Source organism: Crinia signifera, chromosome 3 (genome assembly GCF_055691185.1).
Source record: "Crinia signifera chromosome 3, ASM5569118v1, whole genome shotgun sequence".
In the NCBI taxonomy this organism is placed as follows: Eukaryota; Metazoa; Chordata; class Amphibia; order Anura; family Myobatrachidae; genus Crinia; species Crinia signifera.
This window is the reverse complement of record NC_139219.1, coordinates 46,927,781-47,071,959: the sequence shown is the minus strand read 5'-3', so window position 1 is coordinate 47,071,959 and position 144,179 is coordinate 46,927,781. Positions and strand designations below refer to the sequence as shown.

General features: G+C 45.9%; 2 protein-coding genes across 2 annotated transcripts; both read left to right on the top strand.

Moving 5' to 3' along the window:
• Window positions 1-56,714: 56,714 nt before the first annotated feature.
• Window positions 56,715-84,172, top strand: CNRIP1 (cannabinoid receptor interacting protein 1). Its single transcript, XM_083175738.1, has 3 exons — window positions 56,715-57,183; window positions 63,626-63,770; window positions 77,218-84,172. Exons 1-3 carry the CDS (start codon window positions 57,005-57,007, stop codon window positions 77,380-77,382), a joined length of 489 nt encoding a protein of 162 aa, XP_083031864.1. The 5' UTR covers window positions 56,715-57,004; the 3' UTR covers window positions 77,383-84,172.
• Window positions 84,173-90,232: 6,060 nt separating this feature from the next.
• On the top strand, window positions 90,233-143,009 carry PLEK (pleckstrin). The gene is made up of 9 exons (XM_083175739.1): window positions 90,233-90,341; window positions 119,381-119,533; window positions 120,876-121,057; window positions 121,928-122,019; window positions 122,939-123,123; window positions 127,293-127,397; window positions 128,651-128,734; window positions 130,637-130,709; window positions 142,225-143,009. The coding sequence occupies exons 1-9, from the start codon at window positions 90,294-90,296 to the stop codon at window positions 142,362-142,364; spliced, it is 1,062 nt and encodes a 353-aa protein (XP_083031865.1). The 5' UTR covers window positions 90,233-90,293; the 3' UTR covers window positions 142,365-143,009.
• The last annotated feature ends 1,170 nt before the right edge of the window (window positions 143,010-144,179 follow it).

Sequence of the window (144,179 nt, the reverse complement as noted above, 5' to 3'; positions counted from 1 at the left end):
AGTGCCGCACCCCAAACCCCTGGTATATATATATATATATATATATATATATAGCTGATCTGTATTATATGCAGTTCCTAGATAGACAGTCAATAGGTCGATACCAAAAGGTCGACATACAATAGAGTCGATATTGTTAAATGGTTGACATGGTCAAAAAGTAGACATGAAAAAGGTTGATACAAAAAAAGGGCAACATTAGTTTAAAAAAAAAAAAAAATGGGTACTTATGTATTATCTGGGCTCCCATGTTAAATGCACCCCATTTTTTCATACCCCTACTATCCAACTACGCATGGAGTTGATTTTATATAGTGTGGCGAGCGCAGCGAGCCACCGTGCCCGAAGCGTGGCGAGCGGACGAGGTCTCATAAGAAAAACGGGAGCCCAGATAATACATAAGTACCAAAAAATGTCATTAAATTTTTTGTACTTTTTAATGTTCCCTTCCTTGTGGACTATAATTGAAAATGGAGCAAAGTGAATCAGAGTGAGGCACCAGGCCTGGTACTTGTGTATTATCACGGCGCCCCCGATTTCCATCGCAGGGCATTGTACGATGAAAAATTGCGTCGCATCGCATGCGATATGATCACATGCGATGCGACGCGATTTCACCCGATTTCAAATAGTATAGGCACCCAGATGCCTTATTACCATGTTAAAATCCCCCCCAGACCCGATTTTTAATTGTATACCCACCCTCATGGGTCATGAGTATGTGAAATGCATTGTTAACGCCACCCCACTATGAACGCCAACCCGAAGCGTGGCGAGCAGTGGCGGTACGCGTCCTCCGACCTTTTCATACCCCCACTATCCATGTCGGCGTGGAGTTGATTTTATAAAGTGTGGCGAGCGCAGCTCGCCACCGAGCCGGAAGCGTGGCGAGCGCAGCGAGCCCCGCGAGGGGACGCGTATACCTGTGAAGTAATGCGCGTCCCCTTGCGGGGCTCGCTGCGCTCGCCACACTTTATAAAATCAACTCCACGCCGACGTGGATAGTGGGGGTATGAAAAGGTCGGAGGACGCGTACCACCGCCCCTCGCGGGCTCGCTGCGCTCGCCAAGCTCCGGGTTGACGTTGACAGTGGGGGCCCTTAGCAATGTGGGGGCATTTTACATATTTATTACCCATCAGGGTGGGTATACAATTAAAAACCGGGTCTGGGGTTGCCATTTAACATGGGACTCAATGGGAAATCGCGCCGCATCGCATGCCATTGTAATGGCATGCGATGTGACCCGATTTTAAAATTGTATACTCAGCCCGGGAAAAGGCTGAAATCGGGTCCATCGCATACCTTAATTAGTGGTATACGATGTGATGTGATGCGATGGGTGCCGTGATAATACACAAGTACCCCAGGCCTCAAGCATGGCGAGGGTACGTTTACATCCCTCAGCGGTGTCACTAATGCAGGGAGGCACCGGGCTAGAGAGGCTCTCTTCTTGCTCTCCAGGAGAAGAATGGAGACACTTCAAACCACCTTGTGGGGGTGGGGATGAACTGGCTCATAATTAGGCCCTGCCCCCAACACAAGAAACACTTGCATTTCCCAAGTTCATCACAAGGCTGCAGTGCCAAACAATGCAATTTCTCATTTAGTCTTGCCCTCTTTCTGTGGCCCCAACAATTGCCGATGAATATCACACCATCCTGCTCTCCCCGCTCTGCTGCTGCGCAACACCCATCCTTCTGCCAGGTCTCTCCCCTCAGAGGCGGACACCGGACAGCGCTACACTCAGCAGCAGCACATCCTCCAGAGATCCTCCTTACTGCTGCTGCTCCATGGTGACAGTGGGGTTAGAGGAGTGTGTGCTGAGCCTGGATTATTGGAGCCAGGGCTACAACACAATATTCCTCTTCCATCCTCACTTCTGGTTGGCTATGGAAGAGGAGGGAGCGGATTCAGTTTTACTTGGATTTATTCGGTTCTTATCGACAAATTATCTAAATTTTTTATTTTTCCAATTAGCTATCGTTTTGATTTTTCCAATTGGCTGTCACATGTTTTGGATAGCCAATAAGATCCCACTTAGAGAACTGAGTAAATCCGAGTAAAACCGAACACGCTGATCTCTATTAATAACCCCAGGGATCTAAAGATATATATTAAATGCTCTGATATTATCACAATTCAAGACCTTGCCTATGAAATTCCTGTCTCCAAAGTGTTATTCATTCTTAATTACTTCACCCATAAAACTACTTGAATTGCAAGCTCTATGGACAAAGGAGTTTCTCTGGAATATAAGGGTAGAATTGTGCTAAGAACAAATTTAGTCTTTCTGACAAAAGTAAGTTCCTCAGTCCATCGTAATCATGAGATCAGACAGCCATTCTTTTTTCTAAACAGACAATTGGAAAATGGATTATAAAATGAATTGCCCTCATTATCAGAAGGAAGCTGGATACACACTAAAGGATACCTTTCCAATTTGACTGGTTGGAAGAAATATTTGGTCATTTCTGGGAGCAAATGACAATTGATCATTTGCTCCCAAATATGGTAAAACAGACAAAAATGGTCATTCAGACAAATTGGTTAAAATGTTTTGATTTATCCAATTTATGCAAATATTTTTGTCCATTTTTCAGCTTTTGGGAGCAAATGGTTGATTTTTGTTCCAACAAGCCAGATTGTAAAGATAATCTTATAGTGTGTATCCAGTTTAAGGCAGTATCAACCTCATGGGCCGAAGAAGCCTCAAGTGTCAGTAAGGACATCTATGCAGCACCAACTTGGTTATCTATACATACGTTATTGAGTTATTATGCTTTTAATATTACAGATGTTCACTTAGAAGTCCGGTTCTGCAAGGGGTACTTTAATAACAAAGCGCATTTGTACAATGAAATACTGTACCTTGAAGACGACTGGTTCTTAGCCCTCCCTGTATTCTGCTTTTGAACATCCCTGAGTTATGGCTTCCATGGAGGAACAAAAATTTAAGAAGAAAAAAATGGATTATACTCACTGATAATTCTATTTCTTCAAGATACTAAATGCTTAAAATACCTCCACTTATTTGTGTATTTTTCAAGGAACCTAGTACTGGAAGCCACTCAAAAACACAGATATAAGAGGAGGAGTTGGGCTATATACACCAAGTGGGCGGTCCCTTGGAAAAAAACTTCCTGTCTGAACTTAGATGGATGGGTCACTCACCCTGAGTAGTAATGGCTGTAAGAGAGTATCTCAAAGAAACAGAATTATCGGTGAGCGTAATTCATTATTTTATATTTCATTAGTATTGGATTAAGAAGTGTATTACGTTTCCCCCATGAGCTATATCTTGTAAATTAATTTAGTTACTTGCTGTAAAACTCATTAAAATGCATGGTCCATTGAAATAAATGAGAAAACAATGACACTAGTAAAATAACTGCTAGCAAAACAACACAATTTGCTTGATTTAGGTATAGCATTGTTCACTAGATCAAAGTGTTTGGCCAATTACGTAATTCACAATTTCATAATGGAGATTTGGTGTGATTTGAAAATGCTGAACAAAATCTAATTTTACTAGCTTACCCTCTGGCATATCAAGTAATTAACTGGCGTATATAATGTGTTAAATCAGCATTACAGGAGCATCATAAGGAGAAATGTAAACATTATTGCAATGCAAATGACAATCAAGGATATGTCAGGGTTGCCTACCCTCCCGGAATGAGATTTTTAGAGTCTCCTAAAAATCGGGTTCCCCTCCCGGCCCCCCGGAAAGGTGTGCAACCCTCCCGGATTCAGGGGTACCCCCACTGCGCCCCCAATCGCGGCATCCGCGGGTCTCAGAGGAGGAGCGGAGCGAAAATGGCACAATCACGTAATTTTAGACCTGCCCCCTCCACAGAGATCCGTGAATTAGGCTATTTTACATCATGGGGGCGGGGATTAATGACATCACGGTCAGGCCTCGCCCTCGAACGGCTGCTGAAGGTCTCCTCTCCGGGCTTCTCCCGGAGAGTAGAATATAAAAGTCGGCAACCCTGGTATATGTGCCTACAGTGGCACCCTCATCTCTTATATATTTAGCCAGATCTGTCACTCAACCCCTGTGGAGAACGTTCCTGTGTAGAACAGTTTCACTTTCATGTGTCTGACGTTCCACCCCCTTGACATAACCTCCCCCCGCCCAGCCAGGGCTACAGTACACGCCCACCATCCACCATTACTCCACAGCCACCATCCACCATTACTCCTGCACATCCCTACCCTCTGCCAGGACCCCCGCGACCCCCCTCCCGCGATTCGCGGGACCCCCCGCGCCCCCCCCGTGACCCCCCTCCCGCGATTCGCGGGACCCCCCGTGACCCCCCCTCCCGCGAATCGCGGGACCCCCGCGACCCCCCCCCTCCCGCGAATCGCGGGACCCCCGCGACCCCCCCTCCCGCGAATCGCGGGACCCCCGCGACCCCCCCTCCCGCGATTCGCGGGATCCCCGCGACCCCCCCTCCCGCGATTCGCGGGACCCCCGCGCCCCCCCTCCCGCGATTTGCGGAACCCCCGCGACCCCCCTCCCGCTATTCGCGGGACCCCCGCGACCCCCCTCCCGCGATTCGCGGGACCCCCGCGACCACCCCGGTATCCGGACTATTGTTAGACAGCACTTACATCGACAGCCATTACATCGACACCATTAGTTCGACACCTCAATAGGTCGACATGGTTTTAGGTCGACATACCATTAGGTCGACATGTCATTATGTCGACAGCTCATTAGGTCGACTGCTCATTAGGTCGACAGCTCATTAGGTCGACATGTTTTTAGGTCGACACTGCCATTAGGTCGACAGTGTCTATGTCGACAGTCAAAAGGTCGACATGGGTTTTTTCACTGTTTATTGAGCCAACATGTGCCGACAGGCGGTATTTCATGCCCTACTATCCACTAGGGCAGTGGTTCCCAACCTGGGGTACTAGTACCCCTGGGGGTACTCTGCAGACCAGTTGGGGGTACTTGAAAATAATATTGGTAATGGCGGACGATGAAAAGGTCTTTTGATGGCTGAAGAAGACCCATTGCCATGGAGACAAACCATGTTGTGTCATACGCCTGACCAGCAATCCACTGGGAGCTTCCCATGCTGCCCTCAGACATCAGCAGTCATCTGCCCAGCACTGACAAAGGTGGAGGGAGCAGCGGTATTAATCCTACCGGTGTTAGCGGGAATCCCGGAGATAATACACAACCAGTGTCTAGACACAGAAGAGCATGATTCCTTGGTGTATACAACTCCTCCGCTCCTTCTTAATATAAGGACATGCATAAGGATCCGCATACCGCTAAGTACTGTTCATATTTCAAAATGAGAGGAGGGGGGTACTTATCAATGAAAAGCTGGTACTTGTTTCCTAGCACGGCGCCTGCGATTTTGATTGTATCCATCGGGTCCCAAAAAATCGCATCGCATGCAACCAGATCGATGCGATTTTTACATCAGAACCAATGTAAAATGGTCCCTGAGACTCGATTTTACATTGGGCCCAGTGTTAAATGCCCCCCAGACCCCAATTTTCATTGTATACCCACCCTGATGGGTCAAATGCCCCCCCATTGTTAACGCCACCCCACCATGAACGCCAACCCGAAGCGTGGCGAGCGCAGCGAGCCCGTGAGGGGTGGCGGTACGCGTCCTCCGACCTTTTCATACCCCCACTATCTACGTCGGCATGGAGTTGATTTTATATAGTGTGGTGAGCGCAGCGAGCCACTAAGCCCGAAGCCTGGCGAGCCCTGCGAGGTGACACGGATTACTTCACAGGTATTATGCTCACCACGCTTCGGGCTGCGCTCGCCACACTATATAAAATCAACTCCACGCCAACGTGGATAGTGGGGGTATGAAAAGGTCGGAGGACGCGTACCGCCGCCGCTCGCCACGCTTCGGGTTGGCGTTCATCGTAGGGTGGCGTTAACAATGCATTTCACATGTAAAATACCGATAAGGGTGGGTATACAATGAAAAATCGGGTCCATTGGCCCATTTACCATTGTTCCCTATGTAAAATCACGTCTATCGCATCGGTCGCATCGCATGCCTTAACTTAAGGCATGCGATGGACGCGATTTTTTAATTGTCGGGGAAAAGGCTAAAAATAGCCCTGAAATCGCGTCGGTCGTGTTCATCGCATACCTTAAGTTAAGGTATGCGATCACCTGCGACGGGCGCCGTGCTAGGAAACAAGTACCGAAAAGCCTAATCAAGGGGTACGGGAGAGAAAAAACGTTGGGAACCACTGCACTAGGGCGTGGTGGGAGAATAAAAAAGTGTGCCGAGCGCAGCGAGGCACCGTGCCCGAAGCATAGCGAGCGGCTGCGGTACACTTCAAACTGTGTCCATGTCGACTGTGTCGACATTTCGGCCAAAAAACAGTGAGAAAACCCATGTCGACCTTTTGACTGTCGACATAGACTCTGTCGACCTAATGGCAGTGTCGACCTAATGAGCTGTCGACCTAATGAGCTGTCGACATAATGACATGTCGACCTAATGGTATGTCGACCTAAAACCATGTCGACCTATTGAGCTGTCGAACTAATGGTGTCGATGTAATGGCTGTCGATGTAAGTGCTGTCTAATATCCGTCCCAGACCCGACCACCCCCTCCCGCGATTCGCTGGACCTCCGCGACCACCCTCTCCCGCGAAACGCGGGACCCCAGCGACCCTCCCGCAAATCGCGGGACCCCAGCGACCCCTCCCTCCCGCGAGCCCCCTCCCGCGATTCGCAGGACCCCTGCATCCTCCCCTCCCGCGATTCGCCGGACCCCTGCGACCCCCCCTCCCGGCATTAAAAGGGCCCCCCGCGACCCCCCCTCCCGCGATTCACGGCACCCCCCCCCTACTGTGATTTGCGACCCCCCCTCCCGCAATTCGCGCCGCCCCCTCCCGCGATTCACGGAACCCCCCGTAGCGCCCCCCTCCCGCGATTTGCGGGCCCCCTCGGCACTTCTCGCGATTTGCGACCGCCCCCTAATTCACACATTTGGGGACCCCACCTCCCGCGATTCATGCCCCCCCTCACGCAATTCACGGCACCCCCCACACCCCCCTTCCTGTGATTCGCAACCCCCCACGACCCCCCCTCCCACGATTCACGAAACCCCCCATAGCGCCCCCCTCCCGCGATTTGCGGGCCCCCTCGGCACCTCTCGCGATTTGCGACCACCCCGTAATTCACACATTCGGGGACCCCCCCTCCCGCGATTCATGCCCCCCTCACGCAATTCACGGCACCCCCCATACCCCCCTTCCTGCGATTCGGAACCCCCCACGACCCCCCCTCCCGCGATTCATGCCCCCTCCCGCGATTCACGGACCCCCGCACCACCCCCCTGCGCCCACCCTCCCTTGATTCACGCCCCCCTCATGCAATTCACGGCAACCCCCCACACCCCCCCTCCTGCGATTCGCAGCCCCCCCACGACCCCCGCCTCCTGCGATTCATGACCCCTCCCGTGATTCACGGACCCCCGCACCACCCCCCCTTGACTCACGGCACCCCACGCGCCCCTCCCGCAATTCACGGACCTCCGCAACCCCCCCTCCCGCAATTCACTAACCCCGACAACCCCCCTCCCGCAATTTGCGGACCCCCCTTCCCACGATTCAAGCCCCCCCGCGCCCCCGCCCACGATTTGCGGACCCCCGCCCCCTCCCGCTAACCGCGGATCCCCACACACCACCCCCCCTCCCGCAATTTGCAGACCCCCCAGACCCCCTTCCGGCAATTCCACCCCCCAGCGGACCACCGCGGCCCCCGCTCCCGCATTTCACGTACCCCCGTGACAATGGGGCATCCTGTACCACCACAAGCAGGTACCGCCCCTAGGTGGGAAATCCGGCCCTGGCTGCCGCACTGCAGGTTTCCCCACTGCCCTCTGCACCAGCGCCACAACTTTTATCAATGTCTTGCCCACATACCACTTTTATACAGCCTCCTGCTCTCATGCACGCTCACTCCCTCCCAGTGGGAGGAGACGCTCACCCACTGCCGGGAGCTGCATACTGTCCCCCACCCTCCTCCAGTTCTAGGGATGCCCATTGACCATCAATGATTTTCAAATAATCGATGGTTTATGGCCGATGTTGAATACTTTTGCCATCAATGTGGGAGGACACTGCCCTGCCTCCTATTCTCCTGCCCCGTAACTTCCGCCAGTGGAGACCCGCTCACCCTGTGTTGCCCACATTCCCCTATCATGCACCCTAACTCCCATCCAGTCGGAGGAGACACTGACTCCTGTATTTCTGTGCTGCCACGCTGGACCCTCACCCACTGGCAGAAGCTGCACAGTGTCCACCACCCTCTTTAGTCCCCCGTATGCCCACACACCCCTATCACTACCCAGCTTCCTGCTCTCCTGAACCGTAACTTCCACCACTGGGTAATCTCTGACGCTGTGTTGCCCACATACCCCTATCATGCCTCATATCCCAGCCTCCTGCTCTCATGCACCCTAACTCCCACCCAGTAGGAGGAGACACTGACTCAGGGCCACCGTCCGGTACTCCTGTGCTGCCACGCTGGACCCTCACCCACTGCCAGAAGCTGCAATACAGGGCATCTTTCATACAATTCTAACCATATTTCTCACAATACAAATGTTCACAAATTAAGGGGCGTAGCCCCTTACGCCGGTGTGAAGAGCGCCCGTAGGGCGCAATGAATCACCTAGTATAGTATATTATGCAGTGGAGTCCCATTTTATCTACTTAGTGTCAGCAATCACATTATTAAATATTGTTAAATAGCAGAAAAATTATAACATTTTAGACCACTGTCGCCCAAGGCATGTTAACAGTCCACATACTGGGGGCTGCCCATACCAGAGCAAGGCTGATCAGTATGCCGAGTCCCTCCCCATGATGTGATTGCAAAATATTTGCAATCACATTGCAGAAATACGTATGCATCACATAAATGTGATGTGTTCGCATAACTATGGTAGTCCCCTTGCCTGTATAGCCGTCGCAAACCACCCCAAAAAATGGACATGACACACCTGCGTTGTCCGGACCACACCCATCCAACGCCACATCGCTGCCCACCCACCATCACTCAGACTGCGGTCCCATTTTCAGAATGCAAACGCAATGTGAGCCCTTGTGCATGCACATTGCGGAAGACGCGTATGCTTAATTGTGTGGCCCCTTTAATTAGGCCCAATGTTACCTGTGCTTAAGCATTAATCTTAAAACCTACACTGTTGATGTGCCTTGAGACCCATGTTTGGGAACCACTGGCTTATAATGTTAAAATGTTTCTGCTATGTAACAATATTTCATAATTGAATTGCTAACATTTGGTAGATAAAAGGTATGTAGTCATTTTTTTTCTACTGATTGAGAGTTGCGCGCTAAGTGCATGCAATGCCGATGTCCGCAGTTCAACGATTATTTGCTACTGCGCAAAATATACCGCTCAAGCGTCAACTGAGTGTACTTACATATGCACTTTGCGTATGCAAACGCCGGCATAAGAAATGACACAGAAAATCCATGGGTGTTGACGGCCAGTGATTGGGAGTGCTGCATGGGCGTGTGATGGGAGTGGCGTAGGCATGTCAGTGGCATGGGCTATATTCTCACACACATTGCCACTACCACAGAGACCGTGTTCAGATAGCAAAAACAGCTGCCATGGAGCTGGTGCATGTGTTCACAGTACATACAGATAATGGTAGATGCTCAATTAGTTCAGTAGCATTTCCCAGGTGCATGAGGGAGGGGTTAAATACTGGGTAAGTAAAACAAGACATTTTTTCCCTCAACACACTGAGCAATGCTAGTAACCAATCTAGAACACTACATGATAATAGAATTCAGAGATATTGGTTAAATATACCTGCGCAGGTGTATGCTATGCCCCCAAGCCGCGTCAAGGCTTCTCTGTATATTGGGGGTCCCTAGCGCTATATCTAGGTGTAGGGTGCGGCACCCCAAAAAAACATCATAAGCTGGGAAGCCCAGCGCGGCATGCCAGTGATATACTAAGTGTTAATAATTAGTGATAGGAAGCCGAAGCTATATAAAAAGAGAGAGATAAATGAATGTAATTAAAATAGGATAGAGATAGTGTTAGTGAGGGAAAAGTGTTAATGGAATGTAAGGGCATGCCGCACTAAAGCCACCCAGCCCAACCAGTCCAGGAGCACCGCACCCCACACCACCGTTACCCTAAATTGGGTCTACGATTAACCAGCAAGGAGCCACATGATAATGGCTCCTTACTTGATATATCCAAACTAAGAGCTACCTACCTTGGAGCAACCCCGGACTACTCCATGTGGCATATCAGGACCCACATCTCCTCCTAATATGGGCTCCCTTCTGCCTCTAACAACATACATACAGATAATGGTAGATGCTCAATTAGTTCAGTAGCATTTCCCAGGTGCATGAGGGAGGGGTTAAATACTGGGTAAGTAAAACAAGACATTTTTTCCCTCAACACACTGAGCAATGCTAGTAACCAATCTAGAACACTACATGATAATAGAATTCAGAGATATTGGTTACATATACCTGCGCATGTGTTCACAGTGCAAGCGATGGTGCCACCAGAAGTGTTACAGCGTGCAGAAAGGGCATCTCAGTGCCAACAATTTAAATTGGCCCTGGAAAAATGTTCAAAAATTGTCCCAATTACACACCTATATGGCCGGCCTGCCACCTTCTACCCCCGTCCCTAACACAACCAAAACCAGTCTGTCACCAGTTCTCTCCCAGCCACAGGTGGCCACATAGGCGTGCGTCGGCCCACTGGGAATCTTCCCTGTTGGTTCTATTGCCAATCTACCCCTATCTCCTACTATGAACATTTGAGGCTTGCTATGACGTCATTTAAAAATATACATTTATGTCCATATAAAAACATTTATAGAACCTGCAATCAGTGACGTCATTAACTAAGCCATGTTTGCGATGTTTTGGGTGTGTGCATGCGCATTGTCGAAAATGCACATGTGCAGGCCCTGTCTGTGAGCACCTTCTGCAAAGTTTTACTCCACCGAGGCGCTCGCAGCCTGAGTGACAGGCAGGGGGGTGTTCGCTGTGGTCAGCCCAGCATTTCATGGGCGTGCCCACAAAAACTGTGGGCCTGCCTATGGAAATGCTGGGCGGACCCCAACAAGCGTAGGCATGGCCCTGCCTTCTTGGCGTGGGCGAATGAGTGCCCGCCCCAAATTCATTGGAAAGCGTCCATCTGAAGAGTAAGTCCAGGCTTATTTTTCATAATGAACAGAGGAAAAATCATTTGTTAGTTAGTAACCATCAAATAATTTCTTTGTGAGGGCGCATGCGAGCGGATGTGTAAGTGTACACATCCGCTCACATCCTAGCGCGTTGGTTCGGGTGGTGGCTCATGTCACTGTGCAGCCACCTTCAGGGACCCTGTAATTATGGAAAATGGGACCAATATCTCTGGATTCTTTTGTCATGTCATGTTCAAGATTGGTTACTAATGCCATTCAGTGAGCTGGGGGAAATACTCAGTATTACCCCTCCCTTGCATGCACCTGAGTGGTATTACTGAACTAATTGAGCATCTACCACTATCTGTATGTATGTTGTGAGAGGCAGAGAGGAGCTTGTATTAGGAGGAGATGCAGGTCCTGATATGCCACATGGAGTAGTCCGGGGTTGCTCCAAGGTCGGTAGCTCTTAGTTCAGATATATCAAGTAAGGAGCCATTATCATGTGGCTCCTTGCTGGTTAATCGTAGACCCAATTTAGGGTAATGGATGTGTAGGGTGCGGTGCCCCTGGACTGGTTGGGCTGGGTGGCTCTAGTGCGGCATGCCCTTACATTCTATTAACACTTTTTTTTATTTTCTTCCCTAACACTAATATTTTTCTTACATTTCATTTTTTTTATTTTATCTCTCTCTCTATACATAGCTTCGGCTTCTTACCACTAATAGTTTTTTGGGGTGCCACACCCTGCACCTAGATATAGCGCTAGGGACCCCCAATATACAGAGAAGCCTTGACGCAGCTTGGGGGCATATCATACACCTGCACAGGTATATGTAACCAATATCTCTGAATTTACTAAAGCTTCTAAAATTGAAAAGTGTGAATGTTGACCATAGCAACCAATCAGATTATAGCTATCATTTCTCTATTGCATGCTAAGAAATGGTAGACAGAATCCGATTGATTGCTATGGGCAGCATCCGCAATATTCACTTTAGGAAACTTTAGGAAATGTACCCCTGAATTTGATATTTTAGTTATATGTCTATGGGAGGCACCTGGGCACTACTATATTGGGTACTTGTTTCCTAGCACGGCCACCCCGATTTGCATCGGGGTTGTCGTGTCGGAAAAATCGCGTCGATCGCATCGCATGCGATGCGACCGACGCGACCGACCCGATTTTTTAATTGAATCAAATGTGAATAGGGTCCCTGGGACCCGATTTTACATTGGATTCAATGTAAAATATGCCCTAGACCCCCAATTTTACACCCTCAACGCCACCCCACGATTGACGCAAACCCGAAGCGTGGCGAGCGCAGCGAGCCCGCGAGGGGCGGCGGTGCGCGTCCTCTGACCTTTTCATACCCCTACTATCCACGTCGGCGTGGAGTTGAGAATATAAAGTGTGGCGAGCCATCGAGCCCGAAGCGTGGCGAGCGCAGCGTATGAAAAGGTCGGAGGACGCGCACCGCCACCCCTCGCGGGCTCGCTGCGCTCGCCACGCTTCGGGTTCGCGTCAATCGTGGGGTGACGACGGGGCCATATACAATGTGAAATGGGTCATATTGGCCCATTTCACATTGTTTCCTATGTGAGATGGACTTAATCAAGTCCATCTCGTCTTGTGCCATTATAATGGCACAAGACCGACGCCATGCTCAATGGCAAAATCGCGGGCATCGCGTCGGTCGCGTCGGGGGCAATGTTAATGGCCGCGACTGACGCGATGCCCGCGATTTTGCCTTTGCCGGCAAAATGGACCTGATTTCAAAGGAAATCGGGTCCATCGCGGGCATCGTGTACCTTAACTTTAAGGTACACGATGCCCGCGATTGTGGCCGTGGTAGGAAACAAGTACCCTATATTGATATCCTAAGTCCCAGCTAGTTGGTAGGCACAAAGCCAGACTCTACCATGCTCAGTGCACTGTCAGAGAGGACAGGGCCAGCAAGAAGCCTGTACACAGGCTCTCTCCTGGATGGAGTACAGTAATGGCCCATGGAGGGCAGCTGTCTGCTTCCTGACCATGGCAGAGGCAGTCAGTTTGATTTATTATTGATGACTACTTCCTGACTAATCTTCATGTTATTAGCAGAGCTTAAAGTGGTCCTGGAGAGGTGGTAGAACTCATTTCCCCTGCCACCCCCTTCCCCAATTAAGTAGGGCCAGTGCCAGGGTTTTTGGCACCCCCTGCAAACTATAAATTTGTGTCCTACCTACCATACTTTACAAAGGGACAGTGCTCTCACAGGGAGGGGACATGGTCCGACAATAGTACACACAGTAACACAATCATATTCACATTACACCGCATGTAGTGCCCCTGATTCATATTACACCAAATATTAGTGCCCCTTTTTCTTGTAGTGACAAACCGTAGTGTCCCTTATTTACATTACATCACTCAGTAGTAATGCCCCTTATACATAATTCCCACAGTGTTAGTGCTGCTTCTAGACATAATGTCTACAGCAGTAGTACCCTTTACATAAAATGTCCACAGTAGTAGTAATGCCCCTTATACACATAATGCCCACAGAAGTAGTGTTCCTTATACACATATCTGCCTCTGTCACTTCGACAGCTCACCACCTGTATCGCTCCAGCAATTCCATCTCCTGTGTCCCTCCAGTAGCTTCCCTAATGTAGGGTACACACCAGGACGACCCGCTCACGATGCATATCGTTAGCGGGTCGTCAGTGGCTCGTCCGACCCGCTCACGGTGACGCGGGGGGGCACAACCCGCTCACGATGTGCACCGTGAGCGGGTCCAATGCGATGGCGACCCGCACCCGGCTGTATGGTCGTCATTGAGATCCTACCTGCAGCAGGTAGGATCTCAATAACGACCGACCCGCGGGACCGCGCATCGGATCGGTATCGGTCCACACCAGGACAGAAAAGGGCCCAATCAGCACACAATCTACATCCAATTGGTCGGAATTGGATCTAGATTGAGGGGATCGGGCCCTAGTCGTCCTGGTGTGTACCCAGCATGACTCTCCTTTCCCTCCAGACTCCTCCTTACCTTGTCCTCAGCACACACAGCTTGCTCCTCTTAGTGACTCTTTTTCACTTCAGTGGCGGTGGTGGTGGCATGAAATCTCATACACTGTGCCAGGAAAGGAAGCTGCTGGAACAGACTTTCTGTCAGAATTACTGTGCAGGACTGGGGTGAAGATGGAACTAGTTACTCCTACTATTACAGGTGGTGGTACACAGTTCCAACCCAGACACACACACACACACACACATTAACTCCTGGCTATTAGGAACTAATCCCACTGTGGGCTTGGCATGTTGAGTTCTCATGAACGTTTAGCCTATAAACTGTTTATTTAGTGTTTCGACTCTTGTCATATAATTGAAGCCTTTATAGTACTGCCACTATAAAAGTTTATTAATTTAACTGTAACTTTGATCTTTAGATCTTGTTGCTGATAACACCAAGGCAATAGAATTCAAGTGAAAACAGATAATCATCCGTTACATTGTCACTTGTGACCTTGGTCAATTCTCCGCCCAGTATAGTATTTTCCTGTCTTTTAAGCAAAGTTACCAAAAAGCATTATGGTGTTATGCCATTACGTTTTCATTATATAACATTACATTTTTTTGCGCTCATATGCTATTATTATTCTATAAAAAAAAAAATCCTGAATTTTTATGTTTAGGACCTTAATCATATTGAATAATATTATACAATAGTAATGCTCAAGACGAGGAGAATAACGAAGGTTTTTTTTTTAACATAAATATGACACAAAATCAATGTAGCAAAATGTGAGGTAGAAAAACATTTAAAAAATTTAGATTGAGATGTAGTATTAGGCAAATTTGCAACATGTAATTGTAGGGCGCTTATCTCTTCAAGTTGAAAGTGTACAATGAGGTATATGCAGTGGTTTTTTTAGCATGAAAGTTAGCCCCTATGCATAGCACAGGAGCGGAGTAACAGGAGCATGTGATTCAGCTGCTAGCTTCATTGGGGCAGATGTATTAAGCCTTAACAAGAGATAAATGCAAGGGTGATAAGGAGAGATAAACGTCCAGCCAATCAGCTCCTTACTGACTTTTTTTCAAACAGCCTGTAACATGGCAGTTAGCAGGTGATTGGCTGGATGTTTATCTCTCTTTATCACCCTGGCATTTATCTCTTGTTAAGGCTTAATACATCTGCCCCATTGTGTGGCTTGGACGTGGTCCTCCCCCTCATATAAACCCTAACTCCTCCTCTTTGTCTAAACCAGGTGCTGCTGCTGCTGAGTGCCCAGGTCACGTCAACTGTGACTAGGAGGAGCATGAACATGGAGTCTGGAGAGATCAAGCCTGATTGCTCTGAAACCACATGTAAGGGCACTACTGTTTGGTACAAAGGGAATAAGGTACATTACTGTTGATGACTTTGGAGTAGTCATCAGGGGGGGGAGATGCATACTCTTATCTATTGCTTACAGAAACATGGAATTAATCTACAGTTCTTGGTGAAGTCCTACATGCACTGGCACAAGTCCTACATGCACTGGCACAAGTCCTACATGCACTGGCACAAGTCCTACATGCACTGGCACAAGTCCTACATGCACTCCTTTCACGCCAAGGACCTCCCAGTGTGGACCCCCAGCTCAGTGTGGACATCCAGACTTTGGCTCTATACATTCATTGGACCTCCTCCTGCTTCAAAAAATTGGCGGACACCGCTCCCTGGACCCCTCTGGTGGCTCACTATACCAACTGGCCACCTGTGTGAGAGGACGCTGGTCCTTGTTTGCAAATGCCTTTCATTCACCTCCAGCGGCAGCCTACAGCTCCGTAAACCTAGTGAGGACTATCTTCATACGAGGAGAGGAGCCTATTACATTGTCTTCACCACGTAAGAACTGGTAAAGTGGCACAAATCCTACTGGGCCCCAACTTACACCCCCAATGTCCTGAGACGTGAAAGTTACCTTCATTCATTCCGTCCATTTTTTATTGATTGTATTTTTTCATGTGATATATACTTGTTTTTAATTGACTTTCCATATGTTCTTAAACTTCAGTAAAGTTTACTTTTTTTTCAAACACCAGTGATTTAAATTGTTTTTATATAGCGCTGCTCACATGCCTTGTGCGTGATTGGTTGCATCTTTTTCTTTGGAGGGGACTGACTATCCCCCCCCCCCCCCTTTCAGCAGCTGCTTTTACAGAAATCCAGCTCTAGCTTAAGCGCCTGATTATTCCTTGTGAATTCTTCCTGTATTTTGTTTCTGTGCAGGGTAAATACTGGCTGCATTATTTTTACACTGCAATTTAGTTTTCAGTTTCAGCACACCCCACCCAAATTTAACTCTCTCTGCACATGTTACATCTGCCCCACCTGCAGTGCACATGGTTTGACCATTTTCCGAACACATTTGTACTGCAATCAGATCTGAATAAGGCCCAGAATCCATCATGCATCCAACAGCGCAAAACAACTTTTCAGGAAAGTGCAACTGGGAAAAATGCCACAGCGGTTATCGACTGGCTATCAACTGTCAACAATTGCCATGTGATTTGGGAAAGCCAATAAGATCCTGCTTTGAAATCAGAGTAAATCAGAGTAAGTCAGAGTAAATCAGAGCCTGCACATCTCTAAGCAAAAGCCTCCTTTTCATTTGTTCACACCTTATACAGTATATATATATATATATATATATATATATATATATATATATATTGTTTTCAAAATAAAACAATTGAAAAATAAATTTAGGAGTGACACGGCATCCATTCCATTATAAATGCAGCAGTGTATCATAGAATCTCCCAGCGGAGGTCCTCTTTATCTGCAGAAGCACAACAGTCAACTCAGTGCTAGTCTTAAGCTGGGTACACACTCGAAAATATTTTGAACCATTTGGCTCCCAAAAAATTGTGTTGCCCTCCCGCCCAAATACTCCTTGCGTCCTGCCCCCTTCATGCTAAATCTCGTCAAGGTGGCAACTCCCCCACTTTACAGTAACAGAAATCTAAGCATTGTAGAGTGGGGTCATGGTCGCAATGATGCAATCGAGCCCCCACACTGCACACCGCATAGGATGCCGCGTCCACCTCCTGCGCTGACCTGGCTGCTTTCTCCTGGAGGGGGCAGCTAGCCGAGCATGTTAGTAAGTTTGCTGTAAATTTTATAATGGGATAATTACAGTATCATTGGTGCCACAGATATCACCAGGTGCTATTTTCCCATAGACCCACCCAGGCACAGGAGAGAGAATACACCACTGTTAAATGAAACCCAAAATACAGTTACTGCTAGCTGTCAGTTTTAGATTCGCACATATACAGCTGTTTCCCAGTATTCAAAATGAAATAATGGCAAAGACAGAATCTCCTCATGCCCAGATCACGGTAATTCGGTGATATGAAACAAATGGGTTCCAGGAGGCTCTGTGCACATTGTAAATTACACGAGAGATGAATCTGCTGATAGAACAGTCACTGAAACTTTCCCTCCACACTGCCAGAAATTTCCCATAGTCCTCGCTTGTGTGTCATAGGCAGCTACTCACATAACAACCTACAAACTATAAAATAAAATGTGATGATAATCCTTCGCAAGCTATTAGATAAAACAGATGACAGATGCGTGTTTAAGCTGCGATGTGATTAATATTAGATATACCCATTGCTACTTTATTTACAGGACCTGTGATTGCTTGTTACAAGTTTACAATGAAATATACACTGATTATTGAACATCAGATATGGTGATTAATGCACTGCTAGCTTAGTGTGTTTGTTATAAATCTTCCCTGGCAAATAACCAGGTTATGTCTTTCCTCAAGGACGAGCGGGCTGGTTCAAGCAACAGGCTACGATTTTGGCTCTGAGAACACACAGCTGCACAGTAAGTGCCATAGTAAGTGATAGATGGATCCGAATCTGCTGGGTATATTTTTTATTTCTGAAGGTGTTTACATTGAGGGCCAAACACGTACACGTGAGTCCCGCGCTCCCCCTCTACCCAACATAACACTTTACTCTAGCTATTACTGCCAAGCATCTGACTCACTGTTTCCCTTGGATCCCTTATCAAAACTACAAACAGTTCCAAGAGCAGCAAGCAGCAGTACTTATAGGAGGTGATAGGCATTTGTAACAGTATTTATTGGGAAATGGATGGCATTTTGTATTCTTAAAGTGGACCTGTCATCAGGATGTCATACGTGTTGTGTCAACTGTAAAATAACTTGTAAAAACAACAAGCCTTTATTATTAGGCCAACACAGCCGTTGCAGTAAAGCAAGAAAACGACAGACTGCGCGCAGTGGCATAACTAAATACATGTGGGCCCCATAGCAAAAGTTTGAAAGGGCCCCTATTTCTCACCTAATGCTGAAAAATATATACAGCACATGTAACTTTGACAGGCAAAGTGGGCCCCTCTCAGCTCTGGGCCCCATAGCAGCTGCACCCACTGCACCAATGGTAGTTACGCCCTTGACTGCGCGACTCAGTGCACTACAGAGCCACAGGTAGGGTTGTGTAGGTATGGCCATCGACCAACGATGATTAGAAATCATTGATGGTTTATGGCCAATGTCGAATAGTTTTGACATCTATGGGGGAGAACCAGATGGTTTCCCACCATCGATGTCAGGCTTAACTGAATAGTTTAGTTTTTATTTTTTCATTAAGGGGCCGGGACACGGAGCTTAGCTCCGCCCCCCAACACCCGCAAAGCCCCGCCCCATATTTTGACTGGCCCACAGGCCAATCTTTCAAAGCAAATGGATGACCATCGATATGTAAAAACATCGATGGTCATCCAATGCATAGTGGACAGAGCCACACGAGGGGGGAGAGGGGGGGGGGGGCAAATTACCCAAACCCGGCATCCTGGAAGGGCCCAAGTCTACTGCTGCCCCCTCTCTTACCTGGTGTTCATAATACTATCCAGACTACCGACATGAGACCGGGGCAAGAATCCCAGCATCGCTGAGGTTAGTTAGTGTGCAGCTGCAAGGGATTGGATGTGTGGCTGCAGAAAGTACAAGTGTCTCAATGAGTAGGATGTGTAACTGGAATGCAACAGGTTATGGGTGCAAATGTGTGTGTATTATGTGCCTGATGCAGACCTGAACGTTCCGTAACTTTGCAAATGAGACAGGCTGGAGCTGACGTCACACACCCTTCCTTAAAATGCATGCCTGCATTTTAAGCAACACACTCTGATATTGTCCAGTTACCACCCTCAAATGCCCACTTCCTGTAAGTCAAATTGCAAGGGGATTGGCGATATACGATCCTGCATTGCAGCCGGTGTGCATGGGGGAGTAAGGGGGGTGTAGCACTAGACCACGCCCCCTCCACCAGATGCCACATGCATCCCTCTAGTGACTCTGATCCCCTTTCAGACTTGCCAGGGCAGGCCCCAATTCAGCCAAGTCTAAAGTTGGAAGGCAAGTGTGGTGTAACGTGTATATTGGACTCTGCTGTGTGGTATAATTTGGATTACATACTATCCCTTATAACCTGGAATCTCATGGATTGCACTGGTTCTGATTAGAACTAGCTGAAATGTACCCTTGAAATGAGTCAGCCACAGAACTTGTATAATTCGTTAGTTTAAAGGGCGAGTATGGTAAGCCTACATATATGTATAATATGACTGACCCTACTGTGCAGGGTAATCAGAATTGGTGCTATTCAGTGGACACACCTTCCCCAAGGTGCCACACCCCTATATTTTTGGCACTTTACCTATTTTGAATAAGGGGGAGGGGGCATCAGTTCTTGTTCTAGCACAGTGCACCAAAATGTCTAGTTACAGCTCTGAAATTCAACACAACATGATCTCAGCAAGCTCCACAATACCTGACAGTAGAAGTACATTTGCTGGTGGTGACTCTGTACCCTAAAGAGATCCAGTAACTGGAGAGACTGAATCTGATTCATTTTTTTTGTAGTCCGAATCAAAATCAAATGTTCCCAACCCAGTGACAAAGCATTATTTATGGTGCTGAAAAAGCTGCACATGAGTGTCTGTCACTCTCTGACGGTAATGGTATGCTGTACCTAAAGCTGTTCATGCAAGGAGAGATTCTACTGATCAGAATTATGGGGGGGGGGGGGGTTCACGGGACTTCGGAATCCCAAGACAATGGCAGCGGCGCTATGAAAATCACTGGAAAAATGGCCACTTTTCAGAGATCTGCAAATCAGCATAAGAGTGTGAGCCCTCTAGTGCTCAGACTATCTCGATGTGAGGATGCTGGCAGAGAGAAGAGGGCATGGATGGAGGAGGCTGCACACAGGATTCCTCCTTTCTTAAAACGCCCCTAACTAGGTGGGACTGACAGTGGCACCAAAATACTAGTTCCTGCCCAGTGGCACGAGCTGGGTGCTACACTGTAACATTATGTACCGCACCTGACTCCTGTCACTGTATAGGAGCCTACACTGCAACCATGGCACTTACGGGTGGTAGCCTGCATCACCCGTACCCCCATGAAGCCACGTCCATCATACAAGTTCACTGGGTGTCATCAGGGTGGTTGATGCCCCTGCTTAGTGATTGTAGAGAGGGATTTTTCCAATATTGGGTATTGATCTTTTAGTAGCTATAAATAATACATTAATACATAATGTGCTTTGTTTCAGAATATCTATATGATAGACTTGAATCAGGATGATTGGCAGGGAGGGTTTTATTGTGTAATCTCTAACTTTAGAGGTTAATCTAAACACCTCATGCCATAATTGTTGGACTCGTTGACAAGACCACAAAATATGAAATGTACCCCCTTGGGCTGTACACTTCCTCATTTACAATTTGGTTTGCGATGGCCACATCTTATGGAGTTTTATTGGAGCAAGGTACAATCTGCGGAGTACTTTACATTGTAATTCAGTGTCATTACATCATTTTAGGGGGTATTCAATGTTGATTCTGACAGTCGGAACGTTTCCGACAGATTGTCGAATCACACCACTGCACAATAGTGTAAGTTATTTACATTACAGCACAAATTAGTGTCCGTTATTCACATTACACTACACAGTAGTACCATTTATACATGTTATGCCACACAGTAGAGCCCATTATACACATTACACCAAAGTAAAGCATCATCAGTCCTCTTTTTCATCTTCATTCCTCCTTATCATTATCATTCCTTCTCCTCCTTTATCATCATCATTCATCTTCCTCCTATTCATCATCATTTTTCCTCCTCATCATTATCATCATTTCTCATCCTTATCATTCCATCTTCTCCTCATCATCATTATTCCTCCTCTTCCCCCATTAACTTGCTTGTCCGAACAGTTGGCTTCATGAGAATTATCACACGCTTCCTTTTGAATTTGTTTGCTAGTGAATACATTTATTTGGACAAACAAGAAGCCTGTGCATCCAATCTCATGTCCTCTGCTGCCGGCATCCTCTGCATACCTAATCTCATCTACTACAATTTTTAAACTCACGTTGTTCATTCCCCATAAGGTGCCAAGGGTTTTCTGTACAAGAAGACTGCAGTGTTTGATGGCCACACTGTTAATTCCCTCTTTGACTTCTATTACACTATAAGCCCTATGGATTGGCTCTATTCCATTTACTCTGACATACTTTGGCTATACAGTATGCTCACATTGTAACAAAATGGGCAATTTATCCCTTTCATCACCCCCAATGATCACACTTTAGCACAGGGACACACTGCCAGTAGCAAAAACTAACCTAGGAGCTTTTGTGCTAACAGAAGTAACTTATCAGTCCAGAACAGCGGAGGAGGGAGGAGAGGGGGCCGCCGACCTCTCTCCTCCTCCACTCCTGGAGTTTGCGCTCCACTGGAGCCGCCCTCCCTACACCCTTGTTCACATGCATTGCTACATTTCCTGGGATAGATGAGGATATGGAAAATATGGACACCCAAAGGTCGACTAGGTCAACATTGACAAAAGGTTGATATGCACATGTAAAAGGTCGACATGTGCAAAGGTCACCATGAGGTTTTTCATTACATTTTTTTGGGACGCGGAGAGCAAAGTGAGCCGTGCAAGAGTAAGCGCTACACTAATTGACGTTCCATGTTGACAGATGTCGACATTGTCACAAAAACATGTGAAAGCTCCTGTTGACGGTTTCATGAACTTTTACTAGTGTCGGCATTTTGTGCATGTCAACCTACTGCATGTAGACCTTTTGTCAATGTTGACCTTTTGGTGTTGACCTACTGACTATCGACCTAGACCAATGTCGACCTTTCAATCCACGCTCACGGAAAATGAGCCATAAGTACAGCATAGTGGTCTCTCCGCCTCGCAAGAGAACACCCAGCTAAGGGCTGAAGAGTGTGGAACAGAAGCTACGGCTACGGCATAGATGCTAACAATGGAAAGGATTGTATATAATTCCTCTGTTGCTTGTCCTCACTTGTCTCCCTGAGGAGCGACAGGTATAGCTGAACTGGGATTTTGTTTAGGTTCATTGGAGAAGGAATGCGGAATTCCAAAACACTCCAGTGTAAAAGCCATCTATTGCTAAGCTAGAATTAATATATTTAAAAAAAATTAAAAAATCCACAAATCACTGGGGGTCCAATTTTAAAGCCTGGCCAAATCAAGGGCATGGCCAAACCCTGCTACCTCCCAAAATAATATACATATACGAATTCGCAGCCCCAGTGATTATCGTATGCGCATTGGCCCTTATTCTGGTTGACTCACAAGACTGCAAATTCCGCAGCCTTGTGAGTCGCCCAGATGGCGCCCGCATGGCCACCGCCCAACCCCCTCCCTCCCGCGATTCCCCACACGGCTGCTAATGGATGATTTGCATCATCATCCATTTGCAGCCTTGGGTGCGGGGAGGGGGAGGGGGGGGGGGGAAGAAATCATTCACCATTATATGATTTCTCCAGTGCACACAGATCTGAGACACCTCTGTGGTGTCACAGATCTACGAGCACACTGTGCGGGAATCGGGTGGGTATCTGACATCGCCCCCTCACACCCCCCCCCGCCTGGACTTCTGTGTGCAAGCTCTGTGGCTGTGTGCATACAGTGGCTGCACATGCCCATAAATAACTATGCGCATACACAGTCGCCAAAAATCGGTCCCGATTCAATCAGAATCACCCCATGGTAGAAAGTATGCATGTGCAAGCCGTCCTTGCAAACACAGCTAGTGATGCAAGTTGACAGGTGCCGGGCATTTAGGGGTGTAATGCGGCAGAAAGTTTGGAGTAAAAGAAGGATATGGGTAAAGGTTCAAGTGAGATCCATTGTGATAGTATGGTTTTTTTCAGTAGCTGCCAGCCATGGAACAGAAAGCCTATCCACTGCAACAGAAGATAATGCCGATCAAAACCGAATAGATATAGGCAGAAAGATGAACATAGCTAGCAGCAGGAGAAGCACAAACACAACTTTAAGAGCTATGTGTGCAAATGCTAGGAGCTTAGGAAATAAAATCCCAGAACTAATTGCAATAATGACAAGGGATGAACTGGATATTGTGGCTATTACAGAGACATGGTGCAATGAAAATCATGACTGGGACATAGCTATACCAGGATATACTTTATTTAGGAAGGACAGAATGGGAAAAATTGGAGGAGGGGTTGCAATATATGTGAAAAAATATATAAAGACTACCTTAATACAAAGTATTGAAGAAAAAACGGAGGCCCTTTGGGTGACCATAGAAACAGGGGAGAAGGCGATTCTTCGTATAGGGGTGATCTACAGACCTCCAGGTCAGGAAGAGGAACTAGACAAGAGCCTATTGCAGGACATCAATAAAATGGCATTAAAAGGAGAGGTGATAATCATGGGAGACTTTAATCTACCTGATGTAAACTGGGAGCTGCCTGTTGCAAGTTCCACCAGAAGTAGGGACATGCTGAATTCCTTGCAAGGAGCATCCCTCCAGCAATTGGTGAGGGAGCCCACTCGTAAGGACGCAATATTAGACTTAATACTTACAAATGGTGACAGAATATCTGACATAAATGTGGGTGAAAATCTGGGATCCAGTGACCATCAAGCAGTATGGTTCAAAATAAAGACAGAGACTGACTCATCGCACACAAAAACAAAGGTGTTAGATTTTAGGAAGGCTGATTTTGTAGAGATGGGAAACTCTGTAAGGGATTCTTTGGCAGAGTGGAAGAACGTGGAAGGAGTGCAGGATAAGTGGGAAAAATTAAAAAGTGCAATTCTAAAAGCAACAGAACTTTGTGTTAAAAGAGTTAGGAAAAACACAAGAAAAAGAAAGCCATTGTGGTTTGCAAAAGAAGTAGCAAGTATTGTGAAAGCAAAAAAGTTGGCCTTTAAGAAATTTAAGCAGACGCAGAAGAATGAGGACAAAGAGGTGTATCTTGTTAGACAGAAGGAGGCTAAGAAGGTAATCAGATGTGCAAAAGCACAGGCTGAAGAGAAAATGGCCCAGTCAGTGGGTAAAGGGGGGAAAACTTTTTTTAGGTATATAAGTTAAAGGAGAAAAACAAAAAGTGGAATAATTAGACTGAAGACAGAGAGTGGAAGTTTTCTTGAGGGGGACAATGTAATAGCAGATAATATTAATAATTATTTCTGCTCAGTATTCACTGCTGAAAGAGAGGGGAAGGGGCCACAGTTAAGTTGCAAGTATAGTCAGAAAACTGAGGGAGAGACAAGTACATTTACAGAGGAGAAAGTCCTCACAGAACTCTCAAAACTGAAAGTGGATAAATCAATGGGGCCAGATGGGATACATCCAAGGATACTAAAAGAGCTTAAAGGGGAGCTGGTAAAACCAATAACAGAATTATTCAACCAGTCACTAGCTACTGGAGTAATCCCAGAGGACTGGAAAACAGCGAATGTAGTCCCACTGCACAAAAGTGGAAGCAAGGAAGAGGTAAGCAACTATCGACCAGTGAGCCTTACATCAGTAGTAGGGAAATTGATGGAAACACTCTTAAAACAAAGAGTTGTAGAATATCTCAAAACCAGCAATTTACAGGATCCAAAACAGCATGGGTTTACTGGGGGAAGATCATGTCAAACAAATCTTATTGACTTTTTTGACTGGGTGACTAAAGTAATAGATCAAGGTGGGGCTGTAGATGTAGCTTATCTAGACTTTAGTAAAGCTTTTGACACTGTCCCACATCGCAGACTGTTAAATAAACTTGAAAGCTTGGGATTGGATTCTAAGATAGTTGAATGGATAAGAGCGTGGTTGCAGGACAGAAAACAGAGAGTTGTAGTAAATGGAGTACAGTCAAAGGAGGGAAAGGTTACAAGTGGAGTACCCCAGGGATCTGTACTTGGACCGGTGCTTTTTAATATCTTTATTGGTGATATTGCTAATGGAATTGAGGGTAAAATGTGCCTTTTTGCAGATGACACAAAGGTATGCAACAGGGTAGACACACCAGGAGGGGTAAAACAAATGATTGAGGATCTAGGCAGATTAGAGAAATGGTCAAGAGAATGGCAACTACAGTTTAATGCCAAAAAATGCAAAATCATGCACTTGGGTCTCAGAAATCCAAAGACTCAATATAGTATAAATGGCACTATAATGGAAACTACTGAGGAAGAGAGGGATCTAGGTGTCACCATTTCAGGGGACTTAAAAGCAGGTAGGCAATGTAACAAAGCAATGAAGAAGGCAAGTCAGATGCTTGGTTGCATAGGGAGAGGTATCAGCAGTAGAAAGAAAGAAGTAATAATGCCACTGTATAGGTCATTGGTACGACCTCTCCTAGAGTATTGTGTTCAGTTCTGGAGGCCATATCTCCAGAAGGATATAAATACATTAGAGACTGTACAAAGAAGAGCAACTAAAATGGTGCATGGCCTACATCACAAAACGTACCAGGAAAGACTAAAAGATCTTAATATGTATACTTTAGAGCAGAGAAGGGAAAGGGGGGACATGATAGAAACTTTCAAATATATCAAGGGCTTTAACAAGGTACAGGTGGGAGACATTCTTCACAGGAAGAGGAGCAACAGAACACGAGGACATGCACTGAAACTAGAGGGAGGAAGATTCAGGGGAAATGCGAGGAAGAATTTTTTCACAGAAAGAGTAGTAGATAAGTGGAATAGCCTCCCAACAGAGGTGGTAGACGCAAATACAGTAGTACAATTTAAACATGCTTGGGATAAGCATATTGATATCCTTACAAAAAAATAAGGATCAAATATGGTTTGAGGTAACATGTTTAAAAAAAGGGGCAGACTAGATGGGCCAAGTGGTTCTTATCTGCCGTCAAATTCTATGTTTCTATGTTTCTATGTTTCATCAATAGTATACAATTACCTCTAGACAATGTGCTTATGGTCCCAAGGGGGTATATACCCCAAATAGTTCAAGATTCGTTATTCCTAAATTGCAGCTTTAAAGTGTTAAGCTATGTACACATATGCCCTTATTCAGATCTGATCGCAGTACACATTTGTTCTCAAAATGGTCAAAACCATGTGCACTGCAGGTGGGGCAGATGTAGCATGTGCAGAGAGAGTTACATTTTTAAAAACCAGACACTTTATCACTTCACCAAGCTTAATAAATCTACTCCAAAGTGTTAAATCCACACAAAAAAATCAAGATTCTTACAGAATCACAATGAATAAAAGGCACTTTTGTAGTTTCACGGCGCCAGCAGTCCCCTTCGCTCGCCCAGGCTGCGGGCTCGGTGGCTCGCTACGCTCGCCACGCTATTTAAAATCAACTCCATGCCAACATGGATAGTGGAGGTATGAACTATCCATGTTGGCATGGAGTTAAGTTACTTTATTTAACATAGTTTGTGGCGAGCGTAGAACCCGGAAGTGGCGCCGTGAAACTACACAAGTACCGAATAAAATTCCATTAAACACGTATATATTGGGCAGCACCAGGGTAAACTTTCTACTTTAAGATATCTATATCAAATATAAGTGGGAACCATGATACACAATTATCCCTAACGACAGTTGCCTACATTACAGTCTACATGCAGGGAGCAGCGCAGGTTTGTCCGCATTCCCCAGTTCATTTTGAATGTAATAGCTGTGGCTAAATTTCATACACTAAACTTTAACTTTATTCCTACCTGTGTTAGAAGGAAATACCTAATATTTACTGAAACTATTTAATGATGGGTTTGGTATATCATATATATACATTCATCATGTCAGTATTCACTAACTTGACATAAGAATGTGGACATACAGTAGTCATTACATCAACATTGAATTTTGGTATTGATTGAATTTACACCTGCCCCAGGCATTGGGCATACGGTCATATTGTCGACAGCACTTAGGTCGACAGTCATTAGGTCGACACCGTTGGGTCGAAAGGTGGGAAGGTCGACGGGGTTCTAGGTCGACATGGGTGAAGGTCTACAGGTGTCTAGGTCGACATGAGACAAGTTCGACATGGGTTTAGGTCGACATATGCGTCAGGTCGACATGAGTTAGGTCGACAGGTCGTCGGTTGTTTTTTGAGCCAACATGTGCCGTCAGGTGGTATTTCATGCCCTACCATCCACTAGGGCGTGGTGTGAGAATAAAATAGTGTGCTTAAGCGAGGGGCTGCGGTTGACTTCCAACTGTATCCATGTCGACTGTGTTGACATTCGGGTAAAAAAACTGTGAAAAAAACCCATGTCGACCTAACGCATATGTCGACCTAAACCAAAGTCGACCTTGTCCCATGTCTACCAAGACACCTGTCGACCTTCACCCATGTCAACCTAGAACCCTGTCGACCTTCCCACCTGTTGACCCAACTGTGTCGACCTAATGACTGTCGACCTAACCATGGTCGATAGAACGATCTACACCCCAGGCATTGTTACCGGTCCTTTAATATGTTTCATTTAATTTTTTTTGCGCCTTTCATTCACTGTATATTTCTTACTTCTTGATTTCAAAAGAAAAAAAATGTAATATGATAGTTGAAAGTGTGCCCCAAACAGAGAGTGTTACTCAGACCTGATCACTGGGCTACTAATTTGCAGATCAGTTAATCGCAGCCAAGCCACAGTGAATTCCGGCCATGTGCAAGCATGCAAAAAGCTTGGGAAATATCACAGCTCTGTGATTATCTGCAAATCCATTCACAACCGTTCACCATCAGATGATTTTTTTCCACTATGTGCAGTGTATGTGTAGACCAGGACCTACTCGGCCAGTGCAATAGAAACAGGCTGATCGGGGCCGGAGATGATGTCACAGACCCTCCCTGAACACAACTGGGCACACCTGCATTTTCCATGACACTCCCATTAATCGGCCAGGTGACACCTACAAATGACGGCTTCCTGTCAATCAGTTTGTATAAGGCCAACAATTAAAAAAGACGCTGGATTTTATTACAGGTTGGCCTCCCATATGCACGCTACCTTCCTTATGCATGCGCTGACAACCGATAATTGCTCGGCCTGCGCATTTGCAGTCGTGCAATCAAGTCTGAGGGAGGAAAAGAAAGTTGGGTTGAGGAAATAGCGAAACTAGCATTGTAGGGGAGGGAAAGAAAGGAGGGTTGAGGAAATAGCGAAACTAGCATTGTAGGGGAGGGAAAGAACGTAGGGTTGAGGAAATAGCGAAACTAGCGTTGTAGGGGAGGGAAAGAAAGGAGGGTTGAGGAAATAGCGAAACTAGCGTTGTAGGGAAGGGAAAGAACGTAGGGTTGAGGAAATAGCGAAACTAGCATTGTAGGGGAGGGAAAGAACGTAGGGTTGAGGAATAGCGAAAGTAGCATTGTAGGGGAGGGAAAGAAAGTAGGTTTGAGGAAATAGCGATATGGAAGGGGGAAAAGAGGGTTCTGGTATAGCGGATCAAAGCTGTCTCGATCAACCATGTTATGGTCGCCCACCTTTAGTCGATCAACCATGTTAGGGTCGCCCACCCTTAGTCGGACCCGTCTAGTTAGACGCCTAGAGATAGTGGACCGAGTCTGGATTGACAGCAGACACCAGTGTTAGAGAGGTGGGAGCGTGGTCGATAGTCACATAGTCGACATGAGTCGGCGACTTTGCCGGGAGTCAAGTATAGTGGAATTTTCGCAAGAGGCTGGTAGTTCTTGCGAGATTCCTCTTAATCAACAGCAGCCGGAGACTGTCAGTCCTATTCAGCGGCAGTCGCCGGAGCGTGAGACGGCTGCAGAAGGACAATTGGTAAGAGAAATTTTTAAATATGGCCCCCGAATGATTTTTTTCCCCATACAAACGGCCCTTGGCACAAAAAAGGTTCCCCACCCCTGGATTAGATCGACAGTAATGGCATCTAACTTCCATTACTGTCGATCTAGGCGTCTAACTAGATGGGTTCAACTAAGCATGGTCGGCCATAACATGGACAATCTCGACATCGTAGATCTGTCGACTGGATGTAGAACAAAGAGGTAGGAAGAAGAAGAGATGTGAAGGAGGGAGTGAAGTTTGGGAAGGGGTAGGAGTGGGATGGGAAATAGATGAGTTGAGTTGCAGGAGGTAGAGAATGATGGTAGGGGGCATACAGAGTTGAGAAGAGAGAAATGGCAGGGGATGAAAGAGATGGGTAATAGGAGTGAAGAGCGAGGTGGGAAGGGAGAGTTATGAAGAGATGAGAAGAGGGAGATATAGGAGGGAGATGAGAAAGAAGAGCAGCACACAGCAGCTAGCGACCTGGCAAAGACACGTCCATAATACTACATAATATAATACTACATAATATAAACAGGTTGAGCAGGGTTACGGGCAATCAGCCAAGAGATAAGCTTTCCATAAGCTGCCCTCTCATTAGACACTTTAGAGAAATTCCTAACCTCCCTACACATGTCTGTAAGTGTAAGTAATGGTGTTAAGACTTATATATACACTGTATGTACATTGTAATGGGCCATACACAAAGGGCGATTAAAGCCCCATTGCTAAGCACTCTGACACGCTCCGTGTGTATGGCCCCCGGGGACGGTGATGCGTTGTCATCGCCTGACTAGATTTATACAATGCATTATAAATCTAGTCATCGCCCTTGTTCTCTCACCAGAGGACACTGGCTGTGACAGATCGCTCAGCACACATCGCTGGTGCATGGCTGTGTGCTGAGAAACCTATGCTGAGCGATCTTTGCTTAAGTTATTCGCTGATCATGGAGGCACAGTCACCCCTGGTGTACTTGGCTTGTACTTGGCATAACAGTACGTTCTATTTAATGAGAACCCTCTTTTATTAAACAACTACTACCCCATTCACAAATGTATATTGGCTTGAAGTAAAAGAAGTTTGGCAGAAATTAGATTATACGTAAAATCAGGGCCGGCTCTACCACTAGGCAGCTTTAGGCATCTGCCTAGGGCGCCGGGATCTGGGGGGCGCCACCAAGTCTACAAATCAAAAAATCAAGGATGTCTATGAGGATCCTTGTAGTATTTAATGCAGGCGGCGGCTGTGGAACTTCTAAGACCTCACCTCTATACTTTCCCTTGAGTCATACTTCCTACATGAACTGTACTCTGTTGTGGGTGCAGAGGACCTCCAGGAAAAGCAGGGGACTTGGCCACCTTCCCAGGAGGGGGGGGGGGGGGGGGGAGTAGGTTGAAGTTTTGCCTAGGGTGCTGAGAAGCCTTGCACCGGCCCTGCGTAAAACGCGATTAACAAGCAGTGATAGGCCACTGACTTGTACACACCACACTTCCATGGGCCTGAGGCTGATTTGGGGAATGCATGATTTTGCACTGTGCATGTTCTAGAACCAGGCATATAACAAACAGTATACTAGGGATGTATCTCAGGGTCATCTCCCTTGTGACTGAAGAAGCTTAACTGGGATTTTCTTGTAAGCAATTGTGTGAGATATCATTTGCTCCAAGTATAGCTGGTGAAAGTGTTGATGATGATGATAACGTATCACGCCAAGCATAAAGGCAAATATACTCATTTATTTCTGTGAACATAATGCGAGAGCAACTACAGAAAACTTGTGTTTAACTTTGCATCAAGCCCTTTAAGTCTTATTGATGGCACAGACAATTTCAAAATGGTTGCTCAATACCTAGCAAACATGGGCAACAAGTGCGTGAGTATAAGAGAATAAAATCCGTGCAGTTTGGGGTGCATTGGTGGACTCTAACTAGGAGTGATATTTGTAATTGCTCAGTAGTATATTTAGCAGATGTTTAAAATTTAGCAAAATGTAAATTTGCATTTACATTTAAATAATAGTCAGTATTCCTCAAACTTCTGCATACCTCCCAACTTTAGCTCCGTGCTAGCAGGGACAGTTGCGCGTGCCCTCCTATAAATTGCGTCACTCACACTAGGCCACGTCCCCTGTTTTGACGATGTTGGGGCATGGCCGGAGGCTTTGTGAGCTGCTGGCCTCGCATGCGCACAGCGGCTATTCACCGGGTGACAGGGGGGAAGACCAACAGCGGGAATGTCCCCCAAAAATGGGATGGTTCCGCGGAAAATGGAAAAAGTTGGGAGGTATGCTTCTGTACAGCACACATTCCACGTTGGTTGAAAGTTTGCAACAGATTATATTTGTATTTTTATCACTTTGTACTGTACTTTTCTGGTTTTACCATTAAGACCTATTGTAGATGCATTGTATGTACAGTATAACGTATAATGTTTAGGATTTCACAGGATGAGGTAATGACACACATGACAGAGTTGAAAATTGATGGGTATCTCACTGTCTTCCTTATTTAGCATCCTAAATGGGTTGTTAATAAATATAATGACTTTCTATTCCCTAGCAATATTCCATCCACTTTATAGTATGTTAGAGAGTGCACATCATCATCCTTTGGATGGAACATTGCTCTTTATCATACAAATCACCTGGGTTTATTGTATTTTTCTTATTGTTGTTTTTTATTGCAGAGACAAGCTGCTACTGGTTAGCTGTGTAATGGGAGCACCTCATAACCAATTAGATGAATGGGTTCAGTATGATTTACCAACAGTCACTTGGCCGACACTGTTATACTGGCAGGATGTTAACACCGAGGATAAATATCCCAACAGGTACATAATACAGACAGTCGAAGTGCCGACACGCAGTATACCGACATGATCATAATGCTGAATATGCCAAAATGATGATATACTGATTATGTCAACATGTACACTGTAATAGTCTACTGCGTCCGTTCGCCATGCTTCAGACACGGTGTCTCGCTGCACTCGGCACACTATTGTATTCTCCTTCTGCGCCCATGGTTGGTAAAGTATGAACAAGTCAGTTTTTGTAAAAAATCTGTTTGGTATTATTTGTGTCATTATTTTTGCTGTCGTCATTGTGGTTGCGTCGGTGTTCTATACCTGTCGGTATTTTGACCTTTGGAATTTGGTTGTGCGGATTCTGTTAATCTGTATTTTTTCAGTAGGTAGGTTGACTACATACTGGATGAAGACAGTGCCACAAGACGTGTGTATTGTACACAGAGCCCAGCTCAGGGTCAGAATAATTATGCTTTTATGTTCATTTTCGATGCCAGTCTTTGCCATAGTTGACGGGTTGGTGCAGGGACGGATTGGCATCGATATCAGGGCCGGGAACCATCTTGAAGCAGCCGGGGGGGGGGGAGGGTTGCGCACGTGCCACTTCCCAGGGGGCAAGGCTGGGGGATGTGCCTCTGCCCAGGGGTGGGGGGCGGGGGCTGTGTGATGCGCTACTGCAGGGGGGGCTGGTGGATGCGCTGCTGCCCAGGGGGGGGGGGGGTGTTACTGACCTGCCTTCAGGTTCTTCAGGTTCCACGCTGCAGTCCGCTCGCGGGTGACGTCACCCGCCAGGGACCCGCGGCTGCAGCCTGGAGCCTGCATAGAAGGGCAGAATAGGCCTAAACAAATATGGCCGCGGCCGCCGACACCAGCACCGGCACTGATAGCACCGGGCGGCCCTGGTAGTATGGTTGGCAGCCCAGCCAGGTGGAAATCTGGACCAGCCCACCAGGAAATGGCCCGGTTTCCCGGCGGGCCAATCCGCCCCTGGGTAGGTGTGAGCATAGCTGAACAAACACAAGTGGTTTCTGGGGCAGAAGCTGGATTGCAGGAAAGTCACTTCTGCCAGCAGCTTTATGTGAGAGGTCATTTTACATTTGGTATCCAGAAATGATAGATTGACTCTAGGTCGACAGTCATAAGATCGACCACTATTGGTCAACAGTCAAAAGATTGTAAGCTTGCGAGCAGGGCCCTCCTACCTCCATGTCGGTTTGTATCTACCCAGTTTGTTTAATCACTGTTGTTTCCAATTGTAAAGCGCAACGGAATATGCTGAGCTATATAAGAAACTGTAAATAAATAAACAAATGATATATTGACTCTAGGTCGACAGTCATAAGGCCGACCACTATTGGTCAACACTCAAAAGGTCAACAGGGTCAAAAGGTCGACAGTCACAAGGCAGACAGGGTCCAAAGGTCGAAAATTAAAAGACTGACAGGGTCAAAAGGTCGGCAGGGTCAAAAGGTCAACATGAGAATGGTCGATATGTAAATGTCGACACATTTTTTTAATACAGCAAGTAGTGTATGCTCCTATGGTAGACGGCGCCGTGACGAAAAACAGAGGAATGCAGAAGTGCAAGGATCGCACTTCTGCAAAAGATGATCAGAGCATAGAGTCAGGGAAACAACAGAAAGGGCGGTATTCAATGTGAATACCGGCGACGTGCAGCGAATCCTGTTTAGGATTCGCTGCACATTCGCCACTGGTCGCCGCGTTCCGGAGCCTCACCGGCTCCGGTATTCAACGAGTCAGGGGCTCGCTGCCCCTGACCGGCGAATATGAGCTCCTGCGGCGAACGCCGCAGGAAGCCTGAGGACGGTGGCAGGCAGGGAGATGGAAGTCTCCCTGCCTGCCCCAGAACGTATGTGGGGGGTGAGGTGGGCTCCCCGGGAGCCAAGCAGCACAGGCTGCCCCCGGGGGTGCCAGCAGGGGACCGGGTATAATCACTACACCCGATTATGAATATGTAATGATCGGGTGAAGTGAATATATGAATATTTAATGAGCGGCTCGGCTCCGGCCCCCTGCTGGCTGGTCTGTGTAAAAAAAAAATATATATATTTTTTTTAAAATTAAATATATATTCATGTGCTTACAGCACATGAATAAAAATAGCATGCCCCTACTCAGAATAAAATTCCAGATTTTTTGACACCAATTGTAAAAAACAAAACACTTTATTTTAAAAGTTCACCTTCCACTTAACCATAAAAAGATAGCGATTGCTACTCGGTGAATCATGGCGAAAAAAACCTTGAAATGTATTCGCCATCTGGTCATTGAATAGGGTGATTCACCGTTTTAGTCAGAAATTCGCCTTACAGCACAAAATCGCCATAAAAACCTGGCGAATCAGCCTCATTGAATACCGCCCAAAGTCTTTTTTTGCGGTGCACAATGAGAGAGGAAAAAATATAAAATATAGCTTTTATTAATTATGACTTAAAATTGTTGCAAAAATACAAAACCAAACATACAACATAAATTGACAAAGGACTTTTAAAAAGGAAATGGCTTTCCTCACGTAGCGGGGGTAAGGACTAGGTTTTTATTGGGTACTTTTTTCCTAGCACGGCGCCCACGATATTAAGTTGTATGGCATCGCATGCGGGCATATGGCATGCGATGCGATTTTAAATTGTATAAGCCCCTATACGATTTTTAATTGTATAAGCACCCTAATGGGTGCTTACAATGTTAAATGCACCCCCACGTCACCCCCACTATCAACGCCAACCCGAGCGAGCCCGCGAGGGATAGTGGGGGTATGAAATTAGTGGGGGTATGAAAAGGTCGGAGGACGCGTACCACGCCCCTCGCGGGCTCACTGCGCTCGCCACGCTTCGGGTTGGTATTGATAGTATGGGTAGCGTGGGGGTGCTTTTAACAATTATTTATCTTATAGGGGGCACATTTAACATTTAAAACACCCATTAGGAATTAGGAATTTTAAATCGTATACCATTGTATATGCCATACAATGGCATACAATGCGATGGTATACAATTTAAAATTGTATAACATCGGCAGCCATTGCGTAACATCGCATCGCATACCATCGTATGCCTTATGGTATGCGATGCGAAGGGTGCCGTGCTAGGAAACAAGTACCTTTTATTGTAATCAGGGATCTCTAAGATTGGGCGGTGTGTACCCAATCATAATATGTTCATTGGAGTGTCCAAATTGTGTGGTGTGTACCAGATCACAATATATTTAATGGAGTATCCAATCAGTACTAGGCAATGTACATCAGTAATGGGAAACCATGTCCCTAATTTTTACCACATCACCTAAGTAGAGATATGTCAGGAAGGGACTAGGGGGGTTATTCTAGTTCACTCTTTCTGACAAATTCCTTCTTAGATGGACAAAACCATGTGCACTGCAGGTGGGGCAGATGTTACTTGTGCAGAGAGTTGGATTTGGGTGGGGTTTTACTTCAAAGTGAGATCTATATTGCGGTGTAAAAATAAAGCAGCCAGTATTTACCCTCCTGCACTAGAGATGGGCATGGGCGGTCCGCGAATGAAGCGGATCTTTTGGACGGATCCCATGAAAGAGTGAGTGAGCCACCGATCCCAAAAAGGTGAACTGTCGTTCTTTTACTTTCACTTTTGTTTTTCATTACAATGCATTTGTCTGAGCTCAGCACTGCCACCTGTGGCAGCTGAGATGTACTAACTCTGGAGACTGAGTTACAGTGCTGCAACTGCAAGTGAAAGAAAGAATAACAAGGCTGCTGCTGCTAGGGATGGCCATCGGTGCAGACACCATCGATGGTTGTCATCTATGGCGATTCTGCACCCAGCCATCGATCAGTGTTTTACTCGACCTATATACAATGTCATTTTTAATACTGATAAAGAGGTAATTCAACCATACCAAGTTAATCTCCAGTGCGATCCATCATTCTCTTGTTTCTAATGATTAGGGCATACCCGATACACACAACGGATGCGTTAAAGATGGAGGAACTCAGCGGTAAGCCTTAGTGCATCCCGTCCATTGTATGTGCCACTGTGCAGTGAAGAAAGTGATGTCATTCTGTTGTTCATTAAATCGTTTAGTGTGCAGCGGCGGGGCAAATGGAATTTCTTAATTTTGTGTATGCACTCAAAGAGCGGCTCCTACCTCAGCACAGGAGATGGGCTGCCACTGGCCACAACACCCCCCCCCCCCCCTCCACTGCTGATGCTGCTGGTCCCCAACGCCTGCGCATGTGCAGACCCCAGATTCTATGGGCTGCAGCCATAGCAGTCCATAGAGGATTCCCGGAGGGGCCGAACACCTCCAAATGGGATTGCCTTGCGTGATTGGCAGGTCAGACTTCCAATAGGAAGTCACTGCTAGTCACAGTGAAGTCAGTGCAGTCTCACAGACTACATCTGGCTTCACCTATTCAGGGCACTGTGTCAGATTTTACCTTTGGGAGCTGCAGTTCTGCAGCCCATAGGTGAAAACCACCACTGGTTATGTCCTTGATTTGTATATAGTCATTTTAGGACATTGCTGACAGTGGACAGACACAGCCACGGTCCCAGTCATCATCTCCTTAATATAATGTATATTCAGTAGGCAGCTTTTTCAGGTATCTTGATTTTGCTGCTACCGTGCTAGATTTCCAGGCTAGAAAGCTACTAGTGTACCACGGTGTGTTGATTCATCTATGGTTGACCCAGGGCAAACCTACCTATGCAGATGCACTGTGACATCAGTGCATAAAAGTCATATAACTCTTTTAAAATACCCCTAGAATTATATTACAAACATTATAATCAAATACTAGCTAATTTTTATGGTCTGAATATTAGCGCCACCTGCTGATAAATTGTATTATTCCAACCATTACATGGAAGATATAAATATGTCTATGCTATTTATGCATACTTTGATTGTCTCCTCTCTGGGAGAAGCCCAGAGGGGAGACTCCCTGCAGTTTTTATAGGGGCGGGCTTGCCATCATTAAGACCCATCTCCAATTAAGCCCCACCCATCTTGGTAAATGCTGCTATTCACAGCTCTTCAGGGAGGGTGTGGTACTAAATGATGCGATTTGCATTATTTTAGCCCCGCTTCCTCATTGAAGAGCCGTGCACACTGGTATTTGACCAGCAGAGGGAGGCGGTCCGCAACCCACAAGCTCTGCCACTGCATGGATGGATAGAGAGCAAGTCTAATTTACTCTGTAGTCACCCCAAACTAAATAATGGTTTTTCTTTTCTATTTATGGCCGATATTCATTTACCAGTGAAAAATCATCGGGTATATTTTCCCAATGTTTCGCCGTTGTTTCTTTTGTTCGGGCTATCCAATTTGGACGGCCAAAATTTTTTTATAATTTTTACCCGAATCCACTAGGTTTCTGTAAAACCTGTGTGTTTTTGGAGATTAGTCTGAATTAAGGTATTGGGTACTTGTTTCCTAGCACGGCCACAATCTTATGGATCGTGTACCTTTAAGTTAAGGTACACGATCCATACGATGGACCCGATTTCCTTTGAAATCAGGTCCATTTTGCCGGCTAGGAGACAATATCGGGGGCATCGCGTTGGTCGGGACCATTAACATTGGTCCCGACGCGACCGACGCGATGCCCCCGATATTTCCATAGGCTTCAATGTTAAAAAATATTTTAACATTGAAATCTTGTCGGGAAAGGTAAAATATCGGGGGCATCGCGTCGGTCGGGACCATTAACATAGGTCCCGACGCGATGCCCCCGATTTTTCCATAGGCTTCAATGTTAAAAGATTTTTTAACATTGAAATCGTGAAAAAATGTGAAAAATGTGAAATGGGCCAATATGACCCATTTCACATTATAGATGTCCCCGTCGTCACCCCACGATAGACGCCAACCCGAAGCGTGGCGAGCGCAGCGAGCCCGCGAGGGGCGGCGGTGCGCGTCCTCCGACCTTTTCATTCCCCTACTATCCACGTCGGCGTGGAGTTGAGAATAAAATAGTGTGGCGAGCCACCGAGCCCGAAGCGTGGCGAGCGGACGCGTATAACTTCACAGGTATACGCGTCCGCTCGCCACGCTTCGGGCTCGGTGGCTCGCTGCGCTCGCCACACTATTCTATTCTCAACTCCACGCCGACGTGGATAGTAGGGGAATGAAAAGGTCGGAGGACGCGCACCGCCGCCCCTCACGGGCTCGCTGCGCTCGCCACGCTTCGGGATGGCGTCTATCGTGGGGTGGGGTGTACGCCGTGAAATTTAGGGGGGTTGGGAATATTTTACATTGAATCCAATGTAAAATCGGGTCCCAGGGACCCGATTTACATTTCATTCAATAAAAAAATCGGGTCGAAAATCGGTCGGTCGCGTCGATCGCATCGCATGCGACCAAATCGCATGCGACCAAATCGCATGCGATGCGATCGACCCGATTTTTCCGACACGACCACCCCGATGTAAATCGGGGTGGCCGTGCTAGGAAACAAGTACCAGGTATTGTAACCATAGCACACATGGGGTATGCTCTGCAAGAAAAAAATAGACTGTGCCGACAGCACACTAAGGTGCATACACACTGTGCAATTTTGGCTATGGCTGATTTTGACTATGGACAATTTCTCATGAACTCCCCGGATGCCAGAACCACTGACAGTGGCGTAATTTGGGCTCCGCAGCCCCGGCGGTGGCGGGGGGGAGCAGGCACCTCCGGGGCGCAGGTTTTGTGTTCTAATGTTGCCCAAGAGCAGTGTGCAAGCCGCCCGAAATGTCCGGCGGGGGGGGGGGGGGGGCGTAAAAAAAGTAGTTACGCCTCTGGTTTTCACCTTTTTTTGGGGGGAGCCGACATGTGCTGACAGGCGGTATTTCATGCCAGACCATCCACTAGGGTGTGGTGGGACAATAAAATAGCTTACCGAGCACAGCGAGGCACCTTGATCGAAGCATGTTTAAGTGTTCATGTCAACTGTGTCGACATTTGGGACAAAAAAGTGAAAATCCCCATGTCAACCTAATGCATGTGTCCCTAATGACCCTGTCGACCTAGCTTATGTCGACCTTCAGTCATATTGACCTTTTGTGCATGTCGACCTAGTGGTGTCGACCTAGTTGCTGTATGTCCAGTGATCCATACCCCTTCTAAAAGCCGATAGGTATGATTAATGGACTATTACATTTATGCTACAATAGGAATTTGGAGGGAATTGAAGCCCCTTTACAACAGGCTGCAAGCGTTAATTTTTTCATAAAAATATGAACAAATTCCCAATGCTTCTATTTGCTAGATACACACACATACAGTATAGGCTGTATATATTGTTAATGCCAATAACAAAAGTATTTCTGTTTTGTATACATATATAGCATTAATACTGGGTGAAACCATGTGTGGGCATATTTATTTTCTACTTAGAGACTGTATCTATTCTACACATTATAATCCTGCTTAATAATATTGGTATGTTTTGGTATATCATCTAAGAGTATTTGCTACACATTGGCAGCAGTGATGTGTTTTACAATGAGTACAAATAACCTTCAAAGCTTCCCTATAATAAATAATGAGCCTATATCATAAGCCATGAAAGTTCAAAACCTGTATAGTAATAATTGAATAGAAAACATCCCACAATGGCTCACACAGGCTTTATTTGGCAGTTAGTGCCAGAAGGTGCAATAGAAAGAAGATAGTGGAGCGCCCCTCAAGCCGGTCACATTTGCCAGAAGGTGCTAGCGGAGAGGTCACTGAACTGTGCTTTGCTAACGTTCCCCTGGTACGGTGGGTGACATTTCCTCTGGCACGGTGGGTGACATTTAATCTGGCAGTGCAGAACATCTATAAGTTGCATATAACTGCAGTCACGAGCTGGACTGTATATAATATATATATATAAAATACCACATGAAAATCATGTTTTTGTCCCTCTGTACCTTTCTCTGTAGGAGCCCTGACATGCTCAGCGCTACCTGTGATTAAAAACCCTCCCATGATAAGGCTGCTGCTGCTGTCCTCAATGGGCCTGAGAAGCATATGATGAGCTCCACCAAGCAGAGCTCAGCACAAGCCTCTCAGCCTCTGACCTCTTGCGCAAAATCTCATGGGACTTAAGACTTTGGAGGGGCGGTTGGGCTGCTACCTGATTGTTGGGCTCCGAACACTTGCAGCCCAGCGAGCGGGTCTGAATTGGGCCCATAGCACATACTTTACTTTAATAGTGAACCTGAACAATTTTAGCTGAATTCTATAGTGGGCAATCACTGAGCTATACACGGTACTTGTTTCCTAGAACGGCCACAACGATGTTGATTGGGTCGGTCGCATCGCATCGATCACATCGCATGCGACCAAATCGCATGCGATGCGACCGATGCGATGGTCCCGATTTTTACATTGATTGAAATGTGAATAGGGTCCCTGGGACCCTATTTTACATTGGATTCAATGTAAAAGTCTCCCCAGACCCCAATTTTAACCCCCTCAACGGCACCTCACGATTGACGTCAACCCGAAGCGTGGTGAGCGTAGCGAGCCTGCGAGGGGCGGCGGTACGCGTCCTCCGACCTTTTGATACCCCTGCTATCCCCGTCGGTGTGGAGTTGAGAATATAAAGTGTGGCGAGCGCAGCGAGCCACCGAGCCCGAAGCGTGGCGAGCGGACGCGTATAACTTCACAGGTATACGCGTCCCCTGGCCGTTGATGGTGGCCGTTCTAGGAAACAAGTACCCTATACACTACTATAGTTTCTACTGCCACCTTCTGTCTGTCTTAATTACTGCACATGTCAATATCTACTGTATACAGCTACTGATAGGTCTTTTTCATAACTTATACTGCCACCTACTGGTCATATGAACTATTGTAGCTGTTTGAACTATTTCCTTGGGTAATTGTCAACCTTCCTACAGTACTTATTCTGCAGTCATCACCACTATAGCAACTGGCTGATATCATGTGAGCATAGTTCCTGGCCCAGGGTGAAAGAAGTTATCACTATGTGTCCGTAATGAAGCTTGCACATCTATTTCATCCTTTCTCCCCATACATTCCAAATGTATCCAGCTCACTTTCCAACCATGCTCTCTATACCAGTTTTGCAATATCTGGCAAAACCAACCAGACAACACAGCCTGATATTTTCCCAGAAATCAGTTTTGGCTTTTCAGACCAATCTCACTCCTCCAGTCAGAACTTATCAGCTGAAATAAAGAGTGACCCTAGAGGCCCCCATACACTAGTCCGATTTGGGCTGATTTAACCCAATTCCGATGTATCGCATGCGATCCTGCTGCCTGGGAAGGTCCTGGGTGGCTCAAGGTGGGTCAGATGGCCATAGAGTGCTGCCACTTTTCAACAATACCTTTGTTGTCAATGCGTTCAACCTTGAGATCACAGCTCTTGGAGCACAGGCCAGCAGAAAAACCAACATAACCCATTATTTCCATGAACAAAAATGTTCCTCTTTGGCACTGCGATTGTGGAGAGGGTGTGGCTGCAGCTTGGTTCTTGGAGCTTGCACCCGGTTCATCTCCTTCTGGTGTTCACAGGCAACGGCAGCAGGGAGTAAGGCAGAGGAGTCTTCCACAGGCACCGTGTAGCATATAGTAGCGCGATTGGTACGAAATCCTGGCGGTCGGAATCCCGGCGGTCAAAATCCCGACGCCAGAATCCCGACAAGGATCGCGCCCCCTTGCGGGCTCACCACACTAATTTATTCTCCTTCTATGGGTCCCGGTGTCGGGATTTTGACCGCCGGGATTCTGACCGCCGGGATTCTAACTGCATCCCATAGTAGCGGCATCATTCATCCACATGAACCACGTGACAGGGGTTGCTGGGGGTTTACCCTGCCCAGCTTTATTGTTTATGTTTGTGGGGCTAGTTGTGTGGTGGCAGGCAGTGCGGCTGGCATGTAAATAATATTTAGGGATAGCTGACCCGTTGTGTGCCCCTATGAATCTTGTGGGCCCTTCCTTACCTTAGAGCCCGGGAGGGGAGTACCCTGTTGCTGGGCCTGCACATAAGTCACTTAATTGATACATTTTTTAAAAAAGATGCTATGGCTTTTTCAAACTCCACAGCAGAATTGCCATTTATTACATTTCCCCTAATTGGTGGGATGCTTTAAAATGCAGCCAAACCTCTGAAAATGCCATTTGTAATTGCAAGTAAAATATGATGCTTGATGCATCCGCCCATTGCGTTTAAATCAAAGGACTTGAAGCTTGCCGCATTTTAAAGCTTGCTGCATCCCACTCAAAGTAACAGTTTGCCTAAGTATACTCTAAAATGTTAAATAGATAGCACAGGAGTCAGTACAGAATTCAAACCTTTTCTGTCACTGTGTATATTTTAGTGTAGCTTTTTTGTTCCCAAAAAGGCACAAAAGCCACAAATTGGAGGCACAGCAAGCAACCTGTCCAGTAACCGTGTGCTGCTTTGGTAGGTGAACAACTGTTTCCATGGCAACCTTGCTTCATACATAGACACTGCTTTTGTCATTCGAGCAATTTACTGTATAGGCAAAAGTGTATCTTCAGCTTGATTTCCCATTGCGCACAGGTGACATTTCACATTTTGGGGGAGATGCAGCATTAAGCAAAAACCATCCAAACCCCTGAAAATTGCCGTGTTCTTCATATCCGCCAAGCTTGGAACGCATTAGATCCTGGGATTTGAATGCGGTGGACAAGGCCATCGTCAGTTGGGTGTTGCTCTATGAAAGCCTGTGGGATCCTATTGTGCCTTTCTGTTTTGAGGGATCCAACCAAATCCCTACTAGCACCACCAGCAGCATTTGACACATACAGAGATAAGAGTCCCAGAATCGGACACACAGGGAAAATCATTCACCATCGGGACTCACTCAGCGCTGCGTGGCCATGGGGAGAAGGAGGCCAGTGGTGATGTCAGCGGCGTACCCTCCTGACAGCCGGGGAACATCCAAAAATGCAGTCGGCATGCCCCCAAATGCCCACAGGGTGTCACTCACCCTGTGATAAGCGAGTGAAGGCCTTCGCTCGCTGCCTTTGGGCAAACAGCTCACACATGCGCACAGCGTGCACGGTCATTCAATAACCACTCAGGCAGGCATGTGGGTCTGAATTGGCCCCTAAATGTTGCCTAGTAACCAGCACACAATTATTTAGTGTGACAAGGATCTTAACCCCTTCCTGACACAGCCAGTTTTTGCCTTCCTGACAGAGCCCTTTTTTTCAAATCTGACATGTATCACTTAAGTGGGGATAACTTTTTTTGCTTTTACTTATCCCAGTGATTTTGAGATTGTTTTCTCGTGACACATTGTACTTCAAATTAGTGGTAAATTTGGGTCGATACAGTCTGTGTTTTTTTGTGAAAAATACCAAAATGTCGTAAAAAAATGGAAAATTTAGCAATTTGCAAAATGTTAAATTTTCTGCTTGTGAGACAAATAATCATACCACTTAAAATAGTTAATAACTAACATAGACCATATGTCTACTTTATGTTTCCATCATTATTTCAACTTCCTTTTAATTTTTTTGGACACTAGGAGGCTTACAATATGAATAGCAAATTCTCAAATTTTCAAGAAAATTTCAAACACTGATTTTTTTAGGGACCAGTTCAGTTCTGATGTGACTTTGAGGGACTTGTATGTGAGACACCCCCATAAATGATGCCATTTCAAAAACTGCACCCCTCACAGTATTCAAAACAGCATTTTGGAAGTTTGTTAACCCTTTAGGTGTTTCACAGGAATTAAAACAAAGTGTAGGTGAAATTTCAAAATTTCATTTTTTTTGCAGATTTGCAATTTTAATACATTTTTCTAAGGAACAGAGTAGATTTTACTAGAGAAATGTGACTAAAAATTGATTCCCCCAATTCTTTTGTTTTCATAAATATCCTATATGTGGCCCTAGTGTGCACGTTGACCAAACCACAGGCTTCATAATAGAAGGAGCACCTACTTGATTTTGGAGCCTCCTTTTTATGAGATTATTTTTTAGGCACCATGTAGGTTTCTAGGCACCATAAGATGCTAAAATTTAGGAACCCCCCCACAAGTGACCCCATTTTGCAAACTACACCCCTCAGGGAATTCATCTAGGGGTATAGTGTACATTTCAAACCCCCAGGGGTTTCACCAATTGTGGTACAACTGGGCAGTGAAAATGAAAAATTAAATTTTTTACACAAAAATGTAGTTCTGGCTCAAAATTTTTCATTTTCACAAGGAATGAAGGAGACAAAGCACCCCAAAATCTGTGCCCCAATTTCTCCCGAGTACGGCAATGCCTCACATGTGACCAAAAAATACCATTTGGGTGCATGGCAGGACTCAGAAGGGAAGGAGTGATTTTTGGATTTTGCAGCTCAGATTCTGGTGGAATGTTGGTGGGTGCTATGTCGCATTAGCAAGACCCCCCAAGAACCAATACAGTGGAAACCCCCCCCCCCCACAAGTGACCCCATTTTGCAAACTACACCCCTCAGGGAATTCATCTAGGGGTATGGTGTACATTTTAAACCCCCAGGGGTTTCACCAATTTTGATACAACTGGGCAGTGAAAATGAAAAATTACATTTTTTTACACAAAAATGCAGTTCTGGCTCAAAATTTTTCATTTTCAGAAGGTATGAAGGAGAAAAAGCACCCCAAAATCTGTGCCCCAATTTCTCCCGAGTACGGCAATGCCTCACATGTGACCAAAAAATACCATTTGGGTGCATGGCAGGACTCAGAAGGGAAGGAGTGATTTTTGGATTTTGCAGCTCAGATTCTGGTGGAATGTTTGTGGGTGCTATGTCGCATTACCAAGACCCCCCAAGCACCAATACAGTGGAACCCCCCCACAAGTGACCCCATTTTGCAAACTACACCCCTCAGGGAATTCATCTAGGGGTATAGTGTACATTTCAAACCCCCAGGGGTTTCACCAATTTTGATACAACTGGGCTGTGCAAATGAAAAATTAAATTTTTTACACAAAAATGCAGTTCTGGCTCAAAATTTTTCATTTTCACAAGGAATGAAGGAGACAAAGCACCCTAAAATCTGTGCCCCAATTTCTCCCGAGTACGGCAATGCCTCACATGTGACCAAAAAATACCATTTGGGTGCATGGCAGGACTCAGAAGGGAAGGAGTGATTTTTGGATTTTGCAGCACAGATTCTGGTGGAATGTTGGTGGGTGCTATGTCGCATTAGCAAGACCCCCAAAGCACCAATACAGTGGAAGCCCCCCCACAAGTGACCCCATTTTGCAAACTACACCCCTCAGGGAATTCATCTAGGGGTATAGTGTACATTTCAAACCCCCAGGGGTTTCACCAATTTTGATACAACTGGGCAGTGAAAATGAAAAATTACATTTTTTTACACAAAAATGCAGTTCTGGCTCAAAATTTTTCATTTTCAGAAGGTATGAAGGAGAAAAAACACCCCAAAATCTGTGCCCCAATTTCTCCCGAGTACGGCAATGCCTCACATGTGACCAAAAAATACCATTTGGGTGCATGGCAGGACTCAGAAGGGAAGGAGTGATTTTTGGATTTTGCAGCTCAGATTCTGGTGGAATGTTGGTGGGTGCTATGTCGCATTAGCAAGACCCCCCAAGCACCAATACAGTGGAACCCCCCCACAAGTGACCCCATTTTGCAAACTACACCCCTCAGGGAATTCATCTAGGGGTATAGTGTACATTTCAAACCCCCAGGGGTTTCACCAATTTTGATACAACTGGGCTGTGCAAATGAAAAATTACATTTTTTACACAAAAATGCAGTTCTGGCTCAAAATTTTTCATTTTCACAAGGAATGAAGGAGACAAAGCACCCCAAAATCTGTGCCCCAATTTCTCCCGAGTACGGCAATGCCTCACATGTGACCAAAAAATACCATTTGGGTGCATGGCAGGACTCAGAAGGGAAGGAGTGATTTTTGGATTTTGCAGCACAGATTCTGGTGGAATGTTGGTGGGTGCTATGTCGCATTAGCAAGACCCCCAAAGCACCAATACAGTGGAAGCCCCCCACAAGTGACCCCATTTTGCAAACTACACCCCTCAGGGAATTCATCTAGGGGTATAGTGTACATTTCAAACCCCCAGGGGTTTCACCAATTTTGATACAACTGGGCAGTGAAAATGAAAAATTACATTTTTTTACACAAAAATGCACTTCTGGCTCAAAATTTTTCATTTTCAGAAGGTATGAAGGAGAAAAAACACCCTAAAATCTGTGCCCCAATTTCTCCCGAGTACGGCAATGCCTCACAGGTGACCAAAAAATACCATTTGGGTGCATGGCAGGACTCAGAAGGGAAGGAGTGATTTATGGATTTTGCAGCTCAGATTCTGGTGGAATGTTGGTGGGTGCTATGTCGCATTAGCAAGACCCCCCAAGCACCAATACAGTGGAACCCCCCCACAAGTGACCCCATTTTGCAAACTACACCCCTCAGGGAATTCATCTAGGGGTATAGTGTACATTTCAAACCCCCAGGGGTTTCACCAATTTTGATACAACTGGGCTGTGCAAATGAAAAATTACATTTTTTACACAAAAATGCAGTTCTGGCTCAAAATTTTTCATTTTCACAAGGAATGAAGGAGACAAAGCACCCCAAAATCTGTGCCCCAATTTCTCCCGAGTACGGCAATGCCTCACATGTGACCAAAAAATACCATTTGGGTGCATGGCAGGACTCAGAAGGGAAGGAGTGATTTTTGGATTTTGCAGCACAGATTCTGGTGGAATGTTGGTGGGTGCTATGTCGCATTAGCAAGACCCCCAAAGCACCAATACAGTGGAAGCCCCCCACAAGTGACCCCATTTTGCAAACTACACCCCTCAGGGAATTCATCTAGGGGTATAGTGTACATTTCAAACCCCCAGGGGTTTCACCAATTTTGATACAACTGGGCAGTGAAAATGAAAAATTACATTTTTTTACACAAAAATGCAGTTCTGGCTCAAAATTTTTCATTTTCAGAAGGTATGAAGGAGAAAAAGCACTGCAAAATCTGTGCCCCAATTTCTCCCGAGTACGGCAATGCCTCATGTGTGACCAAAAAGTGGCAGGACTCAGAAGGGAAGGAGTGATATTTGGATTTTGCAGCACAGATTCTGGTGGAATGTTGGTGGGTGCTATGTCGCATTAGCAAGACCCCCAAAGCACCAATACAGTGGAACCCCCCCACAAGTGACCCCATTTTGCAAACTACACCCCTCAGGGAATTCATCTAGGGGTATAGTGTACATTTCAAACCCCCAGGGGTTTCACCAATTTTGATACAACTGGGCAGTGAAAATGAAAAATTACATTTTTTTACACAAAAATGCAGTTCTGGCTCAAAATTTTTCATTTTCAGAAGGTATGAAGGAGAAAAAGCACCCCAAAATCTGTGCCCCAATTTCTCCCGAGTACGGCAATGCCTCATGTGTGACCAAAAAGTGGCAGGACTCAGAAGGGAAGGAGTGATATTTGGATTTTGCAGCACAGATTCTGGTGGAATGTTGGTGGGTGCTATGTCGCATTAGCAAGACCCCCAAAGCACCAATACAGTGGAACCCCCCCACAAGTGACCCCATTTTGCAAACTACACCCCTCAGGGAATTCATCTAGGGGTATAGTGTACATTTCAAACCCCCAGGGGTTTCACCAATTTTGATACAACTGGGCAGTGAAAATGAAAAATTACATTTTTTTACACAAAATGCAGTTCTGGCTCAAAATTTTTCATTTTCAGAAGGTATGAAGGAGAAAAAGCACCCCAAAATCTGTGCCCCAATTTCTCCCGAGTATGGCAATGCCTCATATGTGACCAAAAAATACCAGTTGGGTGCATGGCAGGACTCAGAAGGGAAGGAGTGATTTTTGGATTTTGCAGCTCAGATTCTGGTGGAATGAATGGTGGGTGCTATGTGGCATTAGCAAGACCCCCGAAGCACGGTGAAATGATGAACCTAATAATCCATAGATGTGTGGTATATTTTAAAACACTCCTTTATACATAGGCCGGGTTTGTCGGGGCAAGTTTCACAGTGGAAAATAGTTTCCTTTCTTATTCCCTTTTTATAGCAAACTTTGCACCTTTTTTGTGTCCTGCCCTTTCTTGCAGTGGAGGGGATTTCGTTAGGAAAATGCTGCCCTGGTACAATACGGGGGCCAGTACTAGAAGTACTGGGGCCCTCTGCCTGCTGGTTCCCAAATATTAGGCCCTTTATGACTTCCTCTTGAAAGTGCATAAATGTCCCCCTCTGGCTGGTAGAACGGAATAGCACGTAAGCGTTATACAGTGCCATCTGGATGATATACACGGCCAGCTTCTTGTACCAGATTTTTGTTTTCCGCAGGGCACTGTACGGCTTCAGTACCTGATCTGAAAGATCCACTCCGCCCATGTACCTATTGTAATCTAGGATACAATTAGGTTTTGAGGTGTGGGTACTGGTACCTCGTACAGGGATGGAGGTGGTACTGTCTCCATGAATTGTTGTCAGTATAAGGACATCCCTCTTGTCCTTATATTTGACCAACAACATATTTTTGGTGCATATTCCCCTGCTTTCACCCCTTCTCATTACTTGGGCAATGTGCGTTTTTGGGAGGCCTCTTTGGTTCTTACGCACAGTACCGCAAGCTGCTGTACCTCTTGAACCAAGGGCCTTAAACAGGGGGATGCTAGTGTAAAAGTTATCCACATAGAGGTGATAACCTTTATCCAGGAAGGGGTGCACTAAATCCCAGACAATTTTTCCACTAACACCTACGAGGGAGGGGGGGCATTCTGGCGGTTCAATTCTTGAATCCTTCCCTTCATATACCCTAAACCTGTGGGTGTACCCTGAGGTGCTTTCACACAGCTTATACATTTTTATGCCATACCTTGCCCTCTTATTGGGAAGGTACTGGCGGAATTTAACCCTTCCTTTAAAATGTATAAGGGACTCGTCAATACAAATACATTTTTCAGGGATGTACATCTCTGCAAATTTGGCACTGAAATGATCAATGACCGGCCTGACTTTGAATAGCCGGTCAAAGGTGGGATCATCTCTGGGTGGGCACAGTGTATTATCGGTGTAATGTAAAAATTTAAGGATTATCTCAAAACGAGTCCGAGTCATGGCCATACGGTAAAATGGGGTGCTGTACAGAACATCTGTACTCCAATATTGCCTAATTTCTGGCTTTTTTACTATGCCCATATGTAACACCAGACCCCAAAACGTCATCATCTCTACTGCATCTACAGGGGTCCACCTAGCAAATGATGACGTGGGGTTTTGAGCAATAAACTGCTGGGCATATAAATTACTTTGGTCCACCATTAAATTTATAAAATCATCAGAGAAAAATAATTTGAAAAAGTCAATTTCTCTGAGACCTGCTGAATCAAATTGGATTCCTGGGATGGCCAAAAACTCAGGAACCTGGGGCTCAAAATTGTCTGGTGGTGGGGTCCATACGGGATCAATCATTTGGGGGGGGGTCTCAGCTGCTCTACGGGGGCGTCTTTGAGGGGGTCCCTCATCAGCAGAGGAGGAAGAGGAGCTTAAGGCGAATCCTTCAAATTCCCCGCTTGCATCACTGGCTGTGTCAGAGTCAGAGTCAGAGGCAAGCATGGCATATGCCTCCTCCGCTGAATACATTCTTCTGGATGACTGGGATGACATTTGGGATGACATTTGGGATGACATTTGGGATGCCATTTTTATTTTTGTGTTTCTGTAAGTGTAATGTTTCAACACGTGTATAGTGTAGGGGGGGTACAAACTTTATTTCAACACGGGGGGTATGTAGTGTGTAGTGTGTATGTAGTGCAGAAAAAAAAAATACTTTATACAGGAATTTGATCCCAATAAAAAAAAAAAAAATTGAAGGGGTTAAAAAAAAAGGTCCTGCGCCAAAAATTGAGCACAGATGTTGGTCAGTAACGTCCGTCACTGAACAGCGCTCAAAGGCAACAGGACACCCACAAAAACAACGTGGGTGTAAAAACAAAAAAAAAACAATTTAAAAAAAACTGCAGAAAAAAATGATATCAACCTGTGCCAAAAATGCTGTTCAGTGATTGTACGTCACTGATCAGCGGCCACAGGACACCCACAAAAGCAACGTGGGTGTAAAAACAATTTAAAAAAAATTTCCACAGCACTCTCCAAAAAAAAAAACAATTTAAAAAAACTGCAGAAAAAAAAATGATATCAACCCTGTGCCAAAAATGCTGTTCAGTGATTGTACGTCACTGATCAGCGCTCAGCGGCCACAGGACACCCACACAAGCAACGTGGGTGTAAAAACAAAACCCCACTGCACTCTCCAAAAAAAAAAAAAACTGCAGATCAGTGATGCAGTGATGCACCACTGATTAGCAGTGAGGGGCAGCAGACACACAACCTGACAGGGTATATATATAAAAAAAAAACCCTGGACCCCCAAAAAGTTGCTGATTAATTAATTAAAACTGACCAGCACAAAAGGGGGGGCAGCAGGGGGGGCAGCAGTCAGTTGCACACGCAGCACAACCTTTGGTGCAACTGACAGGTATATATATATAAAAAAAAAAAACCCTGGACCCCCAAAAAGTTGCTGATCACCTCAGATATAGTGATCAGCACAAAAGGGGGTGCAGCAGACACAAAATATAGCACTCTCTATCACTCTCTATCACTCTCTATCACTCTCTGTCACTATCTGTCCCTATCTCTCACGATCTGTGACTCTATGACACTGCTGCAGCAGCACACACAGAAGTCACAAGATCCAGGAAGTATCCAGCTGCTGGCAGCACGCTACCAGCGGTGATCAGCGGTGATCAGGTAAGTTTCAGGCAAGGATCAGGTATGTATCACGACAGATTGGCACGGTGACCGCTCTGCACGCAATTCCAGACCGGAATGGCGTCTGCAGTGCAGTCACCGTTAGTTTAAATCACGCGCCTTGGCTGTGATTGGTCCGTGGGTCCCACGGACCAATCACAGCCTTGGGGGCAGGTGGGGTGAGGTGTCGTCGTCACCGATGACCCCCTCATGCCCCCTGACGCCCGGCGGTGATTGACACCTGTGTTACCGAGCGTCTGATTCGCCGGTAACACAGGAAAACGCTGTGAATGGCTGTTCACACTGAACAGCCAATCACAGCGATCGCCGACGGGGGGGCGGCATCGCAGCCCCCCTGGGCATGCAGGGACATGTCTGCTGTCAGGGACAGCAGACATCGTCCCTCTGTCCCCGCGTCTATAGACGCGGGGACAGTTTAAAGTCATGACGTATATATACGTCAAATGTCGGGAAGGGGTTAAACAAGGGGATTGCAGGTTACAGCATAGCAGGTTACATTCATATGCAGTCGGTATTACAGGCAGTAGCATACAGGCACTCTCAGCATAGCAGTCTCTTGAAAGGTTCCAATGGTCCCTACCATAAAACACTCTGCCACTTGGGTAGCTTTTCCACCATCAAGTGCAAGGTGACTCTGCCCTGGAAACCCTTATATCAGGAAATCCCAGGTGCTGCTGATTACACACCTGGGATTCTGCTACTGCTACCAAAAACTGGTCTGTATCCTCCACCTTACTTTCATTTGGGAAGCTGCTGCCACAAGAGTTAATAACCACTAAGACAAATAGTCTATGGGCAGTATTCAATGATAAATTACGTGATGTGCAGCGAATCCTGTTTAGGATTCGCTGCACATTGGCAGGGTTCCGGAGGGCTGGAACATTCGCTGCCAGCCCTTCCTTTCAACGCTGCAGGGGTTCGCTGCCCATGACGGCGAATTTTAACCCCTGCGGCAAACGCCGCAGGGAGCCGGGGGACGGCGGCAGGCGGGGAGATGGAAGCCTCCCTGCCTAGCCCAGAATGTATGGGGGAGAAGGAGGGCTCCTGGGGACACAGGCAGCAGAAGCTCCCCCCCGGAGATCTGGCAGGGGACACGGGTAGGGAGCCGCTCTGAGCGGGAGCAATGTGAAGTGAATATAGGAATATGTAATGAGCGGCTCCCAGCCCCCTGCTTGCGAATGTGTGAAAAAAATAAATAAACATATAATATATATTCATGTGCTTCAAGCACATGAATAAAAATATCATGCCCCTTCACAAAAAAGAAATTCTGATTTTTTTACACCAAAAAAAAAAAAAAAAAACCTTTATTTTAAAAGATCACTTTCCAGATCACCTTTAAAAGATGTCAAATGCAAAACGGTGAATCATGGCGAAAATCATGCTGAAAGCAGTTCTCCATCCTAGCATTGAATACACTCTTGACGAATCCCAGTGAAAACCCCATTGAAATACACCAGCGAATTGCAGCGAGCATGAAACGGAGAACTGGCCGGCATTCACTGTTCGCTTTCGGCGAACAGTGAACATTGAATAGGGTGAATCAGATTTTCAGTGAAAAAGATTCACCGCAGGGAGTGAAAACAGCCCGATTCGCCAGAAAAAAAAACAGTGAATCCAGAGCACTGAATACTGCCTATTGTCTTCATCACAAACGTGTATCAGTAAGAAACGGGAAATCAGTCCAAACAGTCTGAAGCGCTTTTCCTTCTTCCTGCTGCTGCTAAACCTCCAATAGAAAATTCAGTCTTGTAGTATTTTCAATAACAACGTGAAAACATATACAGAGGTTGACTGCAGCGCTGGAAATTATGTTTGAAATTATGTGGGATTTATCAGGAAACTTCCTATGTGTTCCAAACAGAAGAACTTATAACATCAAAAAGAGTCCAGAAAACTTCTCTTTAAAAATAATCACAGTCTTTTTATTTCCACATACAAACTAAAAACGGGGATAAAAAATTAAAAATTGTCAAAAAATGGCATCAAACGGCAAATGTTCCTCATTAAAGAAATGTAAAAGTCAGATAGCTCACCACCGGACCTCTTGGGGACATTTTTTAACCTTTTTTCCACAGATGTTATGGTCTCCTTTTGGCAGGGCCACTGCCGCTCCTACACAGGTGTTCCACTTTTGGAGGCCCCAATGCCACTGCAGCTTTTCCTCAGGTTCTCCCTGTGTATCTGGACCAGGGTTGCCTACCCTCCCGGAATGTCCGGGAGGGTCCCGGAAATCGGGTCCCCCTCCCGCCCCCCCCCCGGAAAGGACGACAACCCTCCCGCATTGTCCTGCATCTCCAGCGGAGGGGGGGGGGGCGTGGGGGGTTCCGTCGCTTAAACCCCGCTCCCGCAGTGCAATGCATAAAATACAGGCATTGCATGGCGGGGGGCGTGGCTAAAGTTACGCGATCGCTTTAGCCATGCCCCTAAACTGCTCATCCCATGTGTGGCCCCGCCCCTTTCCCCCGGCTTTGGCTCCACCCCCCCTGCCATACTGAGCTGGCTGCTCTCTCCCGGAGAGAGCAGCCAGAAAGTCGGCAACCATGATCTGGACCTTTGTGAAATATGAATTGCAAGCTGGTCAAAGGAGGGAAAGGTTACAAGTGGAGTACCCCAGGGATCTGTACTTGGACCGGTGCTTTTTAATATCTTTATTGGTGATATTGCAAATGGAATTGAGGGTAAAATGTGCCTTTTTGCAGATGACACAAAGGTATGCAACAGGGTAGACACACCAGGAGGGGTAAAACAAATGATTGAGGATCTAGGCAGATTAGAGAACTGGTCAAGAGAATGGCAACTACAGTTTAATATCAAAAAATGCAAAATCATGCACTTGGGTCTCAGAAATCCAAAGACTAACATTTATACAGTATAAATGGCACTATAATGGAAACTACTGAGGAAGAGAGGGATCTAGGTGTCACTATTTCAGGGGACTTAAAAGCAGGTAGGCAATGTAACAAAGCAATGAAGAAGGCAAATCAGATGCTTGGTTGCATAGGGAGAGGTATCAGCAGTAGAAAGAAAGAAGTAATAATGCCACTGTATAGGTCATTGGTACGACCTCACCTAGAGTATTGTGTTCAGTTCTGGAGGCCATATCTCCAGAAGGATATAAATACATTAGAGACTGTACAAAGAAAAGCAACTAAAATCATACCTCCTGCGGCCGAAAAGGGGCGGGGCGTATGCAAATGAGGGCGCGGCTTATGCTAATTAGCCGCGACCTCATTTTCATACGAGAATAGACGCTGTGCGCATGCGCACAGCGTCTATTCTACTAGATTGGGGGGTCTCCCAACTGCCACCCCCCGCAGCGGGACAATGCCTGCCGCGGGTGGGACGTCGGGACAGGACCCGAAAATCGGGACTGTCCCGACGGAATCGTGACAGTTGGGAGGTATGCTAAAATGGTGCATGGCCTACATCACAAAACGTACCAGGAAAGACTAAAAGATCTTAATACAGGTCGAGTATCCCGTATCCGAATATCCGTTATCCGAATTATTCCGAAATACGGACATTCCAGAAACTCACTGGGGACATTTGTAACAGCATCACTGGGGACATGATATGTAACTGGCACTATATATGTGCAAGACAATGATTGCTTGGCATTCAAATTCAGTGCTGAGATAGTACACACATTTTGTTTCACGTTTTGAAACCTTGTTTTTTGAACAATTAAAATATATTTGTGTGTATTTTATGTGGTAATAAAATATATTTGTGTGTATATTATGTGTTTATACAGCATAAATGCAAGATACTTCAAAATACATCATTGAAATATTAAAATATTCCGAAATACGGAATAATCCGTTATCCAAAATTCTCCTGGTCCCGAGCATTTTGGATAAGGGATACTCAACCTGTATGTATACTTTAGAGCAGAGAAGGGAAAGGGGGGACATGATAGAAACTTTCAAATATATCAAGGGTTTTAACAAGGTACAGGTGGGAGACATTCTTCACATGAAGAGGAGCAACAGAACACGAGGACATGCACTGAAACTAGAGGGAGGAAGATTCAGGGGAAATGTGAGGAAGAATTACTTCACAGAAAGAGTAGTAGATAAGTGGAATAGCCTCCCAACAGAGGTGGTAGACGCAAATATAGTAGTACAATTTAAACATGCTTGGGATAAGCATATTGATATCCTTACATAAAAATAAGGATCAAATATGGTTTGAGGTAACATGTTTAAAAAAAGGGGCAGACTAGATGGGCCAAGTGGTTCTTATCTGCCGTCAAATTCTATGTTTCTATGTTTCTATACAGTTTCTGATGGTATTAGCCCGTAATGCCCTCCCTCACAACACTACCTGCGCTCGCAGTCCGGCGGGGTTCATGGCTGATATGATGGAAAAAGAGCCATGCAGTTTAACAAACCTCCAGGTCTGGCTATAGATCTTATAAGCCAAATGCTGATAATGATGCTATACCACACTACTCAGCTCCGGCACTGTCCCCTTGTGTCTGGTGAGTTCTCCTTAGGAGCGACGGACTCCAGCTGCTCAGAATATATAGGTGTATGGAAAGAAAATAAAAATGTATAAATAAAGAGAAACACTTGTTTTATATACATATGTGAAGGGGTCCAAAGGATGTTATTTAAAATCATACCCAACTCACAGTATAGTGGGTAAGAATATACTCATATAGGTATCTTTTATCTTTCCAATCCTGTATGGTCACCACGATGTATATATATTTGGATTAGAAGAAAATGCTTACCGCACACACTCAGAGGCAAGACGTAGTGAAGCCTATGGGCTTCTATCGCCGCCCGCCATCCGCGCGACCCCCCGTCCCGTCCTCCATCGATCTCCTCCTCCCCCAGCAGGTGTCACAGCCAGGAGGACATCCGGCTGCAGGGGGGAGGAGGAGACGCAGGGGGACACTGACAGCCGCCGGGATGTGACAGAGACCCCCGCACACTACATTACAGGTATCGCGGGGTCTCCGTCACCGCAACCCCATGCTAGCCGCATATGTTAGTACATAAGCGGTAGCATCGTGGCGGCTGGCAGGCGAAGGGCGGCGATGTATATTAATACATCCTGCCCTGAGTGTAATAATCTCCCGTGCAGTTTGCGGCCAGTAATGACAAGTGGGAGGGGGTCCCCCTGTCTAAAGTGCCCCAGGCCCACCTGAAGGCTTAATCCGGCCCTGCCCCCGACACTTCAAGCTCCGGAATGCAGAGTTTGTTGCCTGGTCCGGCATTCGGGGTCCGATTTTTACCCATACCTAGGGCTTAAAGTGGTCATGCAGAGGTGGGGGAACTAATTTCTCTATATCACCTAATTACACCCCCTCCTCTCCCCCAATTAGGCAGAGACAGGGCCAGTGATAGGGTTTGCGGCTTCCCCCTGCAAAGTAGAATGCTTTTCTGTGATAATTACTTGCAGGGCAAATGTGGAGGTTAAAATGTTCCACCTCACCATTAGAGGTGGTGGAACTCAGTTCCCCGTTACCCTTCACTTTAACCTGCCCATACCTTATTTTTACTGTTGCCACTGGTTATGGGTACAGAAATTGCAATTATGGGTACATAAAAAAATCTGAATGCAATTATAGGGTTAAAATATATTCCATTGTGAGCTTGCCAGCAGGTTGATGGGATTTAGCCACTGTATGACAGGGTAATTAATGTTTACTGTTGCAATCTGATCTAATGTGAGTATTACAATGATACATGGCAGTGCAGGGAGTAGTGAAGGTGATCACACTGTACATACATAGAGCCCTGAGATCTGCAGGCACCATGCACGGTGCAGCGGCTCCTCTCCCCCTTATCTCCTCGGTCCCAGACTGCACATTGCACCCAGGGAGGAGATCCAGCTCCCCCTCCCTCCCCTTCCCCCTTGCCTGAGATTGGATTATAATAATGGATTAAAGTGCAGCCAGAAAGCCAGTGGATTGCGTCTGCTGCCATTGAATGGATCAGGTCACCGTTCTCCTCCCCGCCTTCCTTGCAGATCCCGTAGGGAGCAGCTGATCCCTCCTACAGCTGTCATTATCCTTCCAGACTGCAGAACATGGGGGAGATCCCTAATCTGGTCAAGATCGCGGTCTCCCTTCGGATCCAGCCCAATGACGGCCCGGTGTATTTTAAGGTGGACGGGCAGAGGTTCGGCCAGAACCGGACAATCAAATTACTAACGGGAGCCAAATACAAAGTAGAGGTGGTCCTGAAACCGGGAGCGATCAAAGCGAAGTAGGTGCAGGCGATCTGTCATGTACTTATGTATTTATGTATGTAATGTATGTATGTATGTAATGTATGTATGCATGCATCTGCATTTTGCTGCGTGAAATTGCATGCAAGGAAATTTTGCAGTCACTGGAATATGACATTTGGGCACAGTAAGGGTTAATCCCTCCTAATGTTATCCAGTTCACTCCCTTCTTCAAGGTTTTCTGCTTCCTCCTGCACTGTGCTGTCATCAGCACAAATACAGTAGTGATAATAATACACAAACATCACATTCCTCTGGGCCAGGCTGCTGAGGATTACAGAGTATTTACAGCCTATTCCTAGCATCTTTATATGTGGCCAGCAGACTGAGGGGTGCTAGGCCTACAGGATATATATGTCCTTTATGGCAACTGTCTTGGCCATCTGCAGAACATGAAGATCTGCAAACATGAATCCTGTGAGACATGAGGTTAATTATAGAGTACAATTGTCTCAGTGTCATAGTAAATATGCCTGATGTAAGGCTGCGTGCATTAAAATACACAAATAGGCACCATGCAGAGAGGAATGACCAAGCTGCATCTTTGTAAACAGATGTTTTGGAATTTGCAGACAGAACATGGGAGATAACCACAGCACGGGCCATAGGGGCTGTACCTACAGTATGAGCCATCTAGGTGATGCGGATGGGTCAGGGAACACGCAGTGCAAATAGGTGTGTGACCATGTTTATCATGTCTTCAATCATTTCAGCGCAGAATATAATGTTTGCTATGTTGCTGCTTTGCAATACAACACAAGCATAATTAAAAATACCCGACTGCACTAATTATAGTGACTTGTTTATTCAGAAGTCATTTAATAATACTATCTGTAATGCTGCTTCAGGGTTACTGGTTGTTTTCTAGGTTACTGCTTGGAGGAACTGTGTACTGGGCTCTTATTCAGATCTGATCACAGTACAAATTTGTTCTTAAAATGGGCAAAACCATGTGCACTGCAGGTGGGGCAGATGTAACATGTGCAGAGAGAGTTGAATTTGGATGGGGTGTGTTTGAACTGAAATCGAAATTGCAGTGTAAAAATAAAGCAGCCAGTATTTACCCTGCACAGAAAAAAAATAACTCACACAAATCTAACACTCTCTATACATGTTACATCTGCCCCACCTGCAGCGCACATGGTTTTGCCCATTTTGAGAACAAATTTGTACTTCGATCAGATCTGAATAAGGGCCATTGTGAATCCTCATTAGTCCACGTTGAGTGCAATTTCATAGAAGAGACAAATTGTTCCAAAGAAGAATTGTTCCTTTCTAAGAATGATGGACAATAACATCTATGTCATGTTGTACCTAATTCTGATATTCAGCACCACAAGATTATCCTTTCAGAGAGCTGCTCTCCTCATTTGCTAGCAAATATCTATCTATTAAATTATCAGGTGGTCACTCCAGTTAACAGGTACATCAATTTAGGGCACCAGAGATGTCATGTGCACATTGTATATGTATGGCACTACAGGTTGAGTATCCCTTATCCAAAATGCTCGGGACCAGAAACATGATTATTTTGTATATCGGAATACTTTTATATTTCAATGAGGTACCTAACCTTGCATTTATGTAGTACAAACACATGAAATACACACAAATATAGTTTATGTGTCCATACAACTAGGTTTCAAAAATTGAAACAAAGTTTGTGTACTATCTCAGGCACTGAATTTTTATGCCAAGCAATCCTTTATTTAGTGCCAGTTACATATCATGTCCTCAGTAGTTCTAGTGACATATGTCCCCAGTAGTGCCAGTCAGATGTCCACAGTAGTGCCAGTGACATATGTCCCCAGTAGTGCCAGCGACAGATGTCGGCAGTAGTGCCAGTTACTGATTTCCCCAAAATTGCCAGTTACATATCATGTCCCCAGTAGTGCAAGTTACAGATGTCCCCACTAGTGCTAGTTACAGATGTCCCCGGTAATGCCATTTACATATCGTGTCCCCAGTAGTGCCAGTTACATATGTCCCCACTAGTGCTAGTTACAGATGTCCCCAGTAGTGTCAGTTACTGTACATATCATGTCCACAGTAGTGCCAGTAACAGATGTCCCCAGTAGTGCCAGTTACATATGTCCCCACTAGTGCTAGTTACAGATGTCCCCAGTAGTGCCAGTTACATATGTCCCCACTAGTGCTAGTTACAGATGTCCCCAGTAGTGTCAGTTACTGTACATATCATGTCCACAGTAGTGCCAGTAACAGATGTCCCCAGTAGTGCCAGTTACAGATATCCCCGATAGTGCTAGTTACAGATGTTCCCAGTAGTGCCAGTTACAGATATCCCCGATAGTGCCAGTTACAGATGTCCCCAGTAGTGCCAGCTACAGATATCCCCAGTAGGGTCAGTTACATATCATGTCCCCAGTAGTGCCAGTAACAGATGTCCCCAGTAGTGCCAGTAACAGATGTCCCCAGTAGTGCCAGTAACAGATGTCCCCAGTAGTGCCAGTTACAGATGTCCCCAGTAGTGCCAGTTACAGATATCCCCGATAGTGCCAGTTACAGATGTCCCCGGTAGTGCCAGCTACAGATGTCCCCAGTAGTGCCAGCTACAGATGTCCCCAGTAGTGGCAGTTACAGATATCCCCGATAGTGCTAGTTACAGATGTTCCCAGTAGTGCCAGTTACAGATATCCCCGATAGTGCCAGTTACAGATGTCCCCAGTAGTGCCAGCTACAGATATCCCCAGTAGGGTCAGTTACATATCATGTCCCCAGTAGTGCCAGTAACAGATGTCCCCAGTAGTGCCAGTAACAGATGTCCCCAGTAGTGCCAGTAACAGATGTCCCCAGTAGTGCCAGTTACAGATGTCCCCAGTAGTGCCAGTTACAGATATCCCGATAGTGCCAGTTACAGATGTCCCCAGTAGTGCCAGCTACAGATGTCCCCAGTAGTGCCAGCTACAGATGTCCCCAGTAGTGGCAGTTACAGATATCCCCGATAGTGCTAGTTACAGATGTTCACAGTAGTGCCAGTTACAGATATCCCCGATAGTGCCAGTAACAGATGTCCCCAGTAGTGCCAGCTACAGATATCCCCAGTAGTGGCAGTTACAGATATCCCCGATAGTACTAGTTACAGATGTTCCCAGTAGTGCCAGCTACAGATATCCCCAGTAGGGTCAGTTACATATCATGTCCACAGTAGTGCCAGTAACAGATGTTCCCAGTAGTGCCAGCTACAGATATCCCCAGTAGTGGCAGTTACAGATATCCCCGATAGTGCTAGTTACAGATGTTCCCAGTAGTGCCAGCTACAGATATCCCCAGTAGGGTCAGTTACATATCATGTCCACAGTAGTGCCAGTAACAGATGTTCCCAGTAGTGCCAGTTACAGATGTCCCCAGTAGTGCCAGTTACAGATGTCCCCAGTAGTGCCAGTTACAGATGTCCCCAGTAGTGCCGGTTACAGATGTCCCCAGTAGGGTCAGTTACATATCATGTCCACAGTAGTGCCAGTAACAGATGTTCCCAGTAGTGCCAGTTACAGATGTCCCCAGTAGTGCCAGCTACAGATATCCCCAGTAGGGTCAGTTACATATCATGTCCACAGTAGTGCCAGTAACAGATGTTCCCAGTAGTGCCAGCTACAGATATCCCCAGTAGGGTCAGTTACATATCATGTCCACAGTAGTGCCAGTAACAGATGTTCCCAGTAGTGCCAGTTACAGATGTCCCCAGTAGTGCCAGTTACAGATGTCCCCAGTAGTGCCAGCGACAGATGTCCACAGTAGTGCCAGTTACAGATGTCCCCAGTAGTACTATGGTTTTCAGAACAATTCTGAGGATGGCTATCTTTTTTTATTTCACAACATTTTTTATTTGAACTTATAATGTCTGTGAGCGACGCTGGCATTTTTTAGTGAATATTTTGAACATCTCTCACAGAGATGTTGGCACTCAAAGGGTTAAGCATAGGATAGTCAAGGATAGCAGCAATGCACCAAGCTTGATAAAGGGCAGAGATATACCAAAAACATTGTTGCCATCTAAAAGACCTAATAAACACATTTATGTCTTCATCAAATGTTGGAGTGTCATGCATCCTTATACTACATGTATACATTTCCATACTGTATATTACAAAATCATATTTCTTTGAAAGATGGTTTTGATTGTATCAAGATAGCACGTCCTCGTGTTAGGTCCCTGACCTACAACAATTCAGTCAGTGCTCTCTTGGTGTTTTTTTGTGTGATTGATATTTTTCTGGTCCAAAGATCACCTGCACACAGCCGTACAAGCGGGATGATGCCAATTTGTACAAATAATCCAGGCCCAGACCTGTTGGAAAGATTCTGTGAATGTCTGGGGCAGCTGTAAAAGAGTGTGGTATAATTACCCGATAGTCGGGATTCCGACAGTCATTAGTCAGACGTCGGAATCCCAACTGCACAGCGTGAGGAGCGCAATGAAGCCCCTTGGGGGCTCTCTGCGCTCGCCACGCTGCGGGCACGGTGACGAGCTGCGCTCGCCACCTATTTTATTCTCCCTCTATGGGGGTCGCGGACCCCCATGAGGGAGCAGTCGGGATTCCGACATCGGAGTATCCAATGGGTGTGTCTAGTTCCATATATGGAGAGATTGTGAAAAGAGATTGTGAACGTGGCACCTAGAAGCGTGTGTGTGTACTGCTACATCTGAGAAGAATCTTTTAAAATGACTATACCAGGGGTTCCCAATCTTTTTGTAATCACGGCACCCTAGAGTATCAGAATTTTTCACGGCACCCCTAGGCCCCAAAAATATATATCAAATTAAGTAGATTGTGTTTATATGTGCTTCTTAGGTTCAGTTATGTGGTAAATGGCAGGATTTTGTTCTGATTGTACACATATTATGATTGGCAGCCACCAGCACTGTAGATGAGCCCCAAAGCAGTTAGTAAGAGCTACTATACTTGGTAAAGTGCTGGGAAATGCTGCTGATGATTCAATGTAAATGTTTCTGGAATATGATTCCAGCTTTGGATTTCAGAGCTAACACACCTACCTGGGACCACTATTCCCTTGTGGTTGTCTGAAATTTTAAGAAGCTACTGCTGGGCTGTTCAAATCTGTTTCCTGATTGTATGAAGGAATTCACTGTTTTGATGATCATCAATCTGTTTTGGATCTCATATCGGATTCTTGTCTAACTAACTCCTAAGAAGGAGATGCTCCTTCATTTTGAAACTACTATTCACCCCTGATGAAGTCACCTAGTTGACGAAATGCGTTGGGCCAGATTCATATGTTTTGATCACATGCTGTGAATGAACCACATACAGGATTCAAACTGAATTGTATTTGTTTGTTTTTATCTTTTGTATATAAAATATTATAAAGGTAAAACCTGTTATAAATAAATATATTTTATATGATATGCATATTAGTGTATCATAAGCGCACTCTGTACTCGCTATTTGTTTTTATATATATATATATATATATATATATATATATATATATATACAGGGCTATTTTTCAGTAGGCCCCAGCAGGAACTGAGGCCCTTATTCTAGTTCACTCTTTCTGACAAAATATTTCTTAGATGGACAAAACCATGTGCACTGCAGGTGAGGCAGGTGTTACTTGTGCAGAGATAATTAGATTTGGGTGGGGTTTTACACCTGCCTCACCTGCAGTGCATATATATATATATATATATATATATATATATATATCTTGTGCTGGCTCCGGCACTCTGCTGTCCCCTAGGACTCACTTGCTCCATTGCCTTCAGGTGTGACCACTTAGGGTCCAATAGTACAAACCCTAGGTATATCGAGCGGCACTCAGAGTCTTGAAAAACGAAGATACACTGCAAGAACGTGTTTAATGTAACTTCAACGTTTCGGGGCGCTGGTCCCCTTCGTCAGAACTCTGAGTGCCGCTCGATATACCTAGGGTTTATATATATATATATATATATATATCTTAGCTTATATACTGTATGTTTTATTTATTTATAGTGTATAACCCCGTACACACAGGACAATTTCTACTAGCCAGCATGCTGAGTGATGCAGGCTAGAGAATTCGCCCTTGTGCTTCCTACACACGTAGCAATGTGTGTATGGGCAATCGGTGCTAACCAGTGTTCTGCGATCTGACAAGAGAATGTGGCCCTGTTCCGATGTTTGGGGGTCTGCGCAAGTGCGTATTTGCGCATATACAGACCCCAGCAACGAACGGCTTTGGTGAGTTACACAGTCGCCAGGCTGTTTTTTGTGGGGAGAGAGGGCGGGGGGCGGAGGGAGGTGTCTCAGGCCCGGTGACTGCCCAGTAAGTTGAGATTTTTTAACCTGAATCAAGCCCAAAGTGTGAAGTCTTGCGATTTCCAATGCCCAAACACAGCTTCACTGCTTATCTCTGCATGTAGTTACTTACTAAACTGTATAACTCCATCTGTTTCAGGACTGTGAATTTAGGAGGCGTGATCATCCCCCTGGAAGAGAAATCCAGAGACCCTCAGGTTGCCTGTTACACAGCATTCTATGACACAGAGGGAGTGACCCACACCAAGAGTGGGGAGAGGCAACCACTCCAAGTCATTATCCAGGTACTGAAGCATTGGTTGTTACACTATGGGCTGAGTGCCATGGAGTAGGTGCGATGAGGCAGGGACGGGTCCAGGATCCAGGGCATAGAATAATGACATGCCTTGTTAAGGGTAATAAATTATAGAAGGGATAGAATGAATGACAGCATGGAGGTAATCAGTAAAGATCTAGGAGAGAGGAATGAGTTACATGATTCCATCGGTGGTGGGGAATTAATAACATGGGAGGGATGTTGGTGCTGGAGCTGGGAAATTAATATGGAAGACATTGTTAAATAAAAGGATAGTATCGAAATATCGTTGGTCGCAGTCCTGGCGGGTGCAAAGTAGACTGAAACCAGTAAAGATTTATCCCCTCCTAAAGCCTAACCCTAACCATCCCCTGCTGCAGACTAACCCTCCCCTCCTAAAGCCTAACCTTCCCCGCTGCATCCTAACCCTAACCATCCCCTTCTGTAGCCTAACCCTCCCCTCCTGCAGCCTAACCCTAACCATCCCCTCCTGCAGCCTAACCCTAACCATCCCCTGCTGCAGACTATCCCTCCCCTCCTAAAGCCTAACACTCTCCGCTGCATCCTAACCCTAACCATCCCCTCCTGTAGCCTAACCCTCCCCTCCTGCAGCCTAACCCTAACCATCCCCTCCTGCAGCCTAACCCTAACCCTCTCCTGCAGACTAACCATCCCCTCCCCCTTGCATCCTAACCTAACCCTCCCCTCCTACAACCTAAATCTAACCCTCCCCTCCTACAGACTAACCCTAAACCTCCCCTCCTGCAGACTAACCCTCCCCTCCTGCATCCTAACCCTCCCCTCCTGCAGACTAACCCTAACCCTCCCCTCCTGCAGACTAACCCTAACCCTCTCCTCCTGCAGACTAACCCTCCCCTCCTACAACCTAAACCTAACCCTCTCCTCCTGCAGCCTAACCCTCCCCTCCTGCAGACTAACCCTAACCCTCCTGCAGCCTAAACCTAACCATCCCCTGCTGCAGCCTAACCCTCGCCTCTTACAACCTAAATCTAACCTCCCCTCCTGCATCCTAACTCTCCCCTCCTGCAGACTAACCCTAAACCTCCACTCCTGCAGACTAACCCTCCCCTCCTGCATCCTAACCCTAACCATCCCCTCCTGTAGCCTAATCCTAACCATCCCCTGCTGCAGCCTAACCCTTCCCTCCTGCAGACTAACCCTAACCCTCTCCTCCTGCAGACTAACCCTCCCCTCCTACAACCTAGCGTCCAATCAGGAGCCGCGAAAGTCACCTCCTGATTGGCCGCTAGGCGGCCAATAGAATCATTTGGATGAGAGGCGCGGAACATGAAACATCTCTGCGCCTATTATTCCAGTTGTGAACCGGCGGCGGAGACGGAGAAGATGGAGAAGATGTCAGGATGTTCGCAGGGGACCTGGGTGAGTAGGATTTCCTTCCATAGGTCCCCCATGGATTTCTTCGGATCCAGGACCCCGGACTCTTCAGCCCTGGAGCCCCGGACCCGGACCAGCCCCGGAACCAAGTCACCAGACCGGACCCAGGGACCTACCGACGGGCTCAAGATAGGTAAGTATCAGTATGTATGTGCTTTGTATGTATTAAAGTTTTATTTTAAATGGGTGTCTGTGTGTTTATTTAACTATTTATTTTACTGTGGAACTACAAGTGCCAGCGGGCCCTTTAATGCCCCGCATGCTGGGACTTGTGGTTCTCCAAGTCCCAGCATGCGGGGGAGGCTTGCTGGGACTCATAGTTCCACGGTATAAGATAATAGTTTTTCATCTATTTTTTTACACCATTTATCAGCTCGATGCCCACCGCCCAGGGGCATCGAGGACAGCCCGGGTTTCAGCATGGGCAGGTAAGTTCTGGAGGGGGGGGCTTCTTTGTGGGGGTCCCCACTCCCCCAGGACCCCTGCCCATGCTGACCGGTCAGGGGGACTAATGCTTTGGCTGGGGGACTTGTATAAAAAGCCCCCCCCCCCCGGCTGTGGCATTACCCTCCTGGCTGGTTGGGCCCGATGCTGGTTCTTGAAATATGGGGGACCCCTAGTCATTTTGTCCCCGTATTTTGGGAACCAGGACCGCAAAATTCTGGGGTTTATACCGCGGGAAAGGGGGGAACCGGGGCTGTGAGGAAAATGCGGGAGACTTGCCCCCCTTCCCGGGGGGGCCGGGAGGGGGACCCGATTTGCGGGACCCTACTGGCCATTCCGGGAGTGTGGGCAAGTATGCATAAAACACGTGCACAAGTATTCAATTTAATTTAATTAATGGACATAAAATTACACAACACTGATCTAATGCATTAAAAAAATAATAAAAGGAGGAAAGACAGCTGGAAATGATTCAGTTATTAGCCTTCTTCCAACTGACTATAGCAGCTATAGTGGTAGTAGCAATATGATTTCATAAGGAATATGCCGTAGTAAAGACAGCATACCTCCCAACATGACCCTCTCCAGGAGGACACAGTGCTCTATTCCTGCACATTAACAGGGAAGTCCAGAAACAGAGCATCGTGTCCCTCCTGGAATGGGTCATGTTGGGAGGTATGGTAAAGACAGCTCCTGGCGGCAATCTCAGTATTTATTGATGGAAAGATCCCGACAGTGGGCCTGATTCAGACCGGTTCACTAGCCTGAAACCCCCACTCTGCTGCCAAATCCCCTCACTAGCATGCAAGATGTGTATTCTAACACATCCCCTCATATGAAGCTGAAGGGGAGAGAAATCATTCAATGGTCGGTAATAAAAATCAGTCAAAACTAACTTTTATTTCCAGCGCTGATCGCCAAACACGGGGGCAGGCGCTGCCGTCATGTGATGTCAGCTATCTGCCCCGAGCAGGCCTCCTCTGGAGCGAATGGCCCAGCCAGTATCTCCAGCCAGTAACTAACAGAAGCCGTTTGCTCATGGTGTTTGCACATGTGCATAAATGTGCATGCCCAAACCACAAACATCGTGGAAGGGGTTAAATTCAGCCTGTTATGAGCGGGTCTGAATTGTTCCCAGAGTGAAGTAGTGTCATTGCGGCTAGTAACACTGCAAGATCAAATTAGAATGTTTTCTGTCTGAAGCAATTGATTCAAATCCTTAGAACACTTTCAGAGCCACGAGTGATGACACTTCTGTGATAACAGACACCTTCTTGGTGAGCTGAACAATAGCAGTATTTGTGTGCTGTCATTTGTCTGCTCCTTCAGCTAAAAACATCTCTATTGTTTAATATGTTTGCAAAACAGCCCCTAAATTGACTGGAATGTCACTTACATAATTAAGCAAAATTTGTCACCTGCCAGAGCAGGGAACGTCAGGTCACCGGAGCAGGGAACATGCGGGACTAAAATGACCCAAATCACGTATTTTCGTGTCATATTAGTCCTGCCCCCTCGTCGAAGGCTTGTGATTCCCTGTTGAAGCCTATGGGATTCTTACCGCAGCGCTACTGTGAGGAATCCGTCACGTATCCTTCCCAGCCACCCCCCGCCGTCCCCGTCTCTCTTACCCGGAAATCCAGTGCCAGCACCGTATCGCAAGGGACAGCTCTTATCGCAAGAGCTGTCCCTTGCGTTATTAATCACATATGTTAGAGCATAGGCGATTATTAAGAATGCGGTGGCCGGCGAAGGGGGGCAAAAATGGGCAGCAAATGTTAGAACATCCCACCCTAGGTCTGAATAAGGCCCATGGTGTGATTATTGGGTTTATCCTTTTTTAACTACCTTCCCAGAATGGCCATGAGGTTCCCGAATATCGGATCCCCCTCCCAGCCCTCCCAGAAGGGTGGGCAAGCCTCCTGCATTTAGCGGGGCCCCCGCATCAACCCACACACACACACACACACACACCAAATACCGATGTTTGCGTATTTTTGGGGGAGGAGGAGGGGTTAAAATGATGCACATCACACCATTTCCAGGAATGGAGGCCGAGCTTGAGTCATTTATCCCCGCCTCATTCCTGGAAATGCTGTGATTCACGGCTCATTGGGAAGGGGGATTTTGCGATTTGCATCATTTTAGCCCCGCCTCCTGGCTCAAGCCCGACCCCCAAAAAGCTGCAAAGATTCTCCACTCTGGCCTTCTACCAGAGAGGAGACACTTAAGGTAGGCAAGTATGGGTTTAGTCGCTTTTACTATTATACCTGAATATAGTGTTTAATTAATTATCCATCAGTTACAGCAATCTTACTCTTTGGCATGTATTCAATGCAGCCAGCGAGGGAGTTAAACAGTGAGGATTGCAGAAAACCAGCGATCCTCGCTGTTTAACCATCGCGCCGGCCGCTCGCTCTATTCAACGTTCTGGGAAAATCCTTGCTGTCACACACGGCGAGAATACCCCAAAACAGCGAGACCCGCGGCTATTGCAGAAAAGTCGCTGTGTTTAGCCGCGAGTCTCGCTGCTTCTGGAGCCGCATACGCCAATTCCCCCTCGCTCAAAAAATGGAGCAAGGGGGAATTGGTGTAGGAGGGGGGGTGCGTTGAATACTGACAGGGTGAGTGGTGACAGCGAGCAGAAAGTTCTGCTCGCTGTCGCCGCTCGCCCACAGCATTGAGTACCTGCCTTTGTGATTCTTTTCTGCTCAAAAAAAGTTTACAAAAATGTACAAAAATCTACAACATGTACAAATTTTAAAAAATTTAAACTGTCATCTCTTATATATTTGGCTACATCTGTCACTCAAAATGTGTCTGGAGCTGTAACGCTGGGTTGTGGACTTCCATCTTAATTTATGATTGTCATCACCTGTTTTAAACAGGGTAATTGATAAGAAAGGTGTTTAAGCACAGGTGATGGTAATCCATAAATTAAGAAGAAAGTCCAGAAACAGAGCAATGTGTCCCTCCTGGAGAGGGTCATGTTGGGAGGTATGCACCTCCCTCCCCCCCCCCCCCCCATTCACGGCATCCCCACGATTAAATGGCACATGCAAAACACTGACATGGCTATGGTCGACAATGAAAAAGGTTGACAAGATTTATTTTTCACTTTTTAAATGTTTTCATATTCATTCTCATGTGTCGAAATGGACACCAATGAAGTGCCACACTTATGTCAACATTTACATGTGTTGACCTTTCTGTGTTGATTTTTTCTTGTGGCGATTCGCGGCACACCCCCCGCAATTCGCGGCACCCCCGGTGACTCCCGCGATTCGCGGCCCCACCCCGTGACACACCCCCCCTCCTGCGATTCGCAGCACCCCGCGACCCCCCCTCCCACAATTCGCGCCAACCCCCCGGGCCCCCCTCCCGCGGTTCACGGTGCCCCCCACTACCCCTCCTACCGCGATTCCCCACCCCTGACCCCCCCTCCTGTCATTGCGGCAACCCCCCGCCCCCGCGACCCACCCTCCCGCGATTCACTGCAACCCCCCGCGCCCCCCCCTCCCACAATTCGCGGCACCCACACCCCCCACCCGCGACCCCCCCTCCCGCAATTCACGGCATCCACCCATGACCCCTCCTCCCGTGATTCGCGGACACCCCTCACCTCCTACCTCCCCCCCCCCACCCCCGCGCGCGATTCACGGCAACCCCAGGATTAAATGGCACATGCAAAACACTGGCACAGCTATGGTCGACAATGAAAAAGGTTGACATGAGTTTTTGAAGATTTATTTTTCTTTTTTTGAATGTTTTCATATTCATTCTCATGTGTCAACATGGACACTTATATCAACATTTACATGTGTTGAACTTTCTGTGTTGATTTTTTCTTGTGGCGATTCGCGGCACCCCCCGCGACCCCCCACCCGCGATTTGCAGCACACCCCCCGCAATTCGCGGCACCCCCGGTGACTCCCGCGATTCGCGGCCCCACCCCGTGACACCCCCCCCTCCTGCGATTCGCGGCACCCAGAGACCCCCCCTCCCACGTTTCGCGCCGCCCCCCCCTCCCGCGGTTCACAGTCCCCCCCACGACCCCCCCTACCGCGATTCCCCACCCCTGACCCCCCCTCCTGTCATTGCGGCAACCACCCGCCCCCGCGACCCACCCTCCCGTGATTCACTGCAACTTCCCGCGCCCCCCCCCCCCCTCCCACAATTCGCGGCACCCACACCCCCCCCCCCCGCGACCCCCCCCTCCCGCAATTCACGGCATCCACCCACGACCCCTCCTCCCGTGATTAGCGGACACCCCTCACCCCCTCCCCACCCCCACCCCCGCGCGCGATTCACGGCAACCCCAGGATTAAATGGCACATGCAAAACACAGGCACGGCTATGGTCGACAATGAAAAAGGTTGACATGAGTTTTTGAAGATTTATTTTTCTTTTTTGGAATGTTTTCATATTCATTCTCATGTGTCGACATGGACACCGATGAAGTGCCATACTTATGTCAACATTTACATGTGTTGAACTTTCTGTGTTGATTTTTTCTTGTAGCAATTTTTTTCCAGTGACAACTATGAACTATGTGCACGTCAACCTACACATCATCAACCAATTCTTTGTATAATATATAACACCTGTTCTGTTTTACTGTAGGTGTTTTAAGTCAGACCTTTTACTGCTACTATTACTGTTTATGTAAATGCTTTCTGAATGACAGCAACATCCTACCATCCTTCAACAAGAATATATAACCAACTAGGTGATTCATCGCGCCCCGTGCCCCCCCCTCCCGCAATTCACGGACCCCCCGCGCACCCCCCGCCCACGATTCGCAACCCCCCTTGCGCAATTCACGCCCCCTCCCACGCTTTGCGGACCCTCTCCCGCGATTCGCCGACACCTGCGCCCCCCCCCCTTGATTCACGGCACCCCCGCGCCCCTCCCGCAATTCACGGCACCCCTAAGCCCCTCTTTAGTCCCCCATATACTCACACACCCCTATCACTACCCAGCTTCCTGCTCTCCTGAACCGTAACTTCCACCACTGGGGAGTCGCTGAGGCTGTTTTGCCCACATGCCCCTATCATGCCTCATAGCCCAGCCTCCTGCTCTCATGCACCCGAACTCCCACCCAGTAGGAGGAGACACTGACTAAGGGCCACCATCCTGTACTGCCACGCTGGACCCTCACCCACTGGCAGAAGCTGCACAGTATCTCCCACCCTCCTCTTTAGTCCCCCTTATGCCCACACACCCCTATCACTACCCAGCCTCCTGTTTTCCTGTGTCGTGACCTCCGCCAGTGGGGAGCCGCTGACTCAGAAACACCCTACTATACTATTGCACACACACACACCTAAACAACATGCACACACAGCCCCCCACACCCACAAATGTCACTGTACCATCCACACTATCAATGTACATCTTACTCTGTAACCGCTTTTTAATTAAACAAAACAATACACACCCCCTTCCACATCATATGCTCTCTATTTAACACATTTCACCTATAACTCAAGTTGCAATACAGGCCATCTTTCATACAATTCTAACCATCTTTCTTATATGCAAATGTTCACAAATTAAGGGGGCGCAGCCCCTTACGACGGTGTGAAGAGCGCCCGTAGGGCGCGATGAATCACCTAGTTTTGAAATAAATGACCAAATGGCAGCAGCAAGATTCCATTTCCCTAAACCATGACTATGTGCAAGCTGCATATTATCCTCTTACCAGCAGTAATTTGCATGTTTTTCTCTGTCATAACACTGGAACACATTTTCACACAATATTCTCACCATCTGTACATTTTTTGGCACTCTATTGCTAACGTGGGGTGTGTTCTTCTTCTTATGCCATGTGTGAAAATGAAATAACAGAAAAAAAATTCTAGCTAGTGAGATATACTCATTTTAAAGGAAACAGATTGCCATAAAAAATGTTAGGAATTTCTAGTATTACAAGGGACCAGGCCATTAATGCCAAAATAATCAAAGACATCCGATTTGGGCCAATTACATGTCCCAATCCGTTGGGAGTCTATGGAGGCCTTTAGTCTAGGGAAGAGGTTCCCAAACTTTTTGAATCACGGCACCCCAAAACATCAGAATTTAAAAAAAGTTAAATAAATTGTGTTTATATCTCATCCTTCATGGCAGTACGGATGGTGTAATGGTTAGCATTACTTCATCACAGCGCTGAGGTCATGGGTTCAATTCCCACCATGGACCTAACTATGCAGAGTTTGTATAATCTCCCCGTACTTGCGTGGGTTTCCTCCGGGTACTCCGGTTTCCTCCCACATTCCAAAAATTTACTGGTAGGTTAATTGGCTCCTAACAAAATTAACCCTAGAATGTCTGTGTGTGCGTGTACATGTGGTAGGGAATATAGATTGTAAGCTCCACTGGGGCGGGGACTGATGTGAATGTCCTAATATACTCTGTAAAGCGCTGCGGAATATTAAGCGCTATATAAGAAACTGTTAATAAATAAATCCTTGTTGTAAGTTATGTGGTAGTGGACTGGATTCACTTCTGTTTGTGCACAATTTGACTATTATATTGGACATAAATAACTTGAATCGGTCCTGGACCACCAAACCCCTGCAAGTCCCCCAAGGCACCCCAGGGTGTCAAGGTACACAGTTTGGTAACCACTGGTCTAGGGTGTTGGCGGCCCTTAATCAGGCTCTGGGGATAACTATGAGGTGAAATGAGGAGGTGGGGCTAAAGGCCCCCATACACTATGCGATTTTCGGCCGATTTCACCCGATGTCGGCACTTTGGGCCGATAAATCGGGTGAAATCAGCCCAAAATCGCATGTGTTTGACATCTGATCTGATCTGATGCGCGGTCCCGTGCGCATCGGATCTGATCAGGTGGTCGGACCTGCAGAACATAAGATATATCGGCATCTGACCCATCATGGGCACATCGTGGGTGCTTTTGCACCCATGATGTATCAGATCCGATATATCTATATGTTTGGACCCTCCTCTCGCCCCCCGCAGTACGCATACATCACCGGAAGCAGGAAGCCGCCGCAGCGTCCTGTGGGCTGTCACAAATGAAGTGCGCAATGACCGGTAAAAGAAGCAGTGCTCCGTCGCCTCTGGGCTGAGCTCCGGCAGTGTACAGCACCTGATTGCCTGCGCGGCTCTCTGTAGACTCCAGTGTTATAAGAATTTAACACAGGAGTCCACAGAGAGCCGCGCAGACACTGTACGCTGCTGGAGCTCAGGCCGGAGGTAACAGACTGAGCACTGCTTTATATTCACTCCTACAACAACAGTCCCATCCGTGGTACACTTCCCCAGACCGGCATTATTTATCATACCCACCGCGCGCACACTACCCTGTTAATCATCAGCAGTGCACAGTTCGTTAGGTTTATCACTCTGATTTATTTCAGCACGCTGTCACCTAACTGCTTTCCCTCCTCTACACATCTCACTTTTCACCTCAGCAGCACAACTCCCCAAGCAGGGGGACACACAGACCTCGCTCTAGAGAGGACACACTATCAGATGCACAAACATTCTACACTTACCCTCCCCCGGTATTACAGAGTGATTACAGAGATCCTTTCCCCACTCCCAGCCTCATTTGGTCTTATTTGCAACATTGTACTGTTAAAACTGTAACTAGTCCTGTACCAATTATACTGTCAATTAACAATATATGTACCCCAGCTACATTACTGGGGGAGGGGGGCTACAGTTTAGGATCAGCCTTGCTGGGGCAGAGGGGGTGAAGGGCTACACTGAAACATTTGGGGACAACTAGAAATTATTATATTATTAAAAATAGTATTACATCAATATTATTAATATAATATTAAATCAATTAAAAACTATAAAAAAAAAAATAGAAACTAGCTCCAGGTCTCCTGGCACAGTGGACGCGGGCTCATAAGGACAGCCTAGGATCAGGGACTCCGCTGACGGCTCAGGGCCACTGTGCGTCAGATAAATCACATGTGATTTATCTGACGCAAATTGGATATATAAAACGGCACATCAAGTGTCAATATGTATGTAGGCCTCCTGGGAAGCTGCAGGGGAAGTTCAAGGAAAATCAGATGCAATTTACAGGTCAGATAAATCTTACTAGTGTATGGGGGCCTTAAGGATATGAGCTGATTGTGTGAGGAGGACTTGTGGCCTTTATGGGGTAATTTTAACTAAACTGTAGGTTTACAAAAGTGGAGCAGTTTCCTATAGCAACCAATCAAATTCTAATTTTATTTTCTACAAGATGCTACAAAAATGCCAAGTAGAATCATCTCCACATATAAACCCACACTTTAGTCAGTATAAACCTAAGGAAATATATAAATAGTTCTGCTTTTATTGTAATAAGGAAGCTTCTGCCCCCAGACACATGATCTCAGATTCACAGTATTATCACTCTAAATATAGCTTATATCAGGGAAAGGCACAATGACAAACACAAAATGAGGTTACTGGGGGATTATTTACACAGCCCTATATTTCCTGTGTGAGCCAATGCTATCTGTTCTACACCTATGTACAGCGCTACAGGACCCTTGTGCCACCATATAAATCAAAAGTAGTAAATTAAAAATACACTCCCAATAAGAAGCATAACAGCTCATGGACTGTTCATGTAAGGAAGAAAGTGAAATATACCTAGGTATATAGACCCAAACCTGCTAACTGAAGCCAATATTAAATTACTGAGGGGTAAATGTATGAAGCAGTGATAAGGGAGGAGAAGTGAGCCAGAGGAGAAGTGACCCCTGGCAACCAATCAGCACTGAAGTAACATCTATAATTTGCATAATATAAAATTATACAGAGCAGCTGATTGGTTGCCATGGGCCACTCCTTTGGCTCACTTCTCCCTTATCACTGCTTCATACAACTACCCCCGAGTTCCATATATATATATATATATATATATATATATATATATATATATATCTTTAAGAACAATAAACAATTCATGATACATATGTAACCTGTTGTCACTGTGTTGCACCTGTGAGACGATAGTGTGATGCACTGAAACTAGAGGGAGGAAGATTCAGGAGAAATTTGAGGAAGAATTACTTCACAGAAAGAGTAGTGGATAAGTGGAATAGCCTCCCATCAGAGGTGGTATAGGCAAATACAGTAATACAATTGAAACATGCTTGGGATAGGCATATTGATATCCTTACAAAAAAAATAAGGATCAAATATGGTTTGAGGTAACATGTTTAAAAAAGTGGCAGACTAAATGGGTCAAGTGGTTCTTATCTGCCGTCAAATTCTATGTTTCTATGTAGCCAATGAGCTACAGTTCACAGAATGTGGGGGCTGATACAGCCTTACAGATTATCAGAGGACTGCACATGTGCACGGTCCGCAGTTCGCATGTGCGAACTCTCCATGCCGCCGCGGCCAGCCGTACACTAGCTGATTGAAAGCCGGATGGCATTTGTGGGCGGCACCCCAGCGGATTCTGGGAGTGCCGCACAAAAACGCAGGCGGGCCCGGCCGCTGGGAGGGAGGGGCGCCGACAGGGGCGTACCTTCACTCAGGTGAGGAAGGAGGCTAACTGATTGCATGGCTGCAAAAAGTTGCAGACCAGCAATCTGGACTGAATAGTAAATTACCAAAACAATTCTAATCGGTGAGGACGCAGCTCATCGGAAAATATTCTGCCTCCATGACCTCCAACACTGCTTCTTTCCTAAAAGTAAAACTTTACCCTGTACACATGTGTGAACTGAGATCACACTTATACAGGACATAGATAGCTACTGTTACACTGCTGGTCTGCATAGCATACATCATATGCATCATGTGCGCTCTTCTGTGAGAGGCTGGGGTCTTCCAGCTCCCAGAATGCCTGGCAAGACCCCAGCGTGGTGAGAAATATTGGTGTGGTCATGCGATCAAGCCCCCAAAATGTCATACACCAGGGGGCTATGCCCGCTATTGGACATGAGGCCATGCCCAGTTTCACGACACTGGATTTTAAAATGCTGGTGGTAATCTGGATGTATCATTTGACTGGAAAATAATTATATTCTGTAGCAGTTCAACTGTAGGACATGGCAAGCACAGTCTCTCTTTATGCCGGTGCCCAAATGAATAGACAGTAGACAAACGCTTGGATTACAGTCATTATAAATTACTACTTATATGTCATTTTAAGAATATTGATTTTCCATTCTAGCACAGTTATATAATTATAAAAGTCATCAAGTAGACCAGAAGTTATTCACAGTTGATCTAGTGGTTAGCATCTATGACTCACACATGAGTTAACGAGTTCAATGTCATTTGTATGTTTATTTACATATTCCGCTATATAAGCTTCTTATATAGCGCACACATATTCCGCAGCACTTTACAGAGAATATTAGAACATTCACATCAGTCCCTGCCCCAGTGGAGCTTACACTCTATATTCCCTACTACATGTACACGCACACACATACATTCTAGGGTTAATTTGTTGGGAGCCAATTAGCCTACCAGTATATTATTTTTAGATTGTGGGAGGAACCCGGCATACCCGGAGGAAACCCACGCAAGTATGCGGAGAATATACAAAATGCACACAGTTAGGGACATGGTGGGAATAGAACCCATGACCTCAGTGCTGTGAGGCAGTAATGCTAACCATTACACCATCCATACTTTGCGCACATGGGTAGCTCTGGTTTCCACCCACACATTTCAAAGATACAGGGCGGGATTCTCCAATAACCCCCGCAGCACATCGCCGGCACTCGCATTGTTAATAATCGCATATGCAGTAACATGCGATTATTAACGCAAAGGCGATAGCCGACAATATGCTGCGGGTCCCCCCTCCCTCCCTGAACCCACCGCCGGTTGTGAGAGGGCTCCTCTTCCTCCTCCGTGCACCCAGAAGCGGTGCAGGCAGGAGATCACTGGTCCGGGCAGCACAGCAGGTGGCTGCCTGGACACAGGTGATGGGGATGCAGAGCGGATCGGCGGGGGGCGCGCGGGGCGGCGGGGGACGCAAAGGGAAGCCCATAGGCTTCCATGGGGTTACGCCATCTAGAACTGGAGTAATCCCCCACAGCGAAGCCCCGGCGGTGGGTCTTTGCTGCATATGAAAATGCAGTAAAAACCCCGAAAACAGGGTTTTTACGGCATTTTTAGTTTGGCGAATCTGGCCCACAATGGTAAATTGGCTCCTACTATAAAAACAAAACAAATCCCCAGAATGTATGTGTGTCTATGTGATAGGGCATATACTTCAAGGGCCCCTTATTTTATTTTATATTTTGTGAGATTTGATCCAATTTGATTCAATTTATCTGACAAAATCTTATGTGCCTGATGTGTAGGACACAATCCACAATCTTTGCCATTGGGTATAACCAAGAGATTGGAAGAGATTGAACCTCCTGCACATAGGATAAATCTCGAGTCAATCAGGTTCAATTTGTTGAACAATAAGTTGAACAAGTGTAAGGGGCCCTTTAGATTATGAGGTCCACTGGGACAGGGACTGATATCAATGGCCCGAAATACTACACAGCACTGCACTGTAACAAATAACTGTTCACAAATGCATCATTCATTATTTTTCTTCTTTTGATTTCTCCGTACAGTTTGAAGACATCGGTAGCTTTGAGACGGTATGGCAAGTTAAGTTTTACAACTACCATAAAAGAGATCATTGCCAGTGGGGAAACAGCTTTAGCAGCATCGAATATGAGTGTAAGCCCAATGAGACCCGCAGCCTGCTGTGGATCAACAAAGAGATGTTCCACTGAAACCACCAAAGCTGGACAATCATCCGACAAGAAGCCCAACTTGACCAGCACAATGAGCCTATTAGCGTCACGACGTGTATATTACATATCATGCTAAGATGAAAAGAAACGTGATGACTCTGTTAATGTTTACTTAAAGCAGGCTTGTCACACAGTGGAGACAGACATTTATGGGCAGAACCGATATTTGTGACAACGCAGCCTATTAAACCACTAGGAACCAATGAGATTGCTAGGGCTGCTTCATCATGAATGGTCAGCCCAACGAATGGTTGGTTCCATTGTTCTACAATTTCAATTCATGATTATTACTATGGGTCTGATTCAGAGATGGGCGCAATGTCGCTGTTGTACGCAGCAGAGCAGTTGTTTTGCCACTGCCTATAAGTGGTACTATACATGTGCTGCAATGGGGGTTGTAGTAGGGATTTAGTGAGTGACAGACAGAGAGCATTTATGGGATGCAGCAACAGTTTTGGGGGGAGCCCCACAGCTTGTTAGTGCACCCCTTATGCAGGCACAATGGCTCTGGCGTCATAGAGTTACCCAAACCATAAATTATCATGTGCATAGGTCAATAATCGACCGCTGTGCGTCCGATGTCCGCATCTTCATACACAAGCATCTGGCATCTTCATACAAATCATGGCAGCTGCGGCATATACATGTTTTTGCGTATTTTAAATTACAGCAGCGGCTACGAGTGTCCATCTCTGAATCGCCCGTTTATATCAGTTATTTATGTTTACAGTAGTGTTACTGGATCTGTATTATTTTTGTAAATAATAGTTTGTGTATAATGTAATTGCTCATTGACTTTAGAATATTAGTATTTAAATAATTTTAGAAAAATCAGAAGATTGTGACAAAGTAGTGACTGGGAAACTGTCATTAATATGTTTTACTTTGTGCCTTTTTACGGTTTGTAGTGTTGAAAAATATGTATTGTATGTGTCCGTGTACAGAATCGTGTTTATACGTTTTACTTTTTTACTTTCACTGTATGTCCTACACAGGGCTTGAAGTGGTCATGCAGAGGTGGGGGGACTCACTTCTCTATGCCACCTAATTACCCCTCTCCCACTCCCCCATTAGGCAGAGACAGGGCCATTGGTAGGGTTTTTGGCATCCCTTGCAAACTAGAATGCTATTCTGTGAGAATTACTAAGCAGGGCCAATGTGGACTTAAAAATGTTCCACCTCACCAATAGAGGTGGTGGAACGCAGTTCCACCGCGTTCCGCCTCACTTTAACCCCTGGTCCTACATTAGTTCTGCAATTTGTCAAGTTGAATTAGATTAAATGACCTGGTGTTTCTGAAGAGACTTTTTCAAGGTCACCGCAGGTCAGAGGTGTGTAGGTCATTTCATCATACTGCGGCTAAGACAATATTATACAGTGGGTAGACGGCTTAATCATAGTTTGAAGGTAAATAAATATAAAACTGTTAATGATAGTTTCCCGTTATATATGTGAATATTTGTTTTTGTAACATTTACCATTGAGTTTTGCTAAATATTTTGGTGCAAAGTTTTCAGCCCCCGTTCCTTTATTTGGGTATGAGTAGTTAGGTCGACAGTCAAAAAAGGTTGACAGCTATTGGTCAACATGGTCAAAATGGCGTCATTAAAAAGGTCGACATGAGGTTTTTCAAAAAAATGTTGTGTGACTATCGGCGGGATGTACTAAAGGGAAAATGCGGTAAACCGGGGGTTTTACCGCATTTTCCTATGTACTATTACCCGTCCGCCCCGTTTTCGCCAGGCAGGGTATCGCCACCCTCTGGGTGGCGATACCCTATAGAAGCCTATGGGCTTCTTTTCGCCATGTCGCCGCAACCCCGCCGCCTCGCCGACCCCCCCTTTCCCCCTCCCTTGGGCTTACCTTCTTGCAGGTCCTCCAGGACCCCGGAAGGTAAGCCCTTCCTCCCCCTATCAACGCAGCCGGACATCTTTCCGGCTGCAGGGGGGAGGAGGAGGCGCCGGGGACAGCCTGCTTAGCTGTCCCTGGCGTGTAGGCATCAGGAGCCGGCAGGGAGGAGACGGAGACCCCCCGCAGACCACAGTACAGGTATCGCGGGGGGTCTCCATTACCGCACTGCGATGCCAGCCGCATATGTTAGTACATATGCGGCAGCATCGCGGCGGACACCCGACGAAGGGCGGCGATGCATATTAATACAGCCCGCCCTATGTCGGAAAAACAAAATAACCACTTACATTTTGTCTCTAATCTGAAGTTTAACTAACATTTGTTGCTTTCAAGAGCAGATTTGTATTTCACCTTTACCACCTATTGCTGAAAAAGAAAAAAAATAGACTTAATCCTTTATATAAGCCGCAGTTTAAGGTATGTTTCAAAATACAGTATAACTGACAGTTATAGCATATTTAACCAAGCAGATGATTCAGGCAAGCATATATACTTACTGATTGGCCACTAGATCTGTCAGTGCTGACATCACAGCTAGACGGCGTCTCAATTTTGGCAGTCCCTGCAACCAGCTGACTGACCTCCCATACACACAGCCAAAGCGGCATCAACTTTGCTACAGGGTCAATGCAATAGGTCTGTGAACTAAAGCTGGGTACATTATCGGTTTGATCGGATGACATATTGCAAGTAGGTCGACAGATGCATACACACAATGAGCCAAATGTAATAGGGTGTGATGCAGCCCACACACGCACCGATCCCGGCGTGCGTTGTGGGCTTAACTAGCACACATAGCATCGCATCGTATGCCTTGTGCATACGATGTGCATGCGATGCTATGCTAGAAAAAGCTAGTACAAAAAGTATGTGCAGCACATACTTTTTGTACTGTACGATGAGGTGCCGCGGGAGCGCGCACCCCATTGTACAGCATCGCACCGCCCGCATCGGTGCGTGTGTGGCCTCCTTGAGAATGAGAAAGTGAGAGATTTGGGGAGTTTTCACTTTTTTTTTTTAAAGCGGCAATCAATTACATGGCAATATCAATCCGTTCAGTGTAAATGATCGCCACTTTAAAAAATTAAAGAAACTCTCCCACAATCTCTCACTTTCTTATTCTCACACTCTATTACATTTGGCCCATTTTATGTATGCACCCGCCGGCATCCTTGCAATATGTCATCCGATCGAACCTATAACTTCTGTACCCACTCTATAGTATGTTTATGTGAGTGCTATTGGGTTAGCTGTGGATGTGCGATTGGGTTTGTGTTATCTAATGTCCATGTGCTGCAGCTATATTTTTGGTATTCTTTATTTACCCTTTGAATGCCAACATCTCTGTGAGCGATATACAAAATATCTGCTAAAACATCCAGCGTCGCTCGCATTTGTTATATAAATTCAAATAAAAAATGTTGTGTAAAAAAAAGATTATATTTCCTATCTCTTATATATTTAGCCAGATCTGTCAATCACCTGTGTGTATAACGCTGGGCGGAGTTACACGGGTGATTGAAAGGCACCCCAGCCAGCGTTATACACACACATGGTGATTCACAGATTAGCATATTCCATATGAAAAGGAAGCCTGGACTTATTTTTTTTATGTTCTCCCCTTCCGTTGAATTCGGGGTGGGCGCTGATGTCATCTGCCCGCCCCAAGCAGGCAGGGCCATGCCTCAGTTTGCTGGAGTCCACCCAACATGTCCATGGGCGCGCCCAGCGTTTTTGTGGGCAAGCCCATGAAACGCTGGGTGGACCCAAGCAAACGCCCTCTGGTGTTCACTCAGGCTGCGAGCTCCTCGGCGCAGAGAAACTTTGCGGAAGGCACTCGCAGCCTGGGCCTGCACATGGGCATTGGCGACAATGCGCATGCACAGACCCAAAAATCAGAGATGGGTCCGAATTCGCACCAGTACGAACAGGTCTGAATCAGCCCTTATATTCAAACCAGAAATAGGGGGAGATTCTCTAAGAATCTCCGCCCCCCTTCGCCGCCCATCGCATATTTAATTATTGCATATGCTGTAACATATGCGATAATTAAGGCAAAGGACAGCTCTTGCGTTAAGAGCTGTCCTTTGCGGTGAGAGTCGCTGGGTCCCAGCAGGTCCCGGCGGCTCCCCCCTCCCTCACACACCCGGCGCTGCTGCTGCTGCGCCGGGCTCTCCTCCTCCCTGCACCCGGAAGAGGATCAGTGCAGGGAGGAGGTCACAGGTCCGGGCAGCACTGCGCTGTGCTGCCCGGACACAGGTAAGGGGGGAGGGGCGATGCGGGGCGGCGGGGGGTCGGCGCGGGGCGGCGGAGGGTTGCGATAGAAGCCCATTGGCTTCTATGGGGCATCGCCAGATCTTTCTGGCGATGCCCCCTGCCGCGGTAACCCGGCGGGGGATGCTTACAGCATCCCAAAATGCGGTAAAAACCCCGATAACGGGGTTTTTACCGCATTTTTAGCTTAGAGAATCTCCCCCATAGGCTGTTATTGTATAGCAACTTTATCTGATTTAACAATAGGTTCCTGGAATGACCATGTAAGTCTACACATGTATGTTTCACTGTGCCTGGAGCCAATGCCCACATAAAGGGCTATTTTTGGGCCGGAACACCCCTTCTGAAGCTCTTTTGCAGCCTGCCCTGCTGTCTGTCTCCTCTGCCACATCCCTTTGGAGGGGAGGAGAGCTCATTGCACGTCTCTCCTTCCCCACAATGTGTCCCTCTGACTGGGCTGTCAGCCAATTAGAGCTCGTGGGCCGGCTCCTGGTTGGCTGCCAGACCGTGAGCCAATCAAAGCTAGTGGGCCATCAGCCAATCAGGAACCAGCCTGTGAGGTATGATTGGCTGACGGCCCAGTCACAGGGACACAGTGAGGAGAAGGAGAGACACGCAATGCGCTCTCCTCCCCTCCAAAGGGAAGCGGCGGAGGAGACAGACATGATTTGTCCTGGATTCGCGAGTGCTGGAATGAAGACAGGGCGTGGGGCTGATGTCCTGTAAAGGGGCATGGTTACATGTTATCATGGGATGCTATAGCTCTGTGCTGCATAAATACAGTCACAGACAGATACACATGCATGCATTCATACACATAAAGACAAGAATGAAGATACATTAAGTCATAGACATACAATATACACATACATAGCAAGGTTGCCGACTTTCTGGCTGCCCTCTCCGGGAGAGCCCAGCCAGCTCAGTAAGGCAGAAGCAGGGCCATTGCCGGGAGCAAAAAGGTGCGGTGTGGGGGCGGAGCCACAACCGGGCTGATCTGTTTGGGGTGTAGCTAACATTTTATGCATTGCACTGCGGGGGTGAGGCTAAAATGACACGATCGCTTCATTTGACCCACGGACCCCAGCCCCCCCCCACCGGAGATGGAGGGCAATGCGGGAGGGTTGCCTGCCTTTCCAGGGGTCCAGGAGGGGGAACCGATTTCCGGGACCCTCCTGGCCATTCCGGGAGGGTAGGCACTCCGATATAAACATGCATTCACACACACACATACAGATACATACAGACATGCCTCTGGGTGAGCAGCTGCTTCTCCCCTCCTCTCTCCCATGCTGTACATCAGTGGGGTCAAACTCATGGCCCTCCAGCTGTTGTGGAGCTACACATCCCAGCATGCCCTGCCACAGTTTTAGCAATCCATTATATAAAATCTGTGGCAGGGCATGCTGGGACGGTTAGGTTCACAACAGCTGTAGGGCCATGAGTTTGACACCACTGCTGTACATTGACATGTAGCTTAAACCTCTGTGTTGCAATGTTTGCAGTTGACAATGCAGGTTTACAGAGTAAAGGCCCATACACACTGGGCAACTTTGAGCTGAAAGACACTCAAAACAGCAAGTTTGAGTGGCTTTCAGCTCAAAGCCACCCAGTGTGTATGGCCCGGCGATGAGCGCTGCTGCGGGCTCTCACATCATCGCTGGGAAAGCCGTTCATCTGCTGGTATTACCAGCAGATGAGTGGCTTGGAGGACGGCTTTGCGTAGCACTGCGCTATGAAAAGCCATCCGCCCCCCGTCGCCGGCGCCGGGCAGGGGGAAAGCCGCTCAGTGTGTATGCACTGAGAAACTCCCCCCAGCAATGACAGCAATCATCGCTGTCCTTACATGCGGGGCATAGTCGCCCAGTGTGTATGGACCTTAAAGTGCTTCTGAAAAGTAGCGCCATGTTACACAGCCTGTGGGGAGCAGAAGGGGGCTCCTAGAGTATACATCATAGCTATAAATGTGTGACTTGCTTTGTAAACTGATTTAACAAAGAGAATGTAGTTTGTGAAGTGAGATGATTTGACTTGCATAAAGGGGATGGACGGGGTACATTCATTATTTGATATACAGAGGGCTGCACCGCAATTTTCACTCAACAAAGGGAATTTCACCAGTTCAGAGACTGGATCCTGTTCTCTGTCTTTATTGGTACCCAAAATCTCATGCTAACAATATAAACCATATATGGGGCTAGGCTGGTCATTATTTCATAAGCAAAGTGAAAGTTTAATTGAAAGGGTTCATGCTAAAAAAGATACAGTAGCTGTGAGGAAGTGCGAGGAGTTAATGACCAGTTACAGTATTCATTACCTTGGTTCTAATCAGGAGGTATGGCCACTCCCCCTTTGGGAAAAATAAAAATATGCTATGTGCTGCGCTATGCTGCTCTGCAAAGCGGTCTGACCTGGGCTCCGCCAACATGTCTCTGCATCCCGGAGCCTGAGCGTGCGCAGTGAATAATGCTTTCGGTTCTGCGAACACATACACAAAAATGTGTGATAAAAAGTTTACTTTTTTAAGGTGAATAACAACATATAATGCTGTGCAAAAAGAATAAAGAAAATGATTTCATACTCACATACCCTTTCTGTGTCTTCCATTCGCTACGGCACGTAGTATTAGGGGTATTACATCGGGGAACGCACTGTTTGGTGAGGGAAATGTTAAACTCTTTTTGGGGTATTTTGGGGTTGTGGATTCTGTCCATCAGGTCTGCTTATCAAGATATAAAATATATCCATACAAACGTATACATTTAATGAATGCCAATCAAATGAAGTAAGAAGATCAGTCCCAAGAAGCCTAGAACACAAACAGCAAAACAAAAGTTTCTTCATTGAAAAACCGCTGTTACTGGACATTTGCAGTGGATGCTCCAATAAGATGCTGTCAACATTCTGGCAGTCAGGATGATGGCATCCAGTATACAGACGCCGGCATCCTAAATGCCATCAGAAGACTGGCATCGTAACATTGAAAGGATCAGGATAACGATGCTGGAATCCAATATCCGGCTTTGCGATCTGTGAACATAATGGGGAGCAGTAACAGGCAGCTGGAGAAAGGGGGTTGAGTTTAGGCACTACTGGGGGGACTTAGGGTTAGGCTGCGGGTAGAGGGGGGATTGTTTTGAGCAGTAGGGTGTGGGGGTTAGGGTTAGGTACTAGCGGGGAGGGTGAGGGTCAGGCTCTATTGGGAGGGAGTGGTTATGGTCCTGGAAGGGAAGGTTTGGGGTGCAGGGGATTTCTTCCATTAGGATGCCAGAGTGGTGCGTTTATTATATTGTTTCTGTGCAGGGTAAATACTGGCTGCTATCTATTAACACTGCAATTTAGATTTCAGTTTCAACACACTCCACCCAAATGTCTCTCTGCACATGTTGCATCTTCCCCACCTGCAGTGCAGCATGGTTTTGTCCAGTTGTGTGCTTTCCTGTTTTGCTCATCAGGCCTTTAGAATGAAGTGGATGGTATTTTTGGAATCAGCAGCACAAAAATTTCCAGAATCAAATTCAGATCAAACTAACGACCTGTCGAACTAATGACCTTTCGACCTAGAACCATGTCGACCTTTTCCTATATCGACCTTTTCCCATGTCGACCTAATGGTGTCGACCTAATGACTGTCGACCATCATGCTGTAGACCAAATGACCGTATCCCATCTGGAGAAGTCATTTATGTCTTATTGGGGCAGATGTATTAAGCCTTATCAAGAGATAAATGCAAGGGTGATAAAGGGCCAGATGTATTAAGCTTTAACAAGAGATAAATGCAAGGGTGATAAAGAGAGATAAACATCCAGCCAATCACCTGCTAACTGCCATGTTACAGCCTGTGTTTGAAAAAAGTCAGTAAGGAGCTGATTGGCTGGACGTTTATCTCTCCTTATCATCCTTGCATTTATCTCTTGTTAAGTCTTAATACATCTGCCCCAATGAGAGATAAACGTCCAGCCAATCACATCCTAACTGCCATGTTACAGGCTGTGTTTAAAAAAAGTCAGTAAGGAGCTGATTGGCTGGACGTGTATCTCTCCTTATCACCCTTGCATTTATCTCTTGTTAAGCTTAATACATCTGCCCCATTGTTCCAAGCAAACAGCTACAGCAGAGTGTTTCAGACAGTTGCCTTGGCAACATCCAGTATATGCCCTATAGGCCAATGTTGCACTGTATATGACATTAGAGGTTACATTCTCTGTCGCTGTTTGTCACAGCCAATGATCGTTCCTTTAGCATTTTAAAGTTATCAGTCAATGGATGGACTACATTATACTTATTATACTACATTACACTGTGAAATATAATCAGAGGGTTAGATGCATGCTGTAACAAGTATGACACTTCACATGTCATCAACATTCTGCTGCTCAGCCAACAGCGGCAGACATCATAATTGTTCAAATAAGTTATTCTGGGTGTAGATGTATAAAGCAGTGATAAGGGAGAAGTGAGCCAGAGGAGAAGTGGCCCATGGCAACCAATCAGCTATTCTGCATAAGTTAATATAATGCAAATTACTGATGTTACTTCAGTGCTGATTGGTTGCCATGGGCAACTTCTCCTCTGGCTCACTTCTCCTCTTTCTCACTTCTCCTCCCTTATCACTGCTTAATACATCTATCTCTCTGATTGATATGTTGGAAACCAGTTATGTGTGCCGCACCATTCTTGTCTACAATCTTCTGCTCCTCTATGGGAGAAGCCTGAAGAGAAGACGCCCATGTGCTGCTAGGGGGGCAGTGATGGGCACTGCCATGTGCCACATTTTATCCCCAGGCCCCACCCCTAAGGCAATCGTTAGATTAGGTTTTTGCAGAGGGGAATGTGGGGGTCCGTGGAGTAGGCGGGAGACTTGGCCATGTTTCTGTGGGGGTCGGAAGGGTGGCCCGATTTTCGGTAGCCTTGCAGCCATTCCAGAAGGTTAGGGAAGTATGGTTAGTCGTCTTTTTCTTTGTAAGAAAAATCCAGGTGACAATTTTCTGCACGTCTATGTGACTTGTGCGCTTCCTGTTTTGCAAGAGGAAATGTCCTTACCACACTGGACAGAGAACAGGACCTCACCCTCGCTCTGTGACATATCTCTCTCCACACAGAAATATTCCTCTTCATCCCCCAATTCCACCACATAAGACACTGTGCTCTCTGGACAGCTAAGATAAAGGAACTTGAAAGGAAAGACTAGGACATACTGTACTGCATGGTAAAATATAACATACTGTACAAGAAAAGACAAGGACATGCAAAATAAGGCCAATAGAGATTGGAAAGGCACAGGGCAGTTCTGCCTGGGAAAATGACTCCGTTTAACCGGTGACTTCAGCACTCAGCAGAGAGCTAAGTATTGTCAATGGATGCATGTAGTGTGGTGGGGGAACCGCACACCCTGCACCCATTACAAATATGCCCCTGGTAAGACAGAATGCAGTACAGTAGCTGAAAAGTGGCGAAGCAGTAATAGAACTAGGGAAAGCTGGTAATACACACACTGGGCACGATTCAGAAATACATATCTGTGCGACTGCGTTCCACTACACAGTTAACATGGATCTGACATCTTCCTTCCGCGGCCATGCTGTGCCAACAAGGTTTCTCAGAAGGTCGGTTAATGACCACCGATGTGGGTCCAATGTCTTCATCTTCGTACACAAGCATAACTTTACTGGATGCCTCAATACAAATCCAGGATGTTGCGACATATGCATATTTTGCCCACCCAGGGTGAAATGTAATAGGATGAGAGATTCAGAAAGTGAGAGATTTGGTAAGACTCTCCCGTTTTTTTTTAAAGCGGCAATCATTTACACTGCAAAAGCAAACTGGTTTTGCAGTGTAAATGATTGCCGCTTTAAAAAAACTGGAGATTTCTTATCAAATCTCTCACTTTCTGAAGCGCTCATCCTATTACATTTCACCCCCAATGTGCACTAAATCATAGCTGCAAGAGAATTTGCGTCCATTTCAGAATCAGTACCAGGGCCAGGAAGCGAATGAACATAGAGGAAAGATTGAAAGCAGAGTAAATGTAAAAAAACTGAAGAGCATAAGCACAAAGAGCTACCCACATCAGCACACATATTTACAGAAAGCTAAAGGCTGCCATACACTAGTACAATTTGGCCTTTTTCTATACGATTTCAATGCGCTGGGCTGATAAATAGTGTGAAAAGTGTCAAATTATAAGTCATATACTCATTCCAATGGTACCATGCGCATCGCATCGGGAGATTATAACCGCTGCACCAAAAATACATAGTATCCTGGGCGGTAAATAATGGGACTGCATGTGATCTAGCAGCAGGGTCATTTGAAGAGGTGTTACATGCGAGGCGCGCACATGCGATACCTCGCCCTAGTGTATGGGGCCTTAAGAAACAGTTAAATCAAGAGAAGTAAAATAAACGCAACTGCGATCTTTATCTTAGGGTATAATGGTGACATTTTTATTATTTCAATGTCACGTTGGCTCAAGTCTCTGGTCCTTATTTTGCTGATTTGTTTATGACTTAGGTACTTCAGGACCCTTGAGGCACAATATAAAGAATAATATATACATGGTGTGTGAATAAAGACTGGAGACCATTTACCCTCAGTGGTGATATGCTTTTTTCTTATGTTTTATTGTGAGTGCATTTGTATATAAAATTTTATTACATATAAAATACGGAATTGCACTATGTCCTGTCATTTTGAGTTCCCCAGAGCCAACAGAACATGAACATAAGGGAGGAGCTTGGAGATTACTGTTGATCCTGATAGGATCTCAAAGCTGTTATTTTTCATATTCCATGTGAGTGCATTTAAAGGAACAGTAATATTACATCCTTTTGAAAACGTTATTTTGCACCATATTGTCTTATTTTGAGTTTCAGAAACAGTACCATCTATCAAGCAGTACGTAAAAGGAAAGTACTGTATATGTAAAAAGGTGGTGGGATAACTATCGGCAGCGAAACTGTAACACACAAATCTTGGTTTGTTAGATAAGGTAGCGTAATAGCTGGTATATATACTCACCCTTAAGCTGATGGTGTATCTCACTTGCTTGTGGTTAGACAGTCCCGTAACATGCGGCTAGGTTAGTGGGTGGCAAGAGTCCATGTACGTCAGCTGGGTCCAGAGCCGCGTGCAGGGGGGGGGCGTGGTAACTGTTCTAGCTACTGCTGGACAAGCAGCCGTAACCGAAGATGGATGGCGGCGTGTAAGCTGACAGCGGGGTCCCGACCCACATGCAGCAAGTAGCCATTCACACTGCTGCTGGGCAGAAAGCTGAAGGGGGTGGTGGATGACAGCATGTGAGCTGACAGCGGGATATTCAATATCAATGAAAGAGAGACCCAACGTAGGATTCGGGATGACATCAACGCGTTTCGTTTCCGTAATCAGCTGGAAACTTTCTCAAGAAGGAAAATTTTCAATACGGCCGCCTAGTAAATTAGGAATCACCATTCTTTTGAATGATGATTCCTATTCGTATTTAGCGATGGCGTATACATTCGTATTTGTAAATACAAATACGAATGTGCCATAAATACGAATACAAATTGTTTCATTTTTGGCATAGTAAATGCCAAAAATCCGAATAGCCTAAAAAAAAATCGTATTTTACTATACAAATAAGATTTTTTTCAGCCATATTTGGCTTAGTAAATTCCCCCCCTCCCCTCCCCATGTGTTTAGAAAGGTCATCACAAAGCAAAAGGAGCCAGTACCTGAGTGATCATGTGGTCTTTGTCATGGAGATATTAAGCAATATTCTCCATTGTCTCTATATACTATTGTATGTTATTATGCTGAGCTGTGTAACTTGTCAGAGTGTGTTGATGTTGCTGCATACTTGCCTACTTTCAGGGAGATTATGGTTGGTAGAAGAATTATGCACAGCACCCCATTGAGGGGGTGTGTCATGCTCCACCCAATGGGTGTGTCTAGTTCCATATATGGAGAGATTGGGAAAAGAGATTGTGAACGTGGCACCTAGAAGCGTGGGTGTGTACTGCTACATCTGAGAGGAATCTTTTAAAATGACTTAGATTCATATGTAGATAACCCCCATGCAGTTAGTAAGAGCTACTATACTTGCTAAAGTGCTGGGAAATGGTGCTGATGATTCAATGTAAATGTATCTATCTCTTATTCCTTTTTCCCCCAAAAAATGTAACAGTGTACTGTGGGCTAGGTGAAATGAGGGAGATTGCTAGACTAATGAGGGAGAGAGGGAGATTGCTTCTAATTCAGGGAGTCTCCTGCAGAATGCAGAAGGGTAGGCAACTATGTGTTGCGGTAATGTGTAAAAACTCATCAGCAGCTACTGTACTAAGAAACAATGTAAAGCTCAAACATTCTGATACACCATTTCCTTTGTGAACACACTTTATTAACTGTGACACCCTAACCCTTCATCATCGTGTAGTGAACTTAGTCACTTTTCCGCATTTTCTTCACCTGTAATGCACAAATATATTTGCGCAGCTTATCGTGTATTTGCAGAATGATATTCTGGTTGGAACACACACACACACAATGGTGTTACAGGCCAATGCTGCCACTGTGGAGATGTGAAATGAGGAAATGATCAGCACTGGAGGTGATTGGCCACTTGTCATCTTGTGAAAGTTACAAGGAAACAGATGCTGCACTATATATATGTCCCAACCTCGGAAACCGTCATTTACCGTCCAGTGACAAGGAGCTAAGGATGGAGAGACAGCCACAGAAAATAAGAGAGGGCTATCTAGTGAAAAAGGTAAGTAATAAGCTACACATGTCTTGTGTTAGCATTTCTAATAATGAACAGAATGGGGACAATCCTGTTGTGTACTGTACTGTATATGACTATAGCTGTCTATTGGAGCATTGCGGAGTACCTGGATTTAGAGGAAACAGCATTAATAACAGAAGTTGCTTTACTTAATAGACAGCTGCACTTCACTTATTTTGAAGCTATATGAATTGTTTGCTATGGCCAAGGGCGTAACTACCATAGGTACAAGGGGTGCATCTATGGGGCCCAGAGCTGAACGAGGCCCATCTTTACTGTCTAAGTAATATGTTTTACACACATTTATCACCGTCAGTTGCTAACTAGGGGGCCTTACAAACATTTGCTACGGGCCTACGAATATCACATTATGCCCCTTTGCTGCAAGTAAGAAGGGCCACTAGTATTATTTACATGGCTAGGAAATTCTCTACATATAGGCATGTTACACTAAGATAAACCCATAGCACATGATGTGGTGCTGGGATAAAATAACCACATGAAAAGCTGTCTGATTTCTTAACGATATGAATTGCACTATTATCCTGTATTATCCACATTACAAGTAAAACTCTTTGGGGGTATTCAATCTGGGGTCATGGCTGTCGAGCTGGCCCGACAGCCGTGACCCTGTCCCATTCTCAGTCTGCTCGACCGAGAACTAGCTGGCGGGATTCAATGTCCCGTCTGCAGCAGAATGGGATGGGGGCGTGGCCGCGAGCTGCAGCGGGGAAGAGGAGAGCTGCAGCCGGGAGCTTGTTGCTTCCCGGCAGAACGAGCCCGACTGCTTGTGAAGTCAGGCTCGTTCTGCCGAGATCCCCTGTTCAGTGCTGTCGGGGGAAGACAGCATTGAATAGGGCCCCGCAGCAATCTCCCCCGTCTGGAGATGGCTGTGGGTGATTGAATAAATTAAATTAAGTAGATTTGACTTATCCTTCAGCCATTTACATGTTTATAAGAAACTAGCAGATAGATCTGAAAGTGTCTGTGTGTGTGTGTGTGTGTGTGTGTGTGTGTGTGTGTGTGTGTGTGTGTGTGTGTGTGTGTGTGTGTGTGTGTGTGTGTGTGTGTGTGTGGTGGAGGGGGGGTGACTATACAGTGGGACCTACATCCACTGACTGCTACATCATTCCCTTTATTGAATTTTTTATTTTTATGTTTATGAAATATTCTTGATTTAACACAGTCTGACTGTCAAGTGTTGGAAAGTCCATGGATTGGCAAAAACGTCCGTATGAATTTGACAATCGGCAGCCGTTTTCAACAGACAGATCCAACTTTAAAGAAAATGTTGCATTTGACACTCTTGAATGCTGTTGTTAACGGCAACATTAAATAGGTGAGTGCTGATATTTCCCCTGTCAGGAAATACCGGCACAGATTGAATAACCCCCTTTGTCTTGACAGTGAATGAATGCTTATTACATTGGCCTTTCATTATAATAATTATGGTAATAATAATAGTGGTCGACAGCCACTTTTGGTCGACAGGAAATAGATCGACATGGGTAAAAGGTCAATAAAAGTAAAAGGTTGAGTTTTGCCATGGACCCCCAATAACTGTAATGCGTCCCCTTGAATGACTCGCTGCACTCGCCATGCTTTGGTCTCGATGCCTCGCTTCGCTCCTCACAGTACTATATTCTCCCTCCATGCCGACATGAAGTAAAAATAAGTAGTTTTTAAAAAAATCGAAAACGTACATGAAAATGTATCGAATGTCAACCTTTTCATGTGTCGTCCTATTGATAGTTGACCAATAATGGTCAACCTTTTGACTGTCGACATATCAACCGGGACCAGTGCGGGTTTACAGCGCGGCTAATTGAATAGCTCCATGCACTCACCCTGATGCCATTGATATGTGTAGGTCTGTGCATCGCCCCTACTTTAGCCCCGCAGTATGCGTAGTGAGAGAACACTGGGGATAATCTCCGCAAACCAACGCACATTCACGTCTACATCAGCCCGTAACATCTAGAATTTCGGTATTTTATAACTGGGATATTAAATCCAACAATGTTAGCCTTGCTTTTTCTGGGGACACACATACAGTATTTACTAAATCTTCTAAAACAGGCATCTGGTGGAGTTGCCCATTGCCACCAATCCGATTCTGTCATTTTCTACAAATCAAAACAGAAATGATAGGTGCAACCTGATTGCTTGAGATGGGTAACGGTTCTACAACTCTACCCTCGTAGAGTAATTCCACATATGAGGGTTGAACACTGGCGATCTGACTAGATTTTTCATGCATGCATCATCTACGTAGTCAGGCAAGAGTGACACGCAGGGCCGCACAGTGCTATGGTTATGCCCCTTTACACACAGAGCGATGTAGGGTCAATTTCTAAACGATCCAGACAACTTAAGTCATATCGCTTAGAAAATGACACCAAATCGCCACATATCTAGACCCCAGTAAATCTACTTGCTGGCTGCCTTTTCCAGGAGAAGGCAGCCAGTTCAGTGAAGCAGTGGGCGGGGCCACTGCTGCGAGTTGGGAAGGGGGCGTGATGGGGCAGAGAGAGACTGCCTTGTGGGCGTGTCCAAAGCGGGCGCATCATTCAACCATGCCCCCGCCGTGTAATGCCGGTATTCCAGGCATTACACGGCGGTGGGCGGCGCTAAAATGACGCGATTCGCATCATCTGACCCACAGACCCCCGTCGAAAGGGAGGGTTCCTGGGAGTCGGACAGCTTTCTAGGAGGGTTGACTCCCTTTCCGGGAGGCCGGGAGAGGGGCCGATTTCTGGGACCCTCCCGGCCATTCCGGGAGGGTTGGCTACCCTGATATATATACTGAGACCGCGTTACCAGGGAAATGACTGCACAAGTAGGTAGGTTGTGCCCTTAGCAACCAAACAGCCTCTACCTATAATTTTGCAAGCACAGACTATAAAACGATGGCAACTTCTGTACTTTTCCATTTGCCTACTCTTAATGAGTAGGCGATACACTGTACATCACCATATTACAAGGCAAAGTTATTTTTGCTACTCATTTGTATATATTCCTGCTATGATTGCAGTTTAGGGTGGGTGGGATATTTCCGTGTTCTGCACATGGTGCCTCGAAGACTGATCCCCAACTGTGATCACATGCTCATTCCAGTGGACAAGTTCAGCAGATGTAAAATACATTGTACACACAAACTGTATGGACTGATGGTGCAGAAAGAGTTCCCCTTTTGGTCTGAGTGTGGGAGGATGCACTGTACAATGAAGCTTGATAATGGCATTTATTACAAAAATATTATTTGCTGAAAGGCATTAGCACCACACAACTACATTTTAGAGATGGTGGATAAAGCGACTCCGCTATTCAATGATTTTATACATTGCCAAACATGCTCCACATCCTCCTGATTACGGCAATGGTATGTAGAAACACAGTGCACAAAATGCAGTTCCATAAGCAAGTCTATGATGCAGTATTTAGGGGTCTATGGGGGTTATTTTGGTTCACTTCTTCTGGCAAATTCCTTCTTAGATGGACAAAACCATGTGCACTGCAGGGGGGCAGATGTAACATGTGCATAGAGAATTAGATTTTAGTGAGTTATTTTGTTTCTCTGCAGGGAAAATACTGGCTGCTTTATTTCTACACTGCAATACAGATCTCACTTTGAAGTAAAACCCCACCCAAATCTAATTCTCTCTGCACAAGTAACATCTACCCCACCTGCTGTGCACATGGTTTTTTCCATCTAAGAAGGAATTTGCCAGAAGGAGTGAACCAAAATAACCCCCTATGTTCTCAGCCGTGGAGAGAGATAATGTGGATGGGGGGAAAGAACCAGCCAATTAGCCCCTAACTGCCATGTTACAGGCTTGATTTGAAAAATGACACTTTCACACAGCAAATGCAGAGTCACACCTGGGATTTGGATACTGGTCCCTAGAAATGCCGGGTTGCTCGACCCAGGAATTTAGCCAGTGGTGCTTTCAGACCGCAGATCAACCTGGGTTGATACGGCAATGTTTGGTTTGTTGGAGGGTGGCGGGCCACAAACCAGTATCCTGAGGTCTAACTCCGCCTCTTCTTGTAGTATACCAAGTGTTACACTTTTCCATGTTGAGCTGTTGTTTCAAATGAATATATGTCTGGTAGCTTCATTTTTTATTAGAGTACTCGGATCACCCTCAGAATCCCATTGGCTGGTTTCATAGGAGTTGGGGGCAGGCTTAGGAGTATGTGAAGCATTATGCTGATACCCGGAGGCTGCATGGCACCCGATACATACAGCGCCAGCAGAGAGGGTGAGTGCTAAGCACATGTATACATACCGGTTATCATGTATGTGCTGGGGATCGCCAGTGCTTAGTGCATCGGGCATCGGGCATCAGCATTAGCCATTACAGACTGTTAAATCCACCCTTGGATTCTAATTGACTAGTTTTACAGGAGTCCAAGGGGTGGGCTTAACAGTGTGTTATGGCTTAGTTTATGCTGATTCCCGGGGGCCATAAGGCATCTGATACACTCAGTGCTGAGGTTGATAACATGTATTTATTTATGGGCTTAGCCATCTCCCCCTGCACTTTATGGCGGGCAGGAGAGGTGCTCTCCCCACTCTGCACCTCTGAGAATCCCCAATCCTTGCCCTGTCGCTGTCTGCGGGAGCGGTGGGCGGGAGATTTCAAAACTCCTATTCAAATCAATCAACAGCCACTCGTTCAATTGAATAGTAGTTGTGAAACCTCCTTCCCATACCCCCACCCCCAACCACACTTGCTACCACAGCCTATTCCTCACTGGCAGCTTTCTGGTAGTCTTTTACATGGCACATGGCTAATTCGTATGTAGCCCTCTCGGGATTCTGCTGGGGTACTTCAATGGAAATCGGGTCCAACTTGAAGTCAGACCTGTGTATGAGTCCCCCCAACTACTGCCTAAACCTAACCCCATCTTCTCTAGCCTGACCCTAACTCGCTCCACATACTCCCCAATCAGAATGCTGGCTGTTGGTATTCAGGGGTCGGCATCCTGATGTTTTCGATATATAGTGCTGGCCTTCTGAAGGCATTGGGAATGTCTGCGTAAGTATATTGAATGCCAGCTGATCGTATCCCATTATACTGCCCTATAACATCTGTTACATCTGTTACATATTATACTGCCCTGTTCCATCGTGTACTGCCCTGTTACATCATATACATCCCTATCACATCTGTTACATCTCATACTGCCCTATCTCATCTGTTACATTTTATACTGCCCTGTTACATCTTATACTGTCCTGTTACATCATATACATCCCTATGACATCTGTTACATCTCATACTGCCCTATCTCATCTGTTACATCTTATACTGCTCTGTTACATCTGTTACATCTGTTACTGCTTTGTTAGATGTTATACTGCCCTGTTACATTGTATACTTCTCTATCACATCTGTTACATCATATACTGCCCTATTACATCATATACTGCCCTATCACATCTGTTACATCTCATACTGCCCTATCTCATCTGTTACATCTTATACTGCTCTGTTACATCTGTTACTGCTTTGTTAGATGTTATACTGCCCTGTTACATTGTATACTTCTCGATCACATCTGTTACATCATATACTGCCCTATTACATAATATACTGCCCTATCACATCTGTTACATCTCATACTGCCCTATCTCATCTGTTACATCTTATACTGCTCTATTACATCTGTTAGATTTTATACTGCCCTGTTACATTGTATACTTCTCTATCACATCTGTTACATCATATACTGCCCTATCACATCTGTTACATCATATACTGCCCTATCACATCTGTTACATCATATACTGCCATATCACATCTGTTACATCATATACTGCCCTATCACATCTGTTACATCATATTCTGCCCTATCACATCTCTTACATCATATACTGCCCTATCATATCTGTTACATCATATACTGCTCTATCTCATCTGTTACATCTTTTACTGCTCTGTTATATCGTATGCTGCCTTATCACATCTCTATGATACTGCCCTATCTTATTTGTTACAACTTGTACTACTCTGTTTACATCTTAGGACACTAGAGAAGCTGTATAATTGGCACAGCTCTAATGTTGTATCTGTAATACAAACATGTTTTGCTAATAACATCTTGATGCTTGCCAGGTACATCTATCCACATCACTGGCAGTTTTGGCAGACAAATGCCACTACACCATGCAGGCATTGCCATAACATAATTTCATTGAATAAAATGTGACATAATTAGCATTATAAATGAATAAATATACAAAGAGCTTACGTCAACAGAAGCAAATTTACACTATGTTGTCTGTCAATTCAGCTAAGAAACAAAAATAAAAAATAAAATAAAAGGATGTAATCAGGGACAAATGTTTTTCAGATAAAAGATACCAAGAACAATAATACCACTTTCACACTGCCTAAACGTTTTAAAATACGGCATTTTAAAACGGTATTTAAAATGGGTCTGAGCCTTGACAATTGCAGTAGATTACCGTGTTAAATACCATTCACATCGGTCAACCCGTTTTTGATCCCCTCAACACGTTTCAAGGCAGAATGCAGGGGACAGCCTATCACAGGTCTGTAATCTGTTTTTTTTTTTTGCTAAATACCATTTTAGAGCCATTCTCACTGCATAAAAAAACGTCTCTGAAACGTGTAGGACTCTGCTTTTTAAATGTTTTGAAATACCGGTTATCTTTAACCGGTAAATCAACTCTGGCACGTAAACGTGTTGAAATGTGAAAAAAACAGCAATTTACCGTTATATATAAGTGCGGTGTGAAAGGGGTATAAGTGTCCTGGGTATGACATTTCTTACTGATTTGTCATCTGTTATTTATTTGTTTATTTGTTTGTCTGGTATGCATTCGGACACCATTGGACCAATTTGGACAAAACCAATGCGAGGTAACATAGTAACATACATGATAACATAGTAATTAAGGCTGAAAAAAGACATTAGTCCATCGAGTTCAACCTATTTGACTTGTAACTACTGACTTGACTGTCATATCTATAGGATTCCCTTAGTGGCCATCAGTTTTTACTTAAATTCATTAACAGTAGTTGCTTTACCCTCCCCCATCGGCAATGAGTTCCATAATGTTACTGCTCTAATGGTGAAGAATCCTCTTCTTAATTCAGTATGGAATTTATTTTCCTCGAGCCTCAGTACATGCCGGCGTGTCCTAAGTATAGGTCTGTCAGTGAACAAATTATCTCCCAGTTCCATATGATTCCCAATCCTGTATTTGAACATACTAATCATATCACCTATCAACCTCCGTTTCTCCAGTGGAAACATATTCAGTTTGGTTAACCTATCTGTATTCTAGTTATTCAAGACCTTTTACTAGAACTTTATTAGTCGCCTTCTCTGTACCTGTTCCAATTCATTTATGTCCTTTTTAAGGTGCGGTGCCCAGAACTGAACACAGTATTCCAAGTGTGGTCTGCCTTGTAAAGAGGCACGGTACTTCTGTACTTTCACGGCGCCAGCATGGCGCCGCGCGTCAGAGTCCCCTTACGGGGCTCGCTTCGCTCGCCCACGCTGCGGGCTCGGTGGCTCGCTACGCTCGCCACGCTAATTAAAATCAACTCCATGCCAACATGGATAGTGGAGGTATGAACTATCCATGTTGGCATGGCGTTAACTTAGTTTATTTTACTTAGTTAGTGGCGAGCGTAACCCGGAAGTACGCGCGGCGCCATGCTGGCGCCGTGAAAGTAAAGAAGTACCAGAGGCACTATCACATTGGCATCCCTTGAATTCCCCTTTTAATGCATGCCAGTGTCCGGTTTGCTTTTGCTGCTGCACTATTACCCTATTTTTTTTATCTATGATGACCCCCAAGTCCTTCTCTACAGCATACATACAGATAGTGGTAGATGCTCAATTAGTTCAGTAACATTACCCAGGTGCATGAGGGTGGGGTTAATACTGGGTAAGTAAAACAAGACAGAATTCCTTATAATAACTCCATTTAGCCTATTAGTAGCTTGTTCATTTTTGTTCCCATAATTCATTACTTTACATTTATCAACGTTAAACTGAATGTTCCACCTTTTTGCCCACCTTTCCAGTTTATTTAAGTCACTTTTATACTGTTTCCTCTCTTGAGTTAATTTCCTTACTCAATTTCATGTCGTCCGCAAATATTGCAATTTTACGCACAATGTCACTACCAATATCATTAATGAATATATTAAACAAGGTGGGTCCCAATATTGAACCTTGCGAGACTCCACTTTGGACCTTACTTCAGCTGGAATGTATGCCATTTACCACCACTCTCTGTCCCCGATTGTGCAAGCAGTTTTTAATCCAATTACAAATTTTATCTTCTAATCCCAAATGGCCTAGTTTCATTAATAACCTTTTATGAGGCACCATATCAAAAGCTTTAGCGAGGTGGCTTGGTTGGGTCCAGATAGGTTCATGGCTACTAAGTTACCCAATCCCGACCCCGTTGGGGTCCCAGGGGACCAAAAAGGGGTCCGTCCAATGCAGAAAGTGGGTCAGTGAAGCAAGATACAAACCCTAGCAACACTGAGGAGGGGAATGGAGACAGCAGGAAGCCACAGACTGAGAGTTATATAGTGTGAGGAGATGGGTCTCCCATTAGCACATAGTATATCAGGAGATGCATGATGTGTCAGTGAGGTCAGGGCTGCATGTGACATGGGCAGTGAAATGATGCAAAGAGGAGAATGGAGGTAGCAGGAAGCCACAGACTGAAAGTTATGTAGTGGGAGGAGCATGGTCCCCCAAAGTCATGATCTCTTACATATTTGTCATCTGTTATTTGTCTATTTGTTTGTCCAGTATGCATTCGGAAACTGTTGGACTGTTTTAGATTAAACCAATGTGAGGTAGCTTGATTGCGTCAAGATTAAGTTCATGGCCACTTTGACCCCCAATCCTGACCCTATGGGTGTCTCGGGGGCCCAAAAAGCAGTCCAGCCAGGGAAGCAAGACAAAGTGGGCCAGGGAAGCAAGATATGGCAAATTTGCATTACATAGCGGAGGTAGAGGACATGGGGTTTATTAAAAATTATATGGTCGGACTTGGGAGCCGACCACAGTGAAGTATATGCTTGGCACAATACGTGCATGGGGAGCATGTTCAGGGCCTTCAGCTTGATGGATTTGGATGAGGACTTAAGAGAGGGATGGCAAATGGTCTGGGACACCGACTGAAGTGGCCAGGACCTTTGTCTAATGTTGGTGTAACCCGGGCAGATCTTTGTCCAGGGGAGCGTGTTATGAAACTGAGCAACGCGAGTACCTCAGCTAGTTTAACAATAAAAAAGCATTACTGTGAATAAGTTTGTCAATGAAATAATAGCATAGAAAATAATTGAGGGCCTAAAAAGATAAGAATGAAAGGGATTCAAAATATATTACTTTGTTTACTAAGTTTGCTTCTTGTTCTATGGTTCTTAACCTGTTCTAATGAGAAATTGTTACAATATACTGCACAAAATTGACAACATTGAAGTGTTTTATACAGCATAGACATAATAAAGGGGGTTATTCTAGTTCACTCTTTCTGACAAAATCCTTCTTAGATGGACAAAACCATGTGCACTGCAGGTGGGGCAGATTTAACATGTGTAGAGAGAATTAGATTTGGGTGGGGTTTTACTACAAACTGATATCTGTATTGCAGTGTAAAAATAAAGCAGCCAGTATTTATCCTGCAAAGAAACAAAATAACTCACCCATATCTAATTCTCTCTGCACATGTTGCATCTGCCCCCCTGCAGTGCACATGGTTTTTTCCATCTAAGAAGGATTTTGTCAGAAAGATTGAACTAAAATAAGGCCCAAAGTTGGTTGACAATCATGATTTATGGTAGTGGTTCCAAATCGCATTAGCATAACGACACCCTGCGGTATGTAAAAAATGTTCCCGCCACCCAGGGACCAAAAGGTTCTTATTGACAACTTCAGGAAAAATATTAAATGAAGTAAATTGTTTTCATATGTCATCATGCAGTTCAGTTATGCAGTGAGGGACAGGATTCACTTCTGCTTGCCCAAATATTATTTGATGGGAAGCCACAAGCTCTGGTTTTGCCTAATGTGGGGTACACACCAGGACGATATGGCCCAAAACGAGCTAATTTAGATTCAATCTCGACTAATTGTATGTAAATCGGCCGTGTTTTGGGCCATTTCGCTGCCCTTTTGGTGCGGTCCCGATCGGATGTGCGGCCCCGCAGGTCGTTAGATCTTTTCTGAGATCCTACCTGCTGCAGGTAGGATCTCAGAAACGACCATTGTAGTGGTTGTGAGTCGCGATTGGATCGCGTATACATCTGGGGCTTTTTTTGTGCCGGTCGGCGGCTCCGTCAGCTCGTGAGCGGGTCTTACATTCCTGTGACGACCTGCTCACGAGCAGGTTCGTCCTGGTGTGTACCCAGCATTACACATTTACCATAAATAAGTTGAATTGGCCTCGACCACCAACCCAGTGCACCCTTGCAAGTGCCCCAAGGTACCCCAGGGTGTCACTGGCCTATGGCATAAAGGCCATATATCTATAGTATATAATATATATATATATATAATAAAAACATAGAATTTGACAGCAGATTAAAACCTCTCTGTCCATCGAGTCTGCCCTTTTTTCATTTATCTGGCAACTTCAAACCTATTTGTTCCTCATGGCTTTGTTAGGATATTCTTATGGCTATCCCGAGCTTTTCATTTTATTTACTGTCTTAAGTACCTTATACATGCAGTGAGATTTTGACTATGCGATTTCCCTTGAACTCCCAGAGCACAGAACCGTACAATATTGACTATAGTAATTTAAGATTTTGACTCAATCTCGATGTCATACACCATTGAAAAACACGATTCATGAAATCCTGATTCTGCCGAAATTTCCGAGATTTGTAAAACAAAGGTCATCTGAGTTTCGGCAATATCCAAAGTGACTGATCAAGTTAACATCAATTACAATTCTTAGTAAATATACCCCATAGCCAATACCACCTTTGATGGGAGGCTATTCCGTTTATACACTACTCTTTCTGTGAGGTAAATCTTCCTCAAATTCCCCCTACCTATGTCTCTGCAGTGTCAGTGCATGTCATTAAGTTCTAATCTCCTTCTTTGAAGAATATTTCCCTGGACCTTACTAAAATTCTGCCATATTTGAAAGTCCCCCCTTCATTAGGGACTGTAAGTCACTTTTTTGTTTTGTTGATGCTGTTTCTTTATCTATCTATCTGCCTATCTGCCTATCTATCTATCTATCTATCTATCTATCTGCCTATCTATCTATCTATCTACCGTATTTGCCGGCGTATAAGACGACTGGGCGTATAAGACGACCCCCCAAGATTTCCACTCAAAATGTAGAGTTTGTTATATACTCGCCCTATAAGACTACCCCCTCTTCCACACACCAAATAAAACGTACCGTGCGATACTGGATGGGATATAGCAAGTAGCCAGTCTGTGTATCCTGGAGGGAATACTGCTGGGCTGTCAATCACAGGGGGCGTTCGGAGGACCTAGTGTCCCTCAGGCAGGGGTGCTAGAACTGGAGGCAGAGGGTTAGGCTGGAGGGGTTCCCCGACTACCGGCATAATCTGCTGCTGTTAACTGGAGTGCCTGTCCCTGATCCCCCTTTGCTGTGGTGCGTGGTCGAGTGGGTGGGAGCTGTACCTGTGGGGAGCCTCTCCCCCTGAGTGCCATGGCTCCGGTCTCCACGTGTGCTGCGGCGGGTGGCGGGTCCCTTGTGCTGCTGTCCCCGGCGCCTCTGTCTGCTCTGGCCTCGGCTACACTGTGTGGCCTCCCTTTTCAGCGGCTGTGCTGCGTCGGTGTGGGAAACGGTCATCACGGCACTGGTGCGGCACCCTCTCTCTGGCTACACGTGAGTTCCCTGCATGGTGCACGCTCCTTTCTCCTCTCTTCCACTGCCCGCCTCTTCCTCCCGGCGCCAGCCAATCCTGTGGCTTCCTCTTCTTCCTGTCACTCAGGAATGCTGCAGCGGCTCCCCTCCATTAACCCTGCACAGCCTGGCCTGATCCCAACTGAAGTGTACCCGGCGTATAAGACGACCCCCCCACTTGGAGGCATGTTTTTCAGGGGAAAAAAGTCGTCTTATACGCCGGAAAATACGGTATCTACATTGTATGCATGAAGAAAATCACAAAGGACAAAAGAGCGGTCCTTTGCAATGAAAACACTTCCATGTATATGAACTGGAGTCCTATGTGTGTCCAGAGCCGAATTTCCTATTAGGCACGTGAGGCACGTGCCTAGAGGCGGCACACGTTTGGAGGCGGCACTTGGATGCCTGTGATAGTACTGTCAGCCCAAAATGTACCAATAACTGCAAAATATCCACTGCACTGTACCATATTCCATCTTGTATAGAGTGTAAATGGATAGGACATGCAGATACTGCCCCTGTAACTGTTCTACTTAGTAAATATGTATTCATAATAAAAGAACATGTCACAGTTAGTCGCTTTTTTTATAAATCCATTATATTGGCTATTATCAAATGAGGGCATATAAGTAATCAATAAAAATAATACAATTAGGTGGGGGGGGGGTGTGGGGGTGAGAATATTATTATTGTGCCTAGGGGCGCCCTCATCCCTAAATCCGCCCCTGTGTGTGTCAAGTATGGATCCCTCTGAGAGGCAGTGTGATAGAACCCATGGGCAGGAGTGTTTCTATAATTTTGTGGGCCCCATAGCAAAATCCTGATAACATCACCCTCCCCACACCTACCCCCACTATTCTCACTATAATATCCCTTAGTGGGGGGGGGGGGGGGGGGGGAGAGAAGGGGGAGAGAGAAGGGGGCTGGGGGGAATGAGAAAAAGATAAGGGGCCTGATTCTCTAAGCTTCAAAAGTGATAAAATGGGGAGTGATAAACAGCCAGCCAATCAGCTCCTGTCTGACAGTATTCAAACCAGTGGTCGAAGTGGAAATTTTGAAGTGGGGGTATGGAAATTTTGAAGTGGGGGTATGGAAAAGTAAAGAGTGAATATAGTGCGCACCTTCGGACACCCCCCTGTCCATCAACGTCACCTGCCAGACTGCCCCGTTGTACAGGGGTATTACAAAAGCACAATATGCGCTGCTGAGTGATCAGAGAGCATCCTGAGGGGGAAAAAATATATATTTTTTTTATCTTCAGATTAAAGTGGGGGTATGCCATACCCCCGTATACCGCCCCACTTCGACCACTGCATTAGATTATAAATACATTGCTTGTCATACCATAGTTTAAAAATGAAGTTAAACCTCAGAAAATACAGTTTTCAGGAGACCCGGCCCCAGTACGTGAGAAAACTGGTGCTGGTGAGATCAGACATTACTAAAGGGGGGACAGAATGAGTTACAGAGTATCACAACTTTGCTCGCCCTTGCTCCTCTATTTCTCTCCCCTCGTCCCTCTCTCCTTGGGCCAGATTCTCTAAGCTTCAAAAGCGATAAAATTGAGAGTGATAAACAGCCGGCCAATCAGCTCCTACCTGCCATGTCACAGACTGTGTTGTATGTATATAACCTAATATACTGTATTTATAAACTAGTAAAAATGTGAGTGATATAGTAAGGGAACTCACTTTGCTGAGCAATCCCCAAAAAGCTGACCAAATCATGTGAAAGGAACTTGCGTAAGCTCTGTGCTTCCTAAAGGAAATTTAGATGGCAAGTAATGATGTACCTATCTATAACAGACAGAGCTGTAACGATATGACATGACATGCCTGTCAGAGGAAACAGCCACTCAGAGGCTTATACTGTATAAGTGCTGACATGACCACTGCCGTCACTTTGCTTTTGGATAATGAGTCGCGGAGGAGCAGTCAGACCGTTACCGCGGATACGGTGATCTGTCCTGAGTAAAGCTGAGGGAAATTACAACTTTTTGCAACATCCCTTCCTATAGATTGTAAGCTTGCGAGCAGGGCCCTCATACCTTTGAATGTTTGTAAATACCCTGTTTGTTGTATCACTGTCTCCTTTGTAAAGTGCAACAGAATATGCTGCGCTATATAAGAAACTTAATAAATAAATATTTTTGATTACCATGGAATTCTCCAATAAAACAAAATACTCAAATAAGAAGTATATTTTTCAGTATTTCTGATCAAACACTTTGAATCTAGCCCAGTTTTCATCACCTCAAGATACAGTTTGCTATGTATACAGTTGTGCTCATAAGTTTACATACCCTAGCAGAATTTGGGAATTTCTGGCCATATGTCAGAGAATATGAATGACTAGGTGATTCATCGCGCCCTACGGGCGCTCTTCACACCGTCGTAAGGGGCTGCGCCCCCTTAATTTGTGAACATTTGCATATGAGAAAGATGGTTAGAATTGTATGAAAGATGGCCTGTATTGCAACTTGAGTTATAGGTGAAATGTGTTAAATAGAGAGCATATGATGTGGAAGGGGGTGTGTATTGTTTTGTTTAATTAAAAAGCGGTTACAGAGTAAGATGTACATTGATAGTGTGGATGGTACAGTGACATTTGTGGGTGTGGGGGGGGGGCTGTGTGTGCATGTTGTTTAGGTGTGTGTGTGCAATAGTATAGTAGGGTGTTTCTGAGTCAGCGGCTCCCCACTGGCGGAGGTCACGACACAGGAAAACAGGAGGCTGGGTAGTGATAGGGGTGTGTGGGCATAAGGGGGACTAAAGAGGAGGGTGGGAGATACTGTGCAGCTTCTGCCAGTGGGTGAGGGTCCAGCGTGGCAGTACAGGATGGCCCTTAGTCAGTGTCTCCTCCTACTGGGTGGGAGTTCGGGTGCATGAGAGCAGGAGGCTGGGCTATGAGGCATGATAGGGGCATGTGGGCAAAACAGCGTCAGCGACTCCCCAGTGGTGGAAGTTACGGTTCAGGAGAGCAGGAAGCTGGGTAGTGATAGGGGTGTGTGAGTATATGGGGGACTAAAGAGGGGCTTAGGGGTGCCGTGAATTGCGGGAGGGGTGCGGGGGTGCCGTGAATCAAGGGAGGGGGGGCGCAGGTGTCGGCGAATCGCAGGAGAGGGTCCGCAAAGCGTGGGAGGGGGCATGAATTGCGCGAGGGGGGTTGCGAATCGTGGGAGGGGGGTGCACGGGGGGTCCGTGAATTGCGGGAGGGGGGGGCACGGGGCGCGATGAATCACCTAGTTGGTTATATATTCTTGTAGAAGGATGGTAGGATGTTGCTGTCATTCAGAAGCATTTACATAAACAGTAATAGTAGCAGTAAAAGGTCTGACTTAAAGCACCAACAGTAAAACAGAACAGGTGTTATATATTATACAAAGAATTGGTTGATGATGTGTAGGTTGACGTGCACATAGTTCATAGTTGTCACTGGAAAAAAATTGCTACAAGAAAAAATCAACACAGAAAGTTCAACACATGTAAATGTTGACATAAGTGTGGCACTTCATCGGTGTCCATGTCAACACATGAGAATGAATATGAAAACATTCAAAAAAAGAAAAATAAATCTTCAAAAACTCATGTCAACCTTTTTCATTGTCGACCATAGCCGTGCCAGTGTTTTGCATGTGCCATTTAATCCTGGGGTTGCCGTGAATCGCGCGCGGGGGGGGGGGGGGAGGGAGGGGGTGAGGGGTGTCCGCTAATCACAGGAGGAGGGGTCGTGGGTGGATGCCGTGAATTGTGGGAGGGGGAGGTCGCGGGGGGGGGGGGGGTGTGGGTGCCGCGAATTGTGGGAGGGGGGGCGCGGGGGGTTGCAGTGAATTGCGGGAGGGTGGGTCGCGGGGGCGGGTGGTTGCCGCAATGACAGGAGGGGGGGTCAGGGGTGGGGAATCGCGGTAGGGGGCGTCGTGGGGGGCACCGTGAACCACGGGAGGGGGGGCGGCGCAAATCGTGGGAGGGGGGGCGCGGGGTGCCGCGAATCGCAGGAGGGGGGGGGTGTCACGGGGTGGGGCCGCGAATCGCGGGAGTCACCGGGGGTGCCGCGAATTGCGGGGGGGTGTGCTGCAAATCACGGGTGGGGGGTCACGGGGGGTGCCACGAATCGCCACAAGAAAAAATCAAAACAGAAAGTTCAACACATGTAAATGTTGACATAAGTGTCCATGTTGACACATGAGAATGAATATGAAAACATTCAAAAAAAGAAAAATAAATCTTCAAAAACTCATGTCAACCTTTTTCATTGTCGACCATAGCTGTGCCAGTGTTTTGCATGTGCCATTTAATCCTGGGGTTGCCGTGAATCACGCGCGGGGGTGGGGGGGAGGGAGGAGGTGAGGGGTGTCCGCGAATCACGGGAGGAGGGGTCATGGGTGGATGCCGTGAATTGCGGGAGGGGGGGTCGCAGAGGGGGTGTGGGTGCCGCGAATTGTGGGAGGGGGGGCGCGGGGGGTTGCAGTGAATCGCGGGAGGGTGGGTCGCGGGGGCGGGGGGTTGCCGCAATGACCGGAGGGGGGGTCAGGGGTGGGGAATCGCGGTAAGGGGGGTCGTGGGGGGCACCGTGAACCGCGGGAGGGGGGCCCGGGGGGTTGGCGCGGATTGTGGGAGGGGGGTCTCGGGGTGCCGCGAATCGCAGGAGGGGGGGGGGTGTCACGGGGTGGGGCCACGAATCGCGGGAGTCACCGGGGGTGCCGCGAATTGCGGGGGGTGTGCTGCAAATAGCGGGAGGGGGGGCGCGGGGGGTGCCGCGAATCGCCACAAGAAAAAATCAACACAGAAAGGTCAACACATGTAAATGTTGACATAGGTGTGGCACTTCATTGGTGTCCATTTCGACACATGAGAATGAATATGAAAACATTGAAAAAGTGAAAAATAAATCTTGTCAACCTTTTTCATTGTCGACCATAGCCATGTCAGTGTTTTGCATGTGCCATTTAATCGTGGGGATGCCGTGAATGGGGGGGGGGGGGGGGGGGGAGGGAGGGAGGTGCATACCTCCCAACATGACCCTCTCCAGGAGGGACACATTGCTCTGTTTCTGGACTTTCTTCTTAATTTATGGATTACCATCACCTGTGCTTAAACACCTTTCTTATCAATTACCCTGTTTAAAACAGGTGATGACAATCATAAATTAAGATGGAAGTCCACAACCCAGCGTTACAGCTCCAGACACACTTTGAGTGACAGATGTAGCCAAATATATAAGTGATAACTCACAAACTTTTCTTTCACTCATGGTTAGTGGTTGGGTAAAGCCATTTATTGTCAAACAACTGTGTTTACTCTTTTTAAATCATAATGATAACAGAAACTATTTGCCCCCTTTAACATCAATCCCAACATCAACATCAATCAATCTCATCAATCACAATCTTTAACATCAATAACAACATCCCGCTGGGATCACCTCTGACGAAGTTGTACTACGAAACGCGTTAGAGCGGGGCCTGTGACGCCCGCTCCGACTGTGCCGGCTCACCTGTTCGCGTCTGTTCCTGTGTGGTCTCCCGCCCTGCTGTTCTCGCCGATGGTGATCCCAGTGGGTGATTGGGGTTTCCAGCAGTGCTCCAGATCGTGGTAGGAGGTTGCCTGGGTGATCTAGATTGTATCTTGTGGTAACCAGCCCACAGTGTTTTATTGTTCGGTAAGAGTACAGAGTTGCTCTCTATTGGATCTGCTTTTATTGTCCTTTATTAAAATCATCATTTATTCACTATGGAGCGCCCCTCCTGTTCTCCATTTTGACACACACACACACACATATACATATATCACTTATATATTTGGCTACATCTGTCACTCAAAGTGTGTCTGGAGCTGTAACGCTGGGTTGTGGACTTCCATCTTAATTTATGATTGTCATCACCTGTTTTAAACAGGGTAATTGATAAGAAAGGTGTTTAAGCACAGGTGATGGTAATCCATAAATTAAGAAGAAAGTCCAGAAACAGAGCAATGTGTCCCTCCTGGAGAGGGTCATGTTGGGAGGTATGCACCATACCTCCCTCCACTCCCCCCCCCCCCCCCCCATTCACGGCATCCCCACGATTAAATGGCACATGCAAAACACTGACATGGCTATGGTCGACAATGAAAAAGGTTGACAAGATTTATTTTTCACTTTTTCAATGTTTTCATATTCATTCTCATGTGTCGAAATGGACACCAATGAAGTGCCACACTTATGTCAACATTTACATGTGTTGACCTTTCTGTGTTGATTTTTTCTTGTGGCGATTCGCGGCACCCCCCGCGCCCCCCTCCCGCGATTTGCAGCACACCCCCCGCAATTCGCGGCACCCCCGGTGACTCCCGCGATTCGCGGCCCCACCCCGTGACACACCCCCCCTCCTGCGATTCGCGGCACCCCGAGACCCCCCTCCCACAATCCGCGCCAACCCCCCGGGCCCCCCTCCCGCGGTTCACGGTGCCCCCCACGACCCCCCCTACCGCGATTCCCCACCCCTGATAATAATCGATCTTGATACAATGTCTGAAGAACAGAAAGCACGGCGCCCATACTTGTTTCCTAGCACGGCACCCATCGCATCGCATCGCATACCATCGTATGCCTTATAGACTATAAGGCATATGATGGTATGCGATGTGATGTTACACGATGGCAGACGATTTTATACAATTTTAGATTGTATATCATCGCAATGTATGCCATTGTATGCCATGTACAATGGTATACGATTTAAAATTGTATAAGCACCCTAATGGGTGTTTTCAATGTTAAATGTGCCCCGTATAAGATAATTAATTGTATAAGCACCGTAATGGGTGCTTAGTATGTTAAAAGCACCCCCAACGCCACCCCCACTATCAATGCCAACCCGTAGCGTGGCGAGCGCAGCGAACCCGCGAGGGGAGGCGGTACGTGTCCTCTGACCTTTTCATATCCCACTATCCACGTCGGCATGGAGTTGATCATATATAGTGTGGCGAGCGCAGCGAGCCACCGAGCCCGAAGCGTGGTGAGCGTAGCGAGCCCCGCGAGGGGTGGCGGAATACATGTAAAGTATTACACGTGGCGAGTATTATGCTCACCACGCTTCAGGTTGGCGTTGATAGAGGGGGTGGCGTGGGGGTGCATTTAACATTGTAAGCACCCATTAGGGTGCTTATACAATAAAAAATCGTATAGGGGCTTATACAATTTAAAATCGCATCGCATCACATAAACTGTAAACAAACATAAACATGTAATTACAATTTGCACATAGGAAAATGCTAGGTAAACATATGCAATACACATAACATTGTGCATACAGGCATGGCATTACATATACAAGATATATGCTAGAGTGTAACTGGTATTGCTAGCATATATAACTGCCTAAATGGGTTCATGGTGACACAGTTTTGAGTGATAAACTCACCATCAAATGCTGTATAAGGCTGGACCATGTGAGCTGTGTCTGCCTGAATCCATGTGAAGACTTAATATGGCCACTAGCATCATCTTTGTCCCAGAATGCATTGCTAGCTAGATAGCTACAGAAAGCTAAGGGGGACAAACTACCTGGTATAGGTCTGTGCTGACCACAGGAAGGAGTGGATTATGCAAAACACAGAAACAATTGAACACAAAGGAAATTTATGCTGAAGGCATGACAAAAATATTTGATAAAAAGCACATCAGTATACACCACCCCCTTTTAGGCTCTCCACTCTGTCGCACTTCCACTCCATCCCTGTCGCTCCATCCATCTCTACCCCCTCTCACTCCCATACAAACCATGTTCCAGTCTACTCTCCGTCAGTCAATCATTGATAATCTGACGACGGACTGCATCCTACATCTCAGGACCTATTCACGCAAGGGCAAACTGGTACCAAACATGGGTACTTTGTTACATGCACTGCAGCAATGACCAGTCATGATTGAGGTACAAAGTAAGATCATTGCAACTAATCAACCAATCCGCTTCTTCCATTTTATACACTGTGTCTGGATGTTTTCGGTAGGCTCATATTGTTTCGCCAAAAATGATGCCGGGCCTAGGTATGTAGGATGGCCCTGCTCGCAAGCTTACAATCTATAGGGAAATAGGTTTTTCTTATTGCATAAAATTAAGTAAACTAAAATACAATGAAATAAAATATAATAAAATACAATCGTTTATCCAGGAGAGAATAAAATTATGGCTGTTGCAAATATTATTTTATTTCATTGTATTTTAGGTTACTTTATTAATGTGTATGCATAACCAACGCTGCTCGTGTGCTTACAATGCTAATTAAAATATTCCTGAACATAGATTACGTTGATTAGGCAGCTGAAACAACTGTGGGAATTAAACCCAATAGGATTCCAATTCCAATAAGATGCCTGGTATATTAGGGCGGAAAGCCCACAATATGGATACTCTTTGAAAAAGCTCATACCGGAGCGAAACGCGTTAGGGAGGATCTGGCACCCCTGGAAATAAGGAGATATTTGAGCCCAAAATAATACCTCCTTAGATGCGCTATACATCCCGCTCACTTCGGCAGACGCACGTTACATCTTCAGCTATCTGCACGGACACGTACTACACAAGCGCCACTAACGGCAGAGTGGCAGGTGAGAGACGCGGCTCCGTCAGTTACACAGGTGCCTGCTCAAACCGGACGTGATACCACCTGCTGCCGCGTGTAAGAGACGCGGCAGACTGGACTGACCAAAACTGCTGGAATCAGGTTGGTTATCTTTCCCGGCACCTCGCCTTCAACTATACCAGTTACATCAGCGGGTAGCAGAACGGAGGGCAGTGGAATCTACACGGAATAGCCCTCCTGTCTCCCTGCGCTAACACTGCCTTTTGTTACCATCATTATTGGAACTTGTGAGTATTGCGCAAAACATTAGAGGTTCATGTCCACAGATTATTATAAATGGACTTCCACTGACTAATATCTGGCTCATTGATTGGAACATTCTCCCTTAAATATACAAATTGGAGGATATATATGAATACGCTCATTTGTGGTCGATTTTATGCAGATTTTTTATTTAATTTATTCCATTTCAAGTATATGCATAATTAATGAATTACATACAATTGTGAAGAATTAGGTGGCCACCTTAAGTACATTGTACACAATAATTTTGTAGTATTTCAGTGATTTTAGTATTTTATATTTATGTATTTTATGTTTCATATAAAATTTTCCTGTGTTTATTGCACGGTGATTTATTTATTTATACTTTATTAAAGAATTATTTGTGAAAATTGTGTCTAGCATATTTCAGACCTATATGCACCTCGTTAATAAATTAGCACAGTAAATTGGATAAAACCATTATATTTCTGTAGTTGGAGCCCTGTTTTTATGGGAACACCATCTAATTAGGTGTGATTACACAGTCACACCACCATATCTGCTGCTGCCATATCACCCTACTTCTCCCTGTCACTCCCTGCCTCTCCCTGTCACCATGTTGCATATTGTGAACTTGGGTTGGAGTGGAGGAGGAGGGCCCAAATTATATTTTTTCACCTGGGCCACAAGTTCCACCACTGCAGGCCCTCACTGTGGGCCTTATTCTAGTTCACTCTTAGAGGCAAATTCCTTCTCAAATGGACAAAACCATGTGCACTGCAGGTGGGGCTAGAGTGAACTAGAATACGGCCCTGTGTGCTCTGAGCTTATTAGATAATATTATTATGCATGGGTGCAGCTAACATGGCATTTTTAATAATGCCATTTAAGGTCAAGTCTTCATTATAGCACACTTTTATCACACTCATTTCCAAAGTGCATATTTTTCTGGGAACAGAGCTCACTGTTATCTTGTTGCACCATTTGGGAGAGACGTGATCTCCTAAGTGACAGATGGGTTCTATATATATCCAGGGCTTGTGGTTTTATGCAGAAGAGATGTATGTGCATTGTATATTTTACAGTATGCCTGTTATTTATGTAAAATGGATGCTCTACTGAGCTGTAAGCTATGGTGCATGCATGGACGCTAGAGGTCTTGTGGGCCCCTGGACATTTGCCAGTGTAGCCACCTTGTAGTAACGCCACTGCCATTTCATATCTGTAATTAGAGGGATAATAAACCGTACTCGGAAAGTTGGATTCACTTTTTCTCTAAAAATTTCCAAACAAAACATATAAAACTAATTTGTCTTCATTAAGTTTGAATTAAATGAACTCTCAATATCAGACATAGAAAAAGAGAAACAACGAATCTAGCTGCTAAGGGACGGACTTCTGTGCATGGGCGCAAATGGCAAGATTTTGCCTACACTGGATGTACAGATGCCTGTTCTATTGTAAGTCGGACAGAACTTGTCCATATCTGATTTTCTGTGAAATCGGGGATTTCATGGAAGAAAGTGGGTGGAACCGCTGTCTAGTGGGAATGTAATGGGTGTGTATCTAATATTCGGTGTGTGTACAGGGAACGGAAGCCTGTTTCTGAACAAATGCATATGACAGGCCCAATTCAGTACAGTTTGGGAAAAATGTGAGCACAGTTCATGCAGTGGTGGTGGCGATGGGGCAGCAGCTAACCACTGGGAGGGTGGTGACCAAGTGTTTTCAGGATGTGGTCCAGCCAACGCAGGCATGACTGAACCATGGGGGGTGGATGCTGCTGCTAGGCTGTGCAGCCAGGGAGGCAGCCCGTAATGTAACGCTTGCACAAAAGAGATGTGGCTGCAACATTTTGTGGGCACATCATCAGGAGGGACCCCGGATTTTATGGGCTGCCGCTCAGCAGCCCATAGAGAGGGGTCCCTGAGGGAGGGAACACTTTCCAATGGGACTGCCTTGGTGACTGGCAGGTCGAACTTCCAATAGGAAGTCACTGCCAGTCACAGTGAAGCCAGTGCAGTCTCACAGACTGCATCTTGCTTCACTACAGTGGCGGATTTTACCTGGGGGGGGGGGGTAAAAACCACCACTGACTGACATGCCTCCCAACATTTTGGTTATATATATATATGTACTCCTGTGCGACGCAAGCCCGAAAAGGGGAGTGGTTTTCATGAGAATGCTGCATTCCTGAGTCATGCTCCCCATCTTTGTCACTATGGGGGAATGCCCAGACCCTCCATCTCCCAAGAATAGATGGTGGGCACATGCTAAGCAGAGCAGCAAGTGACAGGGTGTCTCTCACCTGCTCCTCCACCCCCCCACACTGCAGAACACTGCTGCTCATTGGGTGGGGCAGTCCCAAAGGTAGTACATTAGGCTTCTGTGGCTGCCCACAACTACAGCCACTAACTGTCAGTATACCTGTAATAACTGAAGTGGACATGTCCCCCTTTCTCTTTAGCCTCAGTGTAGCATGTTCTGATGATAGGAAGTAAGTGCTTCCCTATTTTTGTTATTATTAGCCTGCAGCGTGTGAGTAACAGCCGTATGGTTAGTGCTGTATGTGTAAATGGATCAGGTGTAATAAATATGGGCATACCTCCTAACTGTCCCCGTTACCGCGGGAATGTCCTGGTATTTGGGGATGGGGGGGGCAGTTGGGAGTTCCCACTGTCGCTGTGAATAGATGCTGTGTGCATGCGCACAGTGTCTATTCATGCCCCACAGAGCTAATAACAGAGTGTGGCCTTGTGGGGAGCCACAAGCATAGACCACGCCCCTCTTGATAGGCCACGCCCCTTCTGCATCCCTCCCACTGAGGACTGAAAGTTGGGAGGTATGCATGGGTTAGGTCAGTGATGTCACAATTATCCATACACAAGTATGGATGTCGTGGAAGGAGAATGAAGTAGTAAGTACATAAAGGCAACAGAAACATATTAATAAAAACCAGTTCCAGTTGATACAGTGATATACTCGGTCTAGACAGACAGTCAATAGGTCTACCCCAAAAATGTCGACATGGTCAAAAGGTCGAGAGGGTCAAAAGGTCGACATGCAATAGGCGAATGGTCAAAATGTCAGCATAGAGGGAGAGTATAATAGTGGCAGAAGCCTGCAAGGGTGCGTTTTACACTAATTGGGGGTTCATATCGACAGTTGATGACACCAGAAAATGTAAAAAACTCATGGCTACCTTTCATGTGTCTACCTTTATCATGCCGAAATTTTGAACCTGTTGATATTTTGACCTTTTGACCCTGTCAACCTTTAACCCTATCAACCTATTGTATGTTGACCTTTTGGGGTAGACATATTGACTGTGCACCTAAACACTATCTAATAATATACACCATTACAAACAGGCAAAAGGTGGCATGCAGAACCCTAAAAAGGAGGTCTCCTATTTGAGAGTTAACAACGCACAGATGTAATACCCCTCCCTATGTATATATATAGTATTGTATAACCCTGCTATGTATGTGCTGTTATGTACTAATGCCACTGGATTGTAGATGCACCATATACTGTGCATATATGGAGGGACATCCCTTAAGACTTTCTGATGGAACATGCCCAGTGGTGTGAACATGGAGGGACTATACTATTTTATTTGCGGTTGGGGGAGAGAAAAAAAACTGTGACTGAGGATGCCCCTGCGAGTGTTCAATAAAGTTGGGGAGCGCTTGTGCTGCAGAAAAAAACAGTTGACCAGTACAGAGAGAGAGAGAGATTTTTCTAGAAGGAGGAAGTGCGCAGCTGGGGGAGAGCTATAGACCCAGGGTACCTGTGTAGCGCTGGAGCTGATAAGAGTGAGGGAGCTTTCGTGAAGACTGGCCTAGAGAGACGGGCGGGAGTGTCCGGAGGTAGGCGTCACAGTGAGTGAGGCAGATAGCGGCGGCGTCATAGGGAGGCGTTACTAAGGCCGGAGGCGGCACGAGGGCGGAGACGGAGGAAAGTCCTGCCACAGACTACAGTGAATGGGGGAGTGGTGAGTGGATAGCCGCCCCCAAAAAGGCAGGCTTATATATTTTGTGACCAGCCCATCTGTCAGCAAACCCCTTCCCTGCATGCTCCCAACAGCGCATTGTATGACTAAACAGCAGCCCAGGCATATATAGAGAGAGAGGGGGAGACAGACTATTAAAACAGAAGTAACCACATCCCAGTCTCCCTACAGTGTATTGAGGGGACATCCCTGCATGTGAGGGTGCAGAGTTAGTGTCACCACTGCCAGCTGATTCCTATACAGAGTGTATACCACAGAAGGTGGTAAAGGATATTATACTCCTTGCTTTTTAACTATCACATACCCGGATCAGGAGAGTTAAACCCGGTGCAGGAGCCAGGGGACACCTCGCTGACCATCCTTTAGCAAGTGAGCATCTATTTGTGCAGACAGTGTATGGTATATGTTAAAGTTCCCACTGCAAGCAGCTAAACCCGGCGACGCAGCCTGGGGAAGCTAGTGCAGGAACAGTACCGCTATAAAGACACTAGTGCCGGAGAATTTGTGCGTAGAGCATATTATTATCATTGGCATCAGGAGTAAGGAGATAGAGGCCGTAGTCACGGTAACAGAGATACAAGACCAGCTGCATAGGAAGAAACTAAGTTAGTCCGGTAACGATTTTGGATTATGACACCGAGCTAAACCCGGTTCTACCAGAGCCAGGGGACGCTGAGTCTAGACTGCATCCAAATAGGAACTATCCTGAATAAACTTGGGTTATTGCTACAACGGCACTATATAGATGTTATTTTGAACCGGTATAACACTGCCAGGGATAATTCTGACATACCATTGGTGCATCCCTACCAATGTTGCATCCCCAGTATATACTTCTCCAAGGAATCTATTCCTGCTTACCAGAAGCGAGAACCTGAATTGATTGTACGGATTGGCAGGCAGACTTTATAACCTTGAATGCCTAAGGGATCATCTATAAGGAACAGGGGGAGCATATTTATTGAAAGTACCAGTGATTAGATTATTGCACAATAATAGTTAAGTATTATAGAGGTTATTAGCATTCATACATTGTAAAGGTATAGTGTCTTCTACCTTAATGGGGAACCACAAATACGGTATATGACTATAAGTGTTATTGTAGAAGGATGAAACCTTGTCCCAGAGCCAGTAACTTGTAATGTTGTGAAGGGAGGGTGTGAGAAATACCTATATATTAATATATATCTGTTACAAAGACGTACCAGTTGGTGTATTATACCCCAGTATTTGTAATTTAGTAGGTTGTGTTAATAAATTGTTCAAGTGCTCAACAACCGGTGGCATTATTATGGGTGATTCCCCAAGCTCACCCTGATAGCTTGCGACTACTATCAAGATATCGGAAATTGCTATTCCGCAAAACCGACACAGCTTGGGGTGGAGGCACTACATAACCATATCAACTGCGCTATAGAAGAAAATGGCGTCACACAGAGCATTGACCTGATTAAAGGTTCCAGGTGCCCTAGGCTAATACACATGTAGCTCCCCTTGTATTGCTGGTAAGCACATGCGTGTGAGCGCTCAGGGATTCGCCAGTCATACTGCCCATGTGCATGTAAAGAAGGGTATACAAATGGCATGTAGGATCTAATGCTTTTGGTGTGGGAAGGAGACTTTGGCTTTAGGCTGCCCAAGTGGCGCTGTAGCATAATGTACATAAGAGTAATTTTTCCGTTAAGTTACATTGGCACAGCCATCTGGCACAAATGGCTTCATCCCCCACAGTACATCGGGGCAGGTGATGGCTAACAAGTATGGAAAAAAATAGACCTTCGTTTTATTCCTCAGCTCTCCCCTGCAAGGCACCCCCCACAGGGGAGAGCGAGGAATAAAATGTGGGCAAAGAAGTGGAAGATGAGGTTCAATGTGGACAAATGCAAGGTCATGCACCATGGGAGACATAACCAGTGTGCTAGTTATAACCTAAGCGGGGATGAATTGGGTAAATCAGTACTCGAAAAGGATCTAGGAGTCCAAATAGACAACAAACTGGGGCGTAGTGCTCAATGTAATATAGCAACAAAAAAGGCCAACAAAATTCTCACATGTATTAAAAGGGGCATGGAAACCAGGGACTCAAAAGTAATTATGCCTCTGTACAAATCATTGGTTAGACCGCACCGCGAATACACAGTACAGTTCTGGGCCCGCACTATAAAAAGGACATCATAGAATTAGAAAAAATCCAAAGAAGAGCAACAAAGCTTATTAGTGGGAATGGAGAATTTAAGCTACGAGGAAAGATGAAACTATTTACACTAGAGAAAAGACGTTTAAGGGGGGACATGCTCAACATGTATAAATATATTAGTGTCCAATATAAGGAACTGTCAAACACCATTTTTTCTACTAGACAGGAATCTAGGACGAGAGGGCACGAGTTTAGATTAGAAGAAAAAAATTTTGTTCGTCTGGAAGAAAAAATTTCTTTACAGTCAGAGCAGTCAAACTTTGGAACTCTCTTCCTGGAGAAGTGGTGTCGGCAGACACTATAAATACGTTTAAAATAAGGTTGGATAAACATTGGTTAAAAACATCCACAGGTATAAATAAGTAAAAATCTGTCTTAAAAATATCAGAACATACTATAAAACAAGGGATTAGCAACATAGGTTGAACTAGATGGATGCAAGTCTTTATTCAGCCTCACCTACTATGTAACTATGTAACCCACCAATGTTAGGGAAATGATCCCTTGAACTTGAGTATCAATACATTTATGCATATTCCTCTGTAGGATTTGTCTATATTTACTGATATAGAGAAAGCAATAATTTTTCAAAATTTGTGAATATATTTTCTTTTTTCCAATACTATAGTTTGGCACTTGTTATAACTGTCTATTGTTTTATTTTAGCATCTTTCTAAGGGCCTAATTCGGTAGGTGTTCGCTATTTGCATTGCTGCTGCTTCTTTGGACACCTACAAAACAGTAAAAAAATGGGGTGTCCTCATGCTCTGGGCCACATAAAGGGGGTTATTCTGGTTGATTCGCAAGGCTGCAAGGGGCCTGGCTGCCCCCCATTCACAGTGTGTGTTCGCGCGCACTGGCTGCGAATGGATGTTTGACACAAACATCCATTTGCAGCCTGCGGCGGAACACCCCCATCATTCCATGGTCACCGAACATCGAATGATGTGGAAGGCACACACACATCTAAGGTTACTCTGAGCATGGGCGATAAAAAATAAAATAAAAATAAGCAGTATTAGCAAACCAAAGATAAAAAGTTGCTGATCTTCTTTAGAGGAGGAGGTAACATACAGCAGTAGTGACTTTTCTTCACGGAAAGGTGTTTACCCATGGAATAAGCTACTATTCTTTAATTCACACAGTCCTATGAGAAATTGCAAACAAATTTTTTTTGATATATGTATGTTTATTGATGCAATTGTTTGTATTTGTAGATTGTATCATGGTACCCCTGATGAAGTCTTTTTAAAGACTAAATGCGTTGGGTCGTTTTTTATACATCTGATTGTACTATTGACTCTCCATTGAAGGACAAAATAAAAACTAATATTGGATGAAATCCTTGTTGAATCATTGAAAAAGAATTATCACTTATGGACTGTGTTTCTGTATTATAGGCGCCTTTCCACTATTGGAAAACATTTTGTGGGCTTTATTCCTTGAACCCTTGGGGAATTTTGTGGTCAGGCAGCCAAGTCACGATTGTTTTAACTTGTATACCTTGTTATATTTGCATTTCTGGTAGAGCGTTTTGGAATATTGGGGATTATAAATATATATATATATATATTGCACAGGCTGGCACTCCACACCAATGGTGAAAGATACTTGCCCGGGTGCCCTCCTGGGTACTATGGCGGACCAATTTGCATACAAGGTGGGGATGGCGGCACTCACAGGACAAATTAAGAAATAAAGACCACTCTGGGGTTCTGTTGCAGTTCAACGTTTCAGTCTTTCGACTTTTATACGTATGCATAAGTTCTTGATAAAAGTCGAAAGACTGAAACGCTCAGAGGGTTAACTGTAGCTTGCTCAGATGCCTTCCTGCATCCGGATGGAGCTCCAGTGAATAAAGTAGTAAAGTCGGCGGCACTCAGAGACATATAAAGAAGGTGCAAAAAGTGCTTTGAATGGACAACATTTTGGGGCATTTTACTGCTGCCAGTTAGGTCCGGCATTCCCCGCCTTGACTTTTGCCCAGAGCCCAGCCTTCATATGGAACAGACAGGCCCAGAGCAGTACATTATTGCACACATTCGATTTGTTGACTCTATGCTTTATTCCTCCTGCAAATCACAGGCGATGTTTAACAAATGGAAACCTATGTGGGTGACTTTGTTGGAAGATGGGATAGAATTTTACAAGAAGAAAAGTGACAACAGCCCGAAGGGAATGCTACCATTGAAAGGAACAGTCATCAGTAACCACTGTCAGGATTTTAGTAAAAGAATGGTACGTTTTTGTTTTTCTGTCCTATAACAAAGTCATTGTAATGATGATAACATATTTATTACAACTTACTAATAGTTTAACAAGTGCTATAGAAACAGTACAGAGTTTCAGCTGATGAATTATAAATGTCCCACCTTTTCCCAGAGTGATCACAGATATCAAACCATTTATACTAAAATAACATTTCAACTAATCAAAAAGAATCCCTGAATTTTTTTTATGCAAGCTCAGCATTATTTACATCAGCTCCATACCTGTCTGCTTGGGGGGGGGGGGGGTGTCTGCATTGTGTGCATGCATCCGATTGTGATCCTGCACCTGTGTGCAAATTAGCAAACCGGTAGGCTTCTAGGGACTACATTGGCTGCAGCCCCTAGAAGTAAGATAGGGTTGCCAAAATAGCGGGGGAGAGACTTTCCACTGGTTTCACTCTCTGCTGTTACAGTACAGACTGGCAGTCCCAGGGGGAGGAGACTTGTCATGCATCTTATCAAAATCCGTTAAGGAAGCAAAGGAGCCCTGGCTTTTATTGCGACTATAGAACTATAGTATAGAACCTGATAAACCAAATGTGGTATAGCGGCCCGATAGTCGGGATTCCGACGGTCGGTATACCAATACTGGATTCCCGACTGTCGGTCATCTCCAACAGGGGGGCAAGCATATTGAAGCCCCTTGTGGGCTCGCTGTGCTCGCCACACTGCGGGCTCAGTGGCTGCTGCTCTTGCCACAGGTTCAATTCTCCCTCTATTGGAGTCGTGGACCCCCATGAGGGAGAATAGTCCCTGTAAATAAAGATCAGACTGTCGGCATTTTACAGTCGGAATTCTAATGTCGGTATACTGACCATCGGAATCCCAACTGTCGGGAGGTCATCCGGCACCTGATCCAAATCAGTGCAAACAGACCACACACAGGAGCAACCTTTTTTCAATGATTTTTGTTTAAATTGTTGTACAGAACAACCAACCTATATCAAGAGCATACTGTAGTACGAGCAAAGTACAAGCATCAAATAATTAACTACGGTAATTAGAGGAGTACCAGGACTGACTGCAAATTAGCCCTAATCATTCCATGAGCAATCACATACTGTAGCTCATGTTAAGAACCTCTGCCTCAGAAAAGATGATTATTCTTGTCATTGATTTATAAGATGCCAAAGTGCTCCTGACAGCGAGGACAATGGGTTACATACAAAACACAAACATATAAGGCAGATCTTTATATTAAAGCAAAAGGATCCTGCCTATGGGACACATCACAATCGATTAATGACCATCATCTTGTGAATGCTGCAGTAAACGGCTTTTGTAAACTTCAATCTCTTTTATTCACTTAGTTTGTGTTCAAGCTCACCACCTCTAAGCAGCAGGATCACTATTTCCAGGCCTCCCACCAGGAGGAACGGGATGCCTGGGTTAAAGATCTGAAACGGGTCTCGAAATGCATTGAAGAAGGACAAAAGTTTGCTCGGAAATCCACAAGGAGATCAATCAGATTACCGGACACGGTCAACCTGAGGTTAGTGACCATAAAAACCATTACATTGTTCATCCTATTTTGTTTGCACACAAATATATATTATGATGTTATTGAATAAGTTTAATACACCATACACTGTAACTAGGAATCCCACACATGTGCATAAATGAACAATCAGGCTTATAGGGGCTGCATTGCCTGCAGTTCCTAGAAGTGAGCTAGGGCTGCTGTTATAGCAGGGGAGAGGTTTCCCATTGGAAGTGCTCTCTCTGCTATCACTGTCCAGACTGGCGGTCCCAGGGGGAGAAAACACCTCTCCCTAGGGCTGCCTGTCCAGCGGTGATTATCAGGAAGCAGAGACCTCTAGGCAGTCCTTGCGGGTGTGGTGTATATATGATCTTTATACGTGTTTGTGCCTCCAGGCCTGGTTAATTTTACATTAAAATGCTCCACCTGTGCCTTTACCAATGATTGATAGGTTAAAGGAGCTTGATAAACCTACTCCTAAAGCCCCATACACACTAGACCATATAGCTTTAGCAATTTAATCAATAACAGTATGGTTAACAATCTATTGGTTCATACCGTCTATATTATTAATAATGTGTGCTCCCATGCATCATAAGCCCCTCCCCCATCATCTGTGCTGCATGCACAATATTGGCTATATGGCCAGAAATGCATGGGCAGGTGACATTACTTATGTTTGATCGGGAGCTTCGGCGATATCCGTTAACAATATTTCTCACAGAGTGAATCAGCAAGTGCGAATGGGGCTTAGGTAAAACTGATTCACTCTATGGTACATACAGTATTGAGCACTGTATAGATGTCTACTAGGCAAGGTGAAGGCTTTTATTAATAGTGATGATTGTTTCTTATCTAATCATGATATTTTTCTACTTGTAGCGAGTTATATGTCTCCATGAAAGACCCCGACACGGGTATTAAAGAAATAAAGTTGGAAAAGGACAAAAAAGTATTTAATCAATGTTTTACAGGTAACTGGCATATTTACACTGCAAGGTAGAGAAATAAACAAGGTCCAACATTCCTGTTGTTATACAGATGTAGCGGGATTCATCTTTGCAGGGGATGGCGATGGCAATGCCAGCCGCCATCCCCTGCCCCGCGCCATCTGTATGCCGGAAGGGTACGTGCGCGCTGAAGGGCTCACATTGATTATGTATATCTTGCTGTTGTTTTGCTTCTGCTCATTACTGTGTTATTGGCTGTTGTGATGCTCATTGACATCCTTTAGTACTTAGCCTTTATTTCTGCAGCACATTTCAGAATAGTATTACTGCTTTGTTCTAATGTGAAATGTGAAGCCGCCACACCTGGGCCGATCATTCCAATGTGTGTTACCGAGCAACAGAAGAACTGTCCAGTTCGGCTTATAGCCCTGTTTCTGGTTGACACTAAGCCAGGTTTGGAAAGCGGCGGGAGCTGGGCTCACCCATGGGAACACACAGCTTTTTATGGGCATCCCCATGAAAACACTGGGAGTTCCCTTGGGAATGCGGGCAGGCGGCTGACATCACAGGACCTCAAGCGCCCGCTCCGTCTTTGTCGTAATGCTCGCGGGCGATTGAGGTCCTGACTTCTATTTGTGAAGACAGGAGAAATCATTTCATTGTCTGCGACCATTGAATGATTTCTCCTGCTAGCGGATGCCTGCGAGGGATGTGTTCTCGTACATGCCCCCTTGCATGGTACCAATGGGAATGGTCGGTGACAGGAGGGGAGTGAGAGTTCAGACGGGCGGCTTCTCAGGCGCTCGGTAAGCTGCGATGTTTGCAGATCAAGATCAAGCAGATCTATGATCAGCACATTAGCGAAATGTAACAAACCCTGTAGAGTTATGCGCAATGACTTGTGTTTAGCATTTATTTGAGAATATTTTCTTAATCATGATAGGTACTTGTGTAATCGACTGGTTAGAAGCAAGCAAATCAGTCAGGAACCGACAAGAGGGACTTGTTTTGGCCTCTGCTTTACTTAATGAAGGTCACCTTCAGGCTGCAGGAGATGTGTCCAAAAGTGCTGCTGAGGGGTTGGCAGAAACCACCTTTCTAGATACTACGGAGGCAATGTATTACTTTGTGAGTGTTTTACATTGTCATTTTTTTTGAATGATTAAGGAGAAGTTTATCCCATATGCAATAGAAAGTTAGTGTCATGACTACATGGTATTTTTTGCAGTATATGATACAGTAGCTCAAGTTTTCCAAGTGTACTACCTTCTCATCTAGAGGATGTATCAAGCCTTGGAGAGAGATGCGTATTGTTTTCCAAAGCATCACACATTTCCTCTGTTCTTGAGAATGTAGCACACTCGGAACATAGTATTTGCGTCTTTTTTAAATTATTAACACTTACTAATACCTTAGCCTCTCATTATTAGTGTGTTTCCCTGGGTTGGTGACCTAGCTGGCTCAGTGGGGTCCCATGCCCTGGACATAAACCTAGTTGTAGGGACCCACCAGAGATGAAGTAACCTAAATGCTGGTTGGTGGGCTGGTAATTTTTTGCCAAAAAGTATGCCAAGCTCCCCGATTTTGCTCTGTGTTATGGGGGATACGGTCATTAGGTCTATACCATCTAGGTCGACAAGTATTGGGTTGACACTACCATGTCGACAGGAAGCAAGGTCGACCTAGTTGGTGTAGACCTAACAACCCACACCCGTTATGGGGCCTACATGTGGGGCAATTTCAGGGCATTTCTAAGTGATCTCAATTGATCACTTAGAAAATGCCCTTACATTGCTCTGTGTGTAGGAGCCATAATGATAACGATGAGTGGGGCCCCATATCGCTATCACCCTGCGAATAATATCCAGCATGCTGGATATTAATCTCTTAATCTCCAGTCGAGGCCAGTGTTCTCACCGAACAGATTGCTCAGCACAGGGCGCTGTTACATTACTGTGTGCTGAGCAATCTTGCTGAGCGTTCTGAGTGATCGAGCATTGTTCAGAAGCTAAGCCACATCTCCCCATGTGTAGGTGCCTTAAGGCCCCCATACATTAGGCCGACTTGTCCTAGGGACAAGTCGGACCCAATTTACCTGCGAGCCGCCCGGCAGCTCCCCGGGAGGCTCACATACAATTTGGCACTTGATATGCCATTTGTACATGGGATAAATCGCATGCGATTTATCCCATGTAAAAAAAACCCGGGGAGCTGCAGGGCGGTGAGCAGTAGTGGGGGCGGGCAGCGGCAGTAGTGGGGACGGGCAGCGGTGGTGGGGGCGGGCAGCGGCGGCGGGGACGGGCGGCGTTTGCGGTGAGCGCAGTGTACTTACACATAGCAGCAGCGGCGGGGATGGGACGCGCAGTGGCGGCTATTATATTTTTAAAATACTTGTCAAATGACCGGCCGCTCTCTGATTGGCTGAGAGCTCTCCGGCCAATCAGAGAGCGGCCGGTCATTTGACAAGTATTTTAAAAATATAATAGCAGCCACTGCGCGTCCCGTCCCCGCCGCTGCTATGTGTAAGTACACTGCGCTCACCGCACACACCGCCCGTCCCCACCGCCGCTGCTGCTATGTGTAAGTACACTGCGCTCACCGCACACACCGCCCGTCCCCACCGCCGCTGCCCGCCCCCACCACTGCTGCCGCTGGCCGCCCCCACCACCGCTGCCGCTGGCCGCCCCCACCACCGCTGCCGCTGGCCGCCCCCACTACTCCCCCGGTGTCTGTATGCATATGCCTGTCAGGTGGCAGGCATATGCATACAGGGAGGTCGGACGTGATCGTATGTACAGACCGTCCGACCTCCCTGATCCGGTCCGATGCGCACGGGACCGCGCATCGGATCGGATCAAATGTCACATACCTACGATTTTGGGCCGATTTCATCCGATTATCGGCACAAAGTGCCGAAATCGGATGAAATCGTCCCAAAATCGCATAGTGTATGGGGGCCTTTAGACTGCAGAGTTAGAATTCTGATTAGCAGTGCAGGTACTATAGTGTGTGCACCAGCATTACAAGTTTCTCTATTTCTGTGGAAATACAAGTCTCATCATAATGGCACCTCATTATATTTGTAATTAGGGCCCTTATTCCGATTCGAGCGGTACGGCCCGCGTGCGGCCGTACCGCCGATGTTTTCCGTCTGCACATGCGCAGAGGTCAATCTGCGCATGTGCAGGCGAATTCGCCGCACATAAATTTACTACGCCGCAAAGGGGGCGTATAGGGGAGTGAGGGGCTTCATCCCCTCATTTCCCTATGTGTACGCCCCGCGTTTCATGGGCGTTCCCATGCAAACGCGGGGCGTATGCATGGAAATGAGGGCATGACGCAGCTCATGGGGGCGGAAAGCTGACGTCGCCGGATGTCAGCTTTCAGCCCCCATACAAGCTACCACACGGACGATTGTCCGTGTGGTCTCAGCTTGCGGGAGCTGCCGCGGCGTGCGGACCTGCCTTCGATGGTCGACGACCATCGAATGCAGGGGGCAGCTCCCACCATTTTTATGCGGATCGCCAGCCGTCCGTGTACGGACGGCCGTGGCGATCCGTAGGGTGGGCGGGGATTGGTTTGTGCGGCCGGAGCCCCGTGTGCGGCTCTGACCGCACCAACCAGAATAAGGGCCTAAGTTATGCATATGGTAGCCCATATACTCGGGCTACCACATAATGCAAAAAATACCTTGTCTGCTTATGAAGACAATACACCTTCCCCAAAAGAACCTAAAAGTAGCAGTAATTCACATTTTTCTTTCATGTTTTTTAAGCCTTCTAGATTATGGATTTCTGTTAAAGAGAACAACACACATGTATACTGATTTAAACACAATGATAATGTTCCTGGAAGAATACCGTTCTCTTGTTGCTCCTAGTACAACTGGGAATTGGCAAGATGCAACTTACCTTAACTATACTGTAATAATATAATACTGAGGCATTCTGAACCTGTGTTACCATGTGGGAGAGTAACCCCATTGCTGTGTAGGAGAGTGACCCCATTGCTGTGTAGGAGACTGACCCCATTGCTGTGTCGGAAAGTAACCCCATTGGTGTGTGGGAGAGTCACCCCATTGGTGTGTGGGAGAGTCACCCCATTGGTGTGTGGGAGAGTAACCCCATTGCTGTGTGGGAGAGTAACTCCATTACTGTGTAGGAGAGTAATCCCATTGCTGTGTAGGAGAGTAATCCCATTGCTGTGTAGGAGAGTAATCCCATTGCTGTGTGGGAGAGTAATCCCATTAGTGTGTGGGAGAGTAATCCCATTGCTGTGTAGGAGAGTAACTCCATTGCTGTGTAGGAGAGTGATCCCATTGCTGTGTAGGAGAGTAATCCCATTGCTGTGTGGGAGAGTGATCCCATTGCTGTGTAGGAGAGTAACTCCATTGCTGTGTAGGAGAGTGATCCCATTGCTGTGTAGAAGAGTAACTCCATTGCTGTGTAGGAGAGTGATCCCATTGCTGTGTAGGAGAGTAACTCCATTGCTGTGTAGGAGAGTAATCCCATTGCTGTGTAGGAGAGTAACCCCATTGCTGTGTCACACAAAATTCCCGCTGTACCTAAATTTTGAGAGTGAAAATATATATATATATATTTTTTGCATGCAGAACTTTATTATAAATAATTACATTTAAATTCTGAAAATTCATATATGATCATTTTTATACAAGTTATTGGTACCAATGACAATTACATATAATAACATTGGAAACACACATATAAGGCCAAATACAGTATAACAGGGTGTCGTTTTTCACAAAATCGTACCATATCGCGCATGTCTCATGTAAGATTTTCGGCTGAGTATTTAGTAACTGGCGAGTATTTAGTAACAGGAACGTGTGATTTTTTTAGTAAAGGTGCCATTTTTTAGTAATGGGAATGTGCACTTTTTAGTGAAATGTAAAAACGGCATGGGGTACCCCCCCCCCCCCCCCCAACAGAACCAGCCTCGTTCTCTTTGAGCCGGTCTTGGTTTTAGACATATGAGCGACAAAAAGAATATGAACCCCCTATATTAAAAAAACATCACAGGGCTCTTGGACTGACAGAAATATGAGGGACAAAAAGCCATCAGAATGCCATAGGGAGGAGACTCTTACCCAAGCTCCCCCTGCCAAAACATTATCACCCTGGCTGGTTGGGAGGACACCCCCCCCCCCCCCCCCAATAAAGGCCCCCAGGCCTCCCTGGTCCAGAGCTTAGGGCTATCACCAGCACCCCTGGGTGGCGGACGGAGTGAAAATATATTTAATATCCTCCAAATATGTTTTTCTATCTTCTTATATGCAGCCAGATAGTGGGTTCTTCTGTGAGGAGAACTCCAGTGACGATGACTCCATTATCAAAGCAGAATTTCGAGGACTAGTTGTTAAGCAAGGATGTTTATTGAAACAGGTCAGTACATTTTATAATGCAAAGTACAAAATATATATACAGCATACAGTACAAACACACTTGTAGAGTATATGGATATTATATATATATATACAGGTACAACCCCCATTTTCCGGAAACCGATGGTCCGGAACCTCTTTTAATCCGGACACATCGGGTGCTAGGGGGAAGGTAGGAGTTAATGTGTTGTGTCTGTAAAATAATTTGTGGGAGGGCTTAGGACGGCAGCAGAAGCAGCAGGAGGGCTTAGAAGGGAAGTGGGAGTGTATTGCAGTGCGGAAGGGGATAGTAACGCTGCGGGGACGGGCGCCGGCGTGCTGATGAGGTGAGCCTGAGATGCGCTGCGGAGGCTTGTAATCATGATACAAGCTGCAGGGGGTTGGGGAGGGGGGAATCAAGCTGCGGTGGGTCACGCTGCGGGGGTCTCCCTGCATTCAGGGTACACCACCGAAAATCCGGCAAAATCGGTAATCCGGCTCAGTGCTGGAACCGATGATGCCGGAAAATCGGTGGTGTACCTGTGTATATATATATATATATATATATATATTTGTCACCGAAACACTGCCATCTGTTGGCAGTAAGTGAAACTACATGTACAAATTTGTGTTTGCACATGTGCAGAGGCGCTTCTGCGCATGTGCGAACGCCTCACACGTCCAAACATGGCGTGAATTCTGTGCAGAAAACGATCGTACGGAACCATCCAAGCAGGGGGTGGAGAGGGACATGAAGGGCTGTTTGGGCTCATCCCATGGGCATTCTCATGAAAACGCTGGGCGTGCGTTTGGTAATCCAGCCGTGACGCACATGTGGGGGGCAGACAACTGACATAGCCGGATGTCAGCTGGCCGCCCATATCCCTGCTTTTACATGGATAACTGTCCAATTGTACTGGAGCACTCGTGGCTGCCTGACCGCGCCTTGAGTCCTGTTGGAGAAAGTGCGCTATATGAATTAAACTTACTTACGTACTATCATTCGATGGTCGGCGACCATCGGAGAATGGGGGAGGTTCCCACAGGCCAGCGAGTGGGTGTTCACATGAAACATGCACTCGGGAGCTGGTCGTTAACGGTGCTCGGGAGGGAGTGGGTCGTTAACGACGTACAGTGTACACACTAGGCGATATTGTTCTCAATATGGCTCAGAAAGCGCTTTGTGAGCGATATTGTGACCGATATCGACTAGTGTGTATGGGCCTTTACACTATTGTATATTGATAATATGTTCCTCTATCTCCACTCTTACAGGGACACAGGAGGAAAAACTGGAAAGTGAGGAAATTTGTGCTTAGAGAAGACCCTGCTTATCTCCACTACTACGACCCAGCTTCAGTAAGTGAACTTTACACAAGTAGTATACTTGTATCTTATATCATGTCAGAGTTCCAAAGTACACTGTACAAATGCTTAATAAACAACTGAATTCAATATAATATAGAGTACAATAAGGTCAAACTCACTAAGAAATTAAGTGCATTGGCAGATTATAGTCCACGTGAGCCTGGAGCTGAAATTTATGAAAGGTCTATTGTAAGCCTCTGCAGGTGGTGTGTTCAGTGCCACAGAGCACTACTCCCCGGTAGAGATGCAATATTAATACTACATCACTACACTACTTCTGCACACTACATCATTACGTGCTTCCCCACAATATACATCACTGCATTACCTCACATTACTGCACTGCATCCCCACACTACATCATGGCATTACGTCCCCACACTACATCACTGCACTACCTCCCCATACTACATTACTGCACAACCTCCCCATACTACATCACTGCACTGCCTCCCAGCACTACATCACTGCACTGCCTCCCCACACTACATAACTGCACTGCCTCGCCACACTACATCACTGCATTACCTTCCTACACTACATAAATGTACTGCCTTGCCACACTACATCACTGCACTAGGTCCCCACACTACATCACTGCATCACCTCCCTACAATACTTGACTGAACTGCCTCTCCACACTACATCACTGCACTGCCTCTCCACACTACATCATTACGTTCCTCCCCACAATACATCCCTACATCACTGCATTACCTCCCTACTTTACATAAATGTACTGCCTTGCCACACTCTGGCCCTTATTCTGAATCGGACGGTACGGCCCGCGTGCGGCCGTACCGCCGATGTTTTTAGTCTGCACATGCGCAGAGGTCAATCTGCGCATGTGCAGCCCCATTCGCCGCAGACGTATTTCGTCCGCCGCAAAGGGGGCGTATAGGGGCGTGAGGGGCTTCATACCCTCATTTCCCTATGTATACGCCCCGCGTTTCATGGGCGTTCCCATGCAAACGCGGGGCGTATGCATGCTAATCAGGGTATGACGCCACTGATGGGGGCGGAAAGCTGACGTCGCCGGATGTCAGCTCTCAGCCCCCATACAAGCTATCACACGGACGATTGTCCGTGTGGTCTCAGCTTGCGGGAGCTGCTGTGGCGTGCGGCCCTGCCTTCGATGGTCGACGACCATCGAATGCAGGGGGCAGCTCCCACCATGGTGGAGGCGTACGCCCCACCATTTTTATGCGGATCGCCAGCCGTCCGTGTACGGACGGCCGTGGCGATCCGTCTCGTGGGCGGGGATTGGTTTGTGCGGCCGGAGCACCGTGTGCGGCTCCGGCCGCACCAACCAGAATAAGGGCCTCTATCACTGCAATAGGTCCCCACACTACATCACTGCATTACCTACCTACAATACATCACTGGGATTCCGTCAGTCAATACTCAGACGTCGGAATCCCGACTGCTCCCTCGTCGGGGTCCACGACCCCCATAGAGGGAGAATAAAATAGGTGTGCAGTCGGGATTTCGACGTCTGAGTAAAGACTGTCGGAATCCCAACTGTCAGTGATTTATACCACTCCCATTACGTTCCTCCCCACAATACATCCCTACATTACCTCCCCACACTACATAACTGCACAACCTTGCCACTCTACATCACTGCACTGCCTCGTCACACTAGATCACTGCACTACCTCCTCACACAACATCCTGTACTACTTCCCCACACTACATCAATGTCTCCCAACACTACGTCACTGGACTGCCTCCCTGCACAAAACACTGCCTCTTCACACTACAATACTGGACTGCCACCCCACACTACATCACTGAACTGCCTTCCTATACTGTGCAGAGAGTGAAAGCAGATTACCATAGCCAAGGTGAAACAGTGATCAGTCGGTGAGCACCTATGTTTGTCTTTGGCAGGGTGATGATGACCCTTTAGGAGCAATTCATTTGCGAGGCTGTGTGGTGACTGCTGTAGAAGATTTACCTGAAGGTAAGTTTCTCATCATGTCAGGTGTAAGTTTTAAATATAGATATCTCTGCTCAGACCAGGTACTATACACCTAGGTGTCCGAGGTCAGTAGGTCCTATGGAAACATAAGGCAGGCTGGGGGACTGGAAAATGCTCTGCTACATTTCCAGTCCTACCACTGAATCACTGGTGGATGCTTTTATCAGTGGCTGTTATGTTGGTTATCATATGACACAGGGGAAATACAATGGGGTTTATTCTAGTTCATTCTTTCTGACAAAATCCTTCTTAGATGGACAAAACCATGTGCACTGCAGGGGGGCAGATGTATCATGTGCAGATAGAATTAGATTTGGGTGAGTTATTTTGTTTCTGTGCAGGGTAAATACTGACTGCTTTATTTTACACTGCAATATAGATCTCACTTTGAAGAAAAACCCCACCCAAATCTAATTCTCTCTGCACAAGTTACATCTGCCCCATCCGCAGTGCACATGGTTTTGTCCATCTAAGAAGGATTTTGTCAGAAAGAATGAACTAGAGCCAGGAGCACGCGGCTTACATTACATGACGTTAGAGCTCACCACCTCTTTGGCAAACTCCAACGGAAATTAAAGTCAGTTTAGACTGACGTTATTTTTGATGGGGAGAGAAATAATTTGATGGTCGGCGACCATTGAATAACTTCTCTCCCCTTGGGCCACATGTGAGGTATTGTATTCGCGTACATCCCATGTTACCGAGGGGATTCAGCGGGGGGCGCATTCGACCGCTGCTTAGTGAGCGCTGCTGAATTAGGCCCTAAGCCATATCATTAAAGATGTAATTTAGTGACGGCACTGGGACTCTGCTGACCATACAGGTCATTGGCTACATAGAATTTACATGCTATGCTGGATAGGGCCCTTCTTTTAGAATATATTAGAAGGATCTGATTGGTTGCTATGGGCAACATCTACCTTTCTAGAAAACTGTCAGTTTAGTAAATAAACCCATAAATCTCTGCACATTTGAACTCAGCCCCTGATGCAGTCCAGCACGGTTTTGATGCACAGTTACTTTCTCGGTACTTGTGGAGTATCACGGCTACCACGACCTTCATAGTATGCTGATCGTATGCTAAAAATCGCATCGCATCGCATGCAATCAAATCGCATGCGATGCGATGCGATCGCACCCGATTTTGCACTGAAATGCATCAGAATGCATTGAAATGTGGATTAAACTTGTGAAATGCCCCCAAATGCCATTTTTCATAGTGCACCACCCCCACTATCAACGTGAACCCGAAGCGTGGCGAGCAGCAGTGAGCCCGCGAGGGGCGGCGGTACGCGTCCTACGACCTTTTCATACCCCCACTATCCACGTCGGCATGGAGTTGAGAATAGAATAGTGTGGCGAGCGCAGCGAGCCACCGAGCCCGAAGCGTGGCGAGCGCAGCGTGCCCCGCGAGGGGACGCGGATACCTTCACAGCTATACGCGTCCCCTCGCGGGCTTCACAGGTATCCGCGTCCCCTCGCCACGCTTCGGGATCGGTGGCTCGCTGCGCTCGCCACACTATTCTATTCTCAACTCCACGCCGACGTGGATAGTGGGGGTATGAAAAGGTCGTAGGACGCGTACCGCCGCCCCTCGCGGGCTCGCTGCGCTCGCCACGCTTCGGGTTGACGTTGATAGTGGGGGTGGTGCACTATGAAAAATGGCATTTGGGGGCATTTCACTAGTTTAATACACATTTCAATGCATTCTGATGCATTTCAGTGCAAAATCGGGTGCCATCGCATCGCATCGGATGCCATCGTATGGCATCCGATGCGATCGCATAGGATTTTTGAGCTAAAATGCTCAAAAATCTGTAAAAATCGTATCGCATCGTTTGCCACTACATATGGCATACGATGCCATACGATGTGGATGCAATGGCATACGATTTTTGAGCAAAAATGCTCAAAAATCGGTAAAACATCGTATCGCATCGTATGCCATCGTATGCCACTACATATGGCATACGATGCCATACAATGGGAGCCGTGATACTCCACAAGTACCACTTTCTCTTTATTACTTTATTTGCAAATCAGAATCAGGCTCATAGGGCAGAGTTCATATTTGTACACTGTGGTCGATATTAACGCAAGTGAGCACTTAACGAACGTCTGCGCATGTACTGTGATCACAATGTGAATGTGCCAAAGTTCATGGCCATCCACATGCGTATAATGAGGATTTCATGGAGATGAATGACAGGAAGTGACCATTGGGAGGTGGTGTCATGATGTTTTTTGGGGCATGTACCTTCTGTCAGCTGCAAGGTTAAACATGGCACCTGCATTGCTACTGCCATGTCCTGTCTCTTAGGGCCAGATGTATCAAGCTTCAAAAAGTGATAAAGTGGAGAGTGATGAACAGCCAGCCAATCATGGGTATGGGTTTTTTTCCATTACCAAAGAGGCTAGTGCTACAATACAAATCTGACCTAAAACATAGCGGTATTCTGGCATAACAACATCCGGAAAATATTTAGCAAAGCTGCAGCCGGGGAGGGAATGGAGTCAACGAAAAACGCAACACTTTATTTATTAAATTAAAATCTTCTGCTTAAAAATATCTGAGGACCGGACAAGACCAGAAGATATAAAATACATGGCCCACTTCTCCGCATTGTCGACAGCAAACTTTTGAGCAGAAGGGCCAAAAAGTATAAAGCCTATCAGGGGCCAAATAAGGCCCATATAACAGATGTGATTCATCCGAGAGTACTAATGGAATTAAGGGATGAACTAGCTACCCCCCTACATTATATATTTAGAAAGTCACGATCGTCAGCTATAGTACCAAAAGTTTGGAGAATAGCAGAGGTAGTGCCAATATTCAAAAAAGGAAAAAAGGAGGATCCCGCTAACTACAGACCCTTTAGTTTAACATCACTTGTGGGTAAACTATTTGAAGGATTTTTAAGGGATGGTATCCAGGAATATTTAGACCATCACCATCTACTCAGTACTAACCAACATGGGTTCGTGAAAAATCGTTCATGCCAAACTAATCTACTAGGGTTCTATGAAGAGGTTAGCAAAAACCTTGATAATGAAAACGCTATAGATGTGATTTTCCTAGATTTCGCTAAAGCATTTGATACTGTCCCACACAAGAGGTTGAGTAATAAAATGGAGAACCTAGGATTAGGTAAAAATATCTGCAGATGGGTAGGGAATTGGCTATGTAATAGAGAACAAAGAGTGGTTGTGAACAGTGCCGTATCAGATACGATAAGGTACTAAGTGGAGTGCCCCAGGGTTCGGTTTTAGGGCCCATTTTATTTAACATTTTTATTAACGATATTACTCAGCAATGTATCCATCTTTGCGGATGATACAAAACTTAGCAAAGTCATCAAATCATCAGAAGATGTCACCATGCTTCAAAATGATCTTGCAATTCTAGATGAGTGGGCAAAAAAGTGGAAGATGAGGTTCAATGTAGATAAATGTAAGGTTATGCACCTTGGGAGACACAACCAGTGTGCTAGTTATAACCTTAGCGGAGAGGAACTGGGTAATTCCATACTTGAAAAGGATCTAGGAGTCCAAATAGACAGCAAACTGGGATGTAGTGCCCATTGTAATGTAGCAACAAAAAAGGCCAACAAAATTTTAGCATGTATTAAAAGGGGAATGGAAACTAGGGACTCAAGGGTAATTATGCCACTGTATAAAGCACTGGTAAGACCTCGAATACGGAGTGCAATTCTGGGCCCCACACTATAAAAGGACATCATAGAATTAGAAAAAATCCAAAGACGAGCAACAAAGCTTATTAGGGGAATGGAGAATTTAAGCTACGAGGAGAGATTAAGCAATTTGGGACTATTTACATTGGAAAAGAGACGTTTAAGGGGGGACATGCTCAACATGTACAAGTATATCAGGGGCCAATATAAGGAACTGTCACACACCCTCTTTTCTACTAGAAAGGAATCTAGGACACGAGGGCATGAGTATAGATTAGAAGAAAAAAATTTCATTCAGCTAGTAGAAAGAATTTCTTTACGGTCAGAACAGTCAAACTTTGGAACTCTCTTCCCGGAGAGGTGGTGTCGGCTGGCTCAATAAATGCGTTCAAGGCAAAGTTGGACAAACATTTACTGGATAAAAACACCCATGGGTACAAATAAGAAATATAATCTGTCTGTAAAATATCAGAACCTACCAAATCAGCAATGGATATCTATACCAGGTTGAACTAGATGGACGCAAGTCTTTTTCAGCCTTACCTACTATGTAACTATGTAACATTTATAGGCATTTTGGAGTGGTTTATACAATGAGACATACTATAAGACATGGAGCTGGGCTGGCTTACAGGGTACAGGGGAAACCCATGGTGGCCCCACTTCCAGGGGGCCCCACCTCTTCTTCTTGTTATCAGGTGCCCTTTTCTGTTGTGCATTGTTGTTATTGATATGCCACCTTTCCATGCATGGACTAGCAGTATTTACTATACTTTTTTCTAATATAATTCTAGAATGGTTAGCCAAACCTCTATGGCAGCTGGCCACACCCACTCTGGAGACTGACACACCCCTGGGCCCCTATAACTGCATTCTCTGGTGGGCCCTTTATGCCCCAGTCTGACCCTGGGAGGACAAAGATTTTGCTCCATTGGGTATCAGAGTGAGACCTATATCTTCCACCCATTTCTTCCATGAATTAGATTTTGATGTAGGCAATAAGTCTATAAGAATTTTAAACCAGAACGATATATCCCCTCTGGGTTCCTCTCTCCTGCTACACCGGGGAGCATCTTGCTGTAGATGGCTGCAGGGCCTCCTGGGCTCCTCCTCCCTGCACCCAGAAGGAGAAGTCGGTGTTGCTAGGGAGTAGGAGACCACTGGGTCCGGGCCTGCCCGGACGGTGTGTGGTGGTGGTATGCAAAAAGAAGCCCATAGGTGTTTCTCTGTGCATTGCCTGTTTAATGTGTTGGTGTTGTTTACTCTTTAAGGAGGTCATTCTGATTGATCCTGATTGACCAGCTTTGCGGGTCATCTAATCGGCGCCCGTGCGAATGCCCAACCCCTTGCATGCCAATTTGCGGGGGGCAAAATCATTCGATGTTCTCCGACCATCCAATGATTTCTACAGCGCTCACAGACCTAAAACACCTCTCTGGTGTCTAAGATCTGTGGCGTCCCTGTACAGGAAGAGTGCGGGCAGCTGACATCCGCTGATGTCAGCTGCACGGGGAAACCGCGTCGCTGCATAATTTCATAGGCACATTACATTGGAACGCCCAGCATTTTCATGAAATGCATGGCGTTCTGATTGGTGCAACCCATGGCTGCTGCCCCATGCCCCACATCCGCACTGCTAGGTGCGAACGGGCCGGCGAATAAGCAATTTCCCGCACGCACAAATCAGCTGCACATGCGCATAGAACAAGAATGTCCAATATTACCATGGATTCCCTTACAATAAGCTTTTTTTTTTTTTAAGAAGTCACGTGTTGTGCTTGTAGTCACAGCATATTAAAAAAAAGTGTTATTTAAAAAAAAAAAACATTTGGTTTAAACCAAAGGGTTTAAACCATCCAACACTGCATTGCATCCAAGATTTCCCATAGGAAACCAATGTATCCAAATAGAGAGGTCTCACACTGGCTGTCATGATCATCACAGGATCGGATCCCAAAATGATGTCTCCCATTGTGTGTGTTAAAAATGTATACCTTATAATCATTCTTTCAGCTTGAATGTGACCTAGGACTGGCACAAAATGGCTGACAGGCTGTGTCCTGTGCTTGAGATGGCAAATTCTGTCTTTCAGATAAGCTGCCAGAACAGGATTGTAAATCTTAATAGGTATACGACATGAACAGATAAGCACATCACCAGGCCATGGCTTGTCATCAGTCCAGTTAGGAGCGACAGTATACAGATCTTGTTATCAGACCTTGTATCCTGTCCATTGCATTTCAATATGTAATGGGCTTGTACATACAAAAGGAGAGTGGAAGCCTCCTTTCATGTACAAGGATCAATTACTTAGGGAAATTCATTAATGTCCAGCACTGAACTGTTAAAACTCTGGAAGATGGGGGGGGGGGGGGGTGATGGCACCTGCAGTGAGGTATATCTACATGGCTCTCATTGCAATCTGTGTACTTCTTGGGGATCAGCAAGCAGGCTGGAAGTGATAACAGTGTTGAGATTGTATTCTTCTGTGCGTACTCTTAAAATATATTTTATCATTTTTGTAACCATTTTTGTAACTAAAGTTCTGAAGTATTCTTGGAAATAAATAATTTCTAGTTCAGAAATCTGTGTTCCTTATGACTCAACGCCTAATGTGGCAGATGCAATAACGTTTTTATATATTGTATTGTGTGGTCAGGTGAGAGCAAAGCGTACCTTGCACGGAGTGGAAGCACTAAATCAGGCTTTGTTGGTGGCAGCACACCATATACATACCATCCAACATGATCGTCTCCAGGAGGGACACAATGCTCTGTTCTAAATGAATGCTTAAGGTGCCCATACACGGTACAATTATTGCATGCAATTTGGACTAGATTGCATCGCATCGCATATGTTTTGCAATGCAATTCTATGCAATCTAGTCCAAATTGCATACAATAATTGTACCGTGTATGGGCACCTTGACTTCTACATTTATGATTGCCAGCACCTGTTTTAAACAGGTTAATTGATAACAAAGGTGTTTCACCACAGGTGACGGCAATCTTAAATTAAGAGGGGAGTCCAGGAAGAGAGGGTTCTGTCCCTCCTGGAGAGGGTCATGTTGGGAGGTATGCTTATACATGTGACTCGTGTGTCCAAAGTGACTCCCACGTCACGGCCGGTGCTGTTGAGATAGACGTATCTGGAGGAGCGACTGGTAGGACCGTGACCAGGGCCGGTGCTAGGGTGTCTGGCACCCTCCTGCACACTATAAATTTGCGCCCTCCCACACTTTACAAAGGGACAGCGCTTGCCAAAGGTGCACGCTGAATAAAAGTATGTATAATAGTGGCTCTTATACACATAATTTGCAGCAATACCGTATGTAGACATTTTGGTCCCCCCCCCCCCCCCACACACACACACACGGGTTGGGATCATTTGGTCTATTGCATTATGGTCGAAAGTCATTAGGTCGAATCCATTAGGTCGACATGCTAAAAGGTCGACATGACTCTAGGTCGACATGGGAAAAGGTCGACATGATTCTCGGTCGAAAGGTCATTAGTTCGACAGGTCATTAGTTCGACAAGGTCATTAGTTCGACATTGTCTATGTCGACATTCACAAGGTCGACATGGGGTTTTTCACTGTTTTTTTTACCTGAATGTCAACACAGTCGACATGGACACAGTTTAAAGTGCACTGCATCCCCTCGCATCGCTCGCTGCGCTCGCGATGCGTCGGGCACGGTGCCTCGCTACGCTCGGCACACTATTTTATTCTCCCACCACGCCCTAGTGCAGGGATGGGGAACCTTCGGCCCTCCAGCTGTTGTTGAACCACATATCCCGGCATCCCTTGCAACATTTTTAGCAGGACCAAATAGCAAAACTGTAGCAGAGCATGCTGGGATGTGTAGTTCAACAACAGCTGGAGAGCCGAAGGTTCCCCATCCCTGCCCTAGTGGATGGTAGGGCATGAAATACCGCCTGTCGGCACATGTTGGCTCAAAAAACAGTGAAAAACTCCATGTCGACCTTGTGAATGTCGACATAGACAATGTCGAACTAATGACCTTGTCGAACTAATGACCTGTCGAACTAATGACCTTTCGAACTAGAATCATGTCGACCTTTTCCCATGTCGACCTAGAGTCATGCCGACCTTTTAGCATGTCGACCTAATGGATTCGACCTAATGACTGTCAACCATAATGCAGTAGACCAAATGACCGCATCCCCACACACACATACACAAAATCAGGGATAGTGCGCGCCGAAGGCGCACGCAAAAAATGAACACCCTATTGTCCGTTAAACATTATGGCGCACATCGTAATGTCCATTACACATTTTACCACACACCATAATGCCCATCATATTTTAAACACACTGTTATGCCTAGTACATATTATGCCAGACGCCATACTGCCCATCACATATTGGGGGAAATTTACTAAAGGAAATTTGTAAAAAATAGGTGTATTTGTATCCAGAAATATACTTATTTTTGACATTTACTATCCCGAAAATATGGCAATTCATATTCGTATTGATAGCACATCAATACGAATACGAATTGTCGTATTTTCGGTATAGTAAATGTCAAAAATAAGGGTATTTCTGGATACAAATACACCTATTTTTTTACAAATTTCCTTTAGTAAATTTCCCCCAATGATGCCATATGCCGCAATGCCTATTACATATTATGCCACATGCCGTAATGACCAATATATATATATACTCTGCCATAATACCCATTGCATATTATGCCACACACCATAATACTCCTTACACATTATATTGCACACCATTATGCCTATTACACATTATGCCGCACACCCTAATCCCTATTACATATTATGCCCCATAAGTGCCGCTTACCTTCATTAAAATGGTGAAATACCAACGCTCCGGGGCTTATGGGCCCTACATACGCAGAGATGTGTGCCAGAGATACATAACGGGAGATTCAGCACAAGAGATTTCCCTAAAAACGGAATTTTCAGATAATGAGCCACACACACACAGATTTGTGCCAGAGATTCATAATGGCAGATTCAGCATGAGAGATTTCAAATCTCTCACAGAAACTTCAGGGAAATAAAAAAAGTATTCAAAATTTTAATAAAGGGGTTGAACTAAAGCCTGGGGGAGTGTCACCTTCTTTGTCATTATTTATATATATATATATATATATATATAGAATCGGTACATCTGTCAGAATGAACTTAGGTCTACAGTCATTAGGTCGACCCCATTAGGTCGACTGGCAGGAAGGTCGACCTGATTTAATGTCGACATGGGCCAAGGTCGACAGGACTTAAGGTCGAATTTGCATAAAGGTCGACATGAGGAAGGTCGACTGGTCATAAGGTCGACATGGGTTTTTCACTGTTTTTTTATCCAAGTGTCGACACAGTCGACATGGACACAGTTGGCAATGAGAATCGGACCCTCGCATCGCCTGTCGGCACATGTCGGCTCAAAAAACAGTGAAAAACCCATGTCGACCTTATGACCAGTCGACCTTCCTCATGTCGACCTTTATGCAAATTCGACCTTTAGTCAGGTCGACCTTGGCCCATGTCGACCTTAAGTCAGGTCGACCTTCCTGCCAGTCGACCTAGTGGGGTCGACCTAATGACTGTAGACCTAAGTTCATTCTAATAGATGACCGCTTCCCCTATAAAATGCAGTATAGGCGCAAATCAATGTGCGCTGGTGGCCCAGCGCACATTCACTTGGAGCGGGCACCACACAGGGAGAGCCGGATCATCTCCATTATATATCTATCTATATTGGTGGCAGTGGTTATATATATATATATATATATATATATATATATATATATATATATATATATATATATATATATATATAGGGAAGGCTTGTTATTGGTGGCAGTGGTTATATATATATATATATATATATATATATATATATATAGGGAAGGCTTGTTATTGGTGGCAGTGGTTATATATATATATATATATATATATATATATATAACTAGGGAAGCCTTCTCATTGGCGGCAGTGGTTTTATTATATAGAAATAAATAGGGGTGCCTTATCATTGGTGGCAGTGGAGCTGCAGCAGCAGGGGGACGTCTGAGCGGGCAGGCGGCTTGAAGTACATCGCCGCCCGAGGAGGACAGGTGACGGGGACCGGGAGTTGCTGCGGGTAGGCAGCAGATTTGTCCAGTGTTTTCCCCCTGCTCCGTCTCCGTGCGGCGAGCAGGGGGAGGGGGGAGGGAGCAGGGGGAGGCGGTGCGGCGGCGGGTCTTTACGTGCGGCGAGCAGGGGGGGCGGCGTCCGGCGTGGCAAGGGGGGCGGCGTTGTGGGACATCAGGGCGTCGCTCAGAAGGCCCTGCTCACATCCGAGGCCACATATGAGCAGGAGCTTCTGAGCGACTGCTCTTGATTGACGGGCAGGTCCGTTCTGAATCTTGTGCAGATTCAGAACGGCGGGGGCGCGCATGCAAATCGCTGTGTGGGCTATACACACAGCGATTTACATGCATTTTCAGGCATTTTCTGAGTGATTTAGTAAAATCGCTCAGAAAATGCCTGAAAATTGTGCTGTGTGTGGGGCCCATAAGCCAAACGGTTGATATGTCACCGTATTGAATACAAGTAATTATGATCAAGTCTCAGAGTGCTGCTAATGAGTCAAATTCGGAGATATACATAAATACATATATATATATATATATATATATATATATATATATATATATATATATACACACATACACGCTCAATGCTTAAAATGTGTATCACATTTTTCATCAGGGTATGTAGGACACATTGAAACGTTGATAAAACAGGAATCGGTGTAGATTTATTGTAAGATGTACAGATTGCTGCCGAGTGGGGCTATATGTGTTTTCCCCTTAAAGCCATTAGGGGCAATACAAAGGGCACAGAGTAAATGAGTGTCTAAATTGTGTGCATAAATAATATATATAATATTAAAAACAATTTAATATGCTTAAGGAATAATTTGGCACTCTGGTTCAATAAGTTATATATATAATTAGTAGTTGATGTATTTTACCTGGTGGTCTAGGGTGAAAACGTTCAGCAGTTGTTTCCCTTCCATGCACCCCCTACCTCCTCCTCCCCCTCCCCAGAAGTCCTGGCATTGGTAGCAGCTCATACACTTACCCCAGGCAATGATGGCCCATAATGTAGCTGCTGTTCGAGGCGTGGGCTGCACCCATCACAGGCAGCGTCAGCGCAAAGCACAGCAACAGCGGAGCTGCCGACAATCCCTGTGAGGACCCGCGCTGGGGAAGAATCAATCACATGCTCTAGCGGCAGAGGAAGCATTGTTGCTGTGCTTTGTGCTGCCGCCGGCGCCGCTGTCTGTGTGACAGGCGCATCAAAAGCAGCACCCGGCAGTAGCAAAGTGGCAGTGCAGGGAGAGCGCGCCTCTTCAACATGGCGCCTCCCTGCACCGCAGGATCTGCTGAGTGGCCAGCGCCGGCCCTGACTGTGACACTGGCCATCATGGATTCAAAAGGAGGCTGCCTCTTCTCTGGGAGTTGGGTGGGTTTGTCTCACACCCCTTAGCTTAGTCTGCACACTCCAATGAAAGTGACCCTTCCATTGGTGTTTCTATAATGAGTGCAATGTGTGCAGCGCACATGGGCTTTACAGTAGAGAGCCTGGCCAGACCCAGGCACTTCTCAAGGGGTGTGGCCTAATTAAGGGAGGCATGGTCATGCACCTTTATAATAGAATAAAGATTTTTTTTACTTTAAGCACCTCAATGGGCACACTACGCTGATTCTGAAAAAAAATATTCTTCTTTTGTTCGCCCAATAACATTTTTTTTTCTCTCCAGCCAAAAAGCAGGAAATCGACGGAAACCTTTTTGAAATCATCACGGCATCTGAAGTGCATTACGTTCTGCAGGCAGCATCGGGAGAGGAACGGAAAGAGTGGATCAAAGCTATTCAAGCGGTGTCCAAGATCGGAAAATAAGACTAGTTATTCCTAGATAGAACCACTTTAGGGGGTCATTGTTCTATATATACTACTGAAATAGATGAAAGTTGCTGGCATGGTGTTAGAGACATCAGCAAAATAGGGAGCAGGGCTGCCACTATAAATTGTGGTGCCCTGGACAGATTTCTAAGCCCACCCCCTCCCTTCCCTCTCACTCTCCGCCCAGCTCTGCTAGTCAGACCAAAGTGCAGGCTCCTCCTCTCCTTTCACTGAGCTGCCCCTGCTGAATCCCACTGCTCCAAAAGTGTTGGTTTAGGTGTACAGTCTTCTCCTCCACCTCCAGATGCTGGTGGCCATTTAAAATATGGCGCTGGCTTGTGAGCCAATTGGAGCTCGTGGCCCGGCAGCCAATCAGAGAGGCTGCCGATATTGGAGTTTCGATTGGCTCACCAGACGTTACCAGCATCTGGAGGTGAAGGAGAAGCCTGCGCTCTAGAAGCCCACCGGGAGCCATGGGCTTCAGCGGGGACAGCTCAGCAGAGGCAGTCAGGGGGTGCGGATGGCGGAATGAGTGGCCGGCCCAGGACAGCTGTCCCCACAGTATCCTCTTCATGGTGACAGAAATGAAAATTGTAAATTATGAACAAGACAACTAATAAATTGTACAAACTGTCTCATTCATTTTGTGTTTCTGATTGCTGAAAAGGGAATGGTTAAGTCATTAAAATAAGTATTTTGTAAAAGGTCATTAATATAATTTTATTGTTAATCCTTACACATTGTAAGCAGTGTGTGACCCAGTATTTAGCTCTATGCACCAACATACCTATGTATGAAATATGTTACACAATACATTATTAAATGGAAGAAACAATCTATGTCTCTGTTTTGGTACTTTTTGCGCAAACATTAAGTGACCACTAATTGTGGCTGGTCTGCTACATGAGTGTTACCGGATGGCGAGAGATAGGGATGGCCATTGTTGCCATTGCCATTCTGCAACTGGCCATCGATAGTGCTTAACTATGCAATGGATGACCATCAATATTTTTACATATCGATGGTCACCCATTGTGTTTGATTGATTGGCCTGTGGGCCAATCAAAACACGGGGGTGTGGCTTTGTGGGTGTCGGGGGCGGAGCTATGCTCTGTGTCCCGGCACTTTGGGGAAAAAAAAGCAAAACATTGTTTTGCTATTCCATCGATGGATGGAAACCATCTGGTTCTCCCCCATCAATGGCAAAAGTATTCAACATCGGCCATGAACCATCGATGATTTTGAATCATCGATGGTCGATGGCCATCCCTAGCGAGAGCCCCTTACTCCAGTTTTAGCTTTTCTCACAATGCCGAAATGCAAACGAACGCCATTACATGTTTTCAAGATCACATTACAAGCCGGCTTATTGAGGAGTTTATTCAGACCTGATCACAAAGATGCTTTTATCTCAAATGGACAAAACAATGTTGCACTGCAGGTGGGGCACATGTAACATGTGCAGAGAGTTACGGTGCCCATACGGGAGAAGTCGCCAGCGACCCCCCCTTGATCTACTCGGGACCTTCCTGGGCGGCAGGATTGCATGTGATACATGGCATGCGATCCCAGCCAAGCCTGCCTGGCTCAGAAGCAATCCGCAGGTTCCAGCATGGCACTGCACATCGCATCAGACCTGCTGTTATTCAACTGCAATTTTGGGTCTTTTCCTGCTACTGATCGCCGCAATCGCAGGAAAGGAGCCCAAATTGCATGTAAATTGCATAGTGTATGGGGGCCTTTAGATTTGGGTGGGTGTGTTCACACTGAAATTTAATTTGCAGAGTAAAAATAATCAGCCAGTATTTACCC

What these genes read in the sequence shown, in the direction of transcription:
- CNRIP1 (XM_083175738.1), top strand. Translation starts at nt 57,005, where the DNA reads ATGGGGGAGATCCCTAATCTGGTCAAGATCGCGGTCTCCCTTCGGATC. An exon ending in CCGGGAGCGATCAAAGCGAA is followed by an intron (nt 57,184 to 63,625) that starts GTAGGTGCAGGC and finishes CATCTGTTTCAG; the next exon opens with GACTGTGAATTTAGGAGGCG. An exon ending in CACTCCAAGTCATTATCCAG is followed by an intron (nt 63,771 to 77,217) that starts GTACTGAAGCAT and finishes TTCTCCGTACAG; the next exon opens with TTTGAAGACATCGGTAGCTT.
- PLEK (XM_083175739.1), top strand. Translation starts at nt 90,294, where the DNA reads ATGGAGAGACAGCCACAGAAAATAAGAGAGGGCTATCTAGTGAAAAAG. An exon ending in ATTTAATCAATGTTTTACAG is followed by an intron (nt 122,020 to 122,938) that starts GTAACTGGCATA and finishes TAATCATGATAG; the next exon opens with GTACTTGTGTAATCGACTGG. An exon ending in TGTAGAAGATTTACCTGAAG is followed by an intron (nt 130,710 to 142,224) that starts GTAAGTTTCTCA and finishes TTTTCTCTCCAG; the next exon opens with CCAAAAAGCAGGAAATCGAC.